The sequence below is a fragment of the Microchirus variegatus genome, assembly GCF_963457635.1.
Source record: "Microchirus variegatus genome assembly, chromosome: 13".
NCBI lineage: Eukaryota > Metazoa > Chordata > Actinopteri > Pleuronectiformes > Soleidae > Microchirus > Microchirus variegatus.
In genome coordinates, this window is record NC_139814.1 from 17,260,804 (window position 1) to 17,404,982 (window position 144,179).

At 41.2% G+C, this 144,179-nt stretch overlaps 2 protein-coding genes across 2 annotated transcripts; both read left to right on the forward strand.

The window, feature by feature from the left end:
* Positions 1–8,005: 8,005 nt before the first annotated feature.
* Positions 8,006–49,576, forward strand: col8a2 (collagen, type VIII, alpha 2). Its single transcript, XM_083900215.1, has 3 exons — positions 8,006–8,169; positions 41,199–41,390; positions 47,180–49,576. The coding sequence occupies exons 2-3, from the start codon at positions 41,240–41,242 to the stop codon at positions 49,081–49,083; spliced, it is 2,055 nt and encodes a 684-aa protein (XP_083756341.1). The 5' UTR covers positions 8,006–8,169; positions 41,199–41,239; the 3' UTR covers positions 49,084–49,576.
* A 5,041-nt stretch (positions 49,577–54,617) lies between these two features.
* Positions 54,618–71,931, forward strand: ptp4a2b (protein tyrosine phosphatase 4A2b). The gene is made up of 7 exons (XM_083899373.1): positions 54,618–54,754; positions 67,072–67,367; positions 67,685–67,793; positions 67,884–67,976; positions 68,063–68,193; positions 69,978–70,052; positions 70,687–71,931. The coding sequence occupies exons 2-7, from the start codon at positions 67,363–67,365 to the stop codon at positions 70,796–70,798; spliced, it is 525 nt and encodes a 174-aa protein (XP_083755499.1). The 5' UTR covers positions 54,618–54,754; positions 67,072–67,362; the 3' UTR covers positions 70,799–71,931.
* The last annotated feature ends 72,248 nt before the right edge of the window (positions 71,932–144,179 follow it).

Sequence of the window (144,179 nt, forward strand, 5' to 3'; positions counted from 1 at the left end):
TTCTGCCGCTAAACTGTAAATCACTTTAATGTCGTCGGGGAATAAACACAAGAGATATTGAGAGAGAGAGCTCAGAGGAGAAGCAGTGACAGCCAGGTTGTATACTGTACATACTGTGTCCTACTCACACCAGGAAATGCCTCCTCATCAGTCAGTGTAGTCTTAAATTTGTTGTTTCTTTTGTGGTATGGCAATTCACAGGACTCTGGCTGCATTATGACATGCCAACATATTCATTTTTCTCATACTGCCAGCTGTATTTTTACGATTCCTTTGTATAATATTGTGTTTTTTTGTCTATAGCAGCCTGATCCAAGAAGCTGGTTTTGGTCTTAATTACTCACTTGCCCTATGGGTGGTCCTCTCTGCAGTGGTGTTTGTACAGTATACGGGTCGTTCTTTTTTGTCTGGCATGTCTCTCCGTGCTAACCAGGCCTGCTGCCTGTTTTCTTTTCGCAATGCTACATATCTGTTAGCTACTGACGAGAAACTGGGCGTAAGTGCAGAAAAACAGCAAAACATGAATACGCTGCCTTTAAATCCAAGTTAAACATTGCTCCCCCATCGGTGTACGTCAGAGTCAGTGTGTGCCCCCACTTTGCTGATATAAACTGTGGTTTGCTGGCAAAGGCCTGGCACACATGTTGACAACCTCATTATTTATACTCTCCGTTGACAGCTTGTGCAGTGTAACACACACACACACACACACACACACACACACACACACACACACACACACATTCCATCCTTGTGCCACTCTGTCGTCTCAGTTTCACAGAAATAAGTCAACTTAATGAATTTTGTTTGAAAAAAAATAGGTGTTTCCCCAAAGGATATGTTATGGATTAAACAGTCATCCAGTGACCAACATTTTATGACTTGGAACAAGGTCATATTGTTCCCTGTTTATATTCCCAGAATGATCAAAGCTGGAAAATGATCCCTCCTGACACTTTATATTTCTAAAAGTCTCTCTTAGAGCCAGTTTTGCATTATTAAAACGTTTTCCCCTGCTGCATTAATCAGGACCATAGCCCATAGACTAATATAAAATAAATCGACTGAGGCTTCCAGTTTCCTCAGTGAGGTCAATCAGGAAGTAGGCACATAGTGAATAGCCACTAGGGGGCGAAACCACTGGTTAACAGGTTAAATTGAAGTGTATGGGAAAAGGAGCCAACTTCCCACACAAATTAATGGTATCAATTGCTAGTTTCAGGTCTCCTTCAATAAAAGATGATGCCAATTTTGCTAATTATATTCCCATATAGAGGAAAGACAATAAAGCAGGTATTGTCCAATAGGAGCCTGGTTGTGGGTGCTGCCTCTGAATATTAGATTCTTATGGGTGATGTCACCACCAAGTGCCACTTGACTGTTACCAATTCAGAATAAAAATTGCATGATGAGGTATCCTTAGTTTGCAATTCCTCCATTTCCATGTGTTTGGAGGTTGGCGAGTGGTTGGACACAAGGAAACAGCTGTTTAGGGAGGAGGTTCCTGTGAGCATCAAGGTCAGGACACATTCACAGCGCTCGACAGGAAGCCAGGTGAGAACAGATGCCAATTACGCTTCATGTGAATGATAGTTTGTGCGCATTTCACAGGACGCTGAGAGCGTCCCTTCACGGACAGCACCATTGACGGCGTCACAGTTAGTGCTTCGGCTACTGCTCTTGTTTGGCTATAAAGAGGCTGCAGCACAAACAGTGCTCGAAAGTTCACCGGGGTCAACAAGTGGTCAAGCGAGTAAATGAGTTTGCTATAAGAGCCGAGGCATCTGTAGTGAGAACATAGAAACTACTTAGTGTGAACATAGAGGCTAAAGGTCAGGGAAAGGATCGCTGTCGCCTCAAAAGGTCATGACCCAGGTTGTGGTAACGCTTGTGAGAGCGGGAGCATAATACAGCAACTGGAAATCTGCAATAAAATTAAATCAGCAGGCTATTGACTGATCTGATCCACTTATTAAATCTAAATACTTAACACTTGATAAGTGTTATTAGTGGAATTGCTGTGAACAATCCAACTATATGTTGTTCTGCGGCAGCCTTTCCGTTTCCTTCTTCTTCTTCTCCTCATTCTGCCGTTGTTTGTCCATTAACTTGTTCCACATGCTTTTCCGTCACAATTCTGGCCTTATTATCGCAGTAGCTTCATATTTTGCCCCATTCATGATGTGTCTAAGTTGTCGAGTCCATTCATCAGACTGACAGAGCAGACTCTGTCAGAGGTCGTGCCAACCCCACAGAGCTCTGTGAAGTGTTCCATGCTGAATTGAAAATAGATGACGTGTCGCTGGGAATTAAATGAAAACATATCGCGCCCTGTATATCACAGCTGATTTAATGGCGCGATCAAAAGAAAACATCCTGTCAACAGTTTTGACGTCTCACTATGATTAAACCCATTTTGCGATAAGTAATGGGCCTGTAAAAGAAACAACTGGCACGGCAACACTACACTGTGTTTTTTTTATTTTATTTTATCCTGATAATTCAATAATTCTATAATTATTATGAGAAACAATTTGTTATGAGAATGAATTAGATCATTAAGATGTGATCTCTAGATAAAGATCATACTAACAGATCCTACAAATCAGTGCTTTCGTGAGCTGATGGTTGAATGATCTGTTGCTCCTGCTCTTGCCTTCCGATTTTAAAACAGAACATGCTTTTATTTTGAAATATATATATATAGAACAGCGCAAACCTGAATGGGTTTCTGTTTTCTCTTCTTTGTGAAAGAGTGCCTTGGTTGAGTCGAGTCAGTCAACGGAAATTTGAATTGTTGAATAGCTGATGAGCTTATCAGTTGAGAACATATTTCTGGGAGTTAGTTTTTTGTTGTTGCATGAAAGTGTGTTAGCAGGAGATTGGCAGTACATGGATATAGTGAGTAGAAAGGAGCAGCTGCGAAGTGTGTTTATGCTTGTATGCACCTTAATGAAAGATGAGGAGGAACAGCGACAGTGAGTAACCTGCTAATGAACATATCGCAGGACAGTAGGTGCATATGTTTGGACTCACACACTCACACACACACTCACTCGCCTTCTGTTTGTGTTATGGGCAGCATTGTTTGCACTCTGGAAACAATCAGGCAGCAGTAATCTTCACATTCTTTCATACCACCACCACCACCAGCTCAGCTGATTGGGATATTCCCTGGAACGCACAACTCACCTCAAACACACTAACAAATGCTTGCATGTTTACTGCTTCTGCTGTGCAGTAGGTAGATTCTCACTTCCTCTGCGGTTATTTCATCACACACACCGTGCAACTCACTTACCATAAACACAGAAGCAGTAAATTAGCATTCAGTTGCTGTTCTTCTATTTGCACATGTAATACCCTATTCTCAATGGTCAACATTTTTGAGTGTCTTATTGACCATGTGTTTAACCAGCATTCATTCCCGAGTCTTGGGCGACTGGGGAAAAGCCATCGTAGCAAGCTCCATTGTGGTTCTTTGTATCTTCCGATGACTCGTTTTTCTTCCCATCGCACATCACAAACGTACGCATGGGTGAAGTAGGGGTACACAAACATAGGTGTGTGTTGTCAAATTGTGTTGCCCTTGGGTAAGAACGACTTTCCTAACGCCCCTAAAACTGCACAACCTGTCGACTTCTCTCCGCCGCTCTCTTTTACCCACCGTCTCCTCTTGCCCACCTCAACAGACAGATGAATTGCCCTGGCTGTCCTCTAATCTCTCTGGAGAGCTTTTTCCCAGGATGGAAACAGTGGCATCCTTTTTTCCTCAGCCCTGTCCCCCCCGCCTCTTCGTCTTTATCAGTGTCAATTAATTTCCCGAGGGAAAACCGAGCTTGGCAACAATATGCAGCAGGTGATCCAGGGGGGAATCCGGCATCCATCCATGTGCCATGTGAGCGGGGTGGCAGAGCCCCCAAGCCAACCTCTCTTTCCCTGTAAAAATCTTTAGCAATTTCAATTTCCATTCCTTACTCTCTCCTGTCTGTTCCTTCAGGTTGTCCTCGCTGTAAAGACCCCTTCCTCCACATTAGCCATGCTCCTTGACAATGTATTTCTTTAAAACTCGCTTTCTTTTTGGCTTTCCCTTCCTCCCTCATCACATTATTCCAGTGTCCCAAACAGGCCCTGCATAGGCACAGCCTGGTGAATGCCAGGCATTCCTTTGTAAGGTTAGATCAGACAAAGGTGGACCACATCACCTGAGAGAAAAACGGCTCTTTTAAATCAAGCCTGAGGGAAAGAGAAATTGATAGCAAAGAGAAGAGGGGAGTATAAAAGCAAAGGCAAAAGAGAGATGGAAGAGAGGAACACCTGTCTCTCGCTGTCCTCATGTGAACCTTCAACTGTGACCTATGTTATGTGATATTGATGCCTTGTGTTTGGTAGCTTTTTAAGGTGTTTTGTGCATCAGATTCACGAGAATTACGTCTATAAAAACGCACATGATAGCTCATGATATCAGTGCAAGTTACGACCGTACAATACTTTACTCAGAGATTGACTGATGACTGGAATAAACAAGGTCGCCTCACACCCACACGTTTGATTCCAATCAGGCTCACAAACACAAACAACTCCACCCTCCGACACACTCCAACCATTCACAAAACCCAGTCAAGGAACATATACACGCACAGTACCACTCCAAACAAATCCAGTCCACCACCACCTCCGACGAGAACAGACCCCTTTACGTGAACACATAGTGGGCCTATGTTTGGTGCGTCTAGGTGTGGTGGAGGGTGGGGTATATCGGTGACGCCAGCGCACCTTTCACAGCTTATTTTTGGACTCTTGACTAACATCAAGGGCAACGTCCGCGTGATGCAATGCAACCGTTTTCCAGTCAGTAAATGACTGCTGTTTGTTTTTACTCTTACTAATGGAATGGAGCGAAGGGGAAAAGTGGAGTGAAAAAGAGAAACTTATGACAACCAGGTGTTTTTTTTCCCCTCTTCTCGGGAATGTTTCACCTTGTAAAAGCAAGCCAGTGGGAGGGGACTCGTGTACCATACCGAAGTGAATGGTTTGGAGATCTTTCAAGGGGTGTGCGCTGACCAAAAGGCTATGACTGAGAATGAATGTGTGTTGTGTGAGAGTATTAGAGGCTGAGCTGAGGCTTTTTTTCTTGAGGAGTCAGGAGGCAGAATTCTTCAGTGGAACTGTAGCATAGCCATCGCTGGAGGAGGCGGAGGCTCGTGTGTGTGTGTGTGTGTGTGTGCGAGCCTCCAACCAACCAATTTCTTGCTTCAATGAGCTACAGAAAAGCCTTTGCTTTCTGTGGTAAGGGTGTGATCGGCAACACACACGTATGCTCACGCAAGAGAAAAAAAAACACACACCTTGTGTTGAATGAATGGCAGGCCTGACTACCACACAGGAGTCCTATTGATGACATCATTACTGGGCATCTGGTCACTCCACCCTTTCCATGTTCAGAGAGGCATTCAGTCAACTGCAGCCACATTACGGTTCTCTCTCAGACGTGACGGCGATTGCTTATATTTTAGAAATGATTTAATTAAGCCCGCTCCACTTGTGAACAGAATACTTTTCTGTTGACTCCAATCAACGGGCGTTCGGTTTATGACTGGCATCAGTACAACAAAGACATCTGTGAACAGATTTTTAAAAAGAAAAAAAAACATAATTTCCACACTTTACTTCTCTAATGTGTATATAATCACTTCGCTATCTTAACGTTAATGGTACTTGCCAAAAAGAGAGACAATGAGAAACACATAAAAATCCATCTGCAGTGTAAATTTTACCATAATGACCCTCATTATCTTAATTGTGTAGTTCTCATGCAAGGAAAATCTGACTTTTCTTTCATATATATGTATAGTGGTTTGTAGATTACACAGTCTGGGGAATTTACATAGCCTATTTGAGCAAAACGTGAATGAGAGTATGTTGTGCTTTTGATCGCGGCCTGGACTTTGGACTGTGCTGTGATTGAAGTAATGAATCAGTGGATGTAAGTGAAATGACACAACATGACGATGAAAACACAACACTGTATTATGCGACTTCTCTCTGCTCGGAATAAGAGTTTCTACCTGATCTCAAACTCCGCCAATGGCTCAGTGTCTGTAGGTCAGGGGTCTCAAACTAAAATGACCTGGGGGCCAATGCGCATCTATTGTGGTCAAGAGGGGGCCGGCCTAAAGAACAAAAAGTGGGAAAAAAAAACAGACATTCATTTTAAATTACATTAACAATAGTGTGGACAACTATAATTAAAATTCGTACCAGGAGCCATTTCGGCCACTGCCATTCGTGGCTCGGGTCCTAATAAGCGTATTTATATATGTTATTGAATGTTGTATATGATACATTAAATTCTGATTTAATAATGGGATAATTATGACCAAATGTCTTATTATTACTGTTATAAAAACATTGCTAGCAAACATATATTATATTCTATCACCTCGCTGGCAGCTGTGCCTCAGCCACACACTGTGTGTAAAAGACGGTGAGGTCGTGGGCCATGTTTTCATTATAACATGATATTAAGTGGGGGGCCGCATGTAATCGATCGGGGGGCTGCATGTGGCCCCCGGGTCACCAGTTTGAGACCTCTGCTGTAGGTCTTTCGGGTGAAAAGGCGAGGCCACCTTTTTCCCACCTTGACCAATCACAGGCAGAGTAGAGCGTGCGTTTCAAGGTCCACTACCATAGAACAGGACAAGCTAATGCTCTCCATATTAAAGCCTTGAATGCTAAGCCTGTACTGCCTTCGCTAAACATCTGCCCTGTTGAAAGTTATTACTTGAATGATAAGTATATTTAGGCCAAGAAAAGTGTTTTTTAATGACCTATGTTGAATGTAAATGTATGCCCCCCCCCCCCCCCCCCAGCAAAGAGTTGGCACATTTTAAATGTAAGGTCTATTTGATATTTATATCGCAACCCTCACAGATGAATAGCCGGGCTGTTGCAGCGCGATGTGAACTGATGTTATTTACTGCTGCTGCACTTTGGTTATTAACAGGAGAGCACTATCATGTAATGATTTCAGTCAGCAGGTTTTAGGCGACAATACAGTGCTCCCTTATGTCAGTGCTGCGTCATGCACAGGGATTATTAATTGGAAGCTGGAACAGTGAGGGGGCGTGAGGACAGTTTTATTAAAGAATCTAGTGTTAAGATGTGTTTTCATGCCAGTATCCACTATATGGGTTGAATGTGATTGACTTGATTTCTTTGAAAAGTGAATTAATATTGCTAATTTATTGGAAGGTGATGTTGGGGGGGGGGAGTGTGGAGGGAGGTAGAACATGAATGTGTGCAGCCTCCCTCCCTCTTCCCCTCGTCTTGTTCCTCTCCCTCCTCTTCATCCTACCCCACCCCTCTTTGCGCGACGGCTACCCCACCCCTTCCTGCTCACTCCCCTCAGTACAGCCAGCCACATACACTTGTTTTTTTGTATGAAGGGGGTTAACCCAATGAACAATCCTGTCTGTCTTTCCCAAAATAAGCCAGTGGGAGAGGAATTGGTGAGTAAGCCAGGGAGATTGGAGCAGCAAGGTGCACAGCCCCTGGCTATAAGTCCGCTGAGTTGGAGTGCAGTCGACCAGGACCCACATTAACACAGCCTTGCTGCCTTACTGCCTGCCTGACTGACAGACTTGACTGACTGACTGACTCACTCCACTATTCTCACTCACTCTCTCTCCTTCTCCCTCGCTCCTTCCCTCCTACTTTCCACCCTGGAGAGCGAGAGCACGCAGATTGGGAAGGTGCTCCTCAGACCTGCGTCTGGACAGCTTGAAGGCAACACAGAGAGGATTTTCTCCCTCACTTTGACCACCTCTGGTACAGAGCACATGGATGAACTTTTTTTTTGCTTTTTGCTGCTGGCAGAAAAATAAAAGTTGAAAAGACTATTTGCAGTTGAAAATAACCAGATTCCTTTTTTTTTTTGGTTGTTTTTCCCCCTCCCCATCTGCACTTGTGAGCAGCTCTGGACCAATTTAGGGTGCCAGCTCTTTGCCTTGGAGGACACCACTCCTTTTTTTGGCTGCATGTTCATTAAATCTCTGATGCCATCACACCCCATGGGAGACACGCGTGGCTGAAGCCAGGAGGGAGGTAGAAGAGAGACACCCCCCTGAAGCTCACGCTTACCCACTGCATCTATCTGAGGAGAAAAAGGTAAGCCATACCTGTCTTTACCTTCCCTCTGGCTCTGTCAGCATCCTTGTGTCCTGTCATCTCCTGTCCTTTCACTTTCATCACGTGGGGAATGCAGGGTGAAGATGCCAAATGAAACAGACATGGAAAACAGGAAGGGGAAAATTAAATACCATTTGAAAACAGACTGTTTTATATCTGAATCATGGGACTGGCATATTTCTCTTCGCTGCAGAGAGCAACAACGTGCAGATTAAAAAGGAGTCCGTTTTTTTTCAACAATTTCCATAGACACTGTGTTCCATAGACACTGATCCTTTTATATGAAAGTTTTGGCCATGCAAACCTCTGCTTTGCTCTGTTTTCGAGTCTCACTCTCTGTAAAGACAGTGAAGTTTCTCTGCCCTGAAACTCTATGGTAATTATTTTTGGTTTTGCCTTGTAAAAGTGAATTTTCAAGCATTTTATTTTTTTTTGGTCGATGCATCCGTGCTCACATACATGTGGGACACTTGCTGATGCTTCTGAAGTGGGCGTGCTGTGTGTGTGGAGTGTGTGTTGAGGTTGGACAGTGTGTGATCGTTGGATAAGTGCAACAGGTTTGGCTCAATAACAGATAATGTCGATATGTATCTGTGAATGTTTCCTACTCGTAAGTGATTACAGTCATAGGTTTAGTTGGTATGAACAGCTGCCTTTTTTTTTAATACATTTGGTGACTAACCATTAGGTTTTGTTTGGAATGTAGCAAGAAAAAAAAAGAAATATCGAAAGTGGACACATGGTCCTCTCATTTCTCTTCTCTTCTCGATGCCCCTCTTGCCTCACTCTGTCCGTCCACTGTGACGCCTCTGGCAGGCTACGCTGCATTCCATTGTAACGACATCCCTCCATCGCAAACACAGAGAGTCAGAGAGAGAGAGAGGAGAGGTAGACGCGAGCACGAGTCCTCAGGTACCCCGCGTGTCAAAATAGCTGAGGCCGAGACAGATGGAAAGAGACGAGCAGAAATGAAAAGGGGAAAAAAAAAGAGCGAAAGGAACACATTAGTGAGGCTGAGCAAACATGTCCAAAACTAAAAGAGAAGATTCCAAAACGCATGCTTTTGCTGAGACGATACATTTTTTCGATCACATGTGTTTCGGTGCACCGACAGCCGGCTGTTAGGAAGGAGAGAGAGAGAAAGAAAAGAGGTATAGCTTGAGAGTAAGAGAAATAGAAAGGGGGGGGGGGAGAGAATCTGGAAAAGACAGTGAGCTGGAGTTCTCCGATCCAAAAACATTTGGCAGCATCCTTCTATATCGCTGGCGTATGGCAAAAATAGTTCACTGGATATGTACCTGTGCGTGCACATGTGTGTGTTTGCCACACAAGCGTGCTTCTCGGTGACTGCTTGAATATCAAAGTGGGTTATACAATGGACACGCATTAAAGTGTGAACTCTCAGAAGCTTTGTGTGCAGCAGCAGCAGCAGCAGCATCTGCCGTACTGTTCAAAGTAGTATTTGCTCATAAATGTCAGGGCCTTTTGTATGGACTTAATGGCTTCCAGGCAGCTTCCCACCCCCTCTTCATTTCTATTAAAGTACCTGTAGGTGTGAATATTTATCCTCCCCGCTGTCTCTGCCAGCATCACTCAACTTGCACTCCTTCATGGTGTGCACTGTAAGTCAACGCCTGGAACAAGGGTGATGGCAATACTATGCTGTGACCACAGCAACCCTCACGTCAATGACTCAGTGTTTGGTCAGCAGTTGGTTGACTGGCGGTTACAAATGTGTATTTGTCTGTGTGGTGTAATTATTTAACCACAACTAACTTCCCCCAACCAGCTGACCACTCTCTTTGGATAGTAACTGCTGACACACACACACACACACACACACACACACACACACACACACACACACACATGCTGCTCATTGCCAAAACCGCGTGCTCATACAGCACTGAGCTTCACACGCCCCACTGCAGCTTCTTTATAGACCAGAACATGTTGAAGTTTGGACTTTAAGACTCCAGCGTTAATATCGGCTCTTGCATTTTTTTAAATCCTTGAGAATAATTCCTGATGTAATGTCAAAGTGAAAATACACGGTCTTGTCTTTTAGATTTGTAAGCTTTTTTTTTTGTTGCAGAAGCAGCAGCAGAGTAGAGACTGAGCTGAAGGAAAAGGGCACTTGGTGGGCTCTGAAATCTGAATTGTTAGGAATGTGTCCTTTCTCAGCTTCTCTGCTGGTTCTCTCACACTTGTGTTTGCTTGATTATTTGCGCGTTATGTATAAAAAGACAAAAGCAATCAAACCCCAGTGTCATTAGAGCGACAGACTCAACATTTCTAAATGCAGAGGGGAGGTTGTTTAATTGTTGCTTCATTAAGGCCCTCTGTGTATCGCTCTAACCCTAACCCATCTGTGACTTGTACAATAGTCTACCCTCTGTGGCCACTAGGGGGCAGAATACCAGGCACTTCACAGCTTAACCCAGATAGAAACGCAAACAATTCAATTAACAGCATCTAATACAATTCAATTAACAGTGTTTGAATAATGAATAATAATGAATAATAGTGAATAATACTTTTTTTTGGATATTATTACATCAGAAACATGTGATGCATCTCTATTTCCTGCCACCTGTTTGGGTGTAATTTCTGCCTCTAGGGATCTCTTAATCAAAATAATAACATAAGTCCTAGATCGACCAGGAAGCAGCAATGGGATCATGGGAATTGCAGTGTTGTCGTTTGATTCTTCTGCTCTTTTGCGCTTGAGATGGTAGAAAAGTTGATGACCTCATTAAAATGTGACCAAACTGAGTTTTGGGCTTTACCATTAAAATAAATATGGATTTAAAGAGCATCAAAGGTGTTTTGGCTTATGTAAGTCACTGCTCAACATTCATCTCAGTGTTATTAGATATTTTAATGCAGAAATATAACTTATTCTTTAATGGAATCACTCAGTAAATAGTCATATTATAGTATAATAGTAACATTTTCTGTGGCTTCTCTTAAGCGATGCCAAACGCCCTCTATAGGTCAACCGCCGATGATCCCGATCGTCCTTTAGCTCATGTTTGTATGTGCTGCTGCATGTGTGTGGGTCTGTCTTCTCCGTGCTGGCAGGAAATGAAAGAGAATGCCAGTCATTCTCAAGGAAAAGTGAACGCCCACTTATTCAGCTGCTTCTCTGAAAGCCAAACACCTTCAGAGCACACGCTCACAGGCGAGTATGTGTGCACGTGTGTCTATTCTCCTTCTGTTTCATACTTTTATATTAAGGGGAAAGATGACGTAAGAACACACCTGTTCATGCACACACACACACATAGGGTTAATACACACACTCTTCGACATGTATTACACAGCTTGCTAACTAGAATTTCCATTAAACAGGGGTTGGAAACAGAATCCAGGTCCTGGTCTTGATCATTGTTTGGATCATAACGTTCAAGATTAATTGGAAGGATTTGTTTTTTTCGCCTAGAATCGGGGGAAAGAAAAGAGAGAGACTGCAAAAAGGACACATTTTTGCATTTTGTCTCCACTTTCAGTCTTTGTGTGTTTATAAAGTCGTCATCAGTAGCCATCTTGGTCTTGGGAAGTCAGTCATTTGTTTATGGAAAAGCATGGTATTATTCACGTGAGAGGAAGGGAACAGTTCTGGCGTTTAGATCTGAGGAAATAGAGCAAATGATCGAAGGAGGTGGAAAAAAGAAAAACCCAACAACAACAACTACAGTTTCTACTGAGAATTTTCTCTCTCTCTGCCATTGTCTCCCTTTATCTGTCTCCCACTTTAATTTTCTCATAATGTCTGGACCAGTGGCAGTTTTTCCACTGGGCTGGCACCGACTGGGGAAGGACAGAGAGAGAGAGACAGTGCAGCAGAGAGGCTTGGCAGACGCCTCTTGTTATTTTTCGTCCGCCTTCCATTGACTCTGTCAGCAGATTCTCAGTCTTAGAAGAGCCTGCAGGCTCAGAGGGGCTTTGACAATGTTCCCTCTTCAGCTTCATCACAGGGACTGTCACAGACACACTTACAAAACAAAACACCCAATATCCCCTCTCCTTCTCACTTTCATTCCATTTTTTTTCCCTCTTTTAGCCGTTTTATCATTTTTCTTTTGCTGGTGTAAAATACAAATCCTCGAAACCGTCACTTTTGACTGGGCTCAAACTTAAACCCATGTGGTAAAGCAACTTTTCCTCTCAGACGCCAGGCATTGCTTTCAGTCAGTGGGGCCTGAACAAGGCGCAGTAACTAAGCCACGGATAAAAAACGTATTAAGCAGTGTTTCCTGGAGTCAATTTTCATTTTTCCAGTGGTGTGTTAGAGTTTTTTAGGACGGCAGCTTGTGTTATCGAAGACAATCCAACAGGGACAAACAGCAACGAGAGCCTGAGTGCTCACCCAGCTACAGCGCTGTTCCTGCTTAATGGGTTGTGACATCTTGCACTCTTCCACTCAGGCTGAGTATTCCCTGATTCAACTCTGGATGCAAGGAAGCAAGAGTTTCCCCGTGTCTCTTTGAGGAGGTGTACAGCCTCTGCGCCGATCAGTCTCGGTTATGGGGGGGAAAAGACGGAGGAATCTGTAAACCCTGAGTGAAACCAAATGTAGTTTTGTCTGATGTTTGGTCGGCTAGGTAGCGTAAATATTTGTATGTTCAGGTAGTTAGTACAAATGAGCATGTGCGTACAGTGCATGTAGGTAGCTTTTATTTGCCTTTTTTACCGCTCACTCATTGCCCCTCAGTTCACCGTCTGGCAAGAATTTTTGTTTGGGGCTTCCAAAAGCAGAACACCGGGCCAACTCTTAACAGGGGTCAACTCCTCGGTATAAAACTCACATTATCCCTCTTTTCATCTCCGTGCAGACGCACTTCAGAAGCCAACTCTTTCTTTTTTATTGTTTCACTTCAGATTTCAGCATGGATATATCGCTCTCTGATGCATCAATATTGGGAAAGAAGTTGGAAGCATCTCCGCTGAGACCGTTTGAAAAACTCCAGACTTTGTTGTTGTTCAGTCTGAGCTTGATTTAGACGTGCGCGCGTAGGTGTTCGTGAAAAGAGAAAAAGACGTCCCCGGGGTTATTGTGTTGTTACAGTTCCCTCGGAGCAGGATAATAAAAGACATCTTATGTCAGAGAGACAGATTTTCTGGAGTAGGGGAAAGGATGTTACCAAGTGACACATGTATTGTACATTCACTCACTGTGGAGTATTCTTTGCAGGTTCATCTTGTAACTTGTTTTCCCAAGAGAAAGTTGTGGGTGTGCAAATGCAGATCATGATTAGTGTTACTTGATGTAATCCAGTTAATCCATCATGTCCTTTACAAATTAAAAAGGGCAGCTATATCACATACCGTTTAGAATTACACGTATATCATGTTTTGATGATGAAAATGCTGCCCAACACTTCATGAAACCTTTCAGTTTGCACAGATGACTACGGGTGCCCACATCACGACCACAGATAATCTTTGAAACCTCTTTTTCCCATCCTTAAACAAACTGACTGGAGATTCCACCCAGATAAACAATTGAAATTGAGCTTGGCTTACAATGAAAGGACCTCTCTCCTGTACACTCTTAGAAATAAGGGTTCCAAAAGTGTTCTTCTACAAGGACTGAGGTTCATTTGCTTCTAAAAAACCTGAAGAAAGGGTTTTTCAAGGGTTCTTGGTAACACTAATGGTTCCAGTAAGAACCATTTGATCCAGTGAACCCTTTAAAACCCCTTTTCTAAATAAAGGGTTTTAAAAGGTTTCTTGGTAACTAAAGGGGTTACCAAGGGTTCTCCTATGAGGACAAGCCGAAGAACCCTATGTGGTTAGTGCTTTTATTTCTAACAGTGTAGTGGACCACACTCCCTGAACGTCTCTATGCATCTCCAGAACATAAATAAGGCCTATAGTCTGACGTTCTGTTTACCAAGGCTCTAATCCATGTGACGATTAAAAAAACAAATTACACACAACACACACACACACACATTTTTTAAGCACAGTTAACATCACAGTCTGGCACAACTGTTCGATGGCAAGGTGCTGCTTAATAGACTTAATGTTTGAATGGCCTTAGCTTAGAGAGGTAATCTTTTCATGAACAGACTTTGAGCTCATTGAGCAACATGTGTTTCATAATGCAACGCTCTCTGAGGCATTAAGCAAACGTACAACACAACCAGTCCTTCAAGGATTTCATCCTTAATCATTTCCTGTAATCAGCAGCAAAAGCAGTGAAACCGCAAATGAGAACGCGACTTTGTGCTCAGTCCAGCTCGTTTTGGACGAACACTGTGTGAGCGAGCGAGTGCGTCGTGCGTGTGTGTGTGTGTGTGTGTGTGTGTACATGGTCTTAACTGCCTTTCTCTTGTTTCTGTTTATCCCTGCAATATATGTAATGCTTCCTGAAGTTAGACAGGAGGGGCAGCGCAGTCTGGCACCATTCCTGTGTGCTTAGAGAAGCCGCTGAAGATGAATTATTTTGTTTCATGCTCGCAAGACAGGAAGGGTTATTGCTCTGCCTCTGGTTACAATTTTGGGCAGGATAGAAGTTGAGTTGAGTTTCATGGAGCATATGTGAGATGCTGAAGAGTGAAGACAAAGATAAACAAACGGGGCTAATTGGATGACAGCCTCACTGTTTGCCACTCAATCATGCGTTCGCTTGGTTTTCAATGTCAGCTTAAGTCAGGGAAAATAAGTAACCACGCAAGCAAGTATGAAAGCAAGTCCTTCCTTCGAAAACCGGATATTTAAACCAGCGGTGCCTCTTCCACTGTATATAGTGATGATGCCCAGCGAAACCCCAATTAATCTTATTAAATCAAACACAGTTCATTCGTTTCAGTTCCATGTATGAGAACAAGATTAGAGGGTTTAAGAAACTGCCGGTGGTTGCAAGAACGTGACTGAAGCTGCATGAAGCAAACCAGGAGAAAAGTGAGTCGTCAGAGTCTGAGGAAGGTCAAAGATCAACACGAGCCGTGTTAAAACGTGGACGTTCTCTCTCGATGATACCATGCAAGTCTGCAGTTGTTTGGACAGCGGGCTCTACAGAAGTACAACCACTTCTGGGAGGATGTTCCTTGGCCAACCGACATAATACTTAATTAGAGAGGGCTTTGAATCAATTACCGCTCACTTTCATGTGGTTTGCAGACGGCTACACAGTCTCAACCCCCTCTTTTCCCTGCGCTTTCTCCTGTGGGCTCTCTCCGTCAGAAAGCCCTGTTGTGTTGCCTCGGTGCTAATTTGAACCAGAGAAGTGGTCATTTCCTAACTGTGGGCCCCGGGTCTGCTCCGCAAGCTGAACCGACAACCAGCCCAATGGAGCCTTTGCTGGAGGACTTCCAAAGCTGGGCAGAAACCATGCAAACCCCCTCTTCCTGACGTGTGGTGAAAGTGTGATCGGGATATAGGAAATATCAGGGGTTAGAAAAGAGGAACGATAGTGGATTTATTTGTAAAAGTGGGAAAGATTGAAGTGGGACACAATGACAATGGGAATAGGAGTACAAGGAAGAGGCAGTGGTTGTAGAATTGAAAAGTAGAGAGGGAGAGATTTAAAGGTAGAAGAAGCAGAAAAGAGAAAATAAGCTTGGTTTGAGGAGCTCTCAGTTTGTAGCAGCCATGTGGCGTCTTTGATCTGGCCAAGGATTTGAACCAGTGTCAACAGAAACATACAGGGGCCGCCTGTTTGCTCCCAGACAGATCATTCCTCCATGAATTACTCTGCTTCAGTTCGCCACAGTCTCTTTACTACTCCATTGTTTGTTTACCCTGTCGGGAACACCCGGCCCATTCCTCAAACAAGCTCAGTAATACCCCAGAACTCTTTGCAATCAGCTGAACTCTCTATGCTGTTAATCTCAAGTGGGGGGGGGAGTGAAAATGTGGATAGTTTTGAAGATTTAAAAGATACATTTGAGTCAAACAGTTCTGCCTTTATGTCCTGCACTTAACCCAGTGACAAGAAGTCTTTTTTCTCTTTCAGCCGTGTAATAGAGATCCATTTATTCTGCTTGAGTCACTGTATTCCATCATCCAGGCAAAGCATGTTCTGTATCCCTCGTAGTCTGGAAGGAAGGGGGAGGGATAACAAGGAGGCAGAGGAGGAAGACGAGGATGCAGAAATGTCTGCCAGATCATTATAGTGAGAGGATGTGTCCTGAATGCTGTGTCTCTGCCATATGACTGTCTGCTGATTTAAACCTTATGTTGGGAACAGAGAGTCAGTGAAGAGACAGTAGAATTAGAGGCTTATTCAGTGTAAGCCCACAAACAATAGAGATACATAAAGACACACTTTTTTTTTTACTGTTTTTAAGTCTGAGCCAACCAATTTGTGGCACAATAATATAATGGTTAATGGGTCACTAACAGTGATGAACCATTTGTTATCACTCGCTTTAGTCATTTTCACTCTGCTCTACAGACTCGTCTTTGTGTCTTCGGATTCGGATTCATGGCCCAAAATCTTTGGCTTTGGGCGGAGCTTTCTGAGGCCTTAGAAAATAATCCAAGTCATTTCACAGTTGAGTCTACACATATCTAAGACAAAGACCAGATAATGTCTTTGAAAGCTCTTAATGCATTAAAATTAAGAGCCATTTGTGTTTCAAGAAAGGACTCTTCTTCCGTTACCAATGCTCCAAATCACGAAAACACACACTTTGGCTGGTTTGTCCATTTGGGCTCCTGTTGAAACTTAGTAGTGCAAGATGGCAACCTCTTAAAAACAAGGCCCTTACCTAAAGTACATATAAGCTTATTCTATTATGAAGACATGTAAATGTTACACACTGCACCGTTAATGTTTTTTCTTGTCTTTGGGGTTTCTGATTTCCGCTGCTGTCGGTGCCAGATCTCTGCTGTTGTTATTTCTCCTGCCTATGCTTGTTTTTTTGTTAAGACCTTTGGTCAGTTAATGTTGTTGTACATGTGCTATGAAAATAATTTTGACTTCACTTGACATGTCATCAAGTGGATGATCCACTGTTTGGGAAACTTAACCTGTACAAGTCAGGGTACTTCATTTATTTGGCTTTGTTTAAGTCCCTTAAACCGCAGGAGAACCTCTCTATAATATTGTATGTTTTCAAATTGTGACACATAAACATGAGAGTTGTTTTTGTAAAAATAGATCTTGTGGAAATGACTTTAAAAAAACATACCCATCCATATTCTACACTATTAAGACATGTGAAGATCTTATGTTTATTAGGCACTGCAGAAATTCAAATGCATATTTGAGGTTTGAGATGCTTATAGTAGACGGTATAAAAACAGACGTCTGTGTTGTGTGAAAATGGTTAAATGCGAGTGGTGAACCACAGATCTTAATCCCTGTCTGTGAGGGGATCGGCCAGGACATCTCGTCTTCAGGGATGATGCAGAAGGCCAGCTGAGGGAAGCCAGGCGTCCATTCTCATGAGGAGACGATGACAATTCCAGACCCTTTCTCAAAGTCAGACCCTCCTCTAAGTCACCACAGTATACTCACAGTGCCCTAATGAATTTGGGGCCTTTCCTGATGAGACACATTGAGTGTGTGTGTGTGTGTGATCTGAAGACCAGATTCCCCACCGTGTCTCTCTGTCTTGTGTCTCATTGTGCTCCCATGCAATTGATGGCATGTCTACTCTTCTCTCTGGAGTTCCTCAAAGACACTTAATACTTCTCTTGCACAATACCATAATACTGTTGTCCAAAACAGTCTGATGGTCAGGTAGAACAACCTTTGTGTCCCACTCGCAAAACAGCATAGGTGCCATGTATTAGAAATTGGTATTGCCCAGTATTAATGTGCAAAAAGAAGTGAAAGATAAAGCAGCCATGGTTTTAGAATCATAACTTGATTTAAAACTTACCTCCAGAGGCAGAGCAAGGAAGCTTCTTGCTGCCCCTTTTCCTCACAGTGATACATATCTAACAAACGGGAGAACAATATCGAGGAATGCACTCCATGGAGTCTACCTCGATTAATCTGCTAATCTACTCCATGTGACGCTCTCTCTCTCTCTCTCTCTCTTGCCTTTGTCCCTGCCCATTACACTGCCCTAAGTACCACTATTCAGTGAAGAGAGGAAAAAGAAAAGCATTAGCTGTAACACTGCCAGGGTTCAAAATTGTCCAAATAGTTCTCAGGCCTTCCAGACACAACAGCATATTCACAGTCTCGGGCCTGGCTGTGGCTTCAGCTCTGTCCGGCACATTTTCGATTCTGTCCTCTGTTTTGTCCTTTAGCAGTTTTGGCATTTTGTCTACAATGCTGCCTACGTGATTTGTCTGTCAACTGAAATGGCATTGCAGCACAGTTGTTCTTGTGTATAGTCTTCCAGAAGCGCGGTACAAGCACAAGCTGTGTTCCCCGTATACTCGAACTTTACGTCTGCTCATTTCCCTACATATTCTGAGCTCCAGGGAGGACGGAAACATGTCAAGCACCATCTGTAGCCTCAGATGCACTTCATCCTATGTCATCTCTGCATCTTTTAGTGTCTCTATTGGTCCATCATTCACTCCACGGTGGGCGTGTGGAATGTGCCTGTGTCTGTGCATTTTTCTGCAACGAGGAGGATCTAACTGTAGCATAACGTGTATGATAAGAGGAAAAACTTACACAGACAGGCAGGCACATAATGGAGTGTTAGAGACCCTTTTTCTCAAAAGGTGTCTCTCTGCTATCGACTTGTGATGCTCTGGGAAACAAGGTTTTTAACCCAGATGGTAGGATTTTGTCTCCACTAGACTAGACTCCACTTATTTACACATCTGTGCTTGCATGATAAGCAAACTGTAGCCATTACCTTATGAGTCTGAGGGGGCAATTGAGGTTTTCCCCACGTTGTGGATAAAGAAGCAGAGGACGAAAATGTCTCACAAGCAAAAAAAAAAACAAACGAGTGTGACCAGACCACTGTGGTGGATGTGGCGAATATCACGAGGTTGGGATGGATGTGTAAGTCAGGGGGGATGGTTTTCGTGGGTGAAGAAATGTTGGCATTGGTGATGGAAACAGGGTCTGGTGCTGGCACATACTCATGCACAAACACATTCTGTATATGCTCATTCAGGAGGAGAGACACATCACCCATCATTCAAATGGGCAGTTTAAGGGCCACTTAAGTCATTCCAATAAAAACCGCAGTCATTATAAATTGTTGTAATACAGCCAGGGGAGGTAGAAAGAAGGAAAGGTATGTCGTAAGGCGAACTGTAAGAAATAAGTCAGACAATGTTTGTTTTTAAGTCTGTGCTTTGAATGTGTTTTTTTTTTTTTTTTTTGGAGGCAAACTCTCCAGTCTGGAAAAATGATTTAGTAATAGCAGGAAGGTGTGAAGGGTTTATATTCCTGCCAGTCTTATCAGTAATCACTATAGTTCTCATGTTAGCTGAATGTGTGATATTTCCCACTGGTCTCGTTCTGTTGGCTTGAAATGCTGTGATTTGCCCACAGTGCCCGCATATACTGACCCCATGTTGGCAGCTTGTTGCCAGGAAACATTTCACAGGATGTCTGATTATTAGACCTGGTATTTAAAAAAATAAAAAAAATAAAGCCATAGTCTTCAGGTTTCCTCCTGGTCGCAAAAAAACAGTGGAAGTCTATGGGAAAATGAATCTACTTCCCACTTGATTTATCCGTTAACATGTTCCTGAGGAGTTAATGGTCTCAATCACATTGAGAAACAACAGCAGTGGACCAAATGAAAGACATAACGCTCGAATCTCGAATACAAAGGAAAACAGGTGGGCCATTTAATGGCACGCAATGTCGATTTAGTGGACTTAAAGCACAGCACATAATGAGTGGACATCAGTGCGATTGACAGCTTGGTAGCACCTGGTTGCATGTACTGTCTGTTGCTATGGGTGACATCACAACTTGCTCTGACCTTGTGGTGCACATTGCTTTGTTTTGATAGTTGCCAATAACTTTTTATTTACCCTGCATCCCATCACCAATATGCTACGATTGTGTGTGTTAAACTGCCCCATCCCATCCCAGGTATTAAGACACCAGACTGACTGACCAGACTACCGTGTAGCAGGAAAGTTGGGGGAGTTTATCTGTCTGCCTCACGACCTTGAAACTCCATCCAAGCTCAACAACCACATATGCAGTGTTGCATTCCACCACGTGTTATTTCAGCATTATGTCTATTTGCACTGTTCTCAACCGAGGGGCTGTGAGAAGCCGTCTATAAACACAGCGCTCTCATACCACGCGATCCTGGCCTGTGTTAGCTTAGCCGTCCGAGTGCAAATATGGAGCCGGGTGAAGGAGATGTCAGATAATCTGTGCTCCTTGACTTCTTATGGCTGTGTTCTTAATTTTATGGGTGGCGAGTGGGTGTCCTGATTCGTTTTTTATCCCTCTCTTCTTGTGTCAACATCCCTCGTCGCTTCACTGAAGGATGTAAATCCTCGTACCTCTACATCTAAATAAAAAACATTTTCTTACATAGCTCTAATGGTGCTTAGTCATGCAATTAGCTTTTCTTTTTTTTCTACCTGTCAATGGTTCAAGATTTGTATCTCTGAGGTCATTACACCAACATGGCTCCAACCAGACCTGGTTTACGAGTCTGGAGATTTCAGTGTTGACTTGATGAAATGATAAAAATGACTCTTACTTAATGGATTCAATGAATCTGACAACATCTGATGGGATTATGTTCAGTCAAACAGCAGATGTCATTGATCGTGTTGAGCTTTATTCAGAGGTGATTCAGGTGTTTGCTGTGCAGACAAGCAAATAAGCGCTTCCAGTTACCTTGAAATACAAAGATATGGACCTTGATTTATCATTAATTTTGGTAGCAGAAATCTCTTGAAATCGTACGAAACGTTGCATAAAAAGCAAAGCTTTCCACCTACCATCCATCCATCACTCTTCTACTGCTTTATCCTCCACATGAGGGTCCAATCCCAGCTGACAAAGGGCAAAAGTCGGGCCACCTACATTACACTACAGACAAATTCTTCCTCTCTGATTTGTGCTTAGACTTGTATGTACAGTATGAAATCTCACATTCACACCACCAGGCTCATGCACACCAACACTGAATATATTTCCAGATATTCCAAACCCATTACCCCCTGATTAACAGCTTGTTCTTCTTCACCCACCACAAACCTGCACCACCTCCACCTCCGGCACATGCACACGCTTTCTTAAACTCATGATATAAACAACACGAATCGAATCGTCTACTGACCCCGACTAGTTTTTGCTTCGCACAGAAAATACACACACAAAAAGAGTTTTGGGATATTCACTCCTACCTCTCCAGACCTAAGTAAACACATTGGCTTCCAAACCATAGAGAGTCGTGCTAAGGGGAGATGTCAGCTGGGACCCGGGGCTTGTGCTCTCTCAGCAGTGGATTTGAAAGGAAAGATTCAGGTTTTGTGGGCAGTTTACGTGCATAAGACTCTGAGTCATTTCGGGGTCGTTTGCGGGCTGTAGGCCGTCATTCTTCTGGCTCTGGACGGACCATCTCATCTCTGTTTGATGGCCTTCATTCGCATGTGCCCTTTCACCGCTAAGTTATGATAGCACGCTTCACATTCACGGAAACGAGGGAAATTATTTTTGCATCTGTGAGTTGAGAAAATTACACTGTATCTGTTTTCATTGTGTAGGGGACGGGGAAATCAGTAGAGCTTAGTATCATAAGATTTGGTAACTCTAGCATAGTTTAATCAAGCTAAGGCCTAAGGTTGTAGTCTGACTAAGACAGGAAATAGGACAACTTGTAGAGTCCGTCTCTGTAGGTGGCGCTGTATCTCTCTATAAGCTAGTGTGTATTGATTCAGTTTCCTGTTGACCATTATGTCACAGAAAATCGTGGATCGTGCTGTAATTCTCTATGTTTTGTACTTGCTGTAAATGTTATTTTGTGATACAAATCAGATCGAGCATAGCTCTTGTGGTTGCCGTGTTGTCCGAAGAAAAATGTGTGATTTCTAGCAACTACCAAACCGGGTCAAAAACCTGCGGGAAAATATTGAGTGCATGAACAGAACGCCAAGTCCGACTCCAGTCCGACTAAGTGTATACATGCAGGAGTAATCAGACTATGAATCACATTATCAAGGTATGTTAGTCCGACTAAGACAAGCTCGATTTTACATGACATTAAGAAAACCAAATTATTGTCTTAGTCCGACTAAAATTTGACTTTTAACATGCATGTTAACACACTGATAACAATATGTATAATTTCCAGGTTAAATATTATATATTTTGAATTCCACACAGCCTGTTTTTAAATCTCGACTAAAAACCCACTTCTTCTCCTTGTTGTTCCCTGACCTTGTATAAGAGCTGGCAGTTTTAGTGTTTGATAGCTATATTTATATTTTTTTATTGACTCTGTTTCTGTGTTTTCAGATTTGCTGTTATAGATTCTTTAACCCACGTCCCCTCCCTCTCTCTTTGTTGCATGCTAGCATGGTATTGCTCAACTGGATGACAATGGCAGAAGGCTGGTCCATCTGGTTGCACTTTCTCTCCTGTGCCAGTTTGAGTGGCACTGATACAGAGGCCTCCGAGGGCTTTAAAACAACAACAGTTCACAGCTGAGAAGACTTGTCCCGGCTACTGTAGCAATAAACATGTGCTCACACACACACACACACACACACACACACACACACACACACACACACACACACACACCCACAGACACATGTTCATACGCAGAGAGTGTTTAACTATTACATTCGCTATCATTTTAAAATCTGGTGACTGGTAGGCTGTATTGAAAATGCATTAAAGTTCAAATTGATGTTGTGGGGTAGAGAAAGTTTTTTGGGCCTGTAGTGGTGGAATGTCCTGGGATGTTTTGATGGAGTTTGTCTCTCTACACCTGTGGAACTAATAGCATGCCACTGAAGTCAGATGTCCTATGAAATATTTAGTGGAATGAGAGAGGGTGGGGGGAGCGAGAAGGGGGCGTGGATCACGTCGTAGTTTCATACCTAAAGACAGGCGTGTAGTTTGGCTGAGGGTGAGGATTTCCATTAAATGGCAGGTTTGAGGAACACGATAATTGCTCTAGCAGAGTCTCCAGCTCCTGAACTCCATCTCCTTCTCTGTCCCCGTTTTTTAAAGAAGCATGTGTCCATGAAGAAAACACACTATACATGTGTACTTGTTTGTCGTTTTCTTGTCTTAATAGTGCTTACAATCTATTAACAATTAACACAACCATTCTGGCAGCATAATGTATGCGACTGGAAATCATTTTATGAAGATAAATAAACATTTTAAGTGTAATTCACAGACGTGTAATGGCTTGGGCAACATGTGTCCTCAGAGTGTGGGAGACCCTTTTATTAGCCAGTGAAATTACAAGAGAAATGTAGCGTTTTCAAGCTAAAAACACAGTTTCTCTTCTGATTGTTTTCACCCAACAACAGTTATACGCCTGCAAAGGTTTTATGAGGTCGGTCAGAACGAGAAGCCAGAATGTGGTATGGAAATGGGCCTGGTAGCATTATGGGATCGGTTGAGGCTTTCCGCTGATGCAAATACTCCCCCTCTTGCTCCCTCTGTCGTTCTTTGAAGTCGCGGTAATTGTAATGGTTATCTCAAACGATGATGTTCCCAAGTTCCCTTTTACAGCTGGGGGAGTGAGTTGTGGTAATCCTTGGACTGGGTCTTTTACAGTGCAAAATATGTATGTTTTGACTTATTTTCCTAAATATCTGCCAATGTCGTGAGAGATGTTCATATGTAAATGGGCTTTAAAAAAAAGATTCTTAGATCACTTTATTGAAGCCAGCGATTGTCTGACAAGCTTCCTCTTAAGCCATTTTAGTCACACAGCTGTAAAAGAAAAACAATTTTTGGTCCTGAGTAACATCTATTGTTTGATCAGTTCGAAAATTGGTCAAATATGTACATTTCATTATTAAAAGTGATCAACCAACATGATTTTATTCTCATACAAAACAGAGCGAAGGTTCCGCTTTTTCAAAGACCAGTAACAGCCGCTGTTTCCCTGAGATACATGTTTTTGGATTCACTTTTGTTGAATGTTTTTTATCACATATTATCACGTTAATATGCTAAAATAAGTGTGTGAAAATGAATTAGAGCATCACGTCATGTCAGTAAGGTGTCGTTTGCCAGTTTTTTTTCTCTCTCTCCAGAATTATGAAACATATTCAGTCTGATTTTTAAACCTGTGTTTGATTTTACCCTGAATATGATATGAGTAAACACAGGCTTAAACGTGTTTGTGTTGCAAGTAGTTTGATCCTTTTTTGCGTAAAAGATACAGTCGCTGTAATAGTATCACATGAAATCTGCAATTCATTTACATCACGTGACTTGACGAGACTCAGTTTCACCTGAATTGTCTTCACCATACCAACATCAAAAACTGGAATATTGACCAATACCTGTTCATTATAGACCTTTTCAACTATTTCATGCTATTTCACATACATAATCCTCCAATTCTCACAAATTCTCCTCAGAGAAGACCGATACTACACTCTTGGAAATAAAAGTGATATGTAGAACCGTATAAGGTTCTTCGGCTAGTCCTCATAGGAGAACCCTTTTTGGCTCCAGGTGGAACCTTTTTATAAAGGTTCCACCTGGAACCAATTTGGAAGGTTCAACCAAGAACCCTTTTAAAACCCTTTATTCAGGAATGGGCTTATAAAGGGTTCTCTGGATCAAAATGAATCTTACTGGAAACAGTGTTACCAAGAACCTTTTCTTTGGGAAAGGGTATTTCAGAAGCAAATGGTTCCAGGTAGAACCTCAGCCCTTGTAGAAGGACCCTTTTGTAACCCTTATTTCTAAGAGTGTAGTATGATATTGGCTGATCCCTGGTAAAACATAATGTAAAGACTAAGAAAACGAATGGTCACAATCCCCTGCACAGTCATACAAATGTATTTAATACCTCTCACAGATTGTTTTGTCTGCATACACTAAAATAAAAACCTGCACAGACAAACTAACAAACTGACCTGACTCTTTCACCTGCCTCATAATTGGTGACATTTCCTAGGGCGTGATAGGTCACAGTGAAGGCACAACAGGAATTGAGGAGGTGGTATTGGTCCCGGTGGCTCTTGACTGACAGATGCTTAGCTGGTGGACAGATGCCGGTTGGAAAATGTCGAAATGGAGAACGGACATGAGGTTTCGAGCGAAGCTTGATTTCACAGTGCTGTAAGGTCACTTTCCTCCCAGAAACAGACTTCCAAACCCTTCCAGAGATGTTAGAGCATGAGGTGTGAATGGATAATGCACGATTGTGCAGAGTGGAAAGCAGATGTAGGGCTGTCCAATTGCATTTAGTGAGGCTGCTTGGATGATGGGAGACAAAAGCCCTCCTTTATTTCCCAGCCACCTTCGGTCAACAGAACAGAGCTAACAGTGGGCAGACGCCGGGTAAATGACTCCATTGGCTGTGGCAAAGTGCCGCGCTGCTCCATACCACACGACTCTACCACGCACCCACACTTTTCAAAGACAAAATCACTAATGTGGAAGGATTGGACAAAGGGGGGAGAGGGAGGCAGAAATAGACGTGAGTAATGGGAGAATAACCGAGGTGTATGGCTTTTAAAGCTGCGTTGTGTTTTTTTTTTTTTAGGAAACTATGACTATATTCAACACAGAAGATCAAACGGTGTGGTGTTTTTTAATGTTCTCAGCCCCACAGTAGGTGAAGGAGCTGTGGTTTCCTACAGCGGCCTGCACAGTGTCATTTGAAGAACTTCAGTAGCTCTCCTTGTCTTTCCCTCGCCCCTTTCCACCACCGTCATGCCACCGAGCTGCTGAGTCATTTGACGGCCCTCAGTCTCACCAGTGTTTGGGTCAGTGTAAAGCCCAATTTATACTCCTGCGTAAAGTGCTCTAAGTAGCTTATGGATACCCCTCTACGTCGCCGGAGAGCCTCTGCGTCGTCTCCGGCTGCACTAAATATTTTTTAATTGTCCGTCACTCCGTCAAGGGACAACGGAGACGGCAAGGGCTGCGATTGGTCCTCAGGACAGGCCGAGATAACGCTGTGCCGGCGACTGTGCGCACCAAGGGTCCACAGAGGCGGAGCTGATCACCGCCGACAACATCGCTACAAAACTATAATACATATCTTAATAATACAACACATGTTTAGACCCTAAATGGCTAATTTCTCGCCTCAAATGATCTTAAAACTACTTTCCGGGACAGAAAAACATTTATTTCAGGTGAGAAACGGCCACTGTTTCAATGTCTTTCTCTCTCTGACGCCATTGCTCACTGTAGCCAGAAGCACAGCCACCTTGCGTAGCGACCCCTACTGATCGGGCGGGAAATTGCAGTGTGTATCCGGCACCACAACAGAGAACTATGAAGGCTCTCGGGGTCTCCGTGGCTACTTAGTCAGATAACGCATTACGCAGTTGGAGAAGTATAATGTGGTCTTAAGCCCTTCAAGTCCCTTATTCAACCTGTCTGAGCTGAACAATCACATTTGATTTCAGAATAAAACAGTAAGGCTTTCTTTTTCAAATAATTTGATAAATTGCTGTCTCCTTTTACGTGATTGTGAGGTCTATCTTATCGGAAATGACACACAGTTTCTCATCATGAGCTCACGCACACCCTTGTATGTCGTTTGAAGGCATCTGCCCGGGAACGACAGGATTACGTATACCATTCGTCCTGATCTGACTCACTGTTGCCGACCCGCTGTGCTCCAGCTGCGCTTGGCCCGGTGCCCTCTGGCTCCACTCTGCGGTTAATGGCCAAGTGACAACTTGTAAACAAACATCGTGGAAGAGGCCACTCGGCGGCCTCTTCTCGCTATAATCCCCCCCCCCCAACCCCCCCCCCCCCCCCCCCCTTCATCCTCGTCATTCCTGACTTTGGCGGGTCTGTCATTTAGGTTTGTTTGGAGTAATAACATCGCGGAGACTCCCACTCTTGCAGGAATTTAGTTTAGTGGAAGGACTGAATATGACTTCATAAGAATATACCTTACACTCTGTCTTCCTTGTTAATGCTCCCTTATTTGAGTCTGAGTGTGTGTGTGTCGACACAGAGGAGTCATTGTGCTCGAAGGAAAGTGCAGTAATGAAGGCTTTTTTTGTGACTTTTTCTCGACTGATTTTGAGGCCTCCTTGGCAGCAGTGGAAAGTATCTGTGAAGATTCCCGTCTTTGACTTCTAGACAATAAACAATCTGAAGGTTCTGCGTGTTTATCAGTGCAGATTTCTGAAATCTAGGAGAGCTTTCACACGTGCACCTTGCACTTCCTGTAAAGACAGCAGAACTGCTCTGGGTCTGTTTTAATTTAGTCTCGCCTCCACCACCTCCACCACCCCGCCCCTTCAGCATCTTCCCCCCCCCTTCGCTCCTCCAGTGTCCAAGGATGTGTCTCGTTCTCATGTCTGTGGTGTGAGTTTTATTTCTCTCTAACTCTCATATTCCTCCCACCCCCTCCGTCCCTTCCAGCTGCCAAGTGGAGACAAAGAATCTGCTTTAGCCCTCCTTTGGTCTGGTGATTATCTTAACGAGGGCCCATCAATCTAAACTAACTCCAGACTGTAAAGAATGTCCCCTTCCTCCGAGTGCCAGGTCAGAGATAAACACACACCCTATCTGATCCTGAGAATCAGCCGTAATGAACCATTAGATGCATGCGGAGTGATGGAGCCTCGCTCAGCCTTATCGCAACCTCCCAAACTGTGCTCCGCCGCGCCGAGTACGCTGATATGATCTGATTGAAGCAATTCTCCCTTTCCCCCCCCCACTCCTCAAAAACAGGAAAAATATTTCATTTCAATTCAGCCTTTCTTTATTTCCACTTAATTTCGACCATTTGCTATAAAACCCATAATGAGCGGGTTGTTATTGCGTCCAGCGTTGCTGCAAAAGTTGGTTTTATTGGATCTTGGCAGACCGTCAGGAATTCCATGAGGCAGGTGAATGAGGAAACAGAGTTCATTCAACACTACACAATTATATGAACATTTGTTGTCATTAAATGTTCTTGTCTTTTTTTTTATTTTTAATTTTCCCCTTCCTTCCTTAAGAACAGCACCTAAATTTGACATTCTTTGGAGCAGACCAGACACTTTTACAGCCCATTAAGCGCGAAAGTAATTCCTTTTCTCATAATTAAACCAAACGTATGGTATACGGTCTCTCGGTGGACTTTTGGAAGTCATATCCAGATTACATAAACAGTGCAGTATGGTTTTTGTCCACCTAAACTGTCCCAGACGGACGTTGTTGACTGCCTTTGAACTTTGACGTTACGTCATATCTCGTCTGAGCCAGTGTGTGTGTGAAGAGCCAGTTCTCCCCTTATCCATGTGAGGCGTGTCTGTCTGTACTGATATATAATTAAACACTAAATGGCGACTATTTTCAGTAAATAAAACATACCAGAAGATGTTAGTGATGTATTTATTTACATATTTAGTCAGAGTAACTAAAAACTGGACTTATGTGACACATTTTGACAACTTTTGCATGCAGATTATCCTTAAAAATGTCCTGACAATGACTTAAGTCTCATTTTATTTGGCGTCCTGTTATTATGCTGACGATACACTAATGTGGCAAGAAGTCAGTGAATTGTTCTTGTTTAACAGTAAAAATGAAAAAATCTAGACACTCGAAACTAGTATACTAGACTCTCACAAGAGACCCACACTCTTAGAAATAAAAGTGCCAAGTAGAACCATATAAGGTTCTTCGGCTTTTCCTCATAGGAGAACCCTTTTTGGCTCCAGGTAGAACCTTTTTATAAAGGTTCCACCTGGAACTCTTTTAAAACCCTTTATTCAGGAAAGGGGTTTTAAAGGGTTCTCTGGATCAAACTGGTTCTTACTGGAACCATTAGTGTTACCAAGAACCCTTGAAAAACCCTTTCTTCGGGAAAGGGTTTTTCAGAAGCAAATGGTTCCAGGTAGAACCTCAGCCCTTGTAGAAGGACCCTTTTGGAACCTTTATTTATCAGAGTGCTTTGCAACCCTTTTAAAATAACAAAGTCATGAGAAGTGCTGCTTTGCACTTCAAGCACTGGTCTGAGCTCGAGCGTTCCACTTCGTGTCTCTGATCTCTGACCTCTTCGTGACTGGGCCACAGACATAAGGATAAAAATAAGGATTAAATGAAATAAAATCAGGGTTTAATTTTAAAAAGAAAAAAAGGGGGAAATTGGTGAAATGAATCACACAAACAAGAACTGAGTGGGGAGTCGCCCTTATCGTGAAGAGCGTGGAGGAGTGTTAACAGAAACTGTTAAAAGTGTGTAAGAGAGATGGAGAAAATGAGACGTGATAGAAAAGGAGAGACGTACACGTCCTCCTTATCTGCACTGTGAGGTTTTAGGGAGGAAATATTCAGTTAACCTCTGTATCTATGAACCATCCTTCATGTCCGCTGCTCCAAGCTTAGACTCATTTATTACTCGTCTGATTCTCTGTCTCTCTTTCCACACTCAATGTTTACTCTGTTTCATTCATTCAGGATTAATTAGTGGGAGGTGGTAAACACATTAACACTGATATTCTCAAAGAAAGCACATTAATAGCCTGTATTCGCCGCGGTGAGATGTCTTCGCTGTCTTTACTTCTGAGGGTTGTTGTGTTTGGCTGTGGTCGTTTGGTTGTCTTGGCCTGGCTACAAATCTGCAGCATCTCATTTAGCTACTTGGTCTCCTTTTCCAAAGTGAACAAACTGTGATCTTTTGAAACAAGACACAATACTTCTGGCAAAGCAGCACGTCTCCGTCTCCCTTCCGCTTTGATACGAATCAGACACATCTGCAGAGCCGCGCTGGATCGCGAGCAAACAACACGGCCAATTTGTCATCTGTCTAAAATCAGGGCATATCGCAGCGAATGAGTGTAAATAATCCAAATATTATTCCAGATATTTTAATGACTGCTGGCTGTTACACGCTGTAGTCATTTTCTCCTGCAAAGTTTATTGCTATGATATTTTCAGATTTACCTCCGTCACCCTTTTCGCTTATTGACTTCCACAGGGGAAATGTCTTTGTTAGTTATGTTAGGTAATGACATCATTAGTTTTGAAGATATACAGACAATAAGTATCCTCCATTATCATTACATGTTTCTTCATTATGTTCATTTGTTGTACACAAATCTTATATTTATTATCCTGTACTACTGTGTTGTAGGAACACACACATTCGAGGCTAAATCCCTGGGCATAAAAACAGAAATTAAATGAGACAGTTACTGATATAGAGTTGTGTAAAATGGGAGCAGACACGATCCCAGAACCTCCGCTTGTCTTCATCCTCATCGGAGGGTTTTAACGCTTCCCAGATTGCCTCACACTGTCTGCTCTGACCTGTGTTGTTCTTTTTTTTTTTCGCTTCCATTGGACATAATAATAACACGGAGCACTGTGCTCTACTAACACATGACCACCGCCTCCGTTCGGTGCACGTCAGCGGGCCAACTTGCCCGTCTTTTATGCGTTTCATACTAGAAAAGCAGACCGATTGTGACTGCACAGCTGTAGCCCCAGTAAAAATCCCATTTATCACATTCTCATGCTTTCTCCACTGACAACCTTGCATGAAAGTGCTTGGAAAATATTTAAAAAAAAACTGTATTCTTCATCTATTTTGAGTGGCTTTGTATCGTTTCACTGCACTTTGATGTGATCGTCTGCAGACACTTTTTTTGTCCACTCCTCCCCATACTCATACTTCTTTTTCTTTCTTTTTTTTGAAATCTGCCTTTGATGCTTTCAACCTTTCACACAATCTTTACTTCTGCACAGACACACACACACACATGCTCACACACTCACAGAGCGACGTTTACAGCCCAGCGGTGGATTTTTTGGGGAGGTGTGAGGCCAGAACTGGCAGGGTCCTTTTACACAACCAGGGCTCGTAGCCAGCTGCTAATAAAGACTTGCATTGATCCTGATGGGTGGGGTGGGTTCCAGGGAGGACCACAGTCAGAGGGGTCCTGCACTGTATGCTGGTGGTCTGGTTACTATGCATGCATGTGTTTCTATGTGTGTGTGTGTGTGTGTGTGTGTATGAGGTACTTTTTGGGTTCTTTCTCATTGGGTAATCTTGGACACTGAAACACCCAGCTGGGGTCAGCGGTGTTTTAAGTGAGTGATCAATCAAGCGGACGCCGTTGAACAGTTAATGGGATTCAAACCATCCATTGAATTTTTCATTAAACAGCTAGAGTGTGTGGCGGTAAGGTACGGGAACAAGTGATTCCTGAATAGAAAAAAAAAGGGATTCTGCACATATGTTTTCGGCGCTCTAAAGCTGAGAAAAGAATAATACTTTTCTTTATATAAAGCCTGTTTGATTCAATCGTTAAACCCCCCTACTACACTGTGGCTCATGTATAAGACCACAGCTGGTCTTACATACAGACCAAACACTGTGACACTATGCAAACACCATGCATATCTCCACCCACGGAAAGAAAACAGTATAATTGCTTGTAGAGCCGTGGTTCTCAAACTGTGGCACCAGCTGTGGTACATACCCAGGGTATGTGATGGAGCTGAGGAATTTTGACTGCAGTGTGTAGATAATTAACCAAATAAAAAAATAATAATAAAACATTAAATTAAACTTATTAGTCATCTTATCTCTTGATCCATCTAATTTCACTATACCAGTGTGTGAAGTGTATGTGAGGATGACGAGAGCGCAAATTATCTTATTGGGAATAAATCTGCCTCCTGCGAAAAGTCAGTAGATGATTTGAACGTTGCCGTTTAAATAGTGTTACTTCAAGAACTCAATGTTTTCTCAGCTGGTACTTGGTATATAAACGTTTGAGAACCGCTGCAGCAGAGCATTCCACCACTTTGTGTAAACGTCCTTCCACGTCCTTATTCTGTGACGACCGCCACAGCACCTGAGCAACGCTCAGTCGTCGAGCTATGGTCGTAACTCACCTGGACTACTGTCTTTGTCCCAGAATTCAAGCACGAGTAAGGAATCAATTTATTTAATGAAGTGTTCGCCTCCACTACACTAGGTGGCGATACACCCCCTTCCAGATTGTTAGTCTTATGCAGATTTTTTTTAAGCTAATAGAGCATTTTGTTCGTCATTTACCACCATTTCGGTTGGACTAACATGTTTTAAATGTTCTAGTTCATTTGGTAGAATGACATTATTATTAGATTTTTGTCTCAGGTCATGTAAAGGTGACAGGTTACTATTTGATTTTCATAGGAGTTTACAGTTAACATGAATCTGCGGGAGAAGAATACTCAACACATTCAGGGATTCTCTGTTTTCATGCAACTTTTGGAAGACAAACAGCAAATGCAGGAACACCCTCATTTTAATAAATCTTCTGTATTTGTGGTTCTTTACAGTTTTGTACATCACAAATTAACGTTTACAGGTGGTGCACATAACTTATCAAGAAACATTTGTCCCTGAATGACATTATCATTACACACGCTCACATAAACTGCCCATGATCACATTGTTTTTAACTTAACTCACTCAAGAATATCTTTTAAAATATATGGAAATTCTGTTTGCCGTCAAACGTCACTTTTGTTGTGGCAGCTTGTGGCAGACCCTCGTGTGGAGGATGAAGCGGTAGAAGATGAGTGAGTGAGTGGTAGTGGTTCCTCCGGTGTTACTGTTGTGTTTGATAAATTTGGATTTTGTCATTCCATAGGGTAAGAGGGGAAAAAAAGCATATTGACTCTCAGCTCAAAATATTTCAAACAATACCCAGCCTTAGGCAAAGTTTAATTTAAATTTTCCGAACCTTTAGGTGCTGGACATTATTACCCTGGACATTAATGTTTTACTCAGGGGAAGCCATGTATTCCATACTATAGATGTACAAATTGCAGGTTTGATCTTTCGTATCTATTGCTCCAAACATTGTGTGATTCTTCCCTTCCTGGTCTGCATTTTTGGTTGCCTTCTGTAGCCCATTCAGATGGAGCCCAGTCAGTCTGAAGTCCAGTAGCCTCCAGCATGGAGGCATTTCAGCTCCTTCAGGGGGATTTGACAAAGATTTCCTGCCTCTTATTAAATTATAATCTCCCTTCTACCTTTTCGATCTTTCTCTCCATTTCGGATAGAAAGATAGGCCTTCCCTCTCTATTGTGTCTGCCAACCGATGCGTTTGTATGTGTGTCGGCATTTCGGCTGCCAGCAGAAGGAGTGTGCGAGATGATTTGGCGGGGCATGCATCTGAAGTGGGTCAGCAGGAAGATCAAGAGCTAAAGCTTTTACGTCCGGCTCCCTTTCATTTCTCTCGTCCATCTCCTTGTGTTTCTTCCTTCCTGTCATAATGATTTCATGAATCCTTCGTGCTTTCTTGCGTTTCTCCTCCCCCTCTCTGTTCAACCTCATTTACGTTCATGAGCTGCATGCTTTCCCCCCCATTTTCTTCTTTGTCTCCCCGCTCCTCGACACGAGTTTCCATCTCGCTCCGTCACGACGAGCGCTAACCTTTGACAATGTGATCTGTAATAGCTTAGTGTTTTTCATGGAGTGTCAGAGTGTGGAATCCTTTGATAGAAACAGGCTAGAGGAGGACTTTTCAGGGCTTTTCCCTCCTGGAGGTTGGCCTCAGCTTCATGCAGCTTGGGACGCTTACCAGTCCTGGCACGACAGAATGGAACAATTGATGGATTCCTGGTTTAGCCTCCTGCCTTTCAGCACCCAAAACATTTCATACCTTCACAGTGCTGAATCTTCAATAGACCCATGCACTGTTTCTCCACATGAGCTTTCCTTTTGTCTCTTCTTCTGGCAGCTGCAAAGCCACCCACCCAGTGAAGGGAACAAGGTAATAGCTTGGAGTCATGGCATAGAGATGTATTTCCATCCCATAGTGAGTTGTATTTAGACCTGCCGGGGTAAATGTTTTCAGATCGGTTTGTATGACTGCAAATTACTTCTATTCACACAGGGCAGTGTCTAAAATGATGGCCGCAACATGTGATCACGATTGGTGTCACAATATCTTCTATAAGTGCGCTTCCTCGCTTCTTTTAGGAGTACTGTTTCACTTCCTGTTGTCCTTGATGTCCCCGCCTTCTGTTTTCCATCTTGCTCTTTTCTCCTTATGTTTTAATTAAGAGTAACAGACAGTGGAGTATAATGTCAGTACTAGTGGAATTACAGGGAGGAGGAGGAGGAGGCGGCGGGGGGGGAAAAGCCTTGCTGGTCAGGTCTTGGCAGCAAACAATCAAAGTATTCACACCAGCAATGAGTGGCTTAAGGAGGAGAGAATATGGAGGAATCAGAGAGGAGGAGGAGGGAGGGAGGAAAGAGCTGGGGTTGCCAGTCCAGACATAGTGATCATTCTGATTTACAGGAGATTATGTTACCAGAGGTCCTTAAATGTTCCCCCCGTGCAGGTGAGGTCATCTCCTCGGCTCCCTGCATGGTTGTTTCAGTGCATAAATCTTAACGTTTGTGTTAATTTTCTTTTGTTTTGTGTGTCATACAATAGGAAAAGGATACAAGGCCGGTAATGTCAGTGCTTTCAGGAGAAAAGCAGAACACATATCTCTTGCTCTGGAAAGGGGGGAAGCAGATTTCCCCCCTTTGTAAGATTATTGTTTTTACTCTTTCCTCTCAATTACCTAATCAAGCACTCATATTGGGTTGAGGTGCACGAACTGGTCAGACAGAAATGTATATCTGTGTCTGTCTGCCTACACACTCTTGGTGTCTCTTATTTTGCAGCCTCCCCGTACTGCACTGCAACTGGTTTCTTGATGTTAATCTGGACCTGTTGCATAACTTCAATGTGACTCCTTTGGTGTGTCATATGTGAAGAATAGTCACGGTCAATCTAATTTAATTAGCCATTGTTATTAACCTGTGTTGGACCTCACACACATGCATAGTGTATGCACACATGGCGACTGTACGTGAGGTCCATGTGGGTTAATAACAGGGACGGATGAAATTAGCCTCAACCGCGACTGCTTCACCCTTTTGTCCTTGAATACACAAACACGCAATGTCATATGCGCAATCCATCTCCCTCTCCGGCTCACCATTAGCACATCTGCTTCTGTACTCAGTCAAGTGCCCAGAGTATTAAATAGCTTCCACTGAATTAAGTCATCAAGAAATGAAAACCCTCAATCTGACCTCTTTACTCACACAGTCGTATTTCTTGCCACCTATATCCTCCACTTTATTGGGCTTTATTACTTCTCTTTCCGCTTAAACATATCCCTCATCTCCCTTCAGTCTTTTTCACTAATTTTTTTTATATATATATTAGAAAAACACAGTCCTACTGTCTTCTTTCTTTTGTCTCTTATGTTTTATGTGATGAAGACACAGCTCTCAAACAATGTTCAACTTCACCGTAAATGTGTCAGAGGGGTTATGATGAGGGTTATAGGCCAATGAAGTTAATTTTCCAAGATGACGACTATTGTCTAAGTTAACGCTGAAAGTTGTGGACAGCAGGAACGTAGAAACACATGTTTATATCAGGAAAGATGAACCCTTGTCCCCTGTTTTGCATATGTGATACTTTGTGAGTGATTTAAGTGAATACTTAACAACTAAAACTCAACTTACTACCCAAATTTACTCATGTAAGGTGTAGTTATTTGGTATTTGTTGGTGTTTTACGGCGGTTTGCGTTCATAAAGTTGCATTACTGCTTTAATCAACCATTATTTATGAGCTCATCTCGATTAAAGGTGTAAAAGGTGTCATCACAAAGACGTTCACTGTTCACTATGTGGTGAGAACATTTGTAGTCACTTCAGTGTGAAACAACATACAGCCGAAGTCAAATATAAAATATAACCTCGGCTTACGTCACATCTGACGATTTCGTGGAAACACTCACAAGAGAACACGGGAGCTTTTATTTTGGCAGTGCAAAAGGGGGGCGACTTTTTTCCCCTCAGAAGCAACCAAACAAAACCTTTTATATACTGAATAAACAGGTGTTGTCATGTATGCATTAAGTTGGTGGCAACACTAACCCACGCACAACACCAACACTGTTTACCCAGTGCTCATTTTGCTGAGTGTTATAACACAGGGTGCATTCAAAACCAGCGAAAAATGACGACGACTGCTTGAATATTTTACGCGGCGAGCTCAAAGGTGCAATGGCTCAAAAGTGCCAGATTGGCCGAAGGAGAAAATGACCTCATTCAAAAACTTCTCTAAAAATAACACGCACACACACACACATACTCTTGTCCTTCTCTGGATTGAAACCAAAATTCGTTCCTCACGCACAACAAGAGTAATATGGCCCCACATTGCAAAACTGCTCTGCTTAGTTTCTCCCTCCTCTGTCTGTCCCTCACCCTCTCATGTGCAGAACAAGGCGTAGACTCACGGTCAATGGTCAATGGAGCTCTGTGCTGCTTGGAAGTGATGCGTCGGTATTCGGGCTTGTTTGTGTATGTTGAAAGACTTTCCCTGATGTCTGCAGGTGCATGTCTTGCTTAACAAACCTGTAAAATCGATTACTCATACGTCTAGACTACAGATTAAATAATAAACTACAGATGTATAAACTGATTTTTACTTTTTAAGTGTGCCCTTTCTTCCCGTGCATGCAGTGCTGGGAATCCACGCTCGGTTCCAGCACTTGCCTGCTGAATTTACAAGAGGAGAGTTTGGTAAAAGGAGATGGTTGTGGTTGAATAATGGCCGACCACTCATGGGATCACGGTTGCAATTATGGAAGGTTATGGTCATGGTTGTGGCAAAGGTTTTTAAGGATTGTATGAGTCAGCTAAAATATGTGGTTTTGGATTTAAGTGCAGGTCTTTGCAAAAAAAAACAACAACCCGTGGTTGTCACCAAACTATGATGTAGCATCAGCACATAATGTTCAGGTGGTGATTCCTCTCACTCAAAGAGCAGCTCAGATATTCACCACAGAAACAACCACTTCCCTCGTTCCTGCCTTGACACTGAATCCTCACACTTTGTACCTAAATGTGGTGGTTTAGGACATGCTTGGAAATCTGGGGTTTAGGCAAAAACACCTTCAACCTCACCTCCTCAACGCTGCTGATTGCATTAGAGGGTCGACAGATCTGTCATGGACGTGTGTGCTTGGCTTGGACAAAGTTCTTTCTTAGTATTGGCCATTTAAGATGCAGCCAAGTACACTCTTAGAAATAAGGGTTCCAAAAAAGGGTCCTTCCACAAGGGCTGAGCTAAGCTGCTCTGTGCCAGCTCACAGTGCGCACGGAGCGTCCACAGAGGCGGCGCTGTTAACCATCGACAACGCCGCTGCCAAACTATAAATATGTCATATCTTAACACACACAGCACATGTTTAGACTCTAAATGGCCAATTTCTCGCCTCAAATTATCTTAAAACTGCGTTCCATGACACAGAAAAGTGAGAAACGGCCACTGTTTCAACAACAACAGTCTTTCTCTCTCGGACGCCATTGCTCACTGTAGCCAGAAGCATAACAACCTTGCGCATCGACCCCTACTGATCGGGCGGGAAATTGCAGCGCGTATCCGAGTTGTCTCTCCGTGGTGACGCAGTCGGATAACGCATTACGCAGTCGGAGAAGTATAATGTGGCCTTAAGAGTGTATGACTTTGGAGGCTCTTGACTCTGCCCGAAACATTGTGTGATTAGCATTTTGGTTCTCTTACAATGGCATCCTTCAAGTTTGGTTTACCACGTGGTTTGGCGGCAGATCTGTGAAGTGTGTACATATGTGTGTATATGTATATATATCTTGTGTGTTGATATGGGTATGGATGGATAAGTGAACAGGCCGACATCAAGCACATACCTAGGAGCCCAAAGACAGAGGAGGCCTCTTTAATATTTTGTGCAGACCAATAGCCAATAGTCCAACTTAGTACTTTGTTCTTCATATTGCAGCTACATACAGTTAAAGCCATGGGCAGCTTCTATTAGATCTCCGTTGTAAACAAAACCATTCTCTCAGTTTTGAGTACAATTCACCAACAAAACGTCACAGGAAGAAATATCCAGAAAACGTGACTTTACAAAGGGACACAGAGATAAAAAAAAAGGCTTCTCCAAAGATGAATATAGTAACTTCAAATTGAAGCACGATTACTACAAAGAAAAAAACACATTTTTTTTCCTTACTAATGTTTTGTCTGCGTGTCCTTTTACATGACTTTAACCAGAGGCCTACTTTCCCATCGTCTGTCTGCGGATGTGGATATCACACGTAACGTCCAGTAATTTGACAGCTGTCTGGAAGCGAAAACAAAGTACCGACTATATAAGAATGCACCGATGGAGCTGGTGCTGCCCCTTTACGCAAGGTTCACAGTCTCGGTTATTTCCTCATTAATGCTACTTTTCTCTGTTTCTTTCTTTGTGATTTTTTCCTCTTTTTTTGGATCCATTACTTAAATGTGTGCAGTGATTTCATTTCTCAGTAAAATCTGTTTCATATAAAGTGTCACTCGGGCTGCCAGACGAGGCTTTTCCGCTGTAACTTTGGATGCAGCTCATGTTTAATGACTAAAGGAGACTTTGATTCACTATTAGCTCCTCTGTCGTCTAAAAAAAAACCCTCACGTTTTGCTGTTTGTTTGTGTGGATTTTATGCGAAAATGTACGGGAAGTTCAACAATCGGAGTGTTTTTGCTCCGTCAGACTCTGTTTTGTCCTCGTGCGTACGGAGCCTGCATGTTCTGTTCTGGTCCAGTGGTCCATGGTGACCAGAGAGGATTGCTTAAGATTGTTTTTAAACAACATTTGCAGAGCTTTTTGATTAAAAAGACATTTGATGAACAGATTGCGAATTTGCCCGTCTGTGTCTGATCCCTGCTCATGCGAAGCGTTTGTGTTTTTCAATGTCTGTCGTCGTTCGGAGACTTTGATGCCTGTAGAACGGTGGGCATCTCGAGCGGCCTGTTAAATTACATCTGCACCAAAACCACAGACCCCCACACCAGACGAGCCTCCTTGCCAACCAGCCATTAAGACGGCCAATAACCAAACACTACTGGTCTCTTTTTTTTGCCCGGTTTATTTCCTCTATTTGTCTTTGCTTTCTTAATTATTTAAGCTTTGGTAAGGGCAAATTGTCACATGTGATTCATTGTGGCAAACACTTCAGCAACACACAGTAACATAAACAAGCATAAACTGATACCGCAGACACATGCACTTATGACTAATTACACAATGGAATACCTCAGAATCCCTGAGAAACACTTTGGTTGTAAAACGACAGCTCGGCGGCCGATCGCAGACTCCTGTAAGAGCAAAGCCTTAAAACAAACCTGGTGTCAGCACACATGGTGGCAATGAACACACCTTTTTTTTTTTTTCATTTTATTTCGTAAGTACATGTGATCTGACGTCTGTCTGCTCTGAAACACCCAGTTTTACCCCCGGTCCCTGCTTCCAATTAACTGCAGTGTGTAATTTGATGTCATTTTCAAATTAGAAATTGTCAACGTGTTTGTTTAACTCCTGGGTCCCAGAATATATGTGTGTGTGTTCTTGTATTTGTTGCTTTATCAGGACCAAATGACATATAAACCATGTGAAGTGAGGACATTTTGGCTGGTTTTTACATCTTTAAAGGATCTGGTTTTAGGTTAGGGTTAAAGGTGCCATATGTAAGAATGTGGCCAAAAACGGTTACTACATTCAAATTCAAAATACAGGTCTTTTAAGTTTCGTTTTCTGACGTAACTGGCAACCCATGGTTGCTCGGCAACTGAGACTCTACTGACTGCAATGATTGGTAGACGGCGGTAGGTGGCGCCACATGCCAAAACATGATTTCAAAACATAAACAATATTTGCAGTCTGCAAAAGATATTTTTAATGCAAATATTTTGGCTGTACTGTTGTTGTTGGTGAGTTCAGTTTGTTATATGAACATTATTCCTGAGTCTCTGTGACATATTAGGAGGATTTTATGGCCAGTTGCTTTAGATTTATTACATAATGCACCTTTAAGCATTTAGTTGTGATGGTTAAGGTTAGGGTAAGTTGCATTATGTCTATGAGGGTTCTCACTATCAATGAAGTGGAAAATGTGTTTGTGTGTCTCTCACACACATACAAACACACTAAAGAAAGATAAATATTACAGCAGGCGAAATCAAGGACACAAATTTGAGTTTTACATAGTGAGATGTGCATGTGAAGTCTTCTAAAGCATGTCTAAATATGATTGTATGATCAGGTCCTCTCCTCTCATGGAGCTGGTGAGTCTAACATAATACTGCTTTATATCAATAAGCCAAAAAATAATTAAGAGGTGGGAGTCAGAGTGATAAAGTGTATGTTTATCTGTCTTATTTGGCTGTAGACAAGGCCTAATAATCCACAGTGTGTTGGTTCATTCACATGCAGTGTTGCAGTATTTTATACTTTTCACATTTTTGCACCTTTTTTCCCACAACCTAGGAGAGATTCCGTACAGAAGAATATACAGAAAGTCTCTTTTTTTTTGGCAATAACAACTCCTGACAAGTCATCACTCCAGAGAGAGCTGACAAAAACAAAACAGCTCTGAGTAGAGTTGGAGTGGATTTCCTTTCCCCCATTTTCACACATCATTTCTGAAGTCGAAGTCAGTGCTGGACTCGTGCAGTTGCTCACTTACGATAGACAAACACACGAATGTCCCCCCCCAGATGGATCTCTATTTGCACCTGACCACAGTTGTAAAAATATTTAGCCATGCGATGGTTTCTTCCTCAGGTAAATTAAAGTCAACAGATTTGTCCATCACACTTTCTCAGTGGTCATCTTGACCAAACACTGACCCAGCCAAGAACTTACCACACATCCTGTAACCTGTGCACCACCTGACTGCAGCAACACACACACACACGAGAAAACCACATGTAAGACCACACAGTTGTGAAATGGCTGGTACTGCTGCCTCATAGCAATACGGTTCAAATTAAGAGCTTTTCCGTAAATGCGTGCTATTGTACGGTGTCTCCTTAGGGTCAGTAAAGCATGAAGCACTGTAGGTGATAATCTCTCTGACTTCCTCCTGCCCTCCTTTTTGTTTCCTCCAGTTCTTTGTGTTTGACACCTGAAGCCTGGGAAGCTGGCGACCATGATGTTGACGTCTGCTTTTGTTCTACTGATGCTGGGAGGACGTGCTCTCGCTGGAGGATATCCCCCCATAGCACACATGAAGTACATGCAACCCATGATGAAAGGGCCGATCGGACCCCCGTTTCGAGAGGGCAAGGGTCATTATGTTGGTAAGTAATCCCTGGGGGTGTCATGTCATTTTTTTTTTTGCACATTATTGAACCTGACATCTTTGCACTTACGCTGATGGGTGAGATTTAAAGATATAGTACGTAACATTTCTGCATACCAAAAGATTCCCAAGCTAATGTTAAATATTTTGTTGAGTAGGGTACGTATGTTAGCCAGCACTCTTTAAATCCATAGAGGTCCACATTACTCTTCCAGGTCATGGACCATGTTTTAATGACGTTTCTCTGCTATAACCTCCAGAGCAAACCTCCTATGGAACATTAGAGTGAAGAAGGAAATATTCAGTACTCATAGTGAGCAATTGTGTTGTCTTAAGCCTCGTTTCTTCCAAGTGGAACGGTTTGGTTTGATTCGCTTTGGTGTTCCTTTCCAAACCGTACTGTACTGCACCAAACCAAACTGCATGATGTACAATATTTTACTGGATCGCGACTACACGTTGCTGTCTGCCGCACTCTCTGCTGCCGAAGCGATTATTTGCGTTTAACCTTGACTTTGTGTCTCTCTAATGTGAATTCAGGCATTCACGCAATTTGTGTTCCCAAAATAGTGCTTGAATTTCCATGCGGTCGCCTGTAGCCAGTAGCCTGATTGTTAGATCGTTTTCCAGCTAGGACCATTATAATAAAATTATAATCATACTGAATAAAGAGTCAAGACTACACAACAATGAGCATACAGAAGAACTACCTTCTAAGAACAGCAGAGGCCTTCAACATCGCAGTTTCTCAGTCAAAACAACAACAAAAGGCCCAGTTTCATGACGTCAGGAAGCAGCGTGGGAATTGTTGTCTTGTTGTGTCGACTCACTGATTAACTTGTTGTACCAAACGTTTCCTTCCTCCCTCTGAAATTTCATAGGGCGTTTTGCCTCTGAAAGCTATAGCAGAGTCAGGTAAAAGTGATGATAATGTCATAAATAAAATGGTCCATTACCTGGAATAGAAATATAGATATCTATGGATTCAAAGTGTTGGAAAAGTGATGTTATAAGATAAAGATGTTATATATCAAGGTTAGTCCCAAATCAGTAATCATCCTTAAAAAATACAAACTTTTCAATTGCCATATTTGACTTAAACTGCAATATACATGAATACTATGGCGTGCGCTTTTTGTTATCAGAGGCCGCTTCTTGAGAGAAAATTCACAGCAAAAGAGGAAAAATTATTATGTTTGAAAGTGAAATACTATTGAAACGATATTTTGACTTGAATGAGTGAAATGGATACTTCATTTGCCTTATAAGATATGTGCTATTACTGCCACCCAGTGGTCAAATATCCACATTGCAACACAGTTGAAAAAAACACATGTTGCATGCCAAAATGTATATTAATAATGTGTTGACATCTCATTCGGTGACGCAGAACTGTCACTTTATTTCATGTAAAAACTAAATCCTACAATTGTCTTTTCTCAAGCTTTACAGAGTGTTTCACAAACTAGATAAAACAATAGCATTTTACTATCAGTGTGACCATGATTACAAACCACTGAGGATAGTGATCATGTAATGTCTTACATCCCGAGTCATTCAGGTCATGTTATTTCTGCTTAGGACATTATAATTCTCATATAATTCTCTTTCAGATGTGTGAATTTCAAGTGATTAAATATGTCACTATACATGATCATGTGGTGAGTGGTAACTCCCAGGGCTCATTTCTAAATATTAACCAGGAATTTATTTGTAAAGTTAGGAGGGCTGTACAATATTTGGAAAAAATTATATTCATGATTTGATGTGTAATATACATTTACTGTAATACATTTAAGGATATGAAGGTACATTACCATCATTAAACCATAATAATATAACACAATTAGTTGTTAATTGTGTTGTTTCAAATTGCAATTTTCATTTTAAAACAATACATTCTTTAGCCCAAGACTTTAGTCACAATTTCAAGCTGAACTTCTTTTCAAATTCTTGATTTATTTGAGAAAAATGAAGAGGCCTTTAAAGTGTATGTGATAAATTAAGATGCACAGGAATTGAGTCCATGTTTTTGTTGGCTGTGGTGTTGCATATGGTTTGTCCACAAGGTGGCGTGCTTGCTTACACAGAGACAAACTTAGGTGAAACCTAAAATGAACACACAACCTGAAGGGAATGAAAGAATGGAATAATTTTGAAACTAAGAGTCAGTCAGTCGGTAAAATCGTGAAACCTTAACTATGCACAGATTCTGCAGCCCATTCATTGTCTTATCTGCCACTAAACTGCAACTAAATATAACCACTTGGTATAAAGTGTGTGCATCGCTTCACAAACTCTCCATGACATATTTTTATTTTTATGACTTTAAACGACATGATACAGGCTGACAGGGAAATCTCATTCAGTACATGACCCCTACAAGGCTGCATGTCTCTTCATTGCCACTGGGGGGAAGTATTGACTAATGTGTGTAATGGGATTTTTTTTTTCAAATTTAATTTCCTTGCAAGCTTGTTAAGATAAGAATAAGAAAATAAATAGGACAATATTCTGATTATATTGGCAGGTCCCAGGTTTATAAAGGTCGTGTATCACTTAATTGTGTTAATTGTGTGTTCTGGTAATGGATTGTCTTTTAAACTGAATTGTATATTTCACCGCTCTGCGTGGTAAAGGCTGTGGTTGTCCTTAATGAACAGAATAAAAGATGAGCTGTCCTTGGCCTGTGTGACTCACCTTGAAGAATAACATTCAGGCCCAGTGTTGCTGAGATAATGTAGTGGAACAAGTAAGAAGAGCCTGTGGTTTATTGTTGTGGTTCTGCAGACCAGGCTTATGATTCTCTCCGGCTCTGCTCCGCTTTGCAGGGAAATAGTAATGAGAGAATAATGCGAGTTTATGATGCATACATTTTTTTTTTTTTGTCAGTCGAGAGTTTTCTGTCTGTTACACAAACAAAACTATTCCATTTTACATGCACGCTCAAGCTCAACAAGAGTCAGTCGGTTGGAAAACATAAACATTAACTCGTGTCCGCTTGTACAGTTAAACAAAAACAGATTAACTCACAAACACGTCGACATATGAATACATTGTGTCACTCTGTGCTCAGATTGCCACGTCCTCCTAATGAATAAATTACCAGAAATAGTCAAAAAAGGTTTTATGCCTTTGATGGAAAAGCTGAAACAGCTCAAACAGAAACTCTTCCCAACAGATTAGATTCCCTGTCACACTGTCACACTGTTTTTTCTCACATTTCATCTGCCCTACATAGATGATGTCCCTTTACAATAAGACATGTACAGACACCTCCTTGTGTGTTGTTTTAGGGATTTCCAAATTAGATTTTGTTTAGGCTCTGATCCAAAATCCAGTATTTTATGTTATAAGATAAAATACTGGATTTTATATGTAAGAATGTGGCCAAAAACGGTCTTTTAGGTTTGGTTTTCAGACGTAACAGGCAACCCGTGGTTGCTCGGCAGCTGAGACTCTACAGACTGCAATGACTGGTAGACGGCGGTGGGTGGCGCCACATGCCAAAACATGATTTCAAAACATAAACATGATTTGCAGCCTGCAAAATATTTTTTAATGCAAATATTTTGTCTGTACTGTTATTGTAAGTGAGTTCAGTTTGTTATTTGAACATTATTCCTAAGTCTCTGTGACATATTAGGAGGATTTTATAGCCAGTTGATTTAGATTTATTACATAATGCACCTTTAAAATAAAGCCATGTTTTATAGTTCTGCTCCTCTTTCTGTTCTACTTCTTCTCGACTTCATTTCCTCGTCTTTAGGAATTTTAGATAAAGTGTCAGAGGTGTTTTCACATCCAGGTAAGACACATTTGTGGGACAAAGACATCTCGGCTATCTGGCAAAACAAAGGCAGTAGTGTAGGAGCAGGTGCGGTGAGTCACAGGAGTGAACGGGAGAACGCAGTTAAAGGAGCTGAGAATTTTTATATCGACGGCGCGTTTGAGGAGGAGTTGAGCTAACTCTGGCTCCTGTGTGTCATGAAGCCATATTTTTAGATATGCATAAAGAGGTTTGAAAAGACCACTGGGGGAGAAGCTATTTTCAATTTTAACATAATTCTTTACGCTTCCACTTTTCACTTTTCACTATTTTCTAACATATATAATGGTTAAAGACAAGAAATGTGGAATTTGCTTTCCAAGATCGTTAAAGCTATCTCACGTAGATGAGCGTAGACTCAAATATAGCTGCGGACAACAACCAAATCCTAGCAGTTCATGGGAGATATATGAAGTTAAAAGCAAGACAGTAGTGTTTGTGTATTGAACGACTGCGTTTCCCATAATGCTTTGCAGCTATAGAGCAGATGAGGTTTAGGGCTAACCCATTCAGCAACAAGCTAGCACTTAGCAGAGAAGCTATCTTCGTTCCCACACTTTAAAACTCCTTTTTTTTCATTGGTTCAGTGAACTTTAAGTCAGAATCTTGTTTCGTCAGTTTGAACAACTTCTTTGATCTAAGCAGTGGTGGTCATGATTCAAAAAATATCAAGTATTTGAGTTTAAATAATTGATATAATACAAAGTGCTGCTACCCCACACTGACGCCCATAAACTCTGTTGAATTTGTTGTGGTTGTTAAGTGGTTTTAAAGGTAACTGCACACTTAATTATCTTATCATCGTGTAAAATATCAGTTGTGTCTTCATGAGCGTCTTCGATGGGCAGAGATGTCTTATTGCGGTGTGGTATTTTAGACCACAAGCGTAAGGGACCATGAATCATTTGACATTCTCTGTGCCCCTAATGAACAATCCTCTCAGTGAACCCAGAAAAAACACTTAGCAAAAAGGCAAACAGCTTAAGTTATACAATGGGTAACCAAAATATGTATGTATTCCACCACAGGAATCTCTGAAACCAACACCCTTCCAATTATATTCAATCGCAAACATACGTACATCTCGCTTTAACTATGTCACAGGAAGTTAATTTAGTCCATATGTTCTAGAAATATACATCTAAAAAGTATTTCATTCAAGATACAAGTGACACGACAGATACAGTTTATGTAAACTCAAATAGACCTGCATGCCGGTAAACTCGTTTATGGCAACAGAACAAATCGTTAAACTTCAACGTGTTAAGAACTCCACATTTTACATACACGTATCGCTTTTGTTCCACATTGAAAGAACCAAAACATCAAACAAACACAGAAACACAAGCTGTTTATTACAAGTATTTACTGCTCCACCCTTACCATATGTGGGATTTTGGTGTCTACGACCACATTGTGGAATGAGCAGATGATAGTCAAGATCTTACTGTCTCTTAATTTTGCCTATTCTAGTCAAGGCCACCAGGAAGTATGTCTGACTATTCCTTTCATGTGGACCCTACCACAACATGTTGCATTTCTAGTAGCTTTTGTCTCACTTTATTAGAATAATCACTCATAAGGAGACGCCTTACCCACACAGACAGTGATGTAGCATTTGATGAACAGGCAGCCAGTCGTGATGTCACCCATAAGAATCTGAACTCCCATTTTGAAGCCTCCAGAATGACCATGTTGTTTCAACTGCCAGTTCAGAGATGTCACCTAAAACCAGTCTCTGGTTGAATGATACCAGCTGTCAATCACACTGGTGTCCACTCATGTGAGATGTATTTTACCATCTATTTTCCTCAAAATGTGAACACAATTGACATCATATGCTATGAAAGAATAACATGCCCAAATTGCTCAACTGAATACTGCTACATTTGGGCCTCATTTCTTGCCGTTTTCTTTTTATATTATAGTCTTACATATACCATCTTCTCTTTCTGTAGATATGCCACCCATGATGGAAGTAAAGGGGGAACCAGGCCCCCAAGGAAAACCTGGACCAAGAGGCCCACCTGGTCCACCAGGATCTCTAGGGAAACCTGGAATTGGAAAGCCAGGTCTCAATGGCCAGCCAGGCCCTCAGGGGCCTCCAGGTTTTCCAGGTATTGGTAAGCCTGGACTTCCAGGTCTTCCAGGAAAAATTGGGCTAAAGGGGATGCCAGGGCTTAATGGTGAGGTTGGTCCTCGTGGAGAACCAGGACCTAGAGGTCCTTCGGGGCAGCCTGGCCTTCCAGGCCCAGCTGGCCTTTCTCTGAATGGAAAACCTGGACTTCCAGGCATCAGAGGCCCCGCTGGGACTCGGGGAGAGCCAGGAATAAAGGGTATTCCAGGCCCAGTAGGTGAGCATGGAGCTAAAGGCGAAAATGGAAATGGTAAGCCCGGGCTTCCTGGTATAAGGGGTCCTCCTGGGCTGAAAGGCAGTAGTGGACCAACTGGTCTTCCAGGTATAGGAAAACCAGGTCCAAAAGGTTTGCCTGGACTGCATGGTCTTAAAGGTGATCAAGGACTCCCAGGAGATCGTGGGGAACCTGGAGAGGCTGGTCAACACGGTCAACAAGGTCTTCCAGGACCAGTTGGGGTAGGGAAACCTGGGATAGATGGACTGCCTGGAGCACCAGGTCTATTAGGACCAAAAGGTGAATCAGGAACAAGGGGGGGTCCTGGATTTCCTGGGGCCCCTGGTTATGGAAAACCTGGTCTGAATGGGCCAAAGGGAGACAAGGGCCATGCTGGGTTGCCTGGTCTGCCAGGAGACAAAGGAGAACAAGGAATGGGGGGCCCGATTGGAGATTCAGGTCTTGATGGAGTGCCAGGACCACCAGGACTTCAAGGTCCAATGGGACTGCCAGGAAAACATGGGATGCCAGGACTGAAGGGAGAAATAGGGCCACAGGGCCCTCCGGGACTGCCTGGCCTCAGGGGTGACCAAGGCATCAGTGGACCCCCTGGTAAACCTGGTATTGGTGGGGAAAAGGGATTCCCTGGACTGAATGGTCCAATTGGAAAACCTGGACCAAAAGGTGAAGCAGGGCATATTGGCCTACCTGGAAATCCAGGGCTGATGGGGGGTTCAGGGCCTAAAGGTGAAGCAGGGTTTATTGGACCTCCGGGTCCCAGAGGCCAGTCAGGCATTCCTGGTCTTCAGGGGCCCATGGGTCCCATGGGGCCACAGGGTGGTCCTGGACAAAAGGGTGAATCTGGGCTTCCAGGGCCTCCAGGAATGGGGAAGTTTGGAGAGAGGGGAGCTATAGGTCCCCAAGGTCCACCAGGGAAGCCAGGCCCTGGTGGGCTTAATGGGACCCCTGGCACCCCTGGACCTCCTGGACCCCCTGGTCCTCCAGGAAACGGCCACACAGTTGTTGCAGGACCAACAGGTTCAGACTTGGAAGGGGATGAAATACCAAGAGACAGAAAAGGGTCAGCATTCAGTCAGGTTCCACTCTCTGCTTCTGTAGCACCAGCCTTCACAGCCATCCTTACAACACCGTTCCCTCCCTCTGGCATGCCAATCAAATTTGACAGGACCCTATACAATGGGCAAAATGCATACAGCCCAGCTACTGGCATGTTTAATGCACCTTTATCCGGTGTTTACTACTTTGCGTACCACATGCATGTAAAGGGAACTAGCCTGTGGGTGGCACTATACAAGAACAATGTACCAGCCACTTACACATATGATGAATACAAGAAAGGCTACATGGACCAAGCATCTGGTAGTGCTGTCTTAGACCTGAAGGAGGGTGATCAGGTATGGGTCCAAATGCCCTCGGATCAGGCAAACGGCCTCTATTCTACCGAGTACATCCACTCCTCCTTTTCAGGTTTTCTGCTTTGTCCCACATAACCTTGTCCTTCCCTTCAAATATGTTCCTATGTTGGCACCTCAGAGCAGCCCTAAACCTCCAACACCTGCAGCCATAATAGAAACAAAACCCATACAATTATTTTAATATTTCAATGTCAACTACAGTGAAAGAGAAAACAAACTTTGTGAATGAAATGGAAAGTGTTTTTTTTTTCTTTTTTTAAAGCACAGGGTGGAATTTCATACTGTGTTTCAGTGTCCTTCAAAATGTGTGTTTTGGGTTGTATTTTATGTCTGTGTGTGTTTTTTTTTTGTTGCCAATATTATTTTAATTATTATATTGTCATAATTTTATTGCTATTTTGGCCTTGTCATCATTTGTCATTGTTTATTGGATTCAGACGATTAAGTGCCTTACATTGTCAAGAGGCCTCATAGTAAGAGGCCTTCCCGTGTGACTGCACATCCTGCCCAAATGCTCTGACATCATAAGGATGACATGACCAAACCCTGGCTGCAGTTACCTTCCCCTTGTCCTATTATTTAAACCAATAATACTGACATAAACAGCATCAATACAGCATATAAAGTACAGATGAACAATAGCAAAGAATTAGTGCTGTAATACCAATTATTTTTTCTTTTTATATTTTCTTTGAAAACGTTTAATAGGATTCTTTGTTTTAGCGTGAGACTTATACTGTATACATATTGGCATTTAGTTGGCATAAGCATCAGTTGGGTGCTTATTTGTCTGCATTGAATTTAGTAGCTGATCATTTAAAATGACGGGTCTTTGTCTCTCTTATAATTTACTGAACCAGAAATGTAATCGACAAAAATGACCAAAACCAAAAGGACAAATAAAGTAGATCCACCTTTTCTATTCAATGCAAGCTTCTGTGACTTGTTGCTGGGCAAATGCGAGCAATTCTGAACCGTTGTGTTGTCCTAAATAAAAAAAAAAAACTTTCTATTAATTCCATGATGTTGGAAATAGCTGGATTATTATTTAGCTTAATGGAACATCTGTGGCTACAAGGACAGGATGTTTCAGAAATGAGTAATGTCAAAGTACACAGCTGAAAATGAGATTCAGTCTGCATTTACTCTATAAATAAAGGGACTTGACTGAAGCCCACAGGTTGTGAAATACAGGTTATGTAACATGTAACAAATCCCTGCCAGATTTCTAGTGGAGGTGGTAGGCCAGAGGTGAGCGCTATGTATTTACTCATTTCTGTTTGAAAGTCATTAACAATACATGCTGTATGTGTGTGTGTGTGTGTGTGTTTGTTTGTGTTCTAGTAGGTTTACCTTTCTTCCTGTCACTGTGTAAATATGTGTGTGTGTGTGTGTGTGTGTGTGTGTGTGTGTGTAGTGGTGTCACATTATGCCCTTGGCATTCAGGTCATGAACACTTCAGCAAAGATAATAATAAACTTGAACGAAGTGACAAAATGTTAGGAAGAGCTTACAGCCCTGTTAATGTTCCACAAGAAAACCTAACTTTTTAAATGTTTCCGCTTCCTTTTGGGGTTTTAAGAAAATTCCACACACTCTTATGGTGCCTTGCAAAGTAAGGGAACAGGTAATGAATGTAACGATAGATTATGGCAGACAGACGAAAAACTGGACTTAAATTGATATAATGAGAGAAGACGATTGCATTTCTGGATAACACTGAATAGGCATATTGCTCCTGTGAGAGGCATAACGGTGTGCAATAACTCTGTGTTGTACAAAGTCGTGAAGAAAAAACAGGCAATTAGGGATGTGTGCCAGATCTTTATTTAAAAGTCACAGTTAAATAAGACAGGAGATAAAGAGACGGGGGAACATTGCTGTGATGAAAAGCCAGTGCTTTATGATGCCAAATGTGTGCCTTCGCCTGCTCAGCTCAGATATGAATCCAGTCAACTTGTGCCACCCAAACACGACCATTACACAACATTATGACTACCTTACACCTTACACCCCAATGGAGGAATGTCAGTATACAGGAGGAGTGTGCCAACATGAGCTTTGCAGTCAGAGAGAATGTCTACTGTTTGATTTTCAGTAGTTTCCCCCAAACCATGCTGTGTCACTATACATAAATCAGTTGTAGGAGGCCAAATCAGTATTTTACATATATGTAATGCAAACAGTGCACTTGCTTTTTGCCCTTTCTGTCTGATAACATGAACACACCTACAACTGCTATGTATCATTATTGTTATGTAGGTCTACAAGACAGTCCAAGGCTCCTTATGTACTGTATTTTGCCTTTTTTTTTTTTTACTTTTGACATGGTGATGTGAGTTACATGTGGCTTATACTCGCTGTCCTTTTTGTTTTCATAGACAATGTCGCTTGCTTGCGGAGTTTGCCCGGTGTGCAAACCATTTAACAAGTGAAGTGTCAGTAAGATTCATGTACCGTCTCAATCACAGAATTGCTTTTATGTTGTTGCTGTTGTTGTTTTTCTTTTCTTTTAAAAAAATTAACAAAAAAAAAAGACATTAAAAACAGCCTTGCTTCGGTTCTTAAGGGATATTTGTCTGTTTTAGTTTCAAGTAATACAAACGGTCATTCCCATTTGCACATGAAATTAATGAAGATGTATTTATACATTTATGATAATTTAATAGGGATGCCAAAACCGACCACCGAAGCCGAGAACGCATAAATGGTATTTAACAGCATTGATGAGTTAAGAGCATTTACTTTTTTTGTAGTTAGCATTCTAGTGTTGTTTGTGAAGGATTATTTGTGGACTTTATTTTCTATTTGTGTAATGTACAATGTATCACCGTATAGAATTTGTTGTCATACAAGGCTATTGCGTGCACTCTATGCAATAGAATTTGGGTATAAAAATGCACTCTTTTTAATTGAAAATGTTTGTCTGCTTACACAAAATCTACAGTACTTGATTGTATTGATATCACATCAATAAAACCTTTTTCTTGTACGTTGGTGTCGGGCTCTCATTTCTGTCGACTGCATCTACATGTGGAACATAAACCACACAAAATGTTTCATCACAGTGGGATTAGTTGTATCAGTAGATATATGCTCAACAAAAATATAAACGCACACACTTGAAATGGTGAACAAAAATAGAATGTCATGACATTTGCTCAGATTCTTGATGCATTCGTTTATGGAATGATTTTGTTTTGCTCAAACCCAGTAGTCCAGTGTCACTTGGCCACTCCTATTGACTACAATCTCAGATTGAGTATTTCAACTCACGAGAGTCATGGAGCATGGCAGAGTGGTGGTCAATATGCGCGACCAGTACACAGACACTCCTTATGGTCTTGGTCAATAAAAGGGCACTCCAAAATGTGTACTTTTGTCACTTGTTAATATGCCACAGATGTCACAAATCATTAGGGAGGGTGCCATTGGCATGCTGAGTGCCAACTTCAAGTGGCTCTGCAGGAGGAATGGGACAACATCCCCCAGATAGACAACCTGGTGATGTCCATGCGTCGCCGGTGTACGGCTCTGCGTGAGGCTAATGGTGGACACACGTTATTGAAGTTTTTTTGAACTTTCATCATCGTCCCCCATTGTGTTCTTCCTGCCATTACTCCTGGACATTTGTTTTGAAATTGATCCTCATGCTCGCAAATTGAAGCCACTTTATTGATAAAATAGTACTGTTATTTTTTGGATAGTTACTCATAACTTCAAGTTTTTCTTCGTGTGTTTACATTTTTGTTGAGTGTAGATAGATGTAGGCATCCATTTCTATTTTCCTCAGTAAAAGATGCCACTTTGACACATGGGATGGAGCAATATGTTGCAGGTAAAAGGAGCTGACACTAGAGGGAGATATTCATTAATTCATTGTCTACTGCTTTATCCGCCACATGAGGGTTGTGGGGGTCACACTCACACCTACAGGCAATGTAACCTCTGGAATACCTGGAGAACCCCCCCCCCCCCCCCCACACACACACACGTGGGACAACATGCAAACTCCACGCAGAAAAGCCTTTGTTCAGACTGGGTCGTGAACCCGGGGTCTTTTTGCTGCGAGGCAACAGTGCGAGCCACTATTCCGCACCCTGTGGTCTGGGAGATATTCAATTACAGAAAAAACTGATTCAGGCATCTCACAGATTCTTGTCTGATCTGCCTTGAGGCTCAGAGTAAAGACAGTTTTGTGTTATCAGCTCACGTAGTCCATCACTTGGAATCTCAATTAAATGCAAATATTATCACACGGGTTATCTTAAATTGAAAACACAGACTAAGCACTTCATTAGGAACACCGTCAAAAAAAAGATTTTCTCTTAATAAACCCCAGCTCCTTGTGGCTCAGACGCTATGAGACGTCAGAAACTTGATTTCATGTTGACGTAAATGCATCACATACCATATACCACAGTTTCACCATAGGTGACTATAGGGAGGCCTCGAAACCTTTTGTCACTGGCATTAAACTAGTTTTAAGCAGCTTATGCAATACGCTGTAAGTGACATTTGAAGATGGATTGACTGTTATGATGTACGCTTTTGTTCGTACGTTGCTCCTCTGCCAAGTGACTGGGTAATTGCATAATTGCACTGATAATAGGTGTTTGTTAGAAGTCCTCAGTTTCACTTTCCTCTCCTGTTTGACGTGGTTATTTTTGGCCTGGATCATCAGGTGCTTACATACTGAAGCTTTGAAGATGTTATGCATCTAAATGGAAAAAGCATGTTGACTAGTCCAAAATGTGTTTGTGACGCACTGACCATGGATGGATGTATAGATCATGATAGATAGATAGATAGATAGATAGATAGATAGATAGATAGATAGATAGATAGATAGATAGATAGATAGATAGATAGATAGATAGATAGATAGATAGATGGACTCCAGCAGCTACACAAACAAAATGAATAAAACATTACAATAAAATATATGCATACATACATCTTGTTGACTATAATATGCTTCCCTGCTGTCTGTAAGAGTTGCTTGAATTTTAATTGAATTAAGTCATTTGTATGTCACGAAATACGCCACGAGGGCAGGGATGATATTGTGTACTTATTTTCTGGAACTGTCGTCACCATGGTGAGCAGTCAGCACGCACCCGGATTCTTCTTACGTCGTATTGACGCCAGTCACTGGATGCTGCGTTCAGGTGCTGTCGGTAAACTCGGAATCTTGGTTTTAATATTTGATACTACGCGTTGATGTGTCTGTGCGTCTCTTATTATATGGATTGAAACAACACCTGCTTACTTGTCGTTGTTTTTTTATACAACGAATGAACTGCTCTACGGCAGATTACTTTTTAAAAAATGATTACAAATTCATGTTTATGCGTCTCCTTTCTGTGTACTCTGTTGGCAACATTTCACACTCCATGCTCCAATCTGTAACTCACTGCGCATGTTGACAAAACGTCCAAATATGAATCAAATAGATGTACTGGCTTCTATTAAATTGTTATAAATATAATAATAATTGTTTTTCTTTTAAAAACGGCCTATTTTCCGCTGTTGTAATGTGTCATCAACCTACTAGGCCCGCCTTGAAAGTCACATTTCCGACGGCGCCCGAGGGTGTCGACAAACCAAGAAGGCTCCTCCTCAACAACAGTTCCCCACTTCCGACGAGAAGCTGCCACATTGAAGAGGAACAAAACGACGACCTGACAGCGGTTTCTGCTCTCTCTCCACTTTCTCCGGGATTTCAATGTTCAGCCTGCTCTTTGTAAGTCGCCAACCATTCAGCTAACTTCAATTTTGACCTGTAGGAAGTCGTTTCTGTTGCGATCGTACTGAGGAGCGACATCGCAGAACCGCCAGAGTTCGACTAAAAGTTGGGTCAGATATTATCGTATGTGTTCAATGATCACAATAACACGGGGCAGCTCAAGTGGATTACAGTCGTAATTGGTGTGAGTTAACGCTCCAGTTTGTAGCCACGTTAACACTAGCTTCTTTAGCAAATCCTGCTCAGTAGAGTGGATTTGCTACGTATTGTGTTCAAAATTGTGTTTATACATAATTAATAATGACATTACTCGGGCTAGTTTACTCTGATTTAACGAGTGTTGGTTACCAAATGTTGCTGAGAGTTAAAGAAGCATTGTACGGAGCTGAGCTAGCAAGCTGCTGTTAGCTTTGTTAGCTTGCTACCAGGGCTAAGGCTATTTCCTAGACGGAAAACACAAGATAATATATAAGACGGCAGTTTCAAAGTTATAGAAATATGACCCCGTGTGCATTTATTGTCATTGTGGAAAACTGTATATTAGGTGCCGAAAGGCACTATGTTATTGTTCACACTCAACGTCGACAGCAATTTTCATAAAATGATAGCTAATGATACTCCATAGCTGTAGAATGAGCTATGTGTACTTCGGTGAAGGGAGCATTTCTCTTGAACAACATGCAACATTCAACAAACGCTTGGGTTAACATTTTAACAGCTGTGCTGGTTAACGTTTGTGACCGTGGTATTTTTGCGAGCGATTAAAGTATAACAAGCTAGTTTCCCCACTATGTTCAGCTGTGTAACGGAGTGTCCTCTCGACAGACATCTGTAGCTGTAGGTAGATGGCGACTGAGCGAAGTGTTTTCCGCCCTTTGTGATAAGTCTTGACCCACACCACGGCTGACCTATTTATTTGTAGCCCATTTACCAAGCTAACACCTCGGGAACAAAAGAAAGTAGTCCATAACCAGACAATTTCCCGTCTGTCGATTGGTGTGCTGCCTTTGTTGTCCGTTTTTGTTGTTATGTGATTCGTCAGACTGCTTTCTGTATCGGCAAATAGCCGGCTTGACTTAATTTGTATTTGCTTACATGTAGACATTTAACTAACACCAGGGATAGGTGTGTCTATAATTCAGCCATGTCTGGCTTCTTAAACCAGAAAGCACCCAACCATACAATATAGCCATGTGGGCTGAAGTGAAATGAGGAAATGCAGAAGGGGAGGAAGTACACCAGAGCAGCTGTGACACTAAAGGCCGCAGCACATTCCCATGCCTCTCAGTTTTCAATTTATGACCTTTCAGTGGTTTTAGTCTCCTCTCTGGTAGTAAATTTTAGTGAGTAGTTAATACAAAAGAATATCGTTTAGCACTCCCACTAACACTGGCCTATGTGTCAATGATTGACTGGTGTAACAGGTAAGCTAATTATACATTCCAGTCTGAGTCACTGCAAGGTGACCTAAAATCCTAGCATTCTGTTTGGAAGAGGAGATGCATTTGTGCAGTAACTTATCAAAACAGAGGCAATGGCAATGTGTTGTTGAAGTAAAAGTAGATATTTTTGTTGTGTATATGTTGAAGTTATTATGCAAATCACAAGTATACGGCTTTGGGTAATGCACAATGACTTCCACTTGAGTCTGTTATGGTTGCATTTTATTGTGAAGGAAGGTTTCTTGTACCAGTCACCTGCTTTCTCTTATAGTTAATTGACATACAATGCACTGTACAATCTAGAATTAGCGTTGTTATGCTTCATTAAGCAGCACACCCTTCAGAAAAAGACAGACCAAAACAGTGGGAGGCCACATTCATGACACACCACTAGACTGTTGCCATTATCCTAGTAGCCTGTCCATATTTTCTGTTTTAACGCTGCTCAATAAGAATCGGCACACATTAGTTGTCAATATAAGAAATTAATAGATTAACTATTGTAGGTGTGTCTCTTTGTGCTTTGTGTTGTAAAGCTGTAAAATATATTAGTAATTGTGGTTGGTGGTAGTTCATCATATTAATATATATTGATTATTCATTTTACAGTTGTGTGTGATAGAATCCATTATATTGCAACTATGGGCAATACAGCAGAATGCTTAACATATGCATATATTTATATATTTACATTTCCCATCAACACAAGGGTTGTTCCTCTATCTAGAGGCATCTTTAGAAAGCCATGTGACTAGTTGGGAAGTTCTCTGCCTTGGTTACAGTAACTGTGAAAGGTGAGCCCATTTTACAGTAACATGACACCCACTTACTAAGTAAGGTTACTGGGGGAGAGGAACACCCTCTGCATGTTGTGGCTTTCTGGCATTAAGCCCATCTAACCACAGAGTGGCTGTGAATGTTGAAAGGTAGGGTCCCTTCCACAGAGACTGGCTTAACAGATTTGGCCAGTTTAAAATCCAGTTATGCCCCTGGGTGAGAATGGGACACAAGCTTTGTTTTTATTGTGTGTTAGCTTGCTAAGGTCCCAGGCTTCAAAGCAATCTTGTGTTGCTTTGAGATCACTCCAAATGGGAAGCCAGGATTACATGCCAACACGTTTTTTTCTTCTCATTTCAGGCTATGAGGTGAAAATGCATATAATTATGTACTAGTCGCCATGGGCAACTTGTGTGTCTCTTCTGCAGCGTGTTGGTTAATGAATCATGTGCTGGTCGGCATGGCGTTCGTTTACTGTTGTTGCCACAGTGCTGGGATAAAGCAGAGGCACAAGCTCTGTGGCACTGACTGTGTCGGACAGATTGATGCCTCTTGTAGATGCTGCTGCAAGGCTGTCTACTGAAACTATAGTAACAGGTAAAATAGTGTTTCTTTTGTTGTAAAGCCACCATGTTGAGCTAAAGCTGCTAGTGCCTCTGTTTGATTTTTGCCAAAACATGCTATGCTATTGTTGCAGTTTTTTTTAGGTGTTTGCTGCTGCTCACCTTTTCTGATACAGAAATTGTTTTACTTTTAAAGCATCTGCACTAGTGCACTCTAGACAAAGCTGGATTATCACACATAAACAAGCCTGTTGTGTTTCGCTATTGCCTGGCACTGTGTTTTGTTGTTGACGGAGCGCGGCCTTTCTTTCAATTCCTTAAAGTAGCTTACTGAATGCTTTAAATGTGTGAGTGCCTCTCACAACATGACCTCAAACTAATTTATTCATATTCAACTTCATCAGGAGCTAATCTTATATTACAGGGCATGCTTTAAGATTTTGGTGAGGACGTTGACATGTTAGAAAGTTTCTAGATCTGTGTACAGGTGCAGGGTTTTAGTCTGGACCCTGAACCTGCTCATTGCTGTACCCCCTACTGCTGGGTAAATGTTTAAAGAGAGCACCATAGCTTTTCTCTGATTTCTTCTCAAGGAACACCAAAGATTCCCACAGGAGCACTTGTTGCTACCGCTGAGACAAATGTTGATATGGCAACAGGCATCCCCTGATGCTGCTGTCAGAAGGCCATGTTAGTTTCCAAATGTCAGATGAATTGATGTCACAGAGGGATTCTGCACCTCTCGGCAAAAATGTAAAGGTACACTCTCCCGTCTGATTGTGTGCACTGAATCTCGTTTCTAATCTAGACAGAATATGTAGTTTTGCACCAGTGTAGGTGGCTATCAGTTATTTACCACAGTGTATTTGTCAGCTTGAATGTGAAGAGAACACCTTGTATTGTGACTGATTTATCAGCAAATGTTTTTGCAGATCTTTCTTGTAAACTCAGTTTTACTACTATTTAATTTGTTTACGACTTGCTACCCGTTTCTACTGTGTGCCCTGGCCTCTTTCAGTCCTTTTCAGAGATGGATCAGTCCTTGTCCCCCTTTTCCCTCCCCGTAAGCGCTATCAGAGGCCTTTGATAGTCATACGGTTTATCTGTACTCATACAGTGACTGAGAAGCAGTGTGATAAGTGGGCTTTGCCTCCTGTGAGTGTAGATGGTGTTCGTCTGATCATGGAAATTGGGGTTGTGGGGGTACATTCGTGGTGTTAGATATTCTTGTGCCTCCTGTTTCTCTGGCATGCTTTACATGAACAGAAGAGCCTAGAACAACAAGCACTCCAAAGGAAGATTAGCCCCCATCCTCTGGGATCAGAAGAGAGAGTAACCTGTTGTGCTGAGTGGGGGATATAATAACAATGTCCAATTCTCCGGATTAAAACAAATGTATTGATTCCTATAGAGAAGATGCATTGTTTCACCCAATTAATATGCAGTCAGGAGAAAGATGGCAAAAATCCAACTACATCACCAAAGCAAATGCATCAAATATTCAATTGTAATTGTGCAAGAAGGAATATGTGATTTATCTCACTGGAGATTCTGTAGAAGCACTCGGGTATGGTCTTGAGTCTGGATGCAACAGATAACCAAGATGGCTCCTTTTGATATGCAATAGCCTTTTAAAAGTAATTTGAGCTCTGCTGGGTTTTTTTTGTTGTCGATTTTTTTTTTTAAGCTGGAGTCTAGTTTAAATGAAAAAAAATGTCAGTAACAAAGTCAGTACAGCTATGCTACAACAAGCTAAAAACATAGAAGATCTAATATGCATATTACATATGGTGCTTTAAAGCAACATTAGCACCCTGCTAGGTAGATGTTTTCAGATGTTGTTTCTCTGGGTACTCCAGTTTCTTCCCACATTCCAAAAACACACAGAGGTTAATTGAACACTAGGTGAATGTGCGAGTAAATGGTTGTTCGTCTCTGTGTGTTGGCCCTACGGTGAACTAGCGATCTGTCCATGCGCTGTACTCCACCTTTCACCCTGGCTGGGGAGCTGGGATTGGCTCCAGCGACCCTCATGTGCAGGATAAAGTGGTGGTCAATGAACAAACACATTCAAATGCTGTGCATGGTAAACACAGAGCTGGGTTATTCTCGCCCGGGCATCAAAACTCAACATTGGATGTTGCTGCACTTTTTAATATTTATTTTTGACCAGTTGAATTTGTGTTTAAATTTGTCCCTCTGTTATTGAAATCTGCATGTCCTCCTCTAAATACTTACTTCCTGTTACATACTTAATTCAAGCCCTAACGTGCTAAGTCGGTGTAGTTACCTTTTGTAGTTCTCTTTTACCACGTTTTTTTTTTTTTACTTTCATTGTTGTTTTGCACAGAGTCAAGGTATGCGATCAGAGGTCAGAGAAAGTGGTGAATCTGTAAACTCATTAAGGAGGCCTGTTGCGGCAGGAGGAATCCTGGTTGTAGGCAGCGTTCGCCCTTTGTTATTCTTTTACATCCAGTTAAAAACACTCCTTCCCACAGTGGGTACTCGGTGTATCTTAGGGGCCTGCTGTGAAAAACACAGGTTTATTATATTTCAACCCGAGACAGCCACAAGCTTGAGTCAGAGTGACTGTGCCTGGGTCTACCTAGACACAGGTAAACAAAGACATGAGCAGTTGTGACTCATGTCCCAATTATAAGGTTCTGATTTAGTGTCCTGGTCCAAAGAATACGTAGTCTGTCTGTTACTGCTTGCAGTGATTAATACTTTTACCCTGTCTGTACAAATGTATGAAAGCTGCCTTTTCTGAAGAAGTTGTTGACTTTGTTTTGGGAATGATTGAGCCAGTGATATGGCTGCATGTAACTTCTCCAATAAGGATCATATTTGGTTGTATTTTGTAGACAGTATTTACTATGTAATATAGTCCTTATGTGATGACATACACTACACTGTTGCACCATAGATTGGCGGTGCTCAACTTCAAAAAGATAAGACATGCAAAGTGAAACACCCTCTAACCTTTGAAAATGTTTGGCATCAATGCTGGACAACTTATTTTACAAAATGACTGTACAGCTTAAAGATTAATTTGAGCTATCAGAAGAGATTAAAAAAGTGTTGTGTTGTAACATCCCACTATTTGCCACTGAGCAAACCTTAAACTTGAGGTTTCGTCAAGGTGTTGGTAGTACTTGGCAGCGTTCCCAACACACCTGTAATTATTAAGCTTTGTTGAATGGGTCATCTTGCCCTACCTGCACGGCAGGTGAAGACGGATGCTCTTCTCAGAAAGGTTGTGAATTAACGTGTACAGGTTCACTGAGCCAACACTACATTCTCAGAAATCCATTGGTGAGCATGTTATCAGAGTTCAGTCAACAACGCACGGGGCCGCGCAGAATCCAGTGACTTAAAAAGTATAGCTTTCAGTTGAACAACGCTCCTGTTTGCTAAGCCCAGGAATGTACAATTCATAAGAGGCACAGCAACAGTTTGGGATGGCCGCTTAAGTTCAGTTTGTGCATACAAGCTGTGTCTACTCCATCTTTGAAACCTCTTGTCCGGACATGCATAGGGATTTTAGTCTCTTGTTTGTTATACCAGATAAACTGGTAAGGCTCAAAAATATAGAGCAGCTTGAGTACTGTTGCTTATTATGGTTGTGTGTGTGTTTGCTTTTATTGCTTGTTTGTCCTTTTGTCTTTGTTTGTTTTGAGTATGAGTGATGGTGAGGGAGAGCTTTGCACACTGTTTCCTTGTGTGTACTGTTTGCCCGATTCTGCAGTGACCTGTCACCATACCCAACATTGACGGCCCCATTCAGTCTTGGACTGTGTTCGGTTAATTTGACTGAATGCCGTTTGTTTTCCTCTAATGAAACTGAGGTTAATTATCTTATGAGTCACCTTTTGAATGAGGGTTTTGAATGTTGCACTAAAGGTATTTTCAGACTTCTCAGATGAAAACACTTTAATTTAAACACAATTTGTGACGTGGGACAGACAAGCAGTCTGCGTAATGGGCGTGAGGCATTTTCACAATGCAGCTGCACCTTCACACAAGGCCAACCTCTTGTTTTTTTGTAACTGCAAACTTTTACCTGACGTGCTTTGTTCTGGCGACTTCATGCATGGATTTAGAAGGTAGTATTGTCAACTCCAAGACACCACAGTGATCTTTGTTTTCTTTTTTTGCTGTACTGTAGGGCAGATATCTGTTGTGTGACATCATCATAGCTTTCACTTGTGCATATCATATTCCGTATTTGAAAATGATCCTCAACTGAGCTTGCTGTAGTTAATCCCATTTTGAAGTGGGTCAGCCTGTGGCCAACATGCAAGATGGACACAAATATCTACCAGAACTTCCTAGATCAGTGGAAATGCCTTCGGGTCTAGTCGGAGATTCTCCAGTGATTCCCCCTAAAACTATGAGTGTGTGTTAGTGGGTCTTTTTCTATAGAGCTGCCTTCTGCAACTTTTCTCTGTCACCAAGTCATTCAGCTCTCTCAAGCTAGTTGGTGCTTACTTGCTTGAAATGAATAAATAGAGCCTCCTTTATCTCCAATTGCGAGCACAGAGATTGGGTTGAGCGCAGCTCCAATTTTTTTGGTGGTGAAATCCACCCACCCATCCTATCAGCAGTATTGACGTCACTGCTAAGAACCAGCTGGACCATTGGGCAGGTGTGATCCTCTGTTATATCTCAGCCACAGTCCCTGCCAAGCTGTAGGCTCTACAATTCTTTGCTTGTCTCTTACTTTTTTCTTCTTTTTTCCCTTCTCATCTAATTGTTCTTATCCATTGTTATGTCCTCTTGAAGATTTTTCTTCACATCTTACCGGTTTTCTTCAAGTACTCCTTGACATTTGCATGCATATCAATTATCTCTTATTTGGCACTCACAGAGGCCACAGGAATGGAGACATGCTTCTGTGACACTTGGCCTCATTTCTGTTCCCACCAAACTGCGGTTTCTGTAAATTTGACTGCAGCTGTCTGTTTGTCTTTTACTCTCCGTGGTGAGTTTGAGATCATGCAGTTAAGAGGAAAATACTTCTCTGACACCTTGTATTTATGTTTGTGTGTATTTTTGTTTGTGTTGCCTGAGGAAATAGCTGCCACACGAAAAAGGAGAAGTGTGCAACTGTGCACTGTGGGTGTAGCAAGCAGGTGGTATTTGGGGCAAGCGTATCAAGGCCTTAATCTTTCTTGTGCTGTCCATGCTGCTGTCACTGCAAAGAGAACCAGGGCTTTCCCTCTCCTCTTTCTCAGTGTCCATCCTGTCATGGATAACAGGGACTGCCCCTTCTCCCTGACTCAGCTCCCACACGTCAAATTAGGTCTTGAGCTGTTTCAGGCCAGCACAGTCTGGTCATGCCCAGTCTGGCTCCAGACAAAACATCAGTGAGACTGGAGCACAACCTCAGACTACCAGACATGGCTGGATGTTAACACTAACATCTTTCACAAGGAGGGCAGAAGATGGACTAAGACGTTCTGCCACATTGCCCTTCTAGACTGCCATGTCCAGACAGGCTTATTTGCTGTTGTGTGTCTGTGTCTTTTTGTGTCTAATTTTAGAACAACCCTACTTACCCTTTTGGCAAATGTATTGCTCCGGCCAGCTCGTGACTATTTACACTTTGTACATCATGAGAATAGTGAATGTGTGAAATGTGATGGTGGGAGAGCAATTGAAATACTGCACCTAACAATTATCAGGTGTCCACACAACTTGTTCACAGGCTAAATGTGGCAGTTATAGAGTGAATCCCCCGGCCATGAAATGCTTAACAAGTGAAAGGCTTTCTGTTAGCACTCCCACTGTAACAGTTAAGTCCATCTCTGTGCACTTTACAACTTCCACGGGCAGTGCTCCAATCCTTTTTGTTGATAATATGAGCCTCGTCGGTAGAAAATATGTATCGGCTACTGTATGAACCTGATAATGAACAGCTGCCTCATCTTGTGCACTTAAATTCTATTCTATTTTGCAGGACACATTAATGAATCATCCTAAAATGATGATTTGGCATTAGCAATTGTAGGATAACCATGGCCTGGTTCCCATTTGTTTGCAACTTTATCACCGGTTTCAGTTTGCATGTCATTTTTTGTTCTCTGATATCACAGTCCTTATCAGCTAGTTCTGCTAATCTATGCTCTCTCTCACACTTTCCATATCTCTCTCTCTCTCTCTCTGTTCGTTTTCCCGAGTCACTGCCGAGGACTTCTGGGAGAGGCCAGCTGATCTGGGAAGTTCTCCCTACCAACACGTCCCCCCTCCCCTGTCACTCTTGCCCCCTCCACTTGCTGATCCATTCCAACATTAGACCACGTGACGAGGAACATGGCAACAAGGGAGCTTTCTCTGGGCCACTGCGTGGGCCTTTTGACTTTACTCTGTGACCTTTCTCCCAGTTTAGCATTTGTAGTTGCACTGAAAGCCGGATGTACCTCAAATATACTTTAACTGAAGTACATCAGCAGGGCTGTACCCTTTGGATTATTGAATCAGATTTGCATTCAATATTTGTTCAGTCTTTTTCATGCTCGGTTGACCTGGCAGGACATATTTTAACTTGGTTAAGTACCATTTATAGACTGTCAGTAATATTCATGTAATTTAGTAAGTTAGCCATGGGTACCCATTGCAGACATCGTCTCCCATAGGAGGGGACATCTTTGATACAGAGGATTGATTTTACCCAACAAAGCGGTATGACACTGAGGAACGTTCGCTCTGCTGCTACTGTAACTCTGGGGATAGAAATGCACCTAATGGTGCTTTTCCACTACACAGTTCCAGCACGACTCAATTTGGCACAGCTTTTTTTGCTTTTCCATTAGCGATAGTTAGCGACCGGTTTGCCAAGCTGATACTAAACGTGACGTTGACACTGCTGGCCACTGATTGGCGAGTGAGAGTGTCGCCACTGGAAGAGTCACGAGTGCCACATCTGGTACAGGAATAAAATCGAACAATACCAAACTGTAGAATCTTAACATTTAACAGAGTAGTCTGGTGTATTTAACGACAGCATTGCAATGCCGTGAGCTGACGTATTTCAGTTCTGTGACTGTGTCAGATGGAGTCTGTGCTCCGAAAGCAAATACTTTATAAGTCACTTGTTCGTGTGCGTCGCATATAAAACAATGTCACGGCAGTTTCATGCAGCAGTATGATGGATTATGCCGATAAGATATACAGTGTGTATACAAAAGTCGGGTTTGTGCACATATCCTACAACAATCGATATGCTTGCTAATACAGTAAATGTTTGACTCATCTGATATTTTATGAAGGCTGTTGTGTAAACACTGCCTCTTGTTTCCTGTGTGGTTAATTTCTTTTCTCCTACAAGCAGATCTGGTGTACGTGTATTTGTTTTTCATCGTTCCCCTGTCTGTGCAGTGTGTAACTGCCAAACCAATGTGCAAATTTCAGAGTGATTTGCATGTGTCCCTGACAGAGCAGTGACGGCAGGCTGTCGGAGTGTGCCAGGCTTGATGTTACCATGGCCTACTCACTTTTCTATTGAGCTTTCTCAATATGTGGAGACGTAGCTTTCTCTTTTCCATAGTCAAATTTTAAATTGCTTTACTTAATTTAAAATGTCTGCTTTTATTTGACTAGTGAGTCAGACATTCATAGCAGCAGTTGCTTGTACTATCCAGATCAGTGCAGTAGCAGTGTTGTATTTAAAAAGTAATACATGGTAAGGGGATTGCGGTCAATATAGATGGGTTTTCTAGCTGCTCATACTTCCTACCTGATGCGCTGTAGTTGGTACGCTAATGTCTGCTTTGGAATTGTGTCTTCTGCTTCTGCAACCCTGCTACTGTATTTAAAATCCAGACTGTATGTCTCTGTGCATGTGGGCAAACCTACACTGTCTAGGTTCTTTTCATCTTGAAATATAAGCTGTCATTGTGGTGTCCTTGGTGTGTCTGTTGGCTGTTTGATCCTCAACGTTTCTTCCATGTCTTACTCGGCTCTCCTTTTAGCCGTCCAGTTACGCAGCTGAAATAACCGTGGTTGCCCCCCGTCCATCCTCTTTATCTGTGAAGCACAAGTACCCGATTGAATCAAATTGAGTATGGTTACTTTTGTCCAATCTTTAGTATGGGCTGTCTGCAGCATTGCCACGTTGTGTTCAGTAGCACTGAAAGGCGGTAATTAAAGAAGTCTCAGAGGATCACAGACGTCACACAAGAAATAAAATAATTAAAGGCTGTTTTTGAATGTCAACGTCTAAAAGATGAAAGAGAGGAAGGATATTTAGACATGAGAGTGAGTTGATGCCTGTCAGTGGCTCTGTGGTTGGCAGCTAACAGAGGATAACTGACAATGAGGTATTAAGTTGGCGCAAAAGTGGTGAAGCGACATTAAGTTGCAAAAATTATGAACTCAAGTAGGTGCACTTGTGAGACAAAACAAGTGGCGTATACTGTCTGTGATACACTTAAATATGTTGAGTAAATTGGGACTGAGTGTAACAAGAATAGAGGGAGTACAGAGAGTTCTGTGTCAGTCTCAAGGAGGTGAAAAGAGGGAGCACTGTGCTGAAATACTTGGACTGTTTGAAGCCTTGCCCACCCTGTAATCCTCACCTTGTGACTACTGCCTTTGACACGGTGCTAAAGTCTAAGCCCTTTCTCTCTCTTTCCCTCCTACGTGTTTGCAGTCGACATAGTGACGGGCAGCTCTCGTCATCCACCTTCCCTGTGCTCACCTACAACCCTCCTTTCCAGCCCCCCCTCCCCCTATGTTGCTCTGAGACGGTTCCAGCCAGTCTGTGGCGGCTGGATTTGGACTGACATGGATTTGGCACAGTTGGACTAGCTCTATGGCTAGTTACAAACCAGACATTACCTGTTTTCTAAGACACCCTTGTGTGCTTGTTTGTGAACTCCATACTGTGCATATTATTAAACTGAAAGGTTGATGTAATCCAAAGATGTAGTGAGGTTATAGCAATCTGAAAAGCTGAAGTGTAGGACTTCTACATACGTGTTGTATGTCTGTTACATTCTTCTGTAACACACAGTTCTAATAAAGCCTATCGGCTTAGGGTGCAGATCAGTCTGACGATTTAAATTTAGTGTGTGTGGTGACATTCTCTTTCCGTGCACTGGTCGCACTGCATTTTATCAGTGTTATACATCGACCACCGGTGATTGGTTTCCATAGCTGACGTGGAGAGCAATTGTAAAGATGGAAATTAAATAAACTTGGGAGTATCATGAGCGTATGGTGAAAAAACATTTCTGATTCTCCAGATAAAAAAAAGAGAAATCAATGGCAAAGCCTTTCAAGGCATACATCATGCAGTGGCTTATATAGAGGTTGTGTAATTATTTTCACTGCCAGAAGTCTGATAAAAAGTTCCACAGTGCAGGTTTTACTTGAAATGACTGGCTTCAACTTGCCTTTCCTGGATTCTGCGCTCTATCAGTTAAATGTTTGATTTTAATTTCTGAACCCTATATGGTTTTTGTGTGATAACAATTAAAATTGCTCTTTCTGATAATTCGCTTCTTTCCCTTTACTCTGCTCCTTACAGGGTTTCCGTGTTGACTTGAGCCGTACCTATATGGCGTGTGTGAGCGGAGAATTTTGCCAGGCACAGCACCTCACCTCAGTGGAGAAGTGAATCGGCCGCCCCCCAAGGGACTACGCTACCCAGAAACCCCCCTGACTGCCAGCACACTAGGAACTGCAGACCTGTCTAAATCCTCCCCTCCTGGAAATTGCGTAGTCCTTGGACCGACCACCCTGCCCTGTCCCAACCAATACGAAAAAGCTTTGCGCTCTACTTTCTCCTCGAACAGCCAATCACAAACAGCTCTCCTGAATGGGGTAAACTGACTGGATGACTCTTGGATAGTATCTCCATCTTTTTTCTTTAACTTTTTTTTGGTTTTGTATTAATATTTTTTTTTTACATCCCGGAGTACTGTGGACTAGTTTATCCTTTTTATTTTCCTTCTCTGTGTTTATCCATCCCATAGCTGAACACTTGTTGTCATCGTGACTCCATCTTTCTCCAAGTGTTGTCATTTTTATTTATTCTCCCATTTCCTGAATACATAAGTCTCCTTGCAGTCTTTGCTGACTTCTGAGCCAAAAGTCGCTTTTGTTTTGTAAGAGTATTGTATTGTAATTGTTTTTTTAAGCCGTCTCGCCAACATGAACCGCCCCGCTGCAGTCGAGATTGCCTATGAGTGCATGAGGTTCCTTATCACCCACAACCCTACCAATGCCACGCTCAACAAGTTCACTGAGGTATGCCCTCGTCTGTCTCTCTGTATTCTTTTGTGTATTGATTTTTAAAAGTCCTTTGCCTAAAGTTCTTATTGTCTTATTTTCTGCCAGGAGCTGAAAAAGTTTGAGGTGAATACATTGGTTAGAGTTTGTGATTCCACCTACGATAAGGCTCCAGTAGAGAAAGAGGGGATACAGGTCCTGGTAAGAGTCCACACACTGACGGCTTGTTTTTTTTTATGTTTTCCCCTTCCAAACTTATATCGTCTCTTCTCTACTGCCTCCTCTAGGACTGGCCCTTCGATGATGGTGCCCCTCCTCCCACCCAGATTGTGGACGACTGGCTCAAGCTGCTCAACAACAAGTTTCGAGAGGAGCCTGGCTGCTGCATCGCTGTCCATTGTGTGGCAGGGCTTGGCCGGTGAGTGTTAATAGAGGGCAAGGCTGTCCTATTTGTCTCATCCTTTCATTTTCTTTTATGGTTTACTGTTGCAAAATCCTAGTGTTTACGACTTGTACTAACAACCTTTTGGAGTAATGAGAGTAACCAGGACATGAAATACGTTTTTGAGCACAACAAATGAAATGATATGTTGGGTTTTTAGTTTAAGTTATGTGGTCGTGGTATCCAAAGATTGATATTAATATTTAAAAATCCACCAACCCTTAACTTATCTTGGCATCAGGAGGGGGCAGATATCTTTTTGTAGAGATGAAAGACTTAACTGGAAGGCTTTAACACAAACGGTCAACTTCTCTCCAGTGTAATACTAGCCATTTGGCCTAATCTCTCAACCTGTTTCCCCTTCCTGTTAGTATTATCTTGTTAGTGTGTCGTTTCTCTTTTGGTACATGCAGACTTTGGCCACCTGTAAGAGTCAGCACAGATTTATTGATCGGATGTACTATATTCTTCTAGCTTTCCGGATATCTCATCCCTCTCTGAACCTCCTCCCTCCTTGTTTAACACTTGCCCACAGCTTTGTCCGACTTGACTGAAGATGTGACACTAAACCTTTATTTCCTGTTATTCTTTGTCCCATGTTAAGAACACATCGCCTCTCATGCTCATGTCGACAATCGGCCGCTAATCTTTTCTTTCATCTTTGACAGCATTCTGCTGCTGGGGCCTCGGCAGATTTGAAGAAGGAAAGGCAATTACATTTGCATGTGATCTGTCTGTTGGTCATGAGGCTGCACTGTCAGTGTGCAAGATATGCGGAGTCATATTCAAAGGCCTATGAGATAGTAAATTACGAAAGGGTTGTGCTGTATAAACAACAAGTGTGAAAACAAAGACGGCAGAAGTGCTTGACACGGGAGAGCTAGTGTGAAAATTTCTTTCCTGACCACAACGTACAATCAGCCAATCGGTTCTGAATGGCCTCCAGCGTTTTTGCATTGCTGTGGCATTTGGGGAGTTCTATAATTACCAGTATTGGTTAGACTGGCATTCTTTTCTTCTTCTTCTTCCCTGTCCTGTGTTTACCGCAGTCATCTGGGTTTTTCATGGCCTTTTGGTCCGATGTGCTTTTACACTCTCCCCAGGCCTCTATTGTAATGTACACACAAACAGCCACGGACACCAGAGTTGTTCTTATGATCCATATCTCTAGTCCACCAGAGCGCACAGACGCACGCTGACGAAATCTGTCACATGGGTCCTCGTGTGCTGGCAGATGCTGTCAGTGTGGGTGGCTGCAGCTATTTGTCTTGTTGTTGTTGTTTGTCCTTTCTTAGATGATATTCTCACCCTTTCTCTCACCCTATTTTTCTTCCTGTTTTCTTTCTACCCAGTCTTTCTCACATACTGTCCCTTGAGAATTTCGTGTGAGAAGAGCCTCTCAATGAAATGCTCTGTCAGCACTGGATCTCTAGAAAGTTTTCGTATTTATTTATTTTTTTTCCACTCACTCTATCTCTTCGGGTGATAAAGGAGAAGGTTGTCTCACTGTTACTTATCAGAGTTATGTGTGTGTGAGGCTTAGGGTTTGCGCGCTGTGCCTCAGCAGGGCAATGGTGAACTTGTGCACCCCTGTTGATTTCCCAGGCCTGTTTCCCAGGTTTGAGCAGACCTGCCACCCCCTTCTCCACAATATTACCATGGAGCCATGTGAACCTTGGCATTTAATCTTCTCTTTCTCTCTCCTTTTTGATTCTCTCACTGTTTCCCTGATCTGGTCTACTGGATATCTTTACCTCCAGAGCTCCAGTCTTGGTGGCCTTAGCCCTCATTGAGAGTGGGATGAAGTATGAAGACGCTGTGCAGTTCATAAGGCAGTAAGTACCCTCCCTACCTTTTACTCCCTTTTTTAAGGTTAAAGACAAAAATTTGCCCAGTGGAGTGCAAAGTAAAAATGTTTTTTAACTTGATCTTTGAATATTGGCTAAATAAATCAGCCCTTTTAGTTTCTGCGGTTTGTTTACAACTAATAAAATAAAGTATAACTGTTTTAATCTAATTCAAGAGTTAGCTACAATCACTGCTGTACTTTGCAAACACTCCCATTTAAAAAAAGGAATAGTTGCTATATACCTGTAAATTTAAATAGTTTATACAAAAACTGTAATGCTGTTTTACAGATTAAAACAATCAAGAGATAATATGTTACTTAGTAAACGTTAAATGTGCTGCCAGGTTGATGATTTACCCAGCTAAAGCCAAGCTAGCTATTTATTCCCCTTGTTGCCAGTTTTATTTTTTTTTATTTTTTTTTTATAAAAAGCTCAAATTGCTGCTAACTAAATGCCCTATATTTACATAACAAGTAAGAATAGTATTGATCTTCCCATGTAACTCAATCAACTCGTATGAATTGGCCCCTAAATGTCAAACTGTTCCTTTAATCACCGCAGTGAAGTGCACTGTTTGAGGCCAGTCTTGTTTTAATATGTGCCCTTTTGATTTTTCTAGGAAGAGACGTGGAGCCTTCAACTCCAAACAGCTCCTTTACCTCGAGAAATACAGACCCAAGATGCGTCTGCGGTTCAAGGATACCAACGGCCACACCTGCTGTGTGCAGTAAGGCTGCCTGTCAGTGCATCTTTCTTATGTGCATCTAGTGGGGAATCTTCCGACAAGGGAAGATTTAAGAAAAAAAAACACACAAAAAAAATGAAGAGAGTGCTATCAGTAATTATTGTGATGATTTGTTAACACTGAGTCATGGTTAATTGATCAGAGAGCAAGTGAGTGATGTAATGAATGAATCCAGATCTGGGGATCCACCAGCTGAACCAATGAATGGAAGGTCAAAGCACACAGAAAAGGCCCGCCTCCCGGTTACACTGTACAACCACGGGCCAAAATCTTTTTAACTCGAGTCCATCCTGTATTTTTTTTTTCTTTTTTTTTTTTTTTCCAGTTGTAATCATGGGATACCATTTTCCATTTTGTGAATTTTTATTTTTTACACAAACAGAGGTGATAAAAAGATGTTATGTTGAATGATATTATGATTTTTATTTCCACCAATTTATGATATTATGATTAGACCAGAATAATGTACCTTTTTAAACAAAAACATTTTTAAACTCAAACACGTTGTGATTGTCCATTTTGGTATTGGGTGTTTTTTTTGTTTTGCATGAAGATTCAAAGGTTCACCTGACAATGCAGTAATGTTTTACCCTTCACTTGCTAAGTCACTTTCAGTTTAGGGGTTCACTAAGTTTGAATATGTCTGCAATATTTATTCACAAGATATTCTATGTGTGAGAGAGTTTGGCAGGGGCATGGACACTTTGTCATCCAATAGTTTTTTTCTCGTCTGTTTTGTTTTTTTAGCCTTGAGAGCCATGTTATTTTTCTTTTAATTTTGTTGGAGTGCAATAACCAGTCCACCTCGGATAAGCCCACCAAACCCTGCTGAGCATCTTACCCACATGCACACCTACACGCACACACATACACATCCAGACAGTTCAACAGGAAAGAAAAATACAGACGTAACTCCTACAACAGGTACTTCTCCTGCTTTCATTCATTCTCTGTAATGGGTCTACTATAGGATTTCCCTAAATATGCATATTTAAACTCACACACAGAGCCTATGATTCAATCTGAAAGACAAGGTGGAGAAGAATGAAAATGGTCAGTTTTTTATCATTGTACCCATTTTGAAAACATCCCCAATTCATATTGGTTCTTAAAAGATAAATAAATTGAGATAAAAAGCATTTGTCTTTTTATTCCTGAATATTCCTGACTCACTTGCTTTTCTTTGTGACAGATAAAGTAATATTGGCTTTTATGTTTGTTCTACCTGAAGTGTTTTTTTGTATTTTTTTGGTCTCCCAAAGTCAGCATTGTCTGTTCATAAAAGTGCTGTCACCTCATACTTTGTGATAAACACACTCAGTGTTTCCCAGGCACTGTGTGCTCATTAGACATGTCAGTCAAAAGCTGTCCTACATGTCCTTTCACCAGCCGAGAGTGGGTGAGTCAGCACCACGTGGAAAGCAAAGGACACCGTGGTACTGAGAAGTGACTCACAACCTCAGCTGGTAATCACGACTCCTACCATTACCTCCATGAAGTGAACGTGCTCCCTCTGTTGGCCAAATGATGTCACTATTCCCAGTGGGAAAGGCTGTGTTGACAGCAGACAACAGTAGAAGATAAACATCCCTATACAAAATGTGTCTAAAATACCATAATTCTGCATCGAAGCAGACATTTATCCTATTATTTCCCCCTGGACACTTGTGCAGTGACAGCAAATCATTGATCTGGCTCACCCAAACTGTTAACGGTAATTATTGCCATTATCTACACTGTGCTTTTCCCGCTTTGAGGTCCGATGTGTATTTGAAGCTAAAATTACTTCACAGGGGAAGCCCTGGCAACGACACAGTATTGTCAGTGATTTCTGCAATGCAGCGGCACGACAATCATGCTGCACAACCTGCTTTAAAATGGATTGTCAGATTTAACCTGCTGCTTTTAGTCCATACATTTTAGTCTTCTGTCTCTCTGCTCTCCTCCACCTAAACCTGAAGGGTCCAAATGGTGCTTAACGTGATGCCGGGCAGTACACGGATGACTCGGTATGTTGTCATTGCTGGGCAAGATGACTTATCAAAGCCATAAATCTCTTTTTGCAGCGTGTTGTCAAGACGATGACCTGCTGAGTTTCCCCCCTCTTAGAAGGTTAAGAAGACTCGTCTTGGTATTTTAAGCCCAGATTGTCCATCAGCTCCGCCATTAGACTGGAGACAACCTTGACCTTAGGCTGGCCATTCAGAGGGATGGAAAAATACGTCAGTTGATGACATTAATATATTATGTATCAAGATAGGTCATGGGTAAGTCAAAGCGCCGCTCTTTAACATTCACTGACACGTTGCATGTCATGCAAAAACAATCATAACTTCAGATTACCTTGACATAAAACGGGTAATTTACACACACACGCACTGCAAGAGCTGCTTAAGTTTCTGGTTCCTGAGCCAATGTTAGAGATATCGGTGAAATGATGACAGATGGAAATGCCTGCTGTTACAGAAAGGCCTGGAAAGATAAAGAGTTATATTACTTTAACACAGAAGCTTAATTATCTCCAGCAATTAACCACACGTTTTCGGCCATGTTTGTCTTTTTGAATGCGAGCAGCACGTCTCAGAAAATAAAAGATGGATTTGGATGAAACCTCCCGAGGATGTAGGTGGTGTTTCAAGGAAAAAAAAGTAATTTTTCCATCATTTGATACAATGTCATCATACAAAAGACTTGTAAAACAAGTGCTTTTTAATAATGCCTTTTCAATTCTACATCATCATCACGTTTAATGCATCTCACAGTATTTACAAAGATTAAGACTATATATAACTCAGCTCCTATAATATATAATCACATTTAATAATGGCTGAGTTCAATTGTGCTTCCTCAGTTTTTTGGGTGCATGCTGGTTCATACAGGCAGTCGCTTAGGGCGCCATCTACTGGAGGCATGTCAGACAACCACAAAGGAAAACTAAAATATATATAAATCTTGCCATGGGTGCCTGACATACCTTATAATATAATAATTAAGACAGAAAAAAAACAGTGTATGGAAGTACAGACAAATTCAAATGACCTGTAAAACAACAATGTTTTGTTTATTTTACCGTTCACAATATTTATTTAGTTTATTACTATTATTTATTACTATGCAGGATACGTTTATCCTGTTTTACATATGTATATTTAACACTTTCATGGCAAATTTGAGGACTTACTTAAAATGGTGTTTCTAGGAACCACTGTGGTGTGTTTGTGTGTTGGGTGACAATGGGCGGGAGTGGCACCAAAATGCATAGGGCCGGCCCTGCTCGTTCGCAGTCGTTAACTTGATTAGCGACACCTGTTTTTTTTTTTTTTTCCCATTACTGCGAAACACGTCACAATGGCTGCTGTGGAAAATGCTAACTGTACCCTCATGATTATAGAAAAAACTAACAAACAAACAAAATATCTCAAGTTTAGAGTTTATATAGTTTGCCAACCACAGTAAAAATAAGAGTTCTAACAGCAGCAATGTTCCTTTCACCTGTTCAGGTGCTAACAGCATGGTATCTGGAGGACAAGGAGGACAACAAGTCTGTTGTCAGTGGACACGCGCTGCTAAAGGAGGTCAAGTCAGTGTTTTCCCAGACTAATAGAACCGGTTTAATTGAACACAAACAACTGGAAAATGCGAGAAAATGCACCTAAAGCTCCGGACGTCACTTGGAAGAGAGCTCGTTCAACAAACCGTGAGTGAATCACATTTATTTTGTGGTGTCAGTTTATTTCCGAGTTTGTGATTTGGGTCATGATTGTCATGTCTTATAGTTTTACGTCTGAATGCTTATCTGTTCTCTCTTAATTGTAGAATAAATAAGGCTTGAATAAGCTATTAAATTTAGTTTTATTACATTAAAGATGTCACTTTGAGATTAGAACTCATATCAAACACAGAATTAGACGAGCACTTCAACAACAATAACGTCAAAGAATAGAAATAACATTGAATAGCTTCAATCATGTGCTGATCTATGGGTTTTTTATGCAAGATTTATTTAAGTTTTTTTTTTTCTTAATTCCTGTCTTTATTTTACTTGTTGAAACTTGTCTGGTCTCTCGCTGCAGTGTTTTATCACATTTGTGTTGTGGGCATCACTTATCTGTGCCCAGGGAGCAATGACCCTTCCTGGGATTTGACCCCGGTGAACCTCCCTTTCCACTTGGCCATGGGCTGTTGGTGCCCCATATATTTTCACTTAAGAGTATTTGCTAAAAGTCGCTGGGAATATGCAAATTCTATCCAGAACCCACTTGTATTATTACTTAAGAGTTGCCTTTGGGTGTAAAAAAAAAAAAAGGTCTCGGGATACAAGTGATACTTGTACAAGTAGACCTCTATCTCAGGCAACAGTCAGCCCAGCTGCATAGCTGATCTAGGCCACATTATTAAGCAGCCAACTCTATGATAAGCCATTGTGAATCGTGGGCCCCTTTAAAAATGCATGCTCGCTCGTGGCTCTGTATCTTTAATGAGGCGTGTCTGAAATATTTGATAGCCTTGTGCTCATTTGAAAAACAAATACGTTTATTTTCATGAATATTTGATACGGAAATGAATATATGTAAAACACATACATTAATTAGTCTGTTTTGATCAATTGTCTCTGTCTAATGCAGACGGAATATTTCCGCACTGGAACTCCCCACAGGCTACACTGGTGCATATCATTCTCTGGTGCTCCAGAGCAAAACCATTTAATTTTCAAAGTGGGATTTAGCATCTCTAAAACTTAGCACACTCAAAGAAATTATCAAATTTCACTCAGCGGTGAGGCGCATTTGTAGAGCGTGTTTGTCGCATTAGAATGTGTTGCTTGAAGGAAGCATGAATACGAATGCGGAAATCTCAACTCACCAACTGTGACAACTTACCAAAGGCCCAGAAACATGTTGGAGTGTCAACTGAGGTTACTGACCTTTGGAGTTTGGGGTCTAAGGAGTTTGTAATATCATTTATATGTAGGTTACTGAGGTTATTGATGACCTTTGACCTTTGAGCCAGCAACTTAAAACAGCATCAGTTAGGGGAGGTAGAACATGTGCATTTCAGCAGAGATAAGGCAGAAAGATGACGAACAAGATGATTGTCTAATGAGATGGAACAGATGATCTCTGACCTTCTCATGAAGCCAGGAAGTGACGGCGTGCATGCGCAAAAGAAGGTGACTCGTCATGGAAGCATGCAACAGGGTAATCTTCCTGAGTGAACTTCCACCAGAGCTTCTTTTGTGATGCAAGCGATTTTGAAGCAGAACCATGACCTCAAAGTTCTGGTGCACATACAAGAACATGTGGTTAAAGAGCTTTTTCACCACACGATCCCCCCCCCCCCACATTATAACTTCCTCTGCACTTTACACAGCTTACTCTCAGTGCTATCTTCAGCCAACACTTCAAACTGACATCTTCAGTCAATTTGTACTCTTGAACCTAAGCTCAATTGATGTTTTTTTGGGCCACACATCTTCACTTTGCACTTGCATTTTAATTGATGATCCAACTTCTTTCAGTATTTACTACTCCTTCTTTTGCTGCAACTCAAACTGCAAAGTAAATAATCAAGTGTTTCACTCGCTAATATTCGGCTGCATTTAAATAGCCTCTCTAGCTTCCATGTCCGGATGCGATCCATAAAATGATTAATCAGTGTCTTTAAAGGGATAGTTGGGCTGTATGTGGTACATACACAGGGTATCCGCAGGGTCTTAAATCCAATAATTTGAATTCAAGGCCTTAAGATGTCTTAATTTCTCGTAAAATCTGATATAAGGTCTTAAAAATCAATTAACGTGACTTTTATTTAAAAAGAAATGTTTCTATTTTTGAGGACACGATAACATAACTACAACACGGAACTTAAGTAGGCCACCTGTGCTGCCCGGTGAGAATTTATGTAGCACCACTAGCGAGTGTGCTATGCGCGCGCCGCAGTGTGTTACAGCATAGCATAGCAGCGGAGAAAACTTAATGGAAGCCCACAGCTAAGCGGAATTGCAAGTTCAACGATTTGTGGCTACAATTTTCCTTTATGTCTTTTGTACTTTTTGCCAGTATGGATTTGAAATGGGTCTTAAATTGTTTTCATTATGGTCTTAAAAAAGTCTTAAAAATTCTTACATTTGAGAGGTTGAAACCTGCAGAGACCCTGCATACAGTAAATGGTGTTCACTGTGCTGCATGTTTGACGAGGACAATTGAACGTGATTTACACGTTATTTTGCCTTTAAGGCAAAAACGGCATGTTCGGAAAGGCTCAACTGTCAGACAGCTGTATTTAAAGGTGCATTATGTAATGAATCTAAAGCAACTGGCCATAAAATCCTCCTAATATGTCACAGAGACTCAGGAATAATGTTCATATAACAAACTGAACTCACCAACAACAACAGTACAGACAAAATATTTGCACAAAAAAATATTTTTGCAGACTGCAAATCATGTTTATGTTTTGAAATCATGTTTTGGCATGTGGCGCCACCTACCGCCGTCTACCAATCATTGCAGTCAGTAGAGTCACAGCAGCCGAACAACCACGGGTTGCCAGTTACGTCAAAAAACGAAACCTAAAAGACCTCTGTATTTTGAATTTGAATGTAGTAACTGTTTTTGGCCACATTCTTACATATGGCACCTTTAAAGTATGATCTTCACAAAAAAAAATCAGTATATTATGTTCCAACTCTAAGTACCTCGTACACCCCTACTCAACAGAAAAAAAGGCTTCCTTATTGACATTTTATTCACCTGAATTAGCACCTGTGTGAATCAGCTCATGATACTTCCCTGCTTCTACTGCAGAGCTTTTAAGTGTAATCCCCCCTCTGGCCAGGAGATGGTGATAGTGCCATACAAGATCAGGACTATACTGCCTGCTCTATAATAGCCACTAGAGGGCAGTACTAATCCACCCTCACCTTCAGAGTACTGGCAGGCTGCAATGTTGAGCAGTGTGATGCATTCTCTTTGATGGCACCAATCTGGTGAGTCATTCTGCCACTGTGTTCAGGATGATTTTTCTTTAGTTTTTTTTTTTTAGTTCAGCAGCAGAGGCCCGAGCAGTAATTAATATCAAATTAACTGTTTGTCGCTTAAGTTTGTTGGTACAATTTACCATGCTGTAACTTCTTTGTTTTTTTTTGCTTAACTCATGAGGGAGACTGCTACATAGAAAACATGTTTTTGATTGCAGTTGGACTTGGCACATGGATGCATTTTTATTTGATCAAAAATGTAAAAAACTGCACAGTTTTGCTAACGCCTGCTTACAGTGTTTGCTTGTTTAGATCAGAAATGGTTGCTGCAGCTCTCTGATGTCTTGCCATCTTGGCAGAAAGACGTGGATGTTTATTGATAAAGTGCTGAGGATGGGGAATCACACATTTTTTTTTATATATGGTGCTTTTTGTCTGGAATAGACCAGATTTAAGTGGGTGAATCTTATTGTGCTGTGCTTCTTTCTGCCCCTGGCTGCATTGCGGGGAGCCCAGCCAGTGTTGATGAGTGCGAGTGGATGGTGAATGACAGGCTTAGACACTGCCAGTCAATCAGCAGGGTTGTCTGGACCCTCTCTCCACTCTCCATGGGATAAAAATGTGTGTCATCCTCCCATGAGAAATCTCCCCTCCTCTCCTAACATGTTTGTATATTAGTCCAGCTCTCATCTCCAGCTCCAGCTGCTTCTGTCCATCCCCCCCTTTTTTTTTTCTTCCTGTGGATTTGCTGTTCTGCAGTGCCTCACAGCTTTACCCTCTAACCCTTGCTATCTCTCACTTACCTTTCCATTTCTGCACCCCAGACACAATCTCCCCCCCCCCCCACTTATTCATTCCCTTTCTCTCTAAAACTGGTAAAAGACAAAATCTGCAGCAAATAAACAACATTTGAGTAGCTGGTGGGCGCTGTGGCTGACCTTCATGTATTTGCAGAATAAAAATGGAGTAGTTATCTTGAGAAGCACACCACCAAGAGAAAGGGACTCGGTTAGACCCAAAGCTCTTTTCCTCTCTTAATGCACTTGTCAGCAGTCATATCAATAACCCCAAAGCAACCATGAAAGGCCAATCTATCCTGACACAGCATGCGTTAAGTGGCCGGCTTAACAAGCACCATTACTGATTGGCTGTGTTTGAGCTCTATATTCATTAGCCGTTAGGGCCCTGCTATACCACTGGGCAGGTGTGTGTGTGTGTGTGTGTGTGTGTGTGTGTGTGCGCTTTCCTTTTTTATTTTCAATCTGTCTTATCTCCCTTTGCCTTATTTCCTCTGTTAAACTTTATCATTGTCACTTTCTTTGATTGCTTTACCTTGTAGTCTACTTCAGCACATAATTGATTATAGCACGCACGCACACGCACATTAAAATGTGCCGTCTAATTAGCAACTATTCCTCATGCCTTTCCCACCTATATGGAAAAAAAACCCCAAGACTATACTGAATGTGACCTTTTCTAATCATCATACTTTACGAGGGTAAGACCATGAGAATGTGTCAAATATAACAGTTATTTCAGTGATTGCATATTTTTCAAATGCACATAATCTAAAGCTCAATCTAAAACTGCACTTTGGTTGTGTGTTGTTTTTATCCGTCTTTTATCACAGCATTACTTATCTACATACTGCATCCAGGAAGCAGAGTTGCGAGGTGAAGTTGATTTTTAATATCTGACGATCACATTCGGAAAACGGCTAACATCGGGATTGTGATTGAAAACATGGTTTGCACTAATGCCACAACAGACACACAAAAACAATCTGTTGCATTGAGAAATACAAGGTCATGTGGAGCCGACGGCCTTAATTAGTATTGTATGAATTCACGTGGCAATGGCAATTCTCATTCTGTTATCTGAACTGTTTGATTAATTTACTATTCCCTGCATAGTGCTTTGATATGTATGGCTTATAATTTATTGATTGTAAATGGACAAAGACAACCGTGTACAGTGTAACATCTCTCTCTGATCGTTAGTTTTCCAGAGAAGAACTTCAGAAATTCAAACATTTACACGTCAACGCCAATGTGTGGTTATTTTACGGTAATTTTACTTGCGTTGTTGCAGGAAGCCGGAGATTCAGTGTCTTTGTCGCTAGAGAGGAGAGAGTTGGAAGAACACGTGTACATCGTTTTTCTACATAAACCTTTTTGTTTTTTTGCATAATAACTGCCAGATATTGGAAGGTATTCTGGAAAAACAGACATTCTCTGGTCCTTTTTATGGTTAAATTAAAGGTGCCATATGTGAGAATGTGGCCAGAAACGGTTACTACACTCAAATTCAAAATACCGAGGTCTTCTAGGTTTCGTTTTCTCTGCCATTGTAGCTCAGACGTAACTGGCAACCCACTCAGGAACTGAGACTCTACTGGCTGCAATGATTGGTAGATGGCGGTAGGTGGCGCCACATGCCAAAACATTATTTCAAAACATAAACACGATTTGCGGTCTGCAAAATATTTTTTTTTGTGCAAATATTTTGTCTGTACTGTTGTTGTTGGTGAGTTCAGTTTGTTATATGAACATTATTCCTGAGTCTCTGTGACATTTTTAGAGATTTTATGGCCAGTTGCTTTAGATTTATTACATAATGCACCTTTAAGAAAAAAAGTCCATACATACATTTTGAGGGTAAGATGTTAAGATGCTGTAAGGATTCAGTATTGGTATTAAAGGGGAGGTTCCAGGCTTCAATATCCTTATATCATACTTCAGCTGGTATTTTATTTGCATTAACTATGCTCTACTGCGCTGCGTTAAGTGTTTCCATGAGAGATCGACTTTCAGTTGTCAAAACGGTCTTTGCAGAAGACGTCGGTGTGCCACTCGTAATCCGTTCTGCCAGACGGCTGATCCCTGCCGAGTGAAACAGCTCCTAAGGAATCCAATCTGAATGCCAACATTTCCCTCTTCTCACCGACGAGAGAGCCCGGTCCGTCTCTGGGGTCAAAGCGCTCATCAAAACAAAGGCCGTAAAAGTATTCTTTTTGCAGCTTGCAAACGCCCTCTCTGATGACTTGTAACCTTCCCTCACAAGACTGCGTCTCCACGATTATATTTCTATGGACTTTGAATTGAAAGTAATATAAGATGATGTTAATCTCTCACTACTGGTCAAATAATTGACTCAATAATATTTTCTTTCCAGTGATGCCCTTTTCCACTATTGACTTTTGCAGTGTACAGCGCTTTGCTCATTGACTGTTGCCTGATTGATATTCCAGTGAATGGATGAGAGGGTTTTGGAGAGGTGATCTCACTATTATGCCAAAGCCTCTTCTTTATCATGGGCAAAGCAAAGTGGGTATTCATGCTAGGTCCCAGAATATGAACACCACATTGGTTTGTACAGTGACACTCGACACAGTATCAAAGCGTCTTCGTTACTGGATAGAAGGTTTTTGGCCCGATTCATTGGATGGAAGTTTCAAAAGGGCAGCAATAAGACTGCTGTTTTAGTCGTTTTCACATTGTTTGGATTTGTGTTTCTTTTAGCTTTTTACTACTAGAATAGGTGTAGTATTCTTGAAAAATTGTGCTTTCCAATCCCAATTTTCCCCGAATCGAGAAACATCATTTGTTTTGTGCCCACCAGTGACACTTGGTCCCAGCCTTGAAACTGTAATGCTAATTCCGCGCTTTTTAGACCCACCCGTAGGGGGGCGGGACCTCATTCCCAGAATGTAAACGGTGTCCGCCTTATTTGCTAACAGTTACGCTAACAGGACCGTATGAAGTATTCCTTTAATTATAACGATGATCAAACTGGAATCCGATTGCCTGGCCACTCAAAGCACCTTAAACTAAATTTTTTGCCATTCATGCACATAATTCATGCAGCACATCTATTTGCAGCACCTTTCTATCAACAATCTATCAAACTTATTCAAATGCTGCTGGCACAAGTAATTTTGGGTTGGGTGCCCGACGACCCATCAGCATATAGACTAGCAGAGCAGCAGAGCCAGGGATCAAACCCTGACCTTCTGGTTGCAAGGTGACCTGCTCTATCACTGACCTGCAGCAATATTTGTCATCAAAAACATACAGAATATCATTCTTTAGTGTTTATGCTGGTCTAAGCTAATCAGCACCTGCTGCTTCTGCTGCTGCTTGGTTCACATTTAACATAGTGATGAGAGAGTGGGAGTGAGTGCGACTGTAGTGAGCTGACGTTGTGTTCATTTCAAGCATCCGAGTTGCACTGTGGCAGGTGTGCTTGCATTTGATTACATGCCTCCATGTCTGCATTCACTGACATTCGTAATTATCTGTATTATTTATATACGTGTGCCTCTGAGGGCTCAGTTTTCCACCTCTTTGCACATTTCATTTTTATGCGGTCTTTAGGCATGACATGGTGGCATTTGCTGATTGCCGATGGCAAATGCACCCCCGATGCAGAGTGGCTTGCGTTAATGCCAGGAGGCCAGAACTCGGATTGCAATCAGGGGGACTAAACAAGAGTGGCGGTGGGAGGGAACGAACGGTGCATCCAAATTCAACAAGTGTGGCTGACGGAGGGCAGCAGCGACAGACAGGTGACTGGGTGAATGAGAGCTTACATAATCGACAGCTAATTCTACACAGCAGACCCCACAACCTTTTTCTTTTACTTTTCCTTTTATCTCTCTCTTTCCTACTCCATGCACATATTCACATTGATCTCCAAATACATGTATAATTCAGCCCTGTTTTTGCAGCAGAGCTCATATAGACGCGTTGTATGAACCTATTTGGTATTCCAACCATTTACCGCTCTGGAAACACAGGCAAACACCCGGCGCTGTCAAGATGTATAACATGTTTCCTGTTTTGTGGAGGCAATTGGAGTGGTTGGGGAGGAAATCAGAGTGAGATGAGAGGTTGAGAAACTGGTAAACTTATCTTCATGCAAATGCACTGGTGCACTATTCTGTTTCCTCGAATGTGTTTTGTAGAGCACCACCTTGATGGTAATATACTCGAGCCATGCTATAGTCTTGGAGGCAATTTCCCCAGCAAACAAAATGACAAGATGGAGAAATAAACTGTGGATATCTATATATATGTGTTTGTGTTTGTGTGTGTGTGTGTGTGTGTGTGTATATATGACGAAGAAATGTGTATGTGTGTAATTTCCTTTTCAAGTGAATAGAAAAGTGGCCTCAGACCCTCCTCATAATCACAGGGTTTACTGTTGTGTCCAAACACCTCAGGCTTTCTCTTCAGTTGTGTCTACAGTTGCCAGAGGATCAGGACATGATAAGGTCTTGGGGAATGTTCTGCTCTTCAAACTGCTTATTGATGCCTCACTGTGACCACAGACAAAGACTTGTTAGTGGATAAATTCCTGGTAATTCAGGCATTCAGAGTATGCGTGCTGAGATGCAGTTTATTCTTTCTCGCACTTTTCTTTTTTACCTATTCCAAAATCCCTGTGAATAATAAATATACTTTTTTCCACGCATCATTTTCCTTGAGGGCTACAGTCCATCCTCTCACTCTTACACTGGTATAGCTCGAGTTGCATGGATTAATCTTAATTGACAGGATTTGGAGCCACATGTCCTGGAATGCCCTTTGCAGATCCTTTACAAAGAATGCAGCATATGTGGATGCTGGCTTTGTTGCGTGTGTGTGTGACAACTGTAATTATCTGCTGACAAGTTCCAAATGAGTGGCTTAAAGGGCCCAGCTTCTGCGGAGTAGCTGGGTAGCGAGGTCTTTATTCGTCTCCAAGTGGCGCAACTTCCAGCATAGTGCAAGACATGAAAGGACGAGACCCGAGTCGTGAAAAACACACACATGCACAAAGAAATAAGAAACGGGCTTAACGGCACCACCTCAATGACGGGCGGAAACTTTAAAGCAGCAATAAAAACGCACTCCTAAAATACATCGACATAGACGCGTGGCTGCAAATAACATTGACAAAGCCCTACGACCTGGCTTTGTCCACAATTAAGCACAACAGCGATTGGAGTAGAGTCTTGCCAACATATTTATAAGTAGCTAGCTCATTGTGCCTGTGTGGAGAAGTGAGACTGTGTCTGTGGGGATAAAGGAGGTCGGATTACAACAAAGCTGTGCAAAAGACGTCCAATCCAGTGCAACTTGTGATCGACGACGGCAGAAAGTTTCCTTTTGCCGCTCGCAGTGCCGCCACTGTTTCCCCAAGCGCTGTAGTTAATAAATATTTGAGTCATTCCTCGCCTTTCCCCCCCCTTATATCAGACAGACTCTAAATCCCGTCTGTGTTGCATTCACTGTTATCTGTTCCTTGCTGTCACATTCCCTGCTACACACTCGCATTGCCAACACAGTACTTGTACCAAACTTGCATGGTTGCCTCTATATTTCATGATGTGTCATGTACTGGAGTGAGATATGGTCCCTGATTTCATTTGTGTTGAGTAATGCTGGGACCCTTATCTTTGCTGCAGTGAAATAACAGTTGATCAGCGTCATTCAATCACAGACTTACATGTGATCAAGAGAGCATTAGGATATGAGGATGTCCACGGTTAATTCAGTCTCTATCGCTAATTTCTGTACATTATTGATATTATGTGATCACATAGTTGATTGAGGTGTTTTAATTCTTCTACTACTTGTGTTCCACTCTGATGCCTTCCAGCACATGCAGGGTTTGTGCTCATTGCCAGATTAGCCACCAAAACCCAGTTTCTGCCAAATTCAAACTCATCTGCTCAAAAAGGATGTCGGAACCCTTTTATCAGATTTAGTTTCCTGTTACAGTCGAGCCTCTCAAGGAGGACGGATATCTCATCCTCTCTGTTCTGCATCACTTGGCTCTTTTTACTCAGTCTAACAGTGCATTTTTATGAAAAATCCCCTTTGCCTCCTTCGATTCCTGAGCCCTATATAGTACCTTTGACGGTGCCTGCAGCTCTTTTGCTCCATGTTGGCCTGGTCCTGCTCCTCACCATGTTTCTGACAGTGTTTTTTTAGCACCTTAATTTCAGGCCCGGGTCACACTGCATGCTTGCCTAATGCGTGTATGGCTCAGTGTATTTTTTTTTATATTTGGACACCCACATTATCATTTCAGAGTCGCCACATTGCCTGCGTGAGACACTCATCTCATGCGACTCGGCTGCATTTTCACCCATTTCCTCATCCGAGGCACACTCGCAAATGGGGCGGTGAAAATAATCTGTCTGTGTCATAAACACAGAGTTTCTGTGCATGTTTCATCGTAAAAGCATTCCAGTATTTTAAGTTCCTTTCATCCATTCATGTTTTTTCAAAGAGGCTTTTTTATTGTGAAAGATTTGCAGGACTGGCAAATTCATAATGGCATTTATTTGAGAACGTTAGGCACAGAGCTGCCATACAATGCACATGCATCCACTGTGGCTCAGTTGTCATTCTACGGATTGAATGCACACTGGATCAGTTTCTCCTGAACCGTTTGGCACATCTGGACCATAGACATCCTCGAACATGCCCCCATTTTCATTAGTCCGTGTGATTGGGAACCCCAGCCAACAGCTGCTTGGAACCACCACACGGCTGCTCTTATTACATAGATAAGGAAAAGGAGATGGTGAATACTGAAATCGCAGCCATCTCGCCAGTCATCCCAACCCCACAAGCATAACTAATGATCACACCGCTTACTGCCGCTCATCTAAACAGCAGACACATGTACTGCTTCTTTAGTCGAATGCACTTGAAGTGTTACCCAGTGAGATGAGTAAGCATTCAATTCAGATGCCCTAATATGGGCTGGTGTTGTGAATATCTGCACAAAATCAACCGGCTGAAACGTCGGTGAATGAATTAAAATCAGTTTTATTCAGTGAAATGTGAGGAAACCGTCAGTGTACATGTTGAAAGCACATTTGCGTCACACACTGTACGTCCTTAACACTTTCTTACCTCAGCTTAAAAGACCCTTTTAACCTGCTTGTTTTTTTTTTCTGGCTTAATAATCTGCTTAATATTCACAAGCTGTTATTCTAGTCCTGCATAAGCAGTCCACACAGTCCCTAAGGTTCAAGCAAACCATGGTACAATAATGGCTTTGAATACCAGATATGGAGTTTTAACATTTGAAATTATTCCATAATTTCTGACTAATGCGTGACTAATAGCTTTCTTGCTCTTTCCGTCTTCTAGCCTTTCTCGCCTCCTCCCTTTCTTGGCTCTCCATTTCTAATAGTCCTCATTCACTGCTTCTTTCCTGCAGTTTGTTGCATGCAGTGAAAATAAAAGAACTAGAGACAGCGAGGGATAAAAAGCTGCCACTTTGCCGAAAGGATGTTTAAATTGGGGCCCCCAGAGGAAAGAGCTCCTCACGTTTTCTTTTATTTTGCGAATCCTCTCTGCTCTTTATGGAAGAGATGAGCAGCAATTTGATGTCAAGTTGGTAAATGGGATGTGGTTATGTTGAGACGCAGCACTTACCTAGCTTGCATGTATTCATTGTATGTATTCCTAAGATGGTTGCTTATATTTATAAAACAGCAGGGCTGTCTTTATCTCTTGTTTGGAACATCTGTATTTCAGTACAGGTAAAGCCAAAGAGATTTCCTCAAGTCTTTGGGATTTGTTTTATCCGCCTCTCTCTCCCTCTGCGTATGAAACCGCTGTATTACTCCCTTAATTACATTCTTTCCTCCTCCCTTTGTCTTCCTCTCTTCTTCGAGTTCTTTCATACAAGTGTTGGCCCATATTGAATTTCTGTCCTGGTGCAGCCACAAACTGCCAGAAGTACTCGGCCTAAACCCTAAAGAAATGCCTATCAAATGCCGGCTGAATGGGAGGAACAGTGCATAACAACAACTGTGGCAGCAGTGACCTCTTGAAAGACTGACATCACTGAGAGTAATTGCCTGTCATGTGCCGTACTTTTTTTTTTTTTCCACGTTTCAAATAAAAGTTCACTCTGTCATTCATTTGGGTTGGCCAAGGTCACCGCACATGTCCTGCAAAGAGAGGGATAATTGAACACCACACCTTTTTTTCTCTCCGGACAGCCACAAGACGGAGTGACGGCAGTGTCGAGAATGACTGTAGGTTAAGAAGAGAAACGGAGGGATTTAAATACAGTTTGAGACACGTGTTGGCAGCGTTTGCACAGTTGTGACTGTAGGTTTAGGGGGGACTTTTTTTTGTCCGTCGCAGCCTGGGAATGGAAAAAAAAACACAAAAAGAGGGGAACTGTTTCCTTCAGCTTACATGACAATTTATCACTTTTTCTTTTGGCCAATGCCTTTTTTTTACCCTTTGAAAGGCCATCAACCGCACACGGCAGATTAGTTGTATCCACTCTTGAAGCAGTTCATTGATTATTTCAAGCAGACGTGTTTCACTGAAGTCCAGGCTCATGAAAACGTATAAAGGACAAAATCAAGACGTTTACCTTGGATGTAACATTTAAAGATTAGGCTGTTTGTTCATATTTGCATTGTGTTTTTTAAAGTACACTTTAGGCGTGCATGTCTGTACGGGCTGGAAAGTGAAAGTAGCAGCAGCTTTAGTCTTCAATCCACACAGGATGCATTTAGTGAGAGCACCTCTGTGGGCTCAGAAGTGCTTCTGCAGTGAAATCAATACACAGATATAGTAACTGTACTTGTATAAAATGGAAGAAAATGTACTCGCAGGCTTAAAAAAAAAAAAAAAAAAAAAAAAAGTATTTTTTTCCACCACACTTTTTAATATTTGGATTCAGTGCAAGTGATACACAAGCATTGTGTGAGTGACGTATTAACTTAAACTGGTTAAAATGGGTGACTGAAAATGCTCTCTGCATACAATATGTTTGAGTGCATAGTGTAAACTGTATTAATTTATGAAAAATACACATAAATCATTGCAACTGAACTATGGCATCCACATCTTCACTCTTGCTTTATTGTTTTTGTAGAGAATGACAAGTGTGAATGTTTATTTATGTGTTTATCCTGTTTTGAAATGGGGAAAAATGCATGACAGACATATTTTAACACAGAATGTATTCATTGTGATTGAATATGTAATCGGATCAGCAAGACTATGTGTGGAGGTTGTCTGCTTTGCACCTTAGGCAAGTAGGCTTGTAGCTGCGGTTCATAAACCCTGACCACATACACGACAAAGTAAAACTGAGAAGTTAATCCTGTCGATTTCCTTAACTTTGACTAAATCTTTGTGATTTTTCAGCTTCTTAAGTTGTGATTATTTTCTTTGTTCTGTGTAACAAATACATCATTAAAACGGAATAATTCTGGTTTGTGAGCAAAACAAGACATTCAAGAACGTCATCGTTTCCAGGTTTTACGGACCAAACAAGTACTTGAATAATCAACGGAATAATCGATTATTAAAATAATTGTTGGTTACAGCCCTAAAGCACAGCGATAGTGGAATAATGCATGAGCTGTAAATGAACCATTTCCTCTAATCACAATTCATGACAAGTGGTCTCATTCGGTTTGTTTTGACTTTTGTTTTCTTTGTTCTTTTAGAATCTTGTTTTCCTCTGGTGCCCTTTTTAATATGCTGCACTCGTGGACGTTTAATGGCTACTCCTTTATTTCAACTGAAATTTTATTTTCTCCTCTCATACTTTTTGTTCTCACTCAGCCAGCTCCTGTTGCACTCTTTCCTCCACCTGATCCTCTACTGTTCACTTCATCCTCCTCTGCTCTGTCTTTGAGTGAACCGGCTCATGCATTCTTTGTACACCTCAGTCTATTTTTTTTTTTCCCTCTGTGAATCTATTGACAAGGAGCTCAGACGCCTTTTGAGCTGGCTGTCTAGCTACTTCAATATATTATCCACCAGGTTAACCTTCTCCTTAAAGCCTTGTATTCTTTATTTTGAGAGAATTTAGAATTGGAGTTTCGAGGGCATCTCGGAGGCCCTGTTCAGCTGCATTGCAGCCAGCCTCCACTGCTGCAATGGCCCAAATCCCTGATAAAAAGTTCATGAGATAATCCCTGATGTGTGTTGGACAGGGAGGGGGGGTGGAGTCCTCAGTTTGTTATAATCTGTCGTATAGGGGTGGGAATAAAATGGTACGATACGCGATACCAGTAATATCACGATACGATGCTGTGATAATCAATGTATTGCAAGACGATCGATACGTCACAATGTCTGTCTAACTGAAGAAAACGGAACGTCCATGAAAAGTTAAAAGTGCAGGATGACGTTATATCACCAAAATTATATAATTTTTATCCACCCCGAATCTGTAGTCTTTCACTATAAGATTAGATTAGGTCTATGAAATTCAATCATTTTAGGTCAGTTTATTCTGATTAAGAAGAATTTCCATTCTTTTTAGGGTTTTAACCAGTTATTATAAGTACTGGCTTCCATTTACATCCGCTGGCAGGAGGCTGATGGAGGGAGATGCTTTCCCTGGTTTTTGTTTATGAAAATAATACTAATTCCTCAGGCGTGGAAGAGTTGAGTGCTGAGGGTCAGTTGTAGTAATAGCGAGAGAAGACAAAAGACGAGGGTTGGAGTTGGAGGATGCGTATTTAGCCGTGATTGCACTAATAGTAAAAGTGTAGGATAAATTGGCAGCTGTATGCAAGCACTGTGCAACACGTGTTGCCTATGTGGCAGCACTTTTAAATATGCTCGCTCATCTACAGAGACATCACCCGAGTGTGACAGCACAAGGGCTTAGGTTTGTTTTTTAGTGACAAGAAAACCTATTCTTTTAAGACTCGACAGAACAGACGGTGTATATTCCTACCCTGAAGGCACACTTTTTGTTTTGGCCAGATAAATGGAAAGCATGCGTCTCCCCTCTTGCTGTTCTCACATCATATCGATTTCATCATGTCATGATTGAATGACATGGGCGATCATTTGTTAAAGGTCCCATATAATGCAAAATCAACTTTTTAATCATTTGAATCCTTATATTTGGGACTCTGGAGACCCTATCAGTTGCCAAAGTGTGAACAAAGATGACTCACTCATGTTTTTGTGGGCCTCCTCAGTCTCTGTACGGGAGATAAAACCCGTGATGTTGACTTCCGTGCTCCTTTGGACGTCACAAGACGCTAAATTCCTGGACATGTTGTCTCGCAGAGCTCCACTTTGTCCGTAAAACACGCGAGAGTGCTGGCGAGGGCAACTGTATCTGAAAACCGGAAGTCCGCAAAGTCCGCAAAAAGATCTATTCTTGGCTCCACAGTGCAGCACAGAGTCCTACACAAACTTCCAGCCTCAGAGGATTTATCTGTCCAGTGGATACATGTTGTATATGACAGCAATGTGCCTGCTCAAGCCTGCAAATGATCACTTTTCCAAATGCTAACTGCTGTTTGCTCCCAGTAGCCTCTGTGGCTGATGTAATTTTCCTGTCCCTTAAGTTTTGTTTTACTTGAATTAATTACTTGAAATGAATTGGATCGTGATGCATCATTTAAACTGCCATCTGCCCCCCGCCCCCCCCCCCCCCCATGCGCATACCCCTCTTCGTGTTAGCTTGTTAAATCCAACGAGACAGTTGCAGCAACGTTATGACAGAAAAGGTGCCAGCAACAGGTGTTGGTTGCAAACAAAAGACGTTTTTTTGGGAAAGCTACTGCCAAGAAGAAGGCTGAAGCAGAGCGATCCAAGACCAGAGTGAACATCGGTGTTGCGTGAACGATGGCAACATCTGAAAGCCCAAAAAAAGGGCTGAAAAGTGATGCCATGGTGGCGCTGTTTCAATGTGTATCTCTTTATGTCTTTGTGAAGTGTTTGATGTTTTTCATCATCATGTTGTCAATTGAACAAGTATCCAAAGAAGTATCCAAACCTGCGCAGTGCTTGTGAATCTGTGTTCGTTGCGTGTTCCTGTGCTCTGCAGGCGTGTATTCGGAGGGAAGTCTGAAGAAAGGGGCTTGGACTTTTGAATTCAAAATGTATCAATCAATCTGTAAATAGTGTATTATTAAGCTTTAGATCTGGTGCTGATGTATGGTATTTCTAGAGTGTGAAAAAAAAACCCAAACCCAACCAAAAACTGTGACGTGGATTTGAACCGAATCGTGGATTTTGTGAACTGCTCCACCCCTAATTAATACGGTCATGATTTTTTAATGTTAAAATGTTGCAGCCTTTCATGTGGTTATGTTTTCTGCAGTGTGATAATGAACGGGAAGCAGAGAAGGGAGACCGAGGAGAGCAGCGGTTGCAGAGGTGATGCGATAAAAGATTCATAGAGTAGCAGAGCCCAGGTCAGCTGGGGCCTCTGCAGCCTCTCTATATTTCCAGCAGCAGCTTATCCAGCTTTCCATGCAGGGGTAGGGAATTTGTGTGCATGTGTAAAGAATATATATATATATGTGTGTGTGTGTGTGTGTGTGTAGAGAGAGACATAAATATATATGGATAGATTGTTAGATGAGGGAAGCAGTGAATGTCTGCACCTACATGCATAGTCTGATTGACTTTACTGCTGAGTCACTTCAGTGATGACGCTGATTTTTAATTGTTTGAATATATAAATGACACATCCGCTCCTCTGTGGTCCAAACACCCCGGGATTAACGTCTTATACACGGCGTTGTGTGTGCTGTTTTGTGAAATGGCAGAAGTTCCACATGGGTTTATTCAGATAAGCATGTGGCAGCGCTCCACACCTTTAGCCCATAAAGCAGTCTGTCTGACAGTGCCAATGAATATGTTACCGAGTCTGTTAGATTAAGAAGGACAGGCGGTACGTTCTGTATCAAATCAGGTGGAAGCCATTTCCACCTCTGCCATACATTCATCATCTGCTGTCGTCTTTTTTTTTTCCTCTTCCCTCCCCTCTCTATCATATTCTCCTCCTCCCTCATATTGTCAAAGCAACACTTTTGGCATCTATTGGATTTCATACATCTTACTCGTCTTTTGACTCTTCTGTGAGAAGCAGAGAATTATAGGGAGCTAAAAGAGTCATCATCATCATAATAATGTCTTCTAGTGCCAAAGGAAGTTTCATTATTTATACTTTTGTTTTGTTTTTGCTAACTCCATGAAATGATGATGTATCACCGACATTACCTCCCCGCAACGATTTGACGTGTGGACAAGCAGCCATATTGGATTTGTTTTCAGCTTCCCCTCCCGTTGGTAGACGCGGCACAAAATGTACTTCACCACCAGTGAGTTCTCTTTGCCGAGGTGTTATTTTTAGGTCAACAAAGGCTTGATGGTGTGCCGGGGAAAATGTCATTGGATGTTTTGCTGCCATCATCCAGCAGGAAGAGAAAAAAGAAACTGATATTGTGGCTAGAAGATGATGGAATATGTTCTAATGCTCCTGAAAAATATGCTTTTTTTTCCCCCCTCAGAAACCGAAAGAGTTCTTACTCGTGGTGAAAGTGTGTTTGTGTCCCAGCCTATATTTGTTTACTTGAATATACTCCTGTGCACATGTGTGTGTTCCTGTGAGCATGTGCATATTGCTTCTCTGGCCATGATCAAATATCTATTATGCAGGCACTGTGCCGTCACTTTCGATTATGCTGAAGGCGCTCTACTGTTGCCCAAATACTTTTATGTTTCCCACCATTGCTCTGCTTCTTTTAGCCGCCTTACTCTTGAAAATGATACGCATTTCCCAGCGAGATTATTCTTGTTTTAGAGAGGGTGATGGAAAAGTGAGGAGAAGAGGCAGGGAGGGGAATTTGGTGTCATTCTGTGGAGGACGGGATTTAATGTTCAGAGAAGGAGCTAGAGGAAGAACACGGACACAGACAGGCAGTGTCTGATCATTTCCCCCCACTGGCTGTATACAGTCCTAATGCAGGGTTTTTAAAAGGATTACTTGCTCAATGTAAACGCCACACAGTCAAATGGAAAAAAACAACAAAATAATATATGAATAGTTTGAGATTCATAAGACAGTATTATTGGAGTGAAGCTGGTGCCAGGTCGCTCTAACTTATTGGATAACTGAAGTAACTCTGATGCTGTGCTTTAAAAAAAATGCATGACATTTCACAGGCTCAGAAATACAGCTTTTTTAATTTGAATAGTGAACATTGTGAAATCTTAAAATAAACATCCTCAGTTGAGGATTTGAGGGTTTTCTCAGTTGAAATGCAAAAAAAAAAAAAAAAGTTTATTTCTTATTTAAAGGTGCAATATGTAATAAATCTAAATCAACTGGCCATAAAATCCTCCTAATATGTCACAGAGACTCAGGAATAATGTTCATATAACAAACTGAACTTACCAACAACAACAGTACAGCCACAATATTGGCATTAAAAAAATATTTTGCAGACTGCAAATCATGATTATGTTTTGAAATCATGCTTTGGCATGTGGCGCCACCTACCGTCCTCTGTATTTTGCATTTGAATGTAGTAACCGTTTTTGGCCACATTCTTACATATGGCACCTTTAAGACACTTTTTTTTTTTTTTTTTCAGATTCTTGAATGTTTTTTTTTTTCAAGTTTATCCCAAGAGAGAGAGGGTATATATATTACAAATAGGTATACTTGATGGTGGTTTTGCTCTTCATCTCCTGCAAATACAAATGAAATGAAGCTAAAACAATCAGAAATCTTGTTTTAATAATGAAAAAAAGCTTCAAACGGATTAATTGATTATCAAAATAGTTGACGATTCATTTAGTAATTGATTCAGCTCCAAACCCATCATAAGTTGATATTATTGGTGGGCCATATGCAATTGATTTGGGAGCCGCCAGTTTGAGATCCCTGATCTAAAAGGTATCGGACGTCTTGGAGGAAGTGTGGTGAAAGGCTTTATTTAGCAGAAGAGCACAGGATTCATTTGAGGTTAAAGGTGTGCAGTTTTGTTTTTATGTGTATTTGCTTGTGTGTAAAATTTGATTGTAAAATCAGAACTAATGATAATTAGGTCTGATTCCTGTACATATAATCAAAACAGAAGTTTTCTGCAGCCTCAAACTCAAAAATAATCAACTCTATGTACTATTTCTGCTTGTTGCCTTGGAAACCAAAGGAGCAGACGTTTTCCATTCTAGACCTTTGTAACTTTTTACACAATGGTTTGGATTAAAGATGGAAATCAGTGAGCTTGTTGAAGTAGTGGAATGATTTAGTTATTTTTGGGCCTCAGCGATTACTACCCCTGTTACCCCCCCCCCCCTCTCAGTGTGCTAAGCTACGCTAACCAACCACCGCCTGCCACTTCATTTACAATTCAGATTCAGAGCAACATCAATGGATCCTGTAACAACTTGAAAGAAAATGTCAAGTTGTGTCTTCAATGATTTACAAATGACTGTCATTTTGGATGCTCATTATGTTGATTTATATATTATTCATTTGGCTGATAAAATGTCAACATCGGTAAGCGGTGCTTATTACTGTTTCCAAAAGGCAAAAATGAAGAAATGATCGGTTTCTTATCACATCAAACAAACAGAAAACCCTCTCATGGATGATTGGCATTTTTTTCTTAAAACATGTTTTTACTGCCAGAGAATTGTTGATACTCTCGTAGCAGTCGTCTCATTAGCTTAATTGACTGTTTGAAACTGAATTCTTTCTTGTTTTCTGCATTTTTACCTTCACCCACTTGGGGAAAACATCTTGCTACAAACACTGTTTGCCTGCGTTTAATAAAGGAAGCAGCCGGAGATGAATGTAAATCCCGTCGTGCGCGTATGTATGCGTAAGACTTTGATGCGGCGTCCTCTGTAAACCGCGGCCTTCGGGGAGCGCACAAGCAAACACCATTAAGTTACAATCAAATACACATGTGGCCCCACGCTTTCATTTGCTCCACTTCTGAGATGTAAAAACTCATTTTATAGGTAAGTCTGACAGTGAATGGACACATTAACGACTGCAGCATGTTTCCTTGCTCATAAAAATCTGTCTCCTCCAGACGTGCTCGTTGTAATTGCTCTTCATGAGTCAGGAAAAAAAACAAAACACTTTGATATTGATTACTCTCATATTTCATTTTCATCTGATGAGACCTCTCCAGAGAGACAGAGAGTGAGTAAAAATATGCCTACAGATTAGTAGTACGTCCTAAGGAGAATGCTTTTCCCAGCAGGTTTTTGAGGTAATCGATCCCAGCTGCAGTGATTAGCGCGAAAAGAAACGAGCCTTACGGGAAACGTCCACAGCAACGCACACAAACAAACTTGGACATCAATCGCAACTACGAAAACTAATATTTAAGGGATCCTACTGATCAGAGCGATAACATTTTCAGTCTTAGCAGTCTTAGCGGCCCGGCCCCTATGGAAATCAAGATAAATATTTTATGGTGGCTGAGAAAGCTCCACACACACACCGAAATACATATAAATATTTAAAAGACATGCAAGAAAAACTTAGTTACACACTTCACAACCAAATAGACATACAGTGTTGTTCACCAACGTCAAATTCTGTGATAATTGGTCGTACGACGTGTGTGTGTGTGGAATTAAACTAATGGACCTCTCTTCATGTTTTAATAGTAGGACAAAGTGGCACCAACAGCGTCCCCTGTGATCCTCATGTGGAGAATAAAGTGGTAGAAGAATGAATGAATGAATGAATGAAAAGTAGGGTCATGCTGTTCAAGTGTGGGTGTATAAGGTCTCACTTAAATACTTGACTCTTCAACCTGTAGAACCCTTTTTTCCCCATTAAAATAGTGTTATTTTTAAATTGCATATTTTTTTTCCCTATTTCTTGGATGTGTTCCATTTAAGTAAAAAAAACATATATACTAAGTAATGGTGGGAATCTACGAAGCCCCTGAAGTGACACGAGGGGAAAAAAAAGGGACAAAAAATGACAGGAAAAAAAAGACATTTACATTTTTTTTTCCCTCATTTTTTTTTCTCATGTCACTTCGCGGGCTCCGTAGGAATCACCAGAGACACCACGATACTACGATATTATCACTATATTGCAAAATACAGAGCATTTGCGGAAACTGGGCACTGAATGGGAACTTGGCACCATCTAGTGGTTTGAAAGTCAAATTATTATTTTTTTTATGCTACTCCACAAAAAGTTTAATGTTTATTTGTATCTGTTCTGTACACTAAAAAATATTGATACTTAGTATAACAAAATGTGTCATCATATTACACGCAGAATATCACAATATTTTACTTTACTGATTCCCCCTCCCACCCTGCCTTAAACTAACAATAATGTGGACGTTGTCTTTAATCGCCATGTTGTTACGAATGCGTGTGAGACTCGTACTCGTACTGTTAATATTTATTGTGCGTCATTTAAATTTTAAGAGTTACTGCTTCTTATTTGAGCCTAACATATGCATAAGTAGCAAACCTGGCTGACTCCATGACAACAGCAGTGTTTTTATTTGTGTTTTTCAAAACAAACATTTAGTTTAGGTTAACTGTCAATTCTAGCAACAGTATCAATTTGAATAAGTTCTGATCTTTTCACAATAAAAGCTCTGAACTCAATATTAATTTTTATTTGTTTTTCTTAAAGAAAAGCAAATAATTTAAGATCAGATTTGTTAAATCATCTGCCGGGGCCAGATACTGATGCTGGTGGGCCAGTTTTGGCCCACGCACCACCAATTGCTGACCACTGCTGTGTAGTCATGCAAAGTCATGGTGCTTTGTGATTTTTGAAGAGAATAGCTATTTGTCATCTTATTTAAAGGGTGTGATCACACAGAAAAAAACATTTTATATAAATGGACATTCTGCTAATGTCAGTTAATCAAAGACATGTTCAGATACATTTTTAAACTAAATGATTTACATGCTGGGGGCACTAGATTCAAAGCCAATGGGTTATTAACATCATTAAGGGTTAACTCCTTGGAAACCAGTGACTATCTATAGCAATTTAATGGCAACATTTTGTTGAGATATTTCAGTTTTTGCAAACACAGAAAAGCAATTGAAGTAAGTCAACCACACTGACTTGTGATTTGATTTTGCTCCATATTTTTGGGAACGGACGTCAAAGAACGAACGTGCAAAAAAAAGTTAAACCACCAAACAACTGCGTCAGATAAGAAGAATCACTCAGATGTGAAGTTAGTCGTCATTACAAATCCCCAGTTACAAAATTGCATGTGGTTGTGATTGAAGCGTTTGGCTGCACACTTATGAAAACCCATGTTTTTCAATGAGACACTTGTAATCAAATGAGTTTCATGATTATTCTGCCACAAAACAACCAGGGAAGATAAGGCCATGTGTCTAATTTACATGGTGGCTTCTCCCTATCTCTCCATCTTTCTCTCTTCCTCACTTTCTCCCACTTTTTTTCCCTTCCGTATCAATCTTTCTCTCCAATACCTTTCTCTAATTTTTGCGTATCTGACCACTATCAATCTACCGTTTCTCATTCCTGTCTTTTTGTCGTCGCTCTTCATCCGTCTCCATCTCTCGCTCCATCCTTCCCTCCCTCTCATTCCGTTCATCATTAATTCATGCGATGCAGCACAGCAGAGCCTCAGTTGAGTGATACACTTCAACCATAACAAACAAGCCCAAATATCTGCACTCGGAAGCAATGATCTGCATCAGTGGTGGGTTAGAAAGTTTTTTTTCTTTTCTTTTTTTTCTTTTCAGTTTCATATGAACTTTTGACATTTAGATAAAACATCGATTCAGTGAGATGAGTTTTTAGATCATATTTAATTTTAATAAAATGTTATGAAGCCTGTAAATAACGAGACATATTAAGTTAGGGTTTGGTATGATTTTATGTTATTAGTTTTTTTTGCCTGTGCCAATTCCTGAAATGGTTCCTGAACCAGTATTAACACTTAGTACTCTGTATCACAAGTGCACCCTTGGTGAATTGCTGTGGGAGTAATACACAACTCTATATATGGACATCCTGGTGGTGTGTGTGTGTTTATAGGTCACATATTCAGGCTTTACAACATTTTTAGTAGTGATATCAAGTAGCAAAATTGACCATTATAAAAACGAGCCAATTGACATATTTCCAGATTTCACAAATTCAAGTTGGTCAGTTGGTCAAAATCTTTTTCCTTTTTATCAGATTGTTTAGATTGTGCTAGAAAAAAAGGGAAAAAAACCCACCCTAAATGCTCTGTGTTCTAAGGGTTCAATAAGTGCAATACAGAGTAGGACTGATCGATTTTGAATAAATATCTAATTGCGATTGCGATATGATTCACAATATCTTATATTATATATATTATTATATATATAATATATATCTATATTATTGTCATTTTCATTGAAAAAACATATTTAAAAATGATTACCTTGTGATATTTGTGACAAACATGGGTGTTCTCTTCAGTCCGTAGAATAAGACGTGTATCGATCAGGACAAGAATGAATCTAAAATGATATTTTGACACATTTTGGCATTTGAACAACGCAGTAGGCTGCATTGTGATTTCGATAAAAAAAACATACATCCTATGCAATGATTTTGTCATTGCTTCATTATAATTATGCAGGAAAATGTGTCTAAAAGTCAAGAATTTGGAGACACACTCCCAAATAATACCCCCAAAATACACTCATGTTTGTATTTTTAAACTGAAATAAGGCTTGTTTTATTTTCCCCAATTACTTTAAATGATATCCAAACTAGGTGTTGCCATGCCCGTTCTGTTTTCCACTGACAGAAGTGGCAAAAATAGTAATTATAAGTCGTAGATAAATCAACACACGCACACAGTGCATTTCTATCACAACATCAGAGAGACTTCATGTTAAATTTCAGCCTCAGTGAAAAACCCTAATTAGAGTCAATTTTCTGATAACAGTCTCATTAGGTTATCGCACTCTCTCTGATGATTTCTGGGCTGGGGATTTTTGTCCAAAAAACAGTGACAGTGTTTGGCTGGAGACAAGCAGCTCGAGGACTCAGTGTGTTCAGACGGAGACTTGTCCTTGAAGTTGTGCAGCCTTCCAGGACACTGAGCAGATTTCATTCCCAGACGAGATGAGCTCACTGCCTCTCTGAGCACTTTTTGCTGGCTCATGTACCCAACACTGTGTGGACGGAGCCATTCTGGCAGGCTGTTTGTCAGAATGCCACAAATATTGAGTGTGCCTATATAGAAATGTGTTCACCAAAACCGAGTGCCTTGTCATTACCGTCAAGACTGCACTGCCCGTGGATGAGTGTGTTGTTTGTGCTCCTGCACGTTCCTGCTTTTGTTCTTACTTGTTTTCCTTTTTGTTTTTGTAAGTGAAAATGCCGTTGTACAGACTATCTTGTTCCAGGAGTCTGTGAAAGTAATTACTACTTCTTTCAAAAGCAAGAACAAGTGCGAAAGCTCACGATGCACTGATGCACTGATGCATGGTCTACAGCCACCTCAAATACAACAAAAATGTTGTTCATTAAAGGTCCACTTTGTAGGAATTGGAGGACGTCCTCCACTCGCTCCTCTTTCCCAAGCAAGCCAGCAAACTAACGTTTGCCTTTGCATACCAAATAGGATCTTTGTTTACAATAATAATAAGCTTCTGTTTCAAAATGCGAAATGAACTCTCTGACTTATTTGGCCTGTCAGGCTACTGTAGAAATGTGGCAAAGCAAAGATGGCAGCCTTTGTAAAGCATGTCCTGAGGCTACAAAAAACAAATACATTTTATTATAACACAAATGGGCCTACATATGGGTAATATACCTTCAACTCATTTGTTCTTTTCATCAATGACTGATGGGAAGAAAGTGGACATCCCTTCTACACCACTCTGCACTGTTGTGATGTACAGTACAAAAGTCTTTATAGCTATAGCTTTATTTATTTGGATTTGAATCATGTGGCTGAGAGTTGAGTTAGGCCTTGTATTCTAACAAGCCGCCACTAGGTTTACCTCATACATGTGGATGTAATAAGCATGTGTGGAATAAACCTGGCATAGTGGACCTTTTTCACTGCAGATATTTTGGTAGGAGTACACGATATTGGACTCGTGAAAATGACATAATATTTTGCATCCTCATTGCAGCTGATGTAGAAATACATTTCCTTCTTGAGCAAAATTAATTAACAATAGCTATAGAGGATGCCAGCATAAGAGTCGAGAAGGTAGCAGCTGTAACGGCAAATTTTAATTTCTTTGTCTCAGAGCTTCAGCTGCCCAACACCCCTCTCCAAACACAAGATACCAAGTCCTTTTGTGTATTCAAATTAGGATGTCTAGATTCAACTTGCACCAACTACAACATCCGCAGGATACCTCTGTGGGGAGTTAGCCCCGATACTTGCAGTAGACAAAGGGGTGTGTGAAAGCACGGCCTGGAGGTGCAGACCCCTTCTCAGACAAAGGGATCTCAAAGAGGTGTTCTTCAGGTATAAATGTTTAGGTCTCGCTATGCTCTGGGTCTTTCTTCATCCCAACCACTCATGTGAAGATTGAGCTTTTATTTTCAAAGAAAATAAAATTTCCAAAACGCAGCTTATTTAGCCTATTGTAGTCTGTAGTCATATCGGCAGATCCTGGTGTGTTTGCCAAATTTCCCATAATACATTTTAATGTTTCCTGTATTTTTAGTACGTGTTCCATTAAAGTGAATGTATGACCTGTATGTAGACTGTATGTATAATTATTGTTTTACGTTGCTAAAACAACACATCTAATGGTGACCTAAGATTTTTGCACAGTGCTGTATATTATGAGGTTTGAGTGATGCTTCACTGCTAGCAGGTGGATAGTTTACCTTGGCACTAAGACGGTAAGCGGGTATAAATACACTTAATTGACGCCTCTGTCTCTTGTCCATTTTTCTCAACACAACGTTCACATTATTACCCGAGGTTACCGGTGATTCACAGCAACCTCAATAATACAAAATCCTGCTTTCTTTTATGCTCTGCACACAAAAGCGCCCTGAGTTTGAATAGGAGAAAAAAAAGCAAGTACCACTTCTTCTGCACAAGGTAATTTAATTTATCCCATTCGCCCCAAATCTAAATCATTATGTTCACAGACTTTTAACATGTTCTGTGATATCTATTAGCACAGAGACATCATATCCATCCAGGCTTGATGTTATTGATGTGTGTGCTATTTTTCACTGGCATTGGTTTGGGGTGTTATCAAACAGGACTCACCAGAGGACGGTGTGTTAATATACTCTCTGTATTTTCTCTGTGTCCATTTCATTTGGGAGATTGTCTGAAAATAGTCATTTTTATAATTATAAGAAAAATGGTGTCCCCAATTAGTTTCATAAAAACCAGTGGCCATAACAAATCCTTGCATTGCCCTGACACCAGAGACGTCCTAGTGAGGAATTGTATGAACCTTCATAACCTACATGATTAATGTATTTGCTGCTCTTAAGCTTTTTGTCATGACCTTGTTACAAACTTCCTCTTGAATTCCGCTTCATTACTTTGGGTTCCTGTGGGTCTTCTTTTTTTTTCATATATATTTATAGGCTTTAGAAAATGTTAGCCTTTTTTTTCCTGAAATTATTTTATTAAAAGTGATTTGTGGCCACACTCATTGTGCAATTTTGTAAAAACATTTTAGTCCTACTGATTGAGATATACAGTGTGGCTGAGTTAATGCACTGAGTAAAACCAATTTTTTTGAGCCTGCACTAAATGCGTTGACTCTGTGGAGGTATGGATGTCTGGCAGTGAGGCCCAGCATATGGAAATCACGGGATTCACTCACTTTGTAGCCCTTTGAGCCAATGAAGGATAACTCCCTTTCGACCAAATAGAAAACCTAACATGAACTGTGTTTTAACCCTTTAACACCTAAGCCTCAAAATGCTTATTTTAACCATAAAAGAGCCAGAAAATGTCCTGTGAGTAAAGTGTTTTTGCCCATTTTTTCCAGAAAAGCTAGTTTTATTTAGAAAAAACACTCTCGTTAAGTTGTACACGAACATCAGATTTTGTGTGTTTAAATTTGAAAGTCAAACGGTATAAAACATTTAATATAACGTATGTTGAGTCTTTGTCTCAATCCAAAAACAGGCCAAAAAAAGGAAACTATAAATGGGTTTTCCCAACTCCCTGACTTCCTGCAACAGTGCGAGTTAAATTACTGTAATCACCACATATTGGTGTTGACTCGCAACTTCTTAGCTTTCATAAACCACTGTATTTTTTCCGATAGCACGCGCCGTTGCGGAATTGAAGTAATGCAAATTGTGCAGTACGCTCTGTGTTAAAACGTTAAATAGTTCTACGATCATCATTAACTTACATGTGGCAAGAAATATGTGGAGAACGGAGTTGCGGCCTGAGACATTTGCCCTTAGGTCCATTCGATACTGTTTGAATCATTAATGGGAACTTGCCATAGGGAAGTGGGCTCTAACAACTCCATTTGTCTTCTTCCACTTTTTGTATTCGTTTCTAAACACACATTTTTGCTTAGCAATTTGCCTAATCGCCTGTAAACAATTATAGTCCGGTCCCTCAGGAGGGCTGGACCCTGTGCTCTGTGTTTGAATAGTTATTGTTATGGCATTGCTCCAAAAAGACTCAATTATCCAATCAGCACTTAAGCCACACTCCCTCTGTTTTGTTATCCCCTTTTATCCCTTTGCAAACATGCATACAACCTCGACCATTAGCCTGTTCTCCCCCCCACAACCCCACACATTGTATTCAATGTTGAATTACACTTGCAAATAATCACATTTTAGCCACAATCACCCACTGATAAACAGAACATGTATGCAAGTCATCAGCTTTGTACACAAACAGTGTATCATTTTAATGATCTTTCACTGTCAGTGTTTCTAAAGTGTGTATGGGTGTTTTCCACGCAGCCTTTATTTTGCCACCAGGCCAAGTGATGGAATAATTGAACGAGGTACAAATAATGAATTCATATAAATGCATTAAAACTATTATCCTGTGGCAATTAATATAGAAATATACACTCCAACAACCCTGTCTGTGTTGGCAGCTATATGCAAAACCAATTAATCAATCGTCACACAGCCACAATGCTATTGACCGGCGAGTTAGACAAATCTACTTCAGTCTAAAGCTAAATACACAAACGAAGGAAAGGAAGGAGGTGTGATGTTTGGTGAAAATGTTGTGTCATAAACACATTAACGATCCCTAATTAACCACTAATTATCAAGGAAATATTTATAGTGTAATACATGCAATTTTCTGACCTACATCTAAAGGGAAAGAAACAAAGAAAAAAAACAGGAACTGCGAGGACCTCACATTTACTCGGTTCTTCACAGCATTGATTAAATGAAATATTTATTTGAGGCTCTGCACCATGTTTACATGATTGCATCACATATCTGCACATTTATGCTGCCAGTCTCCAAGAGGAGGTCTATCGGATTCACCTGAGATGCTTTTCTGCTCACCACAGCGTAAAAAAGAGCTACTGAATCTTTATTTGTAACTTGGATTGGTCGTTCTCCTTTGAACTCGCTTGCTTACAAGGCACTTTTGTCCACGCTCCCGGCGCTTACTTTACTTTTCTAACTATTCTAAAAGACCTAAGCATGGGTTATGAACCTCTAACTGCCTGACCATAAATTGTGCTTTTCAAGAAATTTGATCAGACTCACAATAAGGTTCTATGGAGAAAAAAAACAAGACCTTTAAAAAAAATGAATCATGACAGCAATGGTTACTTTTCAGCCATAAAAGGAACAATAACAAAATGGTCGATGCTTGTCTGGTCATGTTCACAATGACATGAACACATGCAGCTGTTGCATGTCATTGCTAACAAGCATCATGACACAGAAGAGCACAAGTGTCACACTTTACCAAGAGAAACGGACAAACAAGAAAGACAAGGCAATGGCTGTCGGGAACGGTGACGGGAAATGCCAAGCTGCAGCATCATTACTGCTGTGTAGTTTTGTGGCTGCTGATAATAAGGGTCATTATATTGAAAATAACAGAAAAGCTCCAAGCTACACCGCAGTGGCGACATCGCCAGGCTTATTTGTGGGGTTTTGACTGTTGTACGTTCAAGTTAAGCATCAGCTCTCTGGTTTGATGCTCAGTTCCTATCCTGAGCACACATTCAACATTCAGAGAAAATGGAGGTTTATTGTCTGAGTGGATATTGATCAGGTGATCAACGGAAACGTCAACAGATGCTGTGAGCGTGAACAAAAAGAGGCACATTGTTTGGCGACCTTGGTAGGGCTTGTATATGTGAGGAGGGAGTGGAGATAATGCCAATTGTACATTTCAAGGTTATTGTTTAGGGTCGCGGGTTCTTGTGATTTTTTTCATGACATTTTTTATCAGATGCAAGAGCAGAGCTGCGTGACCAAGGAGATAACCGACTGGAGTAAAGTGAACCACAGCAAATTTATTTACCAGTTACTTTTAGCCTTGAAATTGTAACATTTTATCATATAAACATTCTTGAAAATGAGGGCTAAAAGGGATAATTTTTTATAAAAAACAATACAAGTTATAGAAATAGGAGTTGTCCTGGGGAGCCGTAGGCTGTAGATGGTGCAGTGTCTTGGGGCCTGGTCTCTGTAACCACCGTGGACGCAGAAATAACCTCCAGTATGGGTAATTTTTTGGCCAGAGAAGCCTCATCTCTTTCTACCAGAGTGTTGCTAAATTCCAATGGTACTCACGTGGCTCAGCAGAGCTCCTCACGCTGCCACCCCCTCTGGCTGATGTCTCGTCCGGGACCTTCTGTGGTAGCTTCGTCTCGGTTTGCTGCCTCTTCTCTTATACTCGCTCTCAAATTTCTCCTATCTTTGTCGCCCCCGCCACAAATCCTTCCATGTATTTTTCTTTACCTTCCTATTTGCTGGAGTCCTGCTTTCTCGTTGGCTCGGGGTAGTGAACATCACAGAGGGACAATGTTCAACAAGTGTAGGTAATGGTCTTGGCAGGGAGTCGAGCATTAAAAAAATATGTAAAATGCACTTCTATTTCAAACTAAAAGCAAGCAGAAAAACACCAGAACGCTTGTGATGCTTCTCTGTTTGATGAACAACACTGAAAAGATCCAGACCCGTGCTGTCTTGTCAGTCCTGAGCTTGTCCGGCAACTTGGGTCAATCGTTTCACACCGACCGTTTCCCCGCTTATTTCTCGGGTCACTCGCCCGCTGCCGTGAGGTGATCGTGCAACAGGAGGTGTCTGCTCATTTCACTCCATCTGACAATGGTGCGAGTAAGGTTAAAATAACCCTGAAATCTGAAGTGTATTTACTAAATGGCTTGTAATTTGCCGAGTTTTAGACCTTTGTCACCGCTACCTCTCGCACAAAAGCCCAGTGTGTGTGGACAGAGCAGGGAATTGAGACCTGAAAACAGCTTCTCAGATAAAGAACTGTAGGTGACGACGGCTTTTTCTTTTCCTTTTGCGATCTCTAGGCAAAGATGACCAGATTTCCATTCCAGAAGGATTATGTGTCAAATGCATTTTCATTGGTGTATCTTGGTGTATATTTGCGTTAGTGCTACCAAGTCCTTGTTTGTGTGTGTGTGTGTGCGTTTATGCCATGCATGCGTGTCTGGATTACTTGACGGCATGAGGTGGGAGGAAAGAAGGCTGGGGGCACAGAGGAGGAGCACTGAGCGAGTATTTGTGTCTCAGGTGCACTGCAGGAAATGAAAAATGAAAATGTCGAAGGAGGGGAAAAAAAAGAGGTATATGAGGTGCACTTGTCATTGGAGGCGGCTGCCATTTCTGACGGAAATTAATAATGTATTCTTGCAAATTTGCCATGTTATTCTGGGCTGGTCGACAGCAACTGGAGAATATAAGAGGGGAAGAATTCTGATCAACCGAGCCAAAGAAGATACAAACACAAATGTCTAATACATGACTCCACATACAGTATATGCATGCTAATTTTGACATTATAGTCTAATCCACATGCATTCATTTGCAAAGCAAATGGGCTTTAATTGCCATTTTCCCAGGACGTGTATATACACAGTACATCATTTCATTCTTTGTGAATTACATAGTCAACATTAATTGACTATAATGGATGATATGTTTTGTGAGTGATTCCGATCAATAGGCGGTATTGATTCTCTAAACGCAGCAGGCCTCCAAGGCCAAGTAAAGATATTTAGAGTGATGGGTTGCAGGAAACAAAGCGAAATTGATTGACGGAGACTTGCAAATGTTTCCCGTCATTTTGATGCAACGTATTCATATCCTTCAAGTAAAACAAGCTCTAATATTTAGTAAAATGTATACTTCAGGCAAAGAAAATGTCAGGAAAAAGATGCACAGCATGCCTGAAATAACCAAATCAATTAAATAACAGAGACTTGGATAGAAAATGTGCATGTAAGCTCAGCAGAAGCTGTCTAGTTATTACCAAAGCTGTGTATTTGCAGTCTGCTTTTTCAGTTGGATATTGCTTTCTTTGGTGTCTAAGGTCAGATCTCATTGCTTTAAGAGTTTCATCAGGTCCACTTTTCGTGCTTTCTGTCATCCCACCATATGCTTGTATGTACGTTGCAAGCAGAATCCGCTGCTGTGTCTGTAATAGCTCTTAAGGCCTCCGAGTTCAGATCAATTTCATGGCTGGCTTCATCGAGGCATCACGCCGCTTTTCATACACAAGCTACGGCGCTGTGGAGTCACATGACACCGCAGTTTTATCGACTTTTGCAGGCCCTCGTATGCTTGTTCAGTTATTTATCTGCCTCATACATGCATGTTCATATTCCTTGCCCTGCGTTGGATGCGTTTTGACTTTGTTCATTTGTAGATCTGTCTTTCAAATCTCAACAGGCAAGTGTCTGCTTCTCTGTTCTTAGGTTTTTCTTTTTCTTTTTTTTTCATGCTGCTCTTTGACTCTGTCTCTGACTTTGGTTTAATGTGATGCATCCCTCAGATGACTGACAATGTGTTGAATATTGAGTGTTACTGTTAGATACTCGTTGCTTTCAGGCCCAGTGAGTCCAGACTCCCCTTTGTTTTCAAACAAAAGCCAACCACTGTGATTTAACGAAAAAGCAGTGTGGGCAAGAGATGCACAGAACAAACAAGACAGATAAAGGAGGTTGCTGCGTCTGAAAACTATTGCACTAAATTGACACATTCATTAATTATTGATAGCTAAATGTCGAGATGGGTGACTCAATCCACGAGGCAAAGCGAAATCAAGAGCAGTGCAACTTTGATCTGACTTTGATATCAACCATCAACACTGTCATCTACAGCAAAATATGGAACTCAGACATCCCATATACACTCACCGACCACTTTATTAACTTTATTAAAGGTCCCATAGGGTTGCAAAATCAACTTTTTAATCATTTTAATACTTATCAAAGGTCCGCAAAGTCTGCGAAAAGTTCTATTCTTGGCTCAACTTCCAGCCTCAGAGGATTTATCTGTCCATGGATACATGTTATATATGACGGCAATGTGACTGCTAGAGCCTGCAATTGATCACTTTCACGATCTTGGTTGTAAATGAAACAACGTCACGAGTGTTGTTCTTGTAGCCATTGTAAGCCAAATAAAAAACATGTTACCGCCTCCCGCTAACCTGAAGCTGCTGCCAACTAATAGTAACCATGGCATCTCGAACCCCCTTCTGCTTTTCTGAAATCACTGGCGTGATAATATTTTGACACCACTAGTCACCACTCATTACAACCAAGGTATGCCGAAGACCATTTATGCACACAGCCACTTTATTTGGTTTACTATACCTAATAAAGCGACTGCTTAGTGTTGGTTCAGATGAGACTACAGTACGGCAATTGAATAATTATCTGGTTTGATTTTAATTAGGATGGGTTCATATGGCTAATCGTCTTTTTAATGTGGTGAGTGAATCCCTTCTCAAATCTTTCACATTCTTTGTTTACTCTGTCTCTTGTTGCCCCACTCAGTGCAACACAACACATTAGCACTGAATAACAAATAGAACTGGTGACAAAAACAAATGTGTAATAATAATAATTATAATAATAATAAGTTGGCACGTCTGACGCTGAAGTGTAAACCTCAAAGTCAACTGAAACATTTGGGAGCGATTATCCACAGAGGATAAAGAGAACGCGTCTTCAATGTTAATGTCAGTGTTTGTATTCTCCAGTCACGCTGGTCAAGTTAGTCTCGTCCCTGACTTTCTCATCGTGTTAGCATTAATTGATTAGGCCAATTTCGAAATAGCAGGCCATGTCACTCCTGACAGGAAAACAAAATCCAGAAGAATAAAGACTTTTCAAGTTATGTGAGCAACTACTATCAACTCTCCTCTTTGAGAACATGATCCTCATTATTTTCATTTTACGAATGAGCTGGTGCAAAGATGGTGCAAACACATTGTCCACGTGCAACCTTTAAATATAATCAAATTTTGGCCACCTTCAAACCAATGTGATCCCTCTGCGTTGGTTAAGCCTGTCGGCTGCACACGACTCATCTTTGTGTTTTGTTTTTGCGTCTGCGGCGACATTCCTGCACTGCACACACGCACAAACAAAGTGATGTGTTTTACGTCACAGCTGACCTGGCCTGGCCTGGCAGAAGATGCACAGCATGAATAAAGCAAGACTAAAGCTTCAAACAGTTGCACTAGGGCTGAGAACATCAAGACGCACACATGAAACGTTGTCTTTACATGTGTGTATGAAAAGGTCTTAGAGACAAAAGTGGATGAGAGACCGCGCTGTTTTGATAATTATTACCGCTAGATCTTTAAATTAGTAAATTGTGTGCCATCGCCTCTGATACAAATGCTTCTCTGTGATCTGAAACAGTTGTTCATGAGCATTTGTTTTTTCGTTGTATAAAGCAGGGGTCTCAAACTGAAATGACCTTGGGGCCACCGAGCATCTAGCCTGGCCAGTAGGGGGCCAATCAAATGAGAAATATTTTGTGGAAAAAGCTACTAAATACTAAAACTAATACAGTAGGGGTGGGCTATATGATCTTTTGCGGTATTGCAAGGATGGATATTTCACAGAATTTCAAAATAAAAGTGTCTGTTAAATTAAACTAAGTAAACATTGTTCCATGTCAATGCAATGTATTTGTTGTGCATGAAATTAATTGGAGTTAGAGACCTCTGGTATAAAGGATTTTAGTGACTCTTTGCTGGAATCTTCTAACCAAGCCGATGGCAAATCCTTGATTTAATTTCACCTCTAATACATGGAGACTCTGACCCAAAGTCATGTGGCATTTGCCTGTGAAAAATGGGACGAATTTCATTGCGAGTTCATGCTGAGGGTTTGTCGTTTTGCTTGCACGTGTCACCTTCAGAGAGAGAACGAGGGGGAAAAAGTGGTCACGGGTTATTGGTTTGGTAATTTACAGAGAGGATTGCTATATGTGGAACAAAGTGAGTCTGAAATGCCAGGTGTCATTTCCTTTCCATTGGCGCAGCTTTTGCTTTTCCCCACACATATTCTCAAACTCCCCCCACCACCAGTAACACCTCCCTCTGTAACCACACAGAACGACCTCTAACTCCCTTTTTAAATAATTGGCTTGGTTTTAAAAGTCAAGTCAAGGGGATTGCTAAATGTGTCACGAGTCTTTGTGAAGGCTGCTAACTGTGTCAACCTTGCTGCTGAAACCTTTTCAGAGTCATCGATTGCATCAGTAAAATCTAAGCTGAGCCAGGAATCATGCAAGCACAGCCCACCTCCTTTTAAATAAGTCTTCGTTTTATTTATTTATTCTTCATTTCTGATCTTCACTGCCAGCACACGTGTGTGCACCTTTTCAAACAATGCAATATTTTTTGTTGTTCTTTTCTCGTCGGATCAGTACATGAATGTTCAAGCTAATTTAATTTTCCAGCGGCCTTTGACGAAGACATCAGTCACAGGCTGTGTATGTATATGTTGTGCATTTTCATCTTCATTTTCCAACTCAACTTTAAGTGAACATACCTGTCAAGAATGCAAATAAACAACGGAATAACTAAGTGTTCAAAGCGTTTCAAAAGGGCGAATGAGAATCGAGCCTATTCAAAAGGAAGGAAACGGCTGTTCATCTGTGAACGTCTCAGTGCTCCAGAAAACACGTGATCTGATGAAAGTGGCTTGACTGACGGGGATTTAGTGTTGGAACTGAACTAAATCAGGCTCGTCTCTGCCGTTGAGCTGTTAAAATGACACCCTATCACATATTAGTTGTGTTTCCATCCATCCATTGTCTACCGCTTTCCATCTCAGCTGACATAGGGCGATAAGTGGTGTACACCCTGGACAGTTAGCCAGTCCATCACAAGGCCACATATAGAGACAAACGACCATTCACTCTCACATTCACACCAACGGTCAATTAAGAGTGACCAATTTACCTAATCCCCAAATCTGCATGTTTTTGTACTGTGGGAGGAAGCTGGAGGACCTGGAGAAAACCCATGCACACACGGGGAGAACATGCAAACTCCATGCAGAAAGGCCCCTGCTGTGATTGTTTTCAACAGAAGACGGGAGGCAGTATGGGAACTACGCACTGCCTCATCTTGTCTGACGTGAACATGGTCATGTGACCCGTGCGTCATGTATGGTGACGTCTACATTTTTGCGTTAAAGGTGCCATATGTAAGAATGTGGCCAAAAACGGTTACTACATTCAAATTCAAAATCTTTTAGGTTTCGTTTTCTGACGTAACTGGCAACCCGTGGTTGCTCAGCAGCTGAGACTCTACTGACTGCAATGATTGGTAGGCGGCGGTAGGTGGCGCCACATGCCAAAACATGATTTCAAAACATGATTTGCAGTCTGCAAAATATTTTTTTTTATGCAAATATTTTGTCTGTACTGTTGTTGTTGGTGAGTTCAGTTTGTTATATGAACATTATTCCTGAGTCTCTGTGACATATTAGGAGGATTTTATGGCCAGTTGCTTTAGATTCATTACATAATGCACCTTTAAACTTTTACATCGACATGTCTGAAAAACCACTTCATGTTGATTTTCATTTACAGCTATAACTCTGCGACATAAACTTTAGACAATTATGTAATGGTTGAATAAAGAAAAAAATGCATATAAATAGAACATATCAATTCATAAAAATACAGGTTATGCATGTATTGTGCTTTCACCCACCATCAGATTTTTTGATAATATTCTTCATCTTCTAATTTACGGCAGGCTGTACACTGAGAAGTGAAATGCTGCCCTCCGCAGTCCAAAGCCCCTCATTACTCAGTTTTCCCTGTGTCACATCATCCTCTTCTCACTTTTCTACGTCGCACTTTTTAAGCTCCCAAACGCATCTCAAAGTTCTCTGCCCAGCTGCCCTCTTGTCTCCTCAGTCTCTTTAGGTTTAGCCATGGTGGCAGCAATGCTCTGATCCTTTAAAACTACACTTCAAAGTCTTTCTGAGCTCTCAGATTGGATCTTAGATCAGTGTCACTCTGTTTATCATTCAAGTCTTCTTTTTATTCTAACCCAAGACTAGCTTTCAGGTCTATGGAGGATGGCTACCTAGCATGAATATAATGTTGGAACGTCAATTGTGATTTACTTGAATTTTACACAAGGACATGCCCTTTAGATCAAAGGCGTCTTCTTATCCATAATCCAGTTTATTGACATCTGCTTTGTTTGCCATTTGGAGGCAACTTTCTAAAAAAGAATTTCGAAGTGTTTGACCTTACAAGCTGATGAGGGAAATTTCAAATGCTCTGCTCGGTTTATTGGACTGTCCCTTAAGTCAAATTAAACAATAAAATTAAACAAAAAAGAGCTGTCCGTGCACTGGAGAACAACACATTAAAGTGTTTAATTTGTGCCTCTAAAACTGTTACAAATGACTGTGGGAAAATAAATCACTTTAATGATGTGACCACTTTATTGTCGAGGTGTTTTTTATTCCTTCTGGTATTTACATGTCACCTGAGATTCTAACTACACTGACCAACCAAAATCAGTTGTCTGCAGTGCAGTGGAAACTGCATTAACCCCCCCAGAGTCCTCCCTCACATAAAACTGCAATCTTGTGTTCATATTCAGTATATTAGCCAAGTGGTATTGCATTCAACTGAACACAACTTTTGTGCCAATACCCCTTGTTGTGATGATTACTAAAAAAAAGAAAAGAAAAGGCTTTAGGCAGCTGTATGAAAAAAGTTATGTAGATAAAGCATATACATGTAATTTATTCAATATTCCATTACCCACATGATTTCCCTATAAACATTTCATGTGTGAGGCAAAGATCAGCACTTGTAGGTTCTCTGTGTCGTTGTAATCATAGTTTTCTTTTTCCACAAGCACATTTTTGTGATGGACGTTGTAAATCTTTCACATTACGGCATCCATTCATTTAGACTTTTTTAGATTTCACATTCCATCCATTTATCCGCTGCTCTTATTACGGGTTGTGAGCGACTGCGTCAAATGACATTGTTACATCAACAATATTATACCAGCAACCAACACTGGAACCATTAGGCACTGCCATTTGGTCCAAACAAAGTTTGAAGATCAAATTAAATGTATAGTACTGTGCAGAAAAGTCTTAGGCCTTTAATGACCGTAGTATAATTCTTTCTAAGTTAAACTAATAAGTTTTTACCCTTATACTTGAACAATAGCAGGATACTGGCTAAAAATGGAGAGGAACCCTATCCCCCCACACACACACATGCACACTGCTGCCACTCCACTTTATATAAATCTTGTTCCCTTATTGGCAATGGCAGATTTACAAGCTTATGCTAAGAGGCATGCTGAAGTGTTGTGTGGAATAGTGGGCGGTCAGATGAGGTTGCACACTTTTAATGTTGCTCCACTTCTCTGTGGTGGTGTCGGCACAAACAGGCCGACTCTATCTTTGTAACTTTGCCCTCCTCGGTAGCTAATCATGCACAATGATTTATAGTCCTGTGATTGTCTGGAAGAGAGAATTTCGTGCATAGACCATATTAAAAATTGGATATACTCTTCCAGGTTATTCCATGAATCAGGAACAATACAGAATAGCCATCTGCTGCTCTTCATCGTGGACCATGTATCGTATCGTATCGGTGCTTCAAATAACACATGGTGTTGCTTTTGTGTATGATGTTCCTGTATAGAAGAGGCTTACAAAACCTCAACATGGCACGTGAAAGCTGTGTTTTGGAACAAAATGATTGATTTCCAGATATAAAGTGACAATCCAAAGAGCTACATGACATAATATTTGTAATAAATTGTTCCAGATGAGATGTTTGTGATGGGTTTAGTCACAACTCAAGGAAGAGGCTTGTGTTTGATTAAACTGGACATATACGTAACTGTAGTGACTTATGCCATGTGAGAGGTTAAGGGTGATAAGACACTTGTGCAGAGCATTCAGGGAGGTCTGAGGGAAGTTAACCTTTGCGTTTCATTATTAATTCACCTTCCCAAAGAATCCATATTGATTTGGCCCTCAAACCTCACTGGAATCAGTGACTTTCTCTGTTAATGGAGCCGCGGTGCACCACACACACACACACACACACACACAAATCCAAGGAGAATCAAATTTTAAAACCATGACTGGAACGCTCCACTATGTTGTTATTATTACCCACAGAAACAGGACGCTGTGTTTCTCTGACACCTCCTTGAGTCTGTGTGAAAAAGAATGAAGACGAGAGATTGCACTGCTTTTGTGGGAGCCAAATGTGTCATGCAAGCATGTGTTTGGACTGACATGAGATTGACACCGCGAGCGGTTGCCAGAGCAGATGGGTGTCAGTCTTGGTGTTTTTTTGGCCTGATGCAACTCAAATTTCACAGTGAAACTGCACAAGAGAGGATAATAATAATAATAGAAATAAAAATAAATTGAAGGTCACACAGAAAAGCGTGCCATCTCATGCTGTTAGCTTTTCGTTTTTTTTTCAAGCAGTCTAAATGGGAACTTCACTTCAAACAGTTAATACTGTACTAACTGGTGATTTAATGCTCAACTGGTTCCAGATTATAATTGGTCCAACTTCTTAACAAAATAGCGTTTTCGGATAATCCCATCGTGTATGAACTTGCATCTAAACAAGTGTTTCACTACGTACGTTTACAAACGGCACATTTTGCCTATGATAATCAGTTTCTTGCACACTTGTTTGGTGTTGAGCCCAAACTGTATTGCAAGTTTACCTGAACATTGAAGTTCATTGTGTTTTGTGGTTGCAAAGCAAAGTCATGACCCTCGGGGTGGTTTCTAATCAATAGGTGAATTACTTTCTTACCAAATCCGTTGTGAATATTAACCCTATTTATTGGACTGCCATCTTTGATTTAAAACCAAAAAGAGGAATGACTCCTGGTGACGAACAGGAAGACACACGCACGCCCAGTTCCCTCCACTCCCTTCAAAGCACAACTGAAGTATTTGGCAATTTATTTGATTAATGTTATTAGTTCTACTTAATATAAAGTGTTAGGAGGACATTTGAGAGTAATCTGTTATCCAATTTCACAGGCAGCCTAAAAACGGCTCTTGGAATCTCTAGTGTCTTAATCTGCTCCTCCCGCTGACTCTAATCTTCTCTCCTCCAGCTGGAGCCCAGGGAACTGGGGAGCTCCGTTGCCGCTCTGAGGAGGGACTCGTCTGAGCACAGGCTGCCCAGGATTGCTGCTCTGGTCCTGGGCCAGCGGTCTTGGCTCGACTCCCCGCTACAGTGTTGAGGTTCGCTCTGCTGCGATGTGTGCTTTGCTTAGACAGCTTGGTGACACAGCGGTGGACGCAGGGGTCAAGAGGAGAGGTGAGGAGGTGGGGAATGTGTGGGAGGTGGTCAGGAAATGATGGATGGATGATGAGGAAAGCCAGATCGGTAATGTCAGATAAAACACGGATGTTTAAAGAGGATGTAGGTGAGAGTGGTTGATATGGAGCTGTTGGCATGAGGAGTGTATGGCTGTGTGGGCCGGTACAGATGAGAGGGACGGAACAATTGGAAAGGAAGAGGAAAGAGGTTTAGTGAAAAGCAGCAGCCATTTGTTTTATAAGCTGATAAAAATCTGTTAAATACGTGGTTTGTTTCGCTGATAGCCAAAGAAACACAGATGCTGTTTTTAAAATCAGAAAAGACAGGGCTCTGACAAGACAAAGAGAGGGCTCTCGCTTTGTTGTACATGAAAACAAAAAGTTGTGCTTCTTCTTGCAGGGCAATGATCTCCTTGTCAACTAAAATTAGAAGACTGAGTTGAACATGCCCGGTTGGAGTTTTGGCTCAAAGTTACAAACACAAGACGTTCTTTGATATTCAGTTTTTTTTGTGCATTTTATATCATGTTTTGAGCTTGGTAGTAGCTGTCACATCGGGAATACTTGGAGTTAGGGCCACGAATCAGCTTTTTATTCACTTTAGCCAACTGTAGATCACACTGCAATTTGGTCAGTGCGTTATTAAATAAAAACACACTTTTATTTAAGCACAGAGCCATAGAATACCAAAACATTACAGTCTGATGAGGTGAAATAAACAAATATTTTGCCATTTTTCAGAATGCATTTTCAGAACCAAATACAATCTTTGCAAAAGCAAAATGGCTTATCTGGCAGTGCTAGATGATGTGGCGAACGGAGCGCTTTGGAGCGAGATAATTTCCGGCCGGCCGGATGATGATGAATGTCTCGTGAGCTGCTTCCAACTTCCACGTTATGTCCTGTTGGATCTCTGTGCCACACTTGGCCACAGTATTAGCGAATAAGTACGCTCAGAAATGAGGCTTCTACGTGCGGCAGCTACTCTAGTTTGACGAACGGCACCTTTTACATCGTCTAACGCGTTCACTAACTTTGCAGGCGACGGCGCATAACCATGTGACTAACTCACCCCTCCTCACACAGTATGAGCTTTTACTGCGTGGAGCACTCCATTAACCTTCACAGCATCTGCCACATTCTGCCACTCTGACCCACTTTTTGTTTGGCATGAGTGATACTAACACTGTGTCCGCCATATAAATGAACATGTACCATGGTGTGAAAATGAATTGAGTGTGTTATCTGAAGTAGGGCTGCTCGATGATGGAAAAATAATAATAATGGCGATTTATTTGGGGTCAAAATTGCTTGATGATTACTCATTTAACTTGAAACAAATGGACATAAAGAAAAAGTGGCTTTGGACATGACATTTTTGAATGAACCTTTTTGAATTTACCTTAAAATATAAATACATTATTGTACATTATATGTCTTTCCTCATGCTGCGTGTGGATCCCATTGAATGTGTATGTTCTGTTTTTGCAGAGCAGAACAGGAAGTCAGTCAGTCATCGTTTGGGGCCATTAATCGTAACTGAAACACAAGTTTCCATTAATTACACAGCCCTAACCTGAAGCTTGCAGAAGCTACACCAAATTTGATTGTGTCGATTTGTGATTTGTAAAGGAAACTGTGCATGGCACGTGCATGGTTTCAGAAATCAGTGTTTTTGTACGTGCAAGAACCTTTTCAGTTGAAGCTTGTGCACAGTGAGGCCTCTTGGTCTCTGTGAGGGAAATAGTTAGTTAGTTAGTTAGTTTTTATTTGTCCACGATGTGGAAATTTGTCTTTGGTCTCATAAAAAACAACAAGCAGGACAATAACAGCAACAACAAGCAGGACAACAACAGCAACAACAACAACACTTACACACAGACATCTTCATGGCAAAAAGCAGGACAGCAGTGGCAGTTACATTACAACACATCGCATCAACGCATCAACGGGGCATGGTGTTCAGTGCCCCAATTGCATTAGGAATAAAAGAATTTTTAAAAATATTACGATTTGCCCTTGGTACTTTATAACGTCTACCAGAGGGAAGAAGTTCAAACTCCCTATTGAGTGGATGAGAGGGATCATTTGCTATTTTGACAGCTTTTTTCCTAAGCACTTCATCGTACATACAACTTAATTGTTTCTGTCTTGTCCCTATGATTTTTGAGGCAAGGTTTACTATTCTCTGCAGCTTGCTTCTTCCTTTAATATTTAGATTACCGTACCACATTGCCATGTTGAAAGTTAGAATGCCTTCTATCAGGTTCTTATAAACTGTTTCCATAATGTGCTTACTCACTCTAAAGGAGTTGAGCTTGCGCAGTAGATGGAGACGTTGGTTACAGGTTTTAAAAATATGGTCTGTGTTTTCACTGAAATTTAGGTTACAATCAATATATGTACCTAGATATTTGAACTTGTCTACTACCTCTACAATTTGTCCCCTAATTATAAGGGGCTGCACAGGGTCCTTTTCATGAAAGACAAGTTCCTGAGTTTTTGTTACATTGATCTCTAAGGAACTTTCATCACACCACTTCTGGAGAGATGACACGTGTGCTCTATATACTTCCTCTCCGACTATGTCCCCCTTCTTTAATAAGGCAACCAGGGCCATATCATCTGCATACTTGAACAAACGAAACTTTTCCAGATCTAATTGGAATTCGTTTGTGTATATGGAAAAAAGTAATGGGGATAAAATGGTCCCCTGCGGGGCGCCGGTGTTAAGCACAGTGATGTCGGACCGAGTATTGTTAACCAGGACCTGTTGAGGGCGGTCAGAGAGGAAGTACCTAACAAGGTGGATAATACCACCGTTTACTCCTATGTCGATAAGTCTCTGCAGCAGGATGTGAATCTGCATGCTGTTAAAGGCAGAGGTAAAATCGATAAATAGGGCCCTAGCAAGGTGGGAGGGGGCTTGTAGGTGCTTTGACAGGGTGTGGAACATACTGACAGTTGCGTCATCAGTTCCCCTCTGACTTTTGTAAGCAAACTGGAGATGATCTAAACTGTTAGAAACTGACGCTGTGATTTGTCTGCTTATAACTCTCTCAAAACATTTTCCTAAGATAGAAGTAAGAGCAATAGGCCTGAAGTCTTTTAATTCAGTAGCTCCAGGTTTTTTAGGGATAGGTACAATATAAGACATTTTCCATAATTTGGGCATTGTCAAAGAATTAAGCAAGTTCTGGAATAACTCCAGCACAATACCTTTAAGTTCATGAACATTTTCTTTTAAAACTCTCCCTCTCAGGCCATCTGGCCCCGGGGCCGAGTTTGGCTTAATACTAGACAGGCTGGCTACAATCTCATGTTCATTCAGTGTAATGGGGACATATCCCAAAATGGACCTACACACACTATCACGTTTAGCACTAAAATCATTCTTGTCAAAACGACTGAAAAAAACATTTAAATCATTTGCAAAAGATGGAGAGGGGTGTGACAGGGGGGTACGCTTTTGCTAAGTTTCCCTGTCCATCATCACATTTAAACCTTCCCATGCTTTCTTGGCATTTCCTGAAAAATAGTGACATTCAACTTTATCTTTATATTCTATTTTTGCTTTACTCAGTTTAGATCTTAGTTCACATCTTTTTTCCTTAAGTAACTCAATATTACCATTTTTAAAAGCACATTTTTTCTCACGGATACATTCCTTAAGATCACTAGACATCCATAAGTTATTATTAGGAAATATTCTTACAGTTTTAGTACGGATGATTTTACTTTCATTAAACAACAGATATGATGTAAAAGTGTCAATTAGTTCATGAGGGGTGCCACATGAGTTAAGAAATAACCAATCGGTTGTCTCCAGCTCGCATTTCATCTCCTCCGTACAGTCCTCAGTCCAGATCTCAATTTCCTTAGTCACTGTCTTCTCCCGTCTCAGTTTAGCCCTGTAACGAGGGAGTAGATGGACGACATTATGGTCAGACTTCCCCAAGGCAGGCCTACAGGTGGATTTATAGGCGTCTAGTATGTTGCCATAGCACTTATCCAGGGTACGTGCCAGGCGGGTGGGACAGTCCACGTATTGATGTAGAGTGGGTAGATGGTCGGACAGATCACAGGAGTTAAAGTCCCCGAGCAACAGGACGGGTTGGTTAGCTGCACGGGACAGGGCGGTGTTATAGCTCTCGGCTATCCTGTCTGCAGCTCCCACGAAGTCCGGCCCAGGTACATAGGCCAATATGATTGTAATCTGGCCAAACTCCCTCGGGAGGTAAAAGGGGCGAAAGGAGACAACCAGGATTTCATAATCATGTGTGCACACACGTTCCCGGACGGTGTACTGGGTGGCCCAGCGTGTGTCCATATAGACACACAAACCACCGCCAATAGATTTCCGTGACGAATTAATGTCTCTGTCAGCCCGAATAATTGTGTAACCCGGCAAGTTGGGGTCTGACATATCCTCTTTCAACCAGCTTTCCGTAAAACAGATGAGGTTACTCTGTCGGAACTCATTGTCATATTGAACTTTAGCGGTCAGTTCATTCATCTTGTTGCTCAAAGAGCGAACATTAGAAAAAGTTATTACCGGTAGAGGATGTCTGCTGCCGCGCCTCCTTAGTCTTTCTCTCACTCCACCTCTCGATCCTCTTTTCTTTATTTTAGTCCCTTTTCGCGTTCCGGTGTGTAGATAATGTGAAGATAAGAGAAGGAGAAAAAGTTGCTGCTGAAGATCTAAAAAAAAGAAAGTGAAGCATTGCTTGGACAGGGGGCCAAACACAGAGGCAGAAACAGAAGTGGAGATTCTCAGTGAGAAACTCTAGAGTCCTCATACTAAAGAGAATATTTTGGACTGAAATGAGGGAAAAACAGAACAATAAATTATAATAAGGTGCTGATGGTAACACATGGCAGTGGAGGGAGGTGTCTGTTAGAGATGGAGGATAGGGATGGATTCCTCCACTGTCTGTGTGTCCTTTTTATCATAACAGCAAAGGGGGAACGGATTAAATGGATAGATTTTCAAAGAAAAGCTAAAATCTCACTGTTTTTTTTCTGTTCATCAGAGCTTCCTGGTTTCTGGGAAGTGTTTACTCTTAGCTTCCTAGTTGGAGTGGCTTCGGGTCTTTAGAGGAGAAATAAAGGACTTCCTTCCACCTCAAATGAGAGGTTGCGTACAGTGAACAGGATGTTCCGAAGCATAATTACGTGACTGTTCTTCCAGTGAAACTCCGTATACACAAACGCATGCAGAGAGAAAGCTTTAAATGTATCTCTGTGAGGCAACATTGCGGATTATTACTGGCACTCACACTGTAAGTTTAGGCTGGCTGGGCAGCTGGCAAAGCTTTAAAACCTCTACAGGTGCTTGGGCAGATGCCTGTGTGTGTGTGTGTGTGTGTGTGTTATCAGGTTGTGAGGCTGCATGCATTTCCTGCATTATGATGAGATGTTGCAGCAGGTGGCCTGTTATAGGGGAAAAGGCTTGTGTGCTGTTTTTTTTAATCCTAATGTAGACTAATATGATAATAAAAGCACACACCTCTCAGAAAGCAGAGCAGGAGAAACAAGGCACTCTAACACGTGAATGTGTGTGAATACATTACAGCAATGATCTAAAAAAAAAAAACAAGTGCGTCCTCAGTGCTGTTTGGTTATGCGCTATATTTATTGCTTCTGGGGATTTTCACAATCGAGAAAACGTCACACTTTCATCATTAGATTAGCAGCGAGCAGCGTGTCTTGGCGCTTCTGTGAGATCTGGCAAAAAAATGAATATCAATACACACCTTTGCAGATGTCATTAGAGATGCTGCTCATCCCTGCTTCACAGAGTAGCTGTAATAGGTAGACCGCCTGTTTGCAGGTTGGAGTCTAAGTAGGAACTACTAATTTATTGAAGTAGAGATTCTCTGCTGGTTGCAAAAATAAATATTCCATTTGAATAGAAGTCTATGGGTAAATGACTCATGGAAATCTCTAAACCTGTGGTTAGAGTTGTGGTTGTAAAACAAACTCTGGTTCTCTCTTATATGCATTCTATTGTCTGTATCTACGTTTGCAGGCATAATAATTTTTTCTTTGTTGATTTTTTTAAAGGTAAATGATATCCACTTTTGCTAAAATTGAGAATATACGTTATGATTTAAAGGTCCCATATTATGAAAAATGCATTCTATTGTCTGTATTAGAATTGTCTGTATCTACGTTTGCAGGCATAATAATTTTTTCTTTGTTGATTTTTTTAAAGGTAAATGATATCCACTTTTGCTAAAATTGAGAATATACGTTATGATTTAAAGGTCCCATATTATGAAAAATCTACGTTTTAATCATTTAAATCCTTAAACTTGCAAAGCAATGTTGACCTCCGCGCTCATTGGGACGACACAAGTCAACACAAATTCCTGGAATTGTTGTCTCGCGGAGCTCAGCTTTGTTCGTAAAACACGCGAGAGTGCTGGCAAGGTCAACGGCATCCGAAAAAAATGGAAGTCCGTGAAACGTTCTATTCTTGGCTCCACAGTGCAGCACAGAGTTCTACACAAACTTCCAGCCTCAGAGGATTTATCTGTCCAGTGGATACATGTTATATATGACGGAAATGTGCCTGATAGAGCCTGCAAATGATCACTTGTGCTAACTGCCGTTAGCTCCCAGTAGCCTCTGTGGATGATGTAATTTCCTGTTTTTTTTTTTTTTTAAGAAATATTTCTAAACGGAGCGTTCTGAACAGGGCTGTTTTGGCAGGGTGATTGAACGGCTGTGGTGCTTCATTCTTATGGTATTTTGACCAAAACATGTGACAGACACGTTCATTAGGACACCAGGGAACTATAGGTTAACTTGGAGGGATAGGATATAATATGGGACCTTTAAGAATATGCATGTTATCATGATTTAAATGAAGCCTGTAACTACACCACAAGTGGCGTTAAATGTGTTTTCTTTTTTCCCGCCATAACGTCTGTTAGGAAAACCTGCAGGCTCATTATCTAACAATCGGCTCAAGCCTGTTTGCTGCTTATTCATAATTTCTGTAATTGTTTTGACATTTTCACAGGCCGTGCAGCTCATATATCAGATACACAACCTCTCATCTGTATTAGTCCCTCCTCAGGTGGGTTCATATCTGACTGCAGCACTGTTCACTGATAAAGGTCAACGTGAAATCATCACTGCTCTAGCACCAGCTCTCGTGAAGGTTCCTGTAGGAATTGTTTTTTTTGTCTTTGAGATATTTTCATATAATCAAAAATGTGTTGTTGACAATGTGTTGACGGTGTTTTTAGTTAATCGTCATCTTACATGAACTCTGACTCTGCCTTTGCTCACAGAGAGTGTAATTATCACATTTTCAAAAAATGTTTCATTCTCCTTTGCGGGGGGACACGATGTAAGGACTTTAGAATGGAGGCGGTGTGGACTCTGTTAACGAGAAAGTATGAAGGCAGATGTATTCACATGTGAAAATGTCACAACACAATGTCGGGGAGAATGTTATGAAGTGGTATAAATAACATAATTGCTATATCGAAACAATTGTTATGTCCAACAAACCATATCTTTACACTCTGAAGGGGAAAAAAAAGTCACATTTGTTGATGAATAACTGTAATACAGACTATATTCTTGAATGTGATGAGCCTTAATCCCCCATATTTGACATACTATTCATGTAAGCATTTTTTAGAGATTATTTGAATGGGTATAGTCAATATGCACAGATTGCACAGGATTGCTCAAAGGAAATGCTTGTTTTGAGCAACTGGTTTTCTGTGACCATATCTATTTTCTATATAGGTGTTCGAAAAATATGTGCTAATCACCTTGTGCACAGCAATTATCACAACAAGGACTTGCAGGCTTCATTTGCATGTTGTAAACACAATCCTGATTTTTTTCTTTTTCTTTTTCTAGGAACAAATAGTCTGTTACTGAGGAAATAAAGCGTTTACAGACACTAATTAGCTTCTTTTTTTTAATTAAAGAAAAAAAAAAGTAAATATACAAGATATTGTCAGATCGTAACATGACTGGTGGAATGATTTTCTTGGATCTTTATTGGTCTTGTCGGTCGTTAAGAAAATGCACGGCAAATGACACACAGCTGCGGCCTCATATGCGACGTCCCCATTTACTTTTTTTTTTACAAAGTCCATTACTGCTGCGGGCTCATGATTCACTCTATATATGTTTCACGTTATAAAATCTTTCTTAGTAAACGACCAATAAAACAAACAATTGCAGCACTTTTTACATTTTGAGAATAGGGAATGCTTGTCTTTGGGGGGGGGGGGGTTGTAAGTGAGTGAAAGCTGTTAATTCTGGTTTTAAATTATGTCTTTCTTTAAAATAAAGTAGAGGGAAAACAACAAACACTTGTTAAACAGTGCTGGGACTTTTATTTGCATATACTGCCACCTCTCACGAGATGCCTGCACTCTGTTTAGGTTATCTGTCCAATTCATTATTACAGCCCAGAATAATAATTTCTCAGGGAGACCCTTTCTCCCAAGACGTCTAGTGTTTGTTTCTAGTGTCTTTGAGTTTTTATAATGAGAGATGGTGTTTGTTCTATTGCTACTGAACACAATTCTATTGCAATATATCATATATTGTCATTATTACACAGTACGACATGGATTATTATGGATCAGACATCATGGACATGAATGGAACGACGCACTTTTCCACACTGTTCGACCTCTGTTTGTCCTTTTTTTCTTTGAAACAGTGACTTTCTTGATGCATTGAGTTTGTGACATTTGTTTTTTTGCGTTTAGAGTTCCATCTGTATGCAGTATTTGCATGAGTTGTACACGGATGTTTGCGAGAAACTCGAGTTCACTTTCTCTTCTGTGTCCTCGCGTCACAATGTCATTTTGTGGAGGCTGTCGCCCATAAATTACACGCACATGTGATAGAAGTGGGTTGTTTCAGTTGCCTGGTTAGCCAAAAAGAAATGTCATCTGTTGTTGGAGCCTGCAGTGAATGACAGGAACACTGTAGAGGAGGAAACTCTTTGTGTCAATATTAATGGACACTGTCCTGACCGATGGACCTGCACATTGAGCTTGACGGGTGTGACGTAGCCTTTTTGAGGAGAGTAAGCACATCAGGGAATCCAGTAGAGCTTGGTTTGAAAACTAATACCTTTGATCGATAGTATTGACCTAAAAGCACAGCTTATATATATATATTTATGTGTGTATATATATGTATATATATATATATATATATATGTGTGTGTATGTGTATACATGTATATGTGTACGTATGTGTTTGTGTGTACATATATGTGTGTGTGTATGTGTGTGTACGTGTGTATGTGTACGTGTGTATGTGTACGTGTGTATGTGTACGTGTGTATGTGTACGTGTGTATACATGTATATGTGTACATGTGTACGTATGTGTACATGTGTACGTATGTGTACATGTGTACGTATGTGTACATGTGTACGTATGTGTACGTATGTGTACGTATGTGTACATGTGTACGTATGTGTACATGTGTACGTATGTGTACGTATGTGTACATGTGTACGTATGTGTACGTATGTGTACGTATGTGTACATGTGTACATGTGTGTGTACGTATGTGTACGTATGTGTACATGTGTACATGTGTGTGTACGTGTACGTGTACGTGTACGTGTGTACGTGTACGTATGTGTGTGTGTACGTGTGTACGTGTACGTGTGTACGTGTACGTGTGTACGTGTACGTGTGTACGTGTACGTGTGTACGTGTGTACGTGTACATGTATATGTGTGTGTGTATATGTGTACATATGTGTGTGTATACATGTGTATGTGTATACATATATGTATATGCTGTATCAGTAGCCACTGTTAACGGCATACGAGGCAGTTGTTAAATTGAACAAAGCTCCTAAGATTGTCGATGCATGATGATCTAGTTTTGGTCGATGTCGAATGCGTTGTGTACTCAGAATAAAACACAAAAATCAAGGCAAGTTTAACCCTCTCTTGCTGCCACAGTGTGTGTTTTTTGGAAACGGAGAATGTTTCTGTACAGTGACAGATGCTTCTATTCGTGTCGTGTACGGAGTATTTCACACACGGGCACAAGAGACGTCTCAAATATAGACACTGACAAAGAGAAAACATTTGCCTGCAAATATGCGAGGGGGCATTTGCATCGACACCGTCGAGCAAATACTTTGAAATGTAGTGTTTTAGTGAGGAAGACGGCGAGGAGTGGTGTCGCCTGTATGTATACAACGTGAAGTGAAGTTTGTCGTGACTTTGATTGACCCTTTACACATCATCACGTGAATGTGATTCAAACAATACTGTTGGTTGGTTTACACAAACGCTGTAAAGAAAGATTAATGAAAAAGCCATACTGAATACATTTTCTCCTTTTAAATGGCTCATTTAATCCAATGTTTTTTTTTTTTTTTTTTCATTGAATGCCTGCTTCACTCTATTTGCTGTTCCAGGGCTAATCATGTGTAACGGGGCCAGCCTGTTGAACCCTCGATTTATACAATCAGCCCTTGAAAATAAATCAAATGCAGTCGTCTCATGCGGTCGTCAATTTCTGTTCCTAAAATAAGACCGCGCTCTGACTAGAAAAGACAGATAAAACTTGCACTGCCTGGTCAGCAAAAAAACTCTTATCAAGCTCTGTCGGGAGTTTCTCGTCAGAGGTCGAATATTTCCTCCTCAATCTTTTTTTCTATCTCTGCCAGGGAGGGCAGAGGGTCAGCGGAGAGTTACCATCCACTAAGAAATAGTTCACGCGTAAGAGGAACGGACTCTGTGTCCGTTTTTGTTTTTTTTTTGTTACTGAGAAAGGCTGACATGAATTGTTAACCTAATCATCTACTATAATGAAAAGTCAGAGTCAAGTGTGCTTCCTTAGTTGAAACGGAACTTTTTCATACGTCCAAAACTTTCAGAAGAACATTTATCAGACCCTCAGGATGAGCCACTTTAGATCTGCTGATATCTTTTTTCCTGCTGCCACCGTCGCTTTCCTCAGTAATGCATTTATTTGTATGTTTCTTTCTTGCTTTCCAGACACTTTGAGAAAACCACTCAAATTAAGTGCAATTCAGCCAGTTTTCAGTTTTCTGCGTTGTCGATTTGCAGTCCTATCACCAGCAGCCTTCATTCCCTGCAGGTTAACGTTTACACGGGCTTGTCGTGAAATGTGCATTTCCCCCGGTCGAGTGGTTATATGTCACTTTTGCTGGTTTTGGTTTTACAAGATGCCATTTGCACCACTTCAAAGCTTTCCAATTACACTCCTCTGCTTATTGAAGTCAAGCAAGATATCATGCTACCTTATTTCCTCAAATAGTGATTGTGATTTTTTTTTTTCTCTCCTACCTCAGCCACAAATGATAACGGGCCTTTAAAGCACCTTTACTGTATATGATCAACCAGTTTTCTACATTTATTCAGTTGATAAAATAATTCTGAATCAAACCAAACCACAGAATGTGATAGCATTTCTTAAACCTCTTAGTTAAATATTTCAATTTTCTATTTTAGAGTACTTATGATCCAGGGGTTCTCAAAGTTTTGATACCTGAGGGCCAATTTAGGAACCCAACGTTGGACTGAGGGCCGCCAAAGGAAAAAAAAGAAAAAAAAAACAGATATAAATCCCATTTGTAATAATTTTAATGACCAGATTGCAGTTGTACGGTTTAAAACTTATTGGTCTGTATCCAGTAATGTCCAATAAACATTTAACAAGCTTAGTACCTCCTGGATTAAAACTATCAACTGTAATTCTGTAATGGGGCGCCAGAAATGTTTCTGCGACGGCGATTGGCCCCCGGGCCGCACTTTGAGAACCAATGTTTTGATCACTACATTCACAGACATTACCCAACAACTTTTGGATATTTTTGTACTCATTTGATATATTGATATGTCAAATTATGAACTGATTTGACAGAAATTAGATTTGTTTTCGTTAAATAGGATTTGTCAGACATTGCCAATCCTGAGAAAGGGACCAAATGTGCTCCTTCTAAATCTAAAAAGTGCAATTTAACATTGGCTGGCCAAATTGCCATGTCATAAGGAGCCCTGAAATTCCCTGCAGGGTTCTATGACTGAATGACAACAGCTATGGCGAGCATGAGCACACACATGAATATCCACACACACCCGACATGAAAAGGCATTTCCTACAAATAACCTTCCTGTTTTCCCTCGTTCCCTCGCCACAGGAACTCGTCTGAACAGTGCGCCTTGTCCAGGTTTCACAGCAGAGGGATAATCTAATGACAATTCACATCCAGCCTCATGGTGGGTTAAAGAGTAAGGTAATGGCACCACTCTTATCAAATTCATCATGGGACATGGCTGTCATTTCAGGGCAAGATTGCACCCCCCCCCCCCCCCGCCCTGCTCTATGAGCATAAATGCCTTTCAGGACAATTGCTCGACAGTCTGGAAACCTACTTCAACTTAAGAGAAAGCAAATAAGATGTTCAAAATGTATTATTTTGCAGGGTATTTAAAAAAAAATTAATTACCGTCAAGCGCTTGGCTTTAGAAAAAAAAAAGTTTCGAAATAATAATGCAGTATTTTCTTTCCCTGCCTTTGAGCATCCAATTCAATCACTGTGACCCAGCTTAACTGCCCCTGGAGAGAGTTTGAGCTAAATGAAAATGAAATAAAAGAAGAACAGAGGCCATATCCAAACAGCAATTTCAGTAAATGAGGAAAACTCTGAATGGTAATGACACAAGGTATCCATATTTATTTTGGAGCAGCGAGCAGTTTCTTAGCAACAGCGCTGTTGTTGGTGTGGAAACCCCTTGGCAAATAGGAAACGTTATTCACCAGTGCTTCATTAGAGGGCTAAAGAGTTGGCCAGAGTTTTCTTTAACTGAATGATGTGTGTGTGAGCATGTGTGTGTGTATCTATGTGTGTGTGTGTGTGTGCATTTTTTCAAAGCAGCCTCATGTTGCACATTCTCACTGCACTGTACCCCTTCATGTTTGAAACTGAGCTTTTTGGAAATTTTCTTTTTTGTTCACCCTTAAAGTTTTACACTGCTGACCTAACTGTGGCAACCACAACAACAAAAAAAAAACATCATACCCAAAAACAGATTTCACATTCTCTTTTCAGCGAGAACCACAGGAGAGATGGTAAGCCGATAAAAGACAAAAGGACAAAGATGACTTTCTGTCCTCTCTCTGTTCAAACTGTGTGTACTCTGGGTTGACCCGTCTCTTTTAAAAGGAAAACTGAGACGAATACAGGTCTTTCGGGACGGTGTGAAACACAGGCGAAGGTCTTAAGTGTCATACAAATACACTTGATGTACTTTCACAGTGCTTTAAAGAGTGTTGGCTCTACTGCACTTGAAGAGGATCTGCACAATCTACATTTTAAGGAGGCTCTGTATAGGTAAATGCTGTTTCTGATGGCATTCCTTATCCAAACAACATTAAAGTCAGAACTACACACACTGGTGCCTTTAGTAAATCACTTATCAAGTTATCAAGTGTAAGATTTGTATTGTATTAAGTCATAAATAATATGTCTGATCAGAGATTAACGTTCTTATGACTGTTGTGATAATTGCCTGGATTTATTTTGGATTTGTGGCTGTAGAATTGTCAAAAAATGTTCATGAGCGAGTTATTCTGCTCCTTACGAGATCGCCTGTCCATAGATTTTGAATTTTCTCGCTATCACGAGCGGTCTAGGGGTTATGGTAATGAGAAGTATGCATGCCAAATCCTGTCGGTAACACGGTGTATTCACTATTTGAATCTTCAGCCTGGAAATATTGCATATTGCATATATAATATTGAAAAGGTGTATTAATGTAACTCCTGATAAAACTGCTTTGTGTTGCAGTAGCCATTTAAAATTTTAATTACACAACTATACATTTATTTTTACCTTTAGCACCGGTGCATCCACCTCCTTTGTTTTGTGGACTGCGCAAGGAAGCGGGAAGAGCCGGAGAAAAACCCTCTCAAAGAAATGCAGATTAGGGTTGAATGTGAACGTTGTTTGTCTCTTTGCTCCTGCAATAAGCTCACAACCAGTCCAGGGTGTGCGCTCTCGCTAATTGTCGGCAGAGATTAGACGGCAACTGAGAAACTAATGTATGTAAATTTTATGTATAGATGCATTTAAAACAGCAAAAGGGTAACCGCGGTGGATTAAATGAATGTATTAAATACAGTTTTTAATTTAGTTGCCTGTATCTATAAAGAGTAACACGTTTAAATTGAGTCGCTTTAACTCTTGTGTGGTAGCATCTAAGCTCCTACACAGCACAATTTTTAAGTTATCGGTAATGCACCTTCAGTGAAAGTCGGGCCCCGTCCCATTTCTCCCCCCTAAAATTTCCACTTGGTTTGGAGCGCCTTCAACCGTAAATTCCACTCGTTGAGGGAAGTGGCTTCCCTATGGAATTGGGACACCACTATATGCAAATTAGCGTCGTGAACGTAACGAACGTGCTAACCTACGTCACACGTTGACAATTCTACCAGTGGAGCGAGCTAGTTAGCTAGTTAGCTAGCTGCGTTCACAAATCATCAGTTATTTTCTGACATTAGTGTTCAAAGCTCAACTGTCCTTTGGATGTATATCAAACCAACATATTCCAACACACATTGTCCCTTTGCAGATGTGGCCGCCATCTTTGTTGAAAAAAAAAAAAATCAGCCGGCTCGCTGAATTCGCAAAGCATCATGGGTAATTTCATCTTCCACTTAATTTTAAGCCCGCATCAGAGCTCACTACATTTTGAGGGTTGATCCCCTTGCGCCACCTATACAAGAACGCTCAAAATTAGGGTTAGGGGAAGTATTGGGGCCTAAATGCTGCATAAATATTTCAAAAGTGAGTTTTGCATGCGTTTATTTGATTAACCAGTTTAGCTATAGGTAGAAATTATATCAGAAAACAAGCTAAAAATGGTACTTCAGCCGTGCAGATCTGATTTTCGGTCTGTCACTGTTCGACAGCAAACAAAGATGATGAACTAACCGGGCCACATTTACAGCTCTGTGTAAATGTGTTAAGGAAGCATTAGCTTTGTTTATTGTCAAATTCTGTGATCATTTGCATTTGGATTGGAATGATGCGTCTTTAAAGTTGGTCTTGTCTTGTATATTAGCAATAATAGTGATTTGGGTTCCACTCCAGGTTTTCCCAAGCTTTTCCCCCTTAAAACTGCATATACGTCTCCTGTGTTTTTTGTTTTTAGATGTGTAGATTCTCATTCATCCAGGTTATCATGATCCAAAGCCCAGTGAGTTGGTAGTAATTGGACTAGAAGTTTCACATCTCATCCAAGATGCATCCCCAGTTCTGAGAGTTTGTGGTAGGGCTGAACGATATATCGCATTTGCGATAATATCGCGATATGATCAAGTGCAATTTTCTAACCGCAAAGGCTGCGATTATACGCTGTTCACGTGACATGCGCGTGTAAAACATGTGATATAAATATAATGAACGAGATCGTCTAACCACAGACGCTGCACTCTGGTCACATGCAGGCTCCCTGCGCTCTCACATGCGCGCGTTGCGGAGGACGAGTCACGGCCCGTTTTTGTGAATGGAATAGGTGAGGGCGGGTCGGTAAGGTGACTATGGAGCTTTGGCCGCTGTCCGAACAGCTGTTCAGTGACTGTGCGTGTCCAAGCGTGTGTGTGTGCGCGTGTCGTGCGAACGAGCTTGCGCTAATGTTAAGAACGGGGGTGGACACAACAATAAGCCGTCTACACGATTGAAGACGGCATCTCACCCAGTCAAGATCCTACACAACAAGCGCAGGTTCAAAAACCTGAGTCGTCTGGAGACACATCTGTGCCAGCGGAGAGTTTCTCTCTGCTCCGCTTTTTTTTGACCCTCATTTTTATTATCGCTGCTTTGATGTTCAATAATGGACAGTTTTTGAGCCTAAAACGACGTAGTACACTGTAGAATAGTTAGTTTCCACCCCGCATTGCTGCGGTTGCTGCTGCTGTAAAAAAAAAATAAATAAATATATATATATGTATATATATATATATATATATATATGACTTTAATGTAGTATAGTATTGGCCATACTTATGATGTATTGCTTGTCCCTGTTTAATAATACAGAAGATTAAGACCTTTAAAAAATAATCGCATCGCAATCGCAATATTGGCATGAAAAATCGCAATTAGATTATTTTCCATAATCGTTCAGCCCTAGTTTGTGGTGAAGAGCAGTTGTGAACAAAGGTTATCAGAGTGTCAAAGTTGACACACAACAAGATACATAAATGATGTGTATCCAGAAATACACTCTACAGCTTTTTGTTTTTCCTGCATACACATGACATACGTGGCATGTTTGTTTCTTGTTTGTGCTTGGATGTGTCTGAGAGGAAAGAGATGTTTTCTATGAGACACACACACACACACAGAGAGAGATCAAAAGTTGTACAGCGTGTTTTGATTGTCTTCATGTCAGTTTCCGGTAAAGGTTATATTTTTTTGATTCTTCCTTTCAGGAGAATTGGATTCAGATTGACCTTCTGAACGGCCATCGCTTCTCATCTCAAGTAAAGTTTTCGTCGAAGTGCGTATGCTGGGTGCAGTTATTCAGAAGTTGTGATAAAAATAAAAAAAACAACACGGCAAAATGTAGACATGAAAGTACACGGGGTAAAACTGTTATTTGCCATTCTACAAACTAAAAATTAAGTCTCGGCATTGAACACCACCTCACCTTGAAAGACTCGCCCAGATTAGAAATGCCCTCAAGCCTTGCCTGCTTCAAATGAACTTGCAACGCAGAGAGACAGAGATGTGCCTCTGACTGAAATATAAACTAGAGGAAATGGAAGAACTAAAAGTTCCTTTTAAGAGTTTGTTCCTTTATTATTCAAATCTGTAACAGGGAAAAAAAAAAAAAAGAGTAAGAGCTGTGAAGTGTCACAAATTCTGATCAGACGTGATCAAAGTGCATTATACACCACAGCGGCTAAATGCAGTCTCACTGTTTGGCACTTCTGGGTCAGGGAGCATTTTACTGTAGATGTGTGTGTGTGTGTGTGTGTGTGTGTGTGTGTGTGTGTGTGTGTGTGTGTGTGTGTGTGTGTGTGTGTGTGTGAGAAAGCAAAGGAGAGAGTGGGTAAGAGAGAGAGAGACAGAAGGAGAGAGCTGGCGAGTCATTAACAAGTGTGCTTCGACTCCCATCTCTGCATTCTTGTCCATTTGTGAGTCTTGCATCGTCTGAGTGCCGGTTCCTTTCCTTTTAATATGAAAGCCTTTCAGACACCTGAGCTTCCTCTGCTTCATTTGAGCTTCTTGATTGGCCCCAGATGTCCGTATGGAAATGATGTCAAAACACGAGTGCACTAGGAGCCGATTTATTGCAATTTCTCCGCCCGCTCGACATCAGCTGCTCACCGCCAACAAACAAACACAAAGTCAGACCACAACAAACAAGTCGGCAGGAGGAAAAAAAAAAAAGATAACCAGAGAAAATGAAGGCAATGACAAAGACATTGTAGCTCAGTGAAGGTCTTGCTGCATCACCGAGTCACATTAGGGATGAACAAAGTGGAGTAATACAGTGAGGTCTGACACAAATTAAGTTGGGAATGTTGTGTCTGGGCTTCATGTGCAAACAAAATAGTGCACAAATCAACACTCGGTCTTGGCTTTTAGACAAGTGCACTGCTGTTCAGATGATGTAACACTTTTTATATCAGCTCCCTGAGAAAACGATCTTAACTTTTGCAGTGGAAAATGTGCTGTGTCATTACAAATGAACACGGGCGTTCTAATTTATTTATGTCCTGCATGCAGCAAAACTGCCAACATTTGTGGACTCTATAGAAAAGTCGCTAATGTAAATAATGTGTTGAAGCAGAACGTAACGGCCAAAGACTGATTACATTTGACAAAGTGACTGTTTCAGTTCATTCATCCTGGGATTGTGACTGACTGCAGTTTATGAAAGGACAAATAATGTCAGTTCATTAAGGACTGATGGCTGTAGACAGATCTCGCCATCAATCCTTGCATTCATTTGCAGCATACATTAGAGGTCCCCGTTTGGACAAACACTGTCTGCACACATAATTTATACATTTTCACCCAAGACGAATGGCTTCTGGCAGTGGAAGTGGGTTGTCCTTAAAAGCTCACTTTCAAGGGCATTTGAGTCAAAACCATAAATTTGACTTGTGTGTGCGTGTTGTGTTTTGTTTGCTGGGATGCTCACTGCAGATTGCACCTGAAACCTTTTCTCTTTTCGCAGTAATGATATTGATATACCATTTGCTTTGGCGCTTTTTCAAGAATTTATCATACTCTCTTATGAAGATATATAGCTAGACCTTGAATGGATGGGGGCTGCTGCTGCTGCTGCTGCTGCTCTTAGGTTTTATACTGTTGTCTTGGCAACTAAACATGCAGACTGATTTAAATTCTTTTACATTGTGTTGTGACTTCTCGACATAAACATTTATTCACCTGTTCCCTGTGAACATGGCAAGATCTGTTTTAGTTTTTTATAAAATACAGAGTAGCAGTAATGAAGAAGGTATTTGAGTAATAATAAAGCAAAAATATATCATTCTGGCCATACTATATGGTGAGAAATGAATCTGAATAAAACGCAAGTTGTGCTGTATGATATCATTTTTGAATTATATGGCATGTTTCCACTCACTTGACTCGCCTTGGCTTGTTTATTTTGTGTTTCCTGGATACCTGGTACTGCCCAACTGCCTGCCACCGATTAGTCAAGAGTGTCGTCACAGGAAGAGTCGTGAGCAAGACGTCCGACACAAGAATCAAACCGGACAACATGGAACAGTAGATCGGTTAAATATACTTAACATTCCTAAAAAAAACGTGGGTTAATTGCCATCATTTATCAGGGAAATGTCTAAAAATCTCATCATTTAACAGAGGGGTCTGGTGTATTTAGCCACATTGCTGCTGATTAGGACCAGTGTATAAACATTATACACTGACGCCATCATAAACATTGCCGCTGTATAGTTCGGGCCCCGTTTCCATGAGGACGCTTGCGGGTAAAAAAACGACAACATATTTTATCGGAAGTGCCTTTCGTTTAGACGGCGACGACATTTTTTGGAGCTTAAAAACGCAAAAATCTGAAACCACCATCCAGAGTAGAAAACTTGAATACGCTCCGCCGTAGCGTTTACGTCACATACGTGCGCCAGTACAGGGAAATAAACAAACATGTCGGATTATTTCCATGCGTCGGACCTTCAAGCTGCTCTGGCAGCTCTAATAAACTTACAGCGTCTTTCCACGAAATGTACAGGATATGTACAGATAGTATATCTTCTTATTAGTGTCGGTAGCCATGTTTTGGTTTTCACGGCACAGATAAGAGAAGAAGGAAGATACTACGCATGCAATCAGACGTGTGATAGTAGATCACAGTGTACCACCTAGCCGCCTGGCATGCATACCCAATCGAATTCCACACACTTTTGCGTCACCGTATGCACGCAGATTTCCTCCCAAAAACGCTCCTCTAAACGCAGAATAAAAAGTGAAGACGCACCGCCACTTTTGCGTCTTCTGTTCACACCGTCATCATGCAAACGTAGCCTCAGTGACTTTGTTAGACAGAGTCTATTGTAATGGAATCGCCACCTAAACCGTGCCGAGTCAAGGCGAGTCGACCATAGCTGGGACCATAGGTGGAAAAGAGGCGTAAGTGAGGTGCAGAAATTCATATGTCTGTATATAGAGTAGCAGCATAAGTAAGAGATTTGCTATGATCTGTTTGGACACCACCTCCTCTTTAATCGGAACCTCAAACCTGCCTTCATGATGTGAAACTGGTACTTCCTGTGCTATCTCATTAGAGCAGACCAACAATGAACTGCCAGGACAAAAGTGCAGCAGAAGCGGAAAACGCGACCAGTTTCTAACCGCAGCATTGTCACTTCCTATGGGCACATTCTAAAGGTTGAGAATGATGAAAAGCTCAGCAACACCCCGAGGCCATCCTCTGAATGCTGCCTAGAGGAAACAAGTACTGCACTCTCAGCAAGTCAATGAGAGAAAATAGAACAGTGTGGCTTCTTGTCTCAAACTATGAAGAAGAAAAGTAGGAGTTTTACTGTGAAGTGACACGCGCGGGCTGTGTCACTGATTTCTTTAAAATGACTAACTGAGGAAAATACGAGAACAATGTTTTGCAAACTCCCACATGTAGATTTATTTCATTTGTATTGTGTGTTCGCAGTGCAGACACTGTGTGCAACCAGTGCAGCTACAGGACTAAAAATATCATGTCACTTAGAAACTAATTAGCACAGTATGTGGTTCACTCAGATTACAAATGACAATGCGATCTGAGATCAGTGTGTTTTAAAGTAGCCACTTTTTTTCTTTGCAGTGAAGCCAAGACAGTTTAATTTCTACAATAGAGAGACTGTAACTGTTGTATATTTAAAAAAAAAAAGCATACTTTTATATTTTCCCCAACTGATGAGCTGTCTCTTTTATGATATGTGCACGTTTTGATAGTGGATTATTAATGCAAATTCAAGCTAATACATTTCACTAAAAATGAAATTTAAATTGAAAACCTACACGGGACAAAAAAAAAGAAAAAGCCAAAAACCTGAGGTTTGCACTTTCTGTGAATTATTACACAAATCCTGCACTTCTGTCTGTGAGGAACAGCTCATCTAGTCTCTCATCCTCTCTGGTGCCTCCTCCTCCTCCTCCTCCTCCTCCTCCTCCTCCTCCTCCTCCTCCTCCTCCTCCTCCTCCACCAGGGTTGGAATGTTTTGGGCTCTGATGAAAGCTTTGGTGGCAGCGACAGAGTAATTAAAGGGATTGATTGCAGCACAGGGAGAAACATTTCAACACACACACAGTTTTTTGTGGCTTTCGCTGTATTTTGCAGACCTCTTGTTGTATGAATTCCATATAAGATGAAAAAACATGGATTAACAGCATGTTTTAGAATAACAGAAGGTGCAGAGTTGATATGACAAGGATTTTCAAAATTACAGGAAGAGAGGAATATTAGTTCAAATGTTTACTTTTGGAGACTCTTTCAACGTTGCCTTTAAATGCGAGTGAAAGGACAATGTATTCTGATGTTATGGTCCTTATTTAGTTTCATTTCAATTTCATATAATTACACCTTTTTCACTCGTGATACTGAATATTGTTTAGTTCTATAACCTCAGGGAGTTAGTTTGTCTGGTATGACCAGTGAAGTCTTTGGTGGCTAAAGTTGGCTAGTTGATAAGCTTAAGGCAAAGAAAATAGCTTAATATTACTGATTAAAGGTGCCATATGTAAGAATGTGGCCAAAAACGGTTACTACATTCAAATTCAAAATACTGAGGTCTTTTAGGTTTCTTTTTCTGACGTAACTGGCAACCCGTGGTTACTCTACTGACTGGAATGATTGGTAGACGGCGGTAGGTGGCGCCACATGCCAAAACATGGTTTCAAAACATAAACATGATTTGCAGTCTGCAAAATATTTTTGTTAATGTAAATATTTTGGCTGTACTGTTGTTGTTGGTGAGTTCAGTTTGTTATATGAACATTATTCCTGAGTCTCTGCGACATATTAGGAGGATTTTATGCCAGTTGCTTTAGATTTATTACATAATGCACCTTTAAAATCAAACTAGAGGACTTCATATGTCATTAGATTTATACCAGACCCAGGTGTAATGATAAACAAACGGATAACACCATGCCAGGTCACAAATGCACCTGCATATTACAATTTGGCATTTTCCTACATTTAGTTTATATTGTAGGGGCAGCAGTCAACATTTGTGTCTCTTCTTGTTTGGCGTCTGTCATAAAGATGCAGCAGTAGTGAGATCCTGGTAGCAAACCTGTGTGGAAAACGCAACAAATACAGGGTGAAAGTTTGTTGGGCCATTAATCATATTGTCTTCCATCTTCTTTGGTATTTTATGGCGACTGGCATCCGTAATGTCACATTACTCTGCTCCTTTGTCTCTTTCATTTTGACACCTTAGCTCTATATCCATCATTTGTTTCACCGACTCCTCGTCTTGAGTGTTTTTCACAGCAGCTAGCATTTGTAATATTACTTTATGGCCTCCTTTTCTATTTAATCATTCATTAGAGACCGGCATTTTAAAATCTCACCCATACCTGCGTCATCATAAGCTCAGTGGTGTCTCTCACAGCCTGTGCATTCATGCGTTCTTGACTATGGCGTCAGTAGAAGTCTGGGCACACCTTGCAATACTAGTGGAGCTGTTTATGGTAAATGACTGTGAACTGAAAAATGTTGTATTTGAAAAATCTCTGTTGGAAGGTTAGCCCTTACACTTTGCCTAATTTACCCTACTTAAGTACCCAAAGTACTACAAAAGCACTCCTGTAATCCTCTGCCTATAATTTAATGTTTTCACCTACCCTATGACTGATTCTTTGACCCAACATTCAGCCCCCCCCCTCTGTCTGTCCCTCCCATGCTTCCTTATTAACCTCTACAGACCTGCAATTAACTTAACCAGAGCATGGTGATTGTGGAAATCATGACACCGAGAAGTGAGGACAGAGCAGACAAAGAAAACTACATGTGATCGTTTCTAATAACATCGGTGTATTTGTTACCTTGAGATATCTTTGACTGCACAGGTTCAATCCCTCTCATACCACAGTGTCTCTACTTAACCACCTGAGGAAAAGAGGAATGTGAATCAGGGGGGAAAAATAGAAGCAGATCAAATCAAAGCTTCATATTAAGATAAAGCCAACCGTTCTTTCTCTAACGCTGGAAATGATGAGTTATTGAGACAAAGTGAAACCATGGAATAAGACCTGGAAATGTACTTTGAAGAACCCTGCATTTTACCTGCAACTCTAGCACACAGAAAAAGGTTACACAAGGGCAATTTTCCTCAGCAATGTCAATTATTTGTGTAGCTTTAGGTGAACTTTTACATAAAGGACTTGTAGCACTTAGCAGCTGTGATGGAGGAAATCACCTGTAATTGTAATGCATTACACATTATGGCAGCTCAAGCACCACATGACTTCAACTATTCTTGACTTTAATAATTGATAAAGTTGCCGTATTTACCAAATCATTGCTAACCCCCGAAAAACAACTTCACTTAATTGGAAATATTTCTAGGATGGAAGTGGTGAATGGGGACTTGTTTACGTTCCTCCCTCTCTCTTCCATGTAGAATCTGCCTTGACTTTTATTTTTCACTCAATTGAAAATAAAGATTCAAAACTCTGGTGATGTTTTTTTGCGGGTTATTAGTAAAAGTTATCAAAAGTTGACTTTGCGATAAAACGCTAAAAGTGACTTATCTGTCACTTAAAACTGTGATCAGGAATTCTGTCATTTCTGTGCCGTCATGTTCCGAGCTATTCACGTGAAGATAAAACGCGGGATAAAACTCCAACGAGCCAAAGTGTTGGGTACGTTAACAGTCGAGAGCGAGGATTCAAAGCATCAAAGTACCACACATCAGTGAGTTTTGCCTGAGCTGACGTCTCTGTCAACACGGCCTAACAAGGAATCTTGTCTTTTAAAGGTCAAGAATGAAGTGACGGCAAACACGCAGCACAAACCCTTCATTATGTCACTTAATACCAAGAGTTTAATCAGAAACGTTAAACGTCACATGTGTCAAAAAGGCTCAGAGAACTGTCAGTCTCCTGAAGCTCAAATGTTGAAGAACTGAAGGCAACAGTGATACAGATGTTGTCCTCCTGTCAACAGGAAGATGGAGCTTAAAGATCAGATCTGCGACGTGCTCCGACATTGATTATTCCACTTCAGTGTTTCCCATTAAGCCACCAGTCTTTTTCTCCTGCCACAGTTTCATAATGAACAGAAAACATGTTTTAACACTTCTCATAATAACTGCATGTATAAAATAGTGTTTACTGCAATTACGCCGCCTCTCTTTCTCCCACTGACGACCTTGATGTGAAGAAGACGCAGTGCCTACAGCTGTTGTACTGTAACTTTGTCAACAACTGCTGGAGCCACTGAAGTGTCAGATACACTTTCACCTCTTTGTCTTATACTTCACCTTCTCTGCGCTAGACCAACATGAAGCATAGGTGTCCATTGACCCCACAACTTATTACACCATTTACTGCACAGGTTCTTTTTTCCTTCCATCCTTTAAATCGACGGTATATAACTTTGAAAACTGTGTTGAATAATTAAGACGAGGGAGGCAGAGGACGTGCAGTCTTTCTCTTTTTTTTTTATTAGTTTAATAGCAACGGACGTCTTCGCTCTGATTTGTTTCGCCAGCTCGTGTTAATTATGTCTGTCTTCTGTTTCCTATATATTTGATTCACTTCACCAGCTGCTCATTTACTTCATCTGTGCCATTTCCTGTTGGGCAAATGCCTAATGGAAAATGCAATGTCCTTCCATAATATTTGGTTTTTAATAGGGAATCATAGACTGTGCTCTCAAAATAAATGATTCCAAAAGTAATGATACTGGGGAGAGTTGATGACTTAGTCAAAAGAAACGCTTGGTTTAAATTGTGTATTAAGTTTCCTACCAACAGTGCTTTAACCAAAGTAATTCTAACCGACGCAAACACGCTTTTCTGCCCTTAACACAATTATGTTTTTGCTTCGGGTGTGCTAATCCTTGCCGTCGGATCATAAATAAGTAATTCCCCCTTTTGCAGCAGTGATTTGTAACAGTTTTGGAGGCCGCTAATGACTTACGTTGTCATACGGATGAGGGCATCAGATCAGAAAACGCTGTATTTTTTGCTTGATTTGGCGGCATCCTCGTTGCATTTTACACGAGAAAGTAATATTTTATGGTTCATGTATAATTTATTATTCAATCGGTGTCAGTGAAGGAAAAGTCGGGGGAAGTCACAAAAGTCATTAGGATTCATCCGATCTGGCAGTGTGTGGCTCAGGAGGGAGAGGAGGATGACGACTAATCACAAAGTCATGGTTCTATCCCTGGGTCATGTGCATGTGCAAGTATTTTGGGTATAATACAGCATAAAAGGTGAATATGCCTTGAGTAACTAATGGTTAGTGTTCCTATTTCCACAAGATATGAAGCACAAGGAAACTGAGACCTTCCCTTCACAGTTGTGGCCTGTAAAGAGAAAGAAAGCCATTTTCAAGCTGGATTAAACAAGTACCAGGAGTGGATGTGGTGTTCCCAACTTTGCTTGACCCCACGAGTTGTTGTTTGGGGGAAAAAAACCCCACAACAATGTGCAGAATGCTGCTGTTTCAGAGACTATGCAAATCTTAGGGAAATTGCAAGAACACCTCTTTTGAGTATTCCATCACAAGGTGGCAACAGTTACACGTCTTGTAAACACTGCACTACCCCACAAGAGATAGAGACAAACAAAAAAAACCCCACTGTCTCCAACAAATGAACCCCAAAACAGTTGTTGTAGAATTCTATATGCAAAAAAAACAGTTATTCTGACAGCTAAAGTAAAATATGAAGCTACTGGTGGCTAACTGTGGCACTGCACAATGAAGTCTCAGTTTAGCCTGAACATAATCTAGATTCCCCCAGGATGATTCTGCTTGTGCTTTGACCAGGCCCACGTTTGTGGCTCAGGAATTAGATTTTGTCTTTACTGCTCGGTGCTCTCCACAGTGTTGATTATTATTCTGAGAGAAAACCATATCTCAGGCTGATACATATTTCATGCTGCTTGTGTGTGCAGTTCTCATCTGTGAATGCATGACTTCATGCAATAATATGCTTCATTTTGGGGCGGGGATGGGGGGTAATTTATTTTATGTCCAACTCCAAACTGTGGCCTTCTCTTTGCTCGCTCAGGCTCCTGCCTCGGCACACTCTGCACCCTGTTATTCTCCCTGTGTTTCGCTGCCTATAGACAGATAAAAGTCAATGTGTTTTAAAAGGAGAGAGGTTAATGCAGGTCTGAATGCTCAGGTCCTGACATCCCAGCAAGAGCGAGATACTGAGAAAAACTACAGTCAAGATGATCTGAAAGCAGATAACTACAGAATATGATGCAGACGTTAAAGAGCCACACCAGAAGACCTTGTATCGTTTGCGACCTTGTAAGGCTTTATAGAGGATACATGCACATCACTGCAGCAAGGTGAGATGTTTAAATGGCACATAAATGTGCCACGACTCTGTGAGCAGCATTCACACGTGAAGATCATGTTAACATCTGAAATGATGTTTTTCGGCATCCACAGCCAGGCTTGAAGCCTGTGTGTAGCCAACGATGGCCATGCTAATATGCTGCTGTTAAGATTGGATTTATGTCAACATATTTCCCTCGTCGCATGATGCATATACAATGATACACTGCGATCTAGTGGCGGGATGCCTTCACTTTCCGGGTAATGCGATCGCCATGCATTGTGGGAAATGTAGTTTATGGTCAATGCAAGCCTTAAAGCAAGCCTTGGAGCCGGGATGCGGATGGACTAGTTACACAATGTCAACATTACGCTAGCCAAATCATGATTCTGGAGCCTCCAGATTCTTATCAAGACAGATTACCACTTGATTCTATCAGCACTTTGACCATCAGGGCCCAGTGCACCCAAAAGCTGAGCACCATCACTAAATAAACCTCACATTTTATCTTCCACAGCATTTAAAAGTTCTTGTCATTTGATGAATGCTTTACATCTTCAGCTCATTAATAGAGTTGTTCAATCATTCGTCACACAGATTGCAATTTAATCATATTTGGGTCTAATAAAATGAAAGGTGGGCCACACGGTTGGTGAATTGGTTGGCACTCTTGCCCTTTGCAGCAAGAAGACCTTGGTTTTGTGGACGGTCTGAACGAGGGCCTTTCTGCATGGAGTTTGCATGTTCTATCCATGTGTGCGTGGGTTTTCTCTGGGTTCTTCATTTTCCTCCCACAGTCCAAAAACATGCAGATTTAGGGATTAGGCTAATTGGACACTCTAAATTGACCGTAGGTGTGAGAGTGGATGGTTGTTTGTCTCTATGTGGCCCTGTGATGGACTGGTGATCTGTCCAGGGTGTATGACAGCTGGGATTGGCACCAGCAACCCTCATGTGGAGGATAAAGTGGGAGAAGATGAATGAAACTGAAAGGCTGCGTTGTTGCACAAGTTGCCTGTTCTCTATGATACTGTTTCCTGCCAATTTCCCTGTTGCCTCTCATGTATTTTTCCTGAAGACGGTGTTTGTTCTGGGAAACCCTGGCTTCGTGCCACCACCCACAATTACCCATCTCCTCAACCCTCTGACCTTTCCACTACCACTTCTTCACTTCCATCCTACTCTCGTCAAGCTGCGCGCTGATTTCCTCTCACCCTTGAGCTGAGACCAGCTCACAGTTGTTCTTCGATTTCTCTATCACAACATCTTTCCTTCTTCTCATCCATCCCATTGATAACATCTGCCCACTGGTCATAAAATCTCTTCCAAAACCATTTCCCCAACCTTATATGGGGCAGAGTTTGTGAAGAGATTCGATGTTAAGCTGACTTGGCTGAGCTCTAGTGCTGCTGCTTCTCATTCAGCTGTAGTATATTTTACATATTCTCCCGTGTCGGCTATTTTTTCCACTTTTAAACAGCCTGAATGTGTATTTTTATTAAATGAAGACATAGTCATGCACACCTAAAAATAAAAAATAATCAGATGTGTTTTGTCATCAAGTCTTATGACCATCATCATGGAGAATAAAGCCGTTTTTAAATTTATAAGGAGTTTTAATAAGACCTCAATTCTTAGCTGTGCCAGGAATTGTTGTGTTTACACTGTTATGAAAATTTATATCGCAATAACAAGTACTTCGAAGGAAACAGGTAAACTCTCACAATCATGACTGCAACTTTGCATAAATCATTGGAATGGACAACACACACAGGCATCTAAATTATTTATTGATTGATGCATCATATATAATAAAATATAAAGCTCAGCCTTTCCAGAATGTCAAGTATATTAAAATGCACTACACTTTTAAAGGAAGAATCATAATACTGTAGCTGCTGCTCTCTTTCCTATACTGTTGTTGTAGAAACAACTACTGCTTGGTATGAAGAAAAGGCTAAATTTAAAAACACAAGTTGGGAGATTTTATTCCATACTCTGAGTGACCCCAGAGACATAGCTGTACTTATTTACTCATGCCGCTTCAGTTTGTTGCAAAGCAATCTTTCTGGCGGCATAGATTCCCCTCTTTGGTTCCTCTGTGCCCTGATCCTGACCTCACCTTTTCACCTCGGCTCTTAATAACTCATCACCTCCACCAGCTCATCCCATGGTCTTTTCAGCTGCAGCTGTTTTCAAGGGAATGTCTCGGTGCGAGAGCCACTTTGCTCCAACTCCCAATGCACGAGTAAAAATAATAATCCATGAAACTCACTCTCTCGCTCATACACACACACACACCGACAGACACAAGAAGAGACATTTCTAAAATGACCCTGCAACCTCTATATCCCCACACAGCATCCTTCTCCACAACTACTCGCACTGACAGTAGAAGTAGCTGTGGAGAGTGATATTAGAATTCAGCAGCAGGCCTGATGAACCCCAGTGAGCAGCCTGGGAGGTCACTACTGAAAATTAATAAAATATACATCTTCTTGCCTGCAAGGTAGCTTCCAACTGAAGCTGCTGCCTTAAGATTAGACTTGTGAGGGCGCACACATGTACACAGTGCAATATTTGAATATGCACACACTGCATCTGGAGCAACATAGTACGGTGCTCAAATGCATAGATGCAGTGTTTTTATCGCCCCTCTGCTACACCGCGCCGACCGCAGCTCTGTGCTTTAACAGAGCGCACGTTTGTTTATCTACTGACACTGTCAAGAGGGCAGTTCCTCCGTCTTCATTACAAAGGAAAGGGCCCCAAATGCCGTTTTAATGGTCGCCTTTATCAGCTGTCTCCCAGTGCAATGTGTCCTCAGAGGTGCACAGCAAATTTACACATGGGCTTATGGCTGGGATCTCCGACTGAAGGGTTTTTAGCTGATAAAGCCTCCAGGGGTGAACTGGGATATGTATTATAGATGGGGAGAAGGTGATTTGTTGTTTGCAGGCAGGGTTGTGGAGTATGTGACATCACTCTCAATAGGACTTGTTATACTCTCTTTAGACGCTCCATGCTCACCGTATGGTTATATGTATGCGTGAGGGAGCACAAACCCACACACTCTTCCTCCTCTTCCTCCGCCCCCTTCTCATGGGCCCCGACTAAGGACAGTCATCATAAAGTGATGGGCATGAAATATATACGTTTGACTTTTTTGGGAAACGGCACAAACTGAGAGGGGGAGGTGAGCAAGAGGGGTGGAGGCTCTGATCACTTCTGCTTTTAATCTTCGCTAAAGTGGCAGAAAAAAGGAGCACTTAGGCGGAGCACACACAGATAGTTGTTATTAATGTCTTAATGCTTGAGAAAGTTTCAGTAAAATGAAGACAGTTTTTGAGGGGAATAGATGAGGTGCTGTGTAATTAGCTCCTCATTAGTTTGCCTGCAGTGTCTGTCTGGTCTTTGCGTTTTTTTTTTTTTTTTTTTAAGCACGGTGATGAGTATTAACAGTTCAGCTACACACGGCTGGATAAATTAGGATTTTGATGTCGTAATCTGGTGTGTACAAATTGTGATCGTGAATTATCAAAGCTTATTTGAAGACCTGCTGTGACAGTAATGATCTCCAGGGCCACCTCTGCTCTACTTTTCATCCTGAAGAATATACAAGTTTGCATCAACAGTATTAAGATTAAGGGGCGGCTACAAGATGATGCAGTATGAATCTCACCGACCAATAAAAAATATGATAAATTGCAGAAGCCAATAAGGCATCAACGCTAAC

Excerpts from the sequence above, each read along its gene's own strand:
- col8a2 (XM_083900215.1), top strand. The coding sequence starts at position 41,240 with ATGATGTTGACGTCTGCTTTTGTTCTACTGATGCTGGGAGGACGTGCT. Across the intron at positions 41,391-47,179 it reads GGGCAAGGGTCATTATGTTG|ATATGCCACCCATGATGGAA; the intron begins GTAAGTAATCCC and ends CTCTTTCTGTAG.
- ptp4a2b (XM_083899373.1), top strand. Across the intron at positions 67,977-68,062 it reads AAGAGGGGATACAGGTCCTG|GACTGGCCCTTCGATGATGG; the intron begins GTAAGAGTCCAC and ends TGCCTCCTCTAG. Across the intron at positions 70,053-70,686 it reads GCTGTGCAGTTCATAAGGCA|GAAGAGACGTGGAGCCTTCA; the intron begins GTAAGTACCCTC and ends TGATTTTTCTAG.